Source organism: Mesoplodon mirus (genome assembly GCF_964341445.2).
Source record: "Mesoplodon mirus genome assembly, chromosome: 14".
Lineage (NCBI taxonomy): Eukaryota > Metazoa > Chordata > Mammalia > Artiodactyla > Ziphiidae > Mesoplodon > Mesoplodon mirus.
The window spans coordinates 29,644,477-29,788,655 of NC_138990.1; positions in this window are offsets into that span (position 1 = coordinate 29,644,477).

The following is a 144,179-nucleotide window of genomic DNA, read 5'->3' on the forward strand; positions in this document are numbered from 1 at the left end:
GCCCATTGTTTCAGTAGTTGGCTTTCAATACAGTGTACGTCTTTTAGTGTTAGAGTCCTCACTCTAGGAGTCTTTGATTTTCTACATGCCGTCATAAACCCATCTTGGCACAAAACAGTAGGTGAGAGAAAGAGGAGGACTATCCTGAAGGTAAAGAGAAGAATGCTCAGGCAGGACCATGATTGGGAAAACACACTGTGGGAATCTCGATATTAGAAAGAGAACTGGCACAGGGTGAGTACACATATCATAGCAATCCTTTTGTGTCGATTCCCTGGAATAAATGCTCTTCTGGACAAGGGGTTATTTGCACAGCCACTGGTGAGGAGAGGGTTGGAAAACGGATTAGAGTGTTGGTTTTGTAACATTTCCTCTCATCAGACTTTCAGCCCAGCTCGCATTGTTCAACATCAGCAATGGGATTATTGATTTGTGGAAACTGAGAGAAGTTTTCTCAATAGGCAATGATAAACAAAGGAGATTGTTACAGTAAGAATACTTCTGGAGTCCCACATCATTTCACCAAAGAGAATGAATGAGAGTTTTGAGAGAGAGAGAGAGAGTGTGTGTGTGTATGTGTGTGTACTAGTACACTGTGGTCAGGCAACTGCTTTTCCTATTTTTCTTTATTAATATTTTTAGAAAAATTTTACACTCATGTTATTTTGTTTTGTTTTGTTTTGTTTTGTTTGAGGTACGCGGGCCTCTCACTGCCGTGGCCTTTCCCGTTGTGGAGCACAGGCTCCGGATGCTCAGGCTCAGTGGCCATGGCTCACGGGCCCAGCCACTCCGTGGCATGTGGGATCTTTCCAGACTGGGGCACGAACCCGTGTCCCCTGCATTGGCAGGCGGACTCTCAACCACTGCACCACCAGGGAAGCCCTCATGTTTTTTTTTACATCCTCTAGTTCTTTTCTTTGTTTAATCACTAGAGTCTCTGCTTACATGTATTGCACAAACACACACACTTACATATTTTCAAAGTCCCCAAATACATTTTTTAAATCACCCTCTAACTCTAAATTAAAGAAACATAGCATTGTCACCTTATTGCAAATAATACATTAATGAGCACTGAAATTTTTCTTTCTCAAGACTTCCATGTTTGTGAGCTTGCTCATCATACCTCAATATGCTTATATAAAAACTTATAATTAAAATATTCTACGTGAAAAGCACTACAGTGGTCACTAAGTCAAATGACCTTGAATACAGGTGATGAAGCTGAGGCTCCAAGAACTTAAGTAACTCTATTAGTCACATGATTGGTATACGTGTTGTTCAGTTCAATGGATTTTTGTTTGTTTTTCTTTCAGAGTCAAATATTTAGCAGAATGAAATTAGGACAGGAAGGCAGGCATATCACATCAATTTTATTTTGTTTTTATCTTTCATTTTAAGTTTTAAATTGAAAAGGCACTAAGTACAGCATTTCTTCCACCACTACTCTCAGTGTCTCTCCTCTGTGGTTCAACTACAAACTTTGACTTAACTTCTTTCAGGTAGAGTAAGATAGCTATATAACAAGAAAACCTAATATGTAAAAAGGCTCAAACTATGATAGAAGTCTATTTCTTGCTCAGATAAAGTATAAATCAGATGTTCCTGTTCGGTGGTGGCTCCTTTACAATTAAGGTTGTGACTTGCTTTCCAACTTGGGGGGTTCCATCAGCCGCCATACATGATTTCCAAGGTTGCAGGTGGCAGGGGAGGGGTTCTCTATTATGACAGCCAGTAAAGGAAAAGGGTATGGAGGATGGCAAACGGAGGTTTTTATGGACCAAACTTAGAAATTGTATAATGGTGTACAGCGATTCTACCCATGCTTTATTGGCTGGAACTCAGTTACACAGATACAACCTAACTTCAAGGGATCCTGGCTGATGTAGTCTGAGTACGTGTGTACAGGTGCATGTATGTATGGAAATGGAATCATAGTCTATGCACACGTTGCCGCAAATTCCTTTTACCATATTAGCCATATTAGATCATTATGTGTATTGGTTGCACAATGTTCCAGTGAAAAAATGTTCTGTGTTTTATTTAGCTAGTCTGTGTGATCTTATCCAACTTTCAAAACACAGTAAAATCTTGCTTCACTCTTTGTAATGACATGTTTTAAATATTTGAATTTTGGGGGTAATTGATACTTTTCTTCCTAAGCACCACTTTTCATTAAAATGCTAAGCAACTTTTACATGAAGCTCTTTCTAGATGCATTACACAGGTAGATGCCTTATTAGAAATCATTACTGAACAGAACTGATTGATTTTTCTTAGGACCATGACAGAGACAGCGGGGCTTCCCAAGCACTCAGTTGGTTTCTGTATTTCCTGGTCTCCTTGACCAGCTAGTTCTTGTCTCTGGGCTGTGGATGTAAGCAATGTGTGCTAATTCTGAACCAAAAGATAAAAGACTGGCCACAAACTTTAAACTGTCCTGCCCAAAAAGGTGACCAAGGAGGCCTCACATCGAAGTGGTGGAACCACTAGAACAAAGCAACAAGAATTGTTGAATTACAACATGGAGGATAATTACCCTGCAGAGCTGCCAAACTTAGAGCAGAATTTTCATGACTGAGGAATGCAAACCTTCACTGCATTAACCTCCTAAGAGGTAGAGGTTGTCACTGCAGCATATTCTATCCTGACTAATGAAACGTTCATGCGATATTATTTAAAATATTAATTATATTACTTTACATTATTGATTAATATTAGTTTACATTTCTGTAGGACTTAGAGCTTACATAAGACTTTCCTAGTCATTAGCTTATATAACTTGCACAACAGTGTAATTCTTATATATATAACAACATATAAGCCATTCCTGAGATGTGTTCTACTACTTTACTGAACATTTATGAGTTAATAACATTTTACTTTCTGAGTTAGTATATCTTCTGTTTATGGGATGTTTGTGTTGCCACCATACCTTCCACCCTATTACCACTTTTCATGCTGTCTTACATGATTTTAGTAGGCAACTTCTGAATTTAGTTTTATTTGTATTAAGAAAAGTAAATTGTCTCAGAATGAGAACCTCCCTTCTGAGTAAGCTATTTAATTCAACACGTAGAATGTGCAGTTTTAATTTTCCATCATAAAAACTCTTTCAACGGTACTTAAAGCTATTTCATGTCTGCCTCATTTTAAGATTGGTTCTGTTGCAATCCTTGGCTTCTCTAGGTTTTATTTGACTTTATCTTTCCTTTCCTTGCTTCCTACCTACACTGTACTTGGGTGTGATGACCATAGGGAAATTAAACTTCCAACAGGGAGATAACGAAGCTGATGTGGACAAGCCTGGAGCCTGGTCTGCCTGGTGATAACTCTGTATCCAGTGCAGCAGAAGACAGGTCATGGTCTGGAGTCCATGTTTTTCCTCAGTAAAATCACAGAACTGGGTTAATTACCAACTTAGATTTTTCTGTATACCAAAGTATCTGGTTCTAATTAATATTAACAGTCTTTAGAGACTGAAAAGCTGTTCAAGTCTTGTATTCGAGCAGCAAAATATAATTGTTAATAGACTTTCAGTGTATATAATGAGCCAGTCCACATGCCATGCACTTTCATATAGCACCTCATCTATGAGGTTCTCATTACTCCCATTTCATACTTGGGAAACTGAGGCTTGCACAGGAAAGTAAAATGCTCAGGGTCAGGCAGGGCTGAATGGTGAAATGGGCAGATGAATCTAAGTATGTTTGATTCCAGAGCTCCAGTCCTTAACTCTTAAACTCTATTTTAAGCAAGGGGAATTGTTGCTATATAGGCCCCCAGGAAATTAATAAAACAGGTAATAGGTGCTATAGTTCTCCACCCAATCCAGACCACTCTCCCTGCCCTTATGTGGAACCTCTTTTGCACAGACATTGGTGCTCCATCCTTCCATGATTTTCCCAGTGCAGCAGGGCCCACTGCAACTGCTGGGCTGACTTACTACCCTTCTGAAGGTTCAGTGGTGAGGCAAGTGTGATCCCACAGGGATTGTGAGCTTATTATCCACGACACCACAGGCAACATGAGCTTCTTGTCCACATTGGTTCTGCATGGATCCTGTTGTCCCCCAAGGCCAATGAGGTCATGTGGAGGTGGGTCCAGGTGCACACCATGCACACACAAGCCTGTGCACAGCCTTGAAACACTGAGTGTGGGAAGCCCCAATCATATGAATGGGCTTCTAGCAAACCTGCCCATCTTTGCCCCCGAGGGACACATGAGCTTTTTTATCCTGGTCAGAAAGTCTGCCCTTTGCTTTGGAGGCAGACACTAACTTCCAAGACTGCTATGTAAATGTTCTTGGAAACAATCTGAGATGCACAGAGATGCCATGGAGAGTTGGTGGCTGACACTACCTAAAGGTGAAAATGTGCCCAGAAGCAAAATATGCCCCAGTGTGTGCCTTCCTTGACAATCATAGCATCTGCATCACTCAAGGGTCTTCTCTCAGCCAGGAAGGATGATGCAATGTAGAATGGGGAGTGTGGATGAGAAGTCCATGCACTTTCCCCAGAAAGCTCCTTTTCTGGAGTAGTTGGTCTCAGTGTAAATTGCTCTAATCCATTTGGAAAATATTTTGGTAATACGAACAAAGAGACATAAGTGTATTGATATGCATTGAATAGAAATTCCAGGTCTAGGAATCAATCCCAAAGGAACAATTTGAAACTGCTGAGAAATGTTCACATAAATAGAATATTTATAATAACAAAATAGTGATCATAATCTAAAGAATGGGAGAATAGTTAGATAAATTATAGTGTATATTTTGATAAAACATTACCTTTTTAATTTTAACTGATGGTTATGGAATCCCTCTATTAATAAGAAAAATATCTATGATGTAATGTTATGTGAAAAATTAGGGTTAAAACTGTATGCAATATGAGTACAAATGTGGTGTAATACCCACTCATAAGGGGAAAAAGCTCAAAGGAAATTCACTGAATACTGCTATATTCTTGTTGAGTTGGGCTAGTGGAGTGAAGAATGAGAGTTTTTTTCTCATCACAATTCTCCAAACATTTTGGACACATGGTTTGATTTTTAAAATGAAAAATATGTATAAGGTTAAAAAACAAACTCTTGTAATGGTGTGTTAATGTTATCAATCAAACATTAATCTCTAGATTAAAGTCAGAGACAATCAGGCATTTTTCTTCTTTTTGAGGTTACATCCTTTCAGTTATTAGGTTTGTTAATTAAAATCTCTTCCTTTAAGACTGCTTGTGTCCCAAGCATGAAAGGCATGTGGACCTCTGCAGGGAGGTCATGGAACAGAGGTCACTGTTGAGGCAAGATGGTCTTCATGGAACAAGGATCAACTTTCCTTTCTTTAGATTCCTCCATTAATCTACCTGAGCCCTCCAAGGGTAAAACAGAAATATGACACGTGACAGCTATGACAAGGTCCTTACACGTCAGCATTGGCTCCTACTCAACTCTCTGGACTCAGCCATCATGAAGCATCCTGACTCTCCTCCTACCCCATCACCACCCCTTAATCTGAACTAGACCCACTGAAGTTCATTAAGGTCCTACAATGTTCTAGATTCTCTTTGACTCCATTCCTTCCCACCTGCTAACCCATCTGCCTGAAGCTCTGCTTCCTCAAATCACTTTCAACAAACTAACTCTTACTTAAGATTAAAATCACTTTCTCTAAGAAGCCTACTTCAGCCTCTTGAGTCTGGATCAGGTGCCCCGGCTGTATTCCTTTAGCAACCTTATTTCAGCACTCCTCACCCTCTATGTGCTAACAAATACTCCTTCAGTAGGCCAGGAGACTTTAACTGTGGAGTAACCTAGAAAATGCCAAACATTTGATTCTACAAGGTAACAGCACAATACATCATCTCAAATTGATGAGGACAGGGAAGGCAGGTGAGGATCTGGCTTCTATTGTTTAGTTATTTCATAAAAACACAGTTAATTTCTTAAGTAAATTTTATGCTAAAAAGAGGCTGGATCTTGGATATCACTATGTCAAAAGGACTACACATTGTCTGATGAGCCCCCAAAACACGAGGACAGAACCCTCACACATGTCATTTTCACTGGTATGGTATGGTCTCAATCAAAGGAGCATCTGGTGATTCTCATATGACTTGAATTTGATTGCTACTTTCCTTACATTAGGCAAAAAATTACCAGCAATGAACTAGCTTTCCTTTCTATTTAAATCACTTTACTGTAAAATGTTTCAATTTCTGATCTAAGTTATTATCTTATAGTACTTAGATAAACTTTCTGTCTTACATTATTTTCCTTAAAAATGTACCTCTCACAATATCAAGTATCAAATTATCTCAATTTCTATATGAGGTGATTAGGCTTTTGGTAAGTTCCTGAAGTGTTTATTCCAAACTATTAAAAACCCACCCTGGAGTTACATCTCTGAGTGAGACATTTGCCTTAGAGAATAACAGTATCCCATGCCTTTTCCCCAAGAATAACAGTATTCCAGGGCTTTTCCCCGTTTGTGGCTCACTACCCAAGGACAGGGAGGAACGAAATTTGCCTCTTACCTAAGCATCATGCCCCCTACCCCATATTCTGACTTATTCCTCTACTTGGCTGAGAATTACTGACCATTCCCATCAGGATTGGATTGAACCATGTATAAAATAGATCTACTGTTAAAAAGAGAATTAGGTGAAATCATTGATACATAGAGCATTTTAAACATATTTTAGATAAATTCTATTATATGGACAAAGTGTTTTAGAGTTTTCTAAAGTCTTTCTCCAGACTAAGATATCTCCAGAGACATCTTGATTAGAAAAAGAGGAAGATACTTTAAAAATCTTTTATGATGGGGATTGTTAAAAATAAATCTCTTTTTGTTTTCCTATTTCAAGTTACCGTTATTTTTAAGATCAATAATACCCATTATGATGGGCTTCTACTCTTTGAAATTTGCAAAGAAACCAGTTGGGAGAAGGTTCTCAGGTCTTATAAACTTATCCAACTGACAAGTTCACCTGCTGCATAATATCGTCAGATTCTGCAACCCCAGAGATGTGTAGTTTGCATTTGGAGCCATTTTCTTTAATAGGTCGACTGGGAAACACACACACACACACACACACACACACACAGCATGAGAGCTGTGAGTTCAGTTTTATTTGAGGACTTTCTGAGGACTATAGCCTGGGAGACAACCTCTCAGATAGCTCTGAGGAACTGCTCCAAAGAGGTAAGGGGGGATGTCAGTGTATATGTGATTTTGGTAAATGTGGTACTGTACATGCAATCAAGCACACATCTGGGTAGAAGGCTGCTATTAGTCACAAGGAAAAGATGTCTCCATTAATGATTTTAGTGTTTTTCTAGGTATGGGAAGATGCAAGAAATAGGGTTCATAAAATCTACTCCTGAAAATATCTAACTATCTGAAGGCCTGATCTGCCAGTTTTTATTCCAGGGCACCGAGTGCCTCATTCCTGATCTCCACCCTGAACTCCTTTCAGGGTGTGTTAAGGTCAGTGACTGCAGTGGCTAATGACTCAATCTTTGTAGAGACAGATGGTGAGAGATTCTTTAGTTGGCAACTAAATAAGTGGAGCTACCTTTAAAGTCAAATTTGAGGATTACAATCCTATTGATGCAAGTGGAAGATGATTTCTTGCCTGCTGTTATATTTAATACACACAACTGATGCATTTTTTAAAGAAACATTTCCAGGCTCTTAGGTGCTTAATGCTCCAAACCATGAGAAGAATATGAAGGAAGAATCCACAAAGTTGCTAATATTTTTGACCAATGCAGTGATGAAATTGCATTCCCCAAGGATCTTTCTGCTAATGTAGCTGAGCTAGGAAAGGTCTAAGGCCAATCACATAAGGTGGATCAATGGCTGTTTCATCAGAGGGAGCCCAGCTGCTGGCCCCAGAGTGCACCCTACATCTAGCCCCCAATCTTCCAACTGCCCAGGGCTGACAGGGGGAAGGAAGAGCTATTGCTGACATGAGTGATTTGAGCTGAAGAATCTAAGCTTTTAGAAAACTGTAGTTCACATTTCATTTCAATTATTTGTGTGTGTGTGTTTTCTTTTTGTTGCATTTTTTCCCTTGTGAAGAAACTTGCCATGTGGTATTTAAGGTGACCTAACTCTGGCGCCGAGAACGTTCAGTGTGGTTTGTCTTCCCACCCACGCACAACTTGCCTTGCAGACTTGACAGGGATAGATCAGCCCCGCAGAGGAGCAAACAAAAAACCAAAAATACCCTCCTCCAAAAAATACCCCACGGTGTGAAACTCTTTCTGAGAAAGAGTGGCCTGTTTCCTTAAAACAGAAAAAAAATTAACAAAAATAGATTTTTCTTAAGATTCTTATTTACTCAGATGATATCGATTCTGTTTCTAGCACAGCACAACCGACTGTAGTGGCTGCCCAGAGCTTTTTAGAAAGTCTGATGGATGAGAATGCAACGGGGTTTTGCTGTGAGTGAGCTGTGCTTCTCACGTTGCTTATTAGAAGGTAAATGCATAATTATATGGCACACTTACAGAAGAGCAATAAACTTTATGGGGGAATTTATAAAACAGTATGTTTACATCAACGGTGCTATACAAGTAACAAATAATAATAACATTGTGAAGAAAATTAGCTCCTTAGAGGCATAACATTTAATATGTAGCTCTGTATAATTAATATCCTGGCAGTTTAATGTGTTACTCATTTTCTTTTTTTCACTCCCCTTTCCTAGGAAGAAAGAAACAGAATTTGTTTAATTTAATATGGCGTTTTCACAGTAGTATACAGCCAAAATGTCTCATGCTGGATTAATCTAATTTCCTATCCCATAACTCTGAAACTGGCCACTGGTTTATAAATGTACAGTATGCCCACTTAGATGATGTGTAAATATCATTCCCTCCTCACTGTTACCTTTTACCTCCCTGCCGACCATTCTGCTAGACACCCCACAATGCAAAGACAAAGAATTATTTGGCTCAAAATGTCAAGTGTGCTAAGGCTGAGAAAGCCTGAATTAGCTCATTGATCTTTACAACCATCCTCAAAGGCAGGGGTTATTATTATTCCCCTCATTTTGTGCGCGAAAAAACTTGCACACAGAGGATCCAAGAGATTTAGTCAAGATAAAATTGCATAGTGCAAAGTTGAGGACTGCAGGCTTGACGTTGGGTCTTCAGTCTAAATCCCCGGGCACCTGCCATAGCCCTCTTCTTTCACAAGTGCTTTTACATTGAGAACTTGGCATTGGTTGCAGCACACACATATGTGCTGTTCAAAAGTGTGTGTGTGTGCGTGCATGCACAGATATCGATATTTTCCTGACATCCAGAAATTGGTCCCTAGGAGCCAGACATGTCTGACTCCAGGTAAAACTGAAGAAAGCCACATCCGCCTTTGGCCCTGCCCTCCTAATGCCCCGGATGAAGTAGCGCCTATAGAGTCCACCCCACTGTGCATCATTTCCTGTGCTCGTCCTCTGGCCTGTGATGACGGCAGCCCCCTCCTCCCTCAGCTCCACCACCCATGTTAATGATGCTCTCACCTTTTCACTGGAGCATTATGTTGCCGGAACACACAGAGAAAGGATCCTTCCTCTTCACTATTCAGCTGTCACCATCATCACTTAATAAACAGTGAAAAGGCAGTGACTCAGATCGCAGGTGCCAGTTTGGCCTGGGTGATTGTCAAATGGACCCATCCCAGCTTATTTAGGGTTCCTAAAGCCAGGCCCGATGCCAACACGCCCTGCGAGTTCCAGGAGGGAGAGGGGCAGGAAAAGTGCATGAAGAGTGGAGCCGGGCTTAGTGACATCCAGGTGTAAGTGACTTGGGGGGAGGACTCAGGAAGGAGGACCCTACTGGCTCGGAACCAGTAGGTGATTTATGCTCAATGCTCCTAGCACGTAGTGCTAACCCTTCTCCTACAACCTCTAGGGGCAGCACACTTGGCTCTGCCATGGTGGATGCCTACCTTGGCATCTCCACACCCATTGTGAAGACAAGGGAGCATCTGGACACTCCCAAGTGTCCTTCGTAGTTTGAGTCATACCGTGTAGCAACTGGCTTGTTGGTCCAATCCCTGCTAAGGATGAAAGGCTGCTTCTCTCATGCAGTCACTTAGTTTAGTCAAGGAAGCTTCAGGTGTGGTTCTGGATCACATCCTGAATCCCTAGTTGTTCAATGAGGGTGTGGTGATGGACATAGGCAAATAATTTTATGAATTTTAATAAACCTAACAAGAACCATTCTATAGCATCCAAACCACAAAACTTACCAAGTGCCCTTTGTGTGCCAGGCACTGTGTTTGGCTCTGGAAACATTCAAGCATCATCTTTGAGCCCAGAACATTCAGAGGTAACAACCAGTTACACAAACCAGTTACACGATCACTTGAGACATAATAATAAGGTGATATATGTGATGCTTTAAGAGAAGAGAGGCAAGAATGTCTATCACTTGGAATTTGGGACAGGAGATTTGGAGTTGGTGGCAGAGAAATGAATCACAAATTGTATGTAACATAAGGACTCCAAGTTGTGTGACTCAGAAACAGATATTCTTGACATTCTTAGTGTGGAACACTTGAGTGCACTGTGCTCATCATATTCATTCCTGGTCTTTGCATCTATGCCTTTATCTTAATTCCATGCTTATCATTCCAGTTATTCATCTTTCAACATTATTTTATGACACAACATTACCCTGGCTCTTGAGTTTCTTGCATGCACTGATAAGATATTCTTTAGACCTGCCTCAAATGCCAACTCCTCCAGGAAGCTTTCTCGGTTCCCTCCGTGATCATGTAGACTACACAGGAAGACCATAAATATTGACTTGCACCTTTTTAATGCACACATCATTTTGTATCTTTTATTATATTATAAGAATTAGGTTTATTGTTGTAAAACCTGTTTCATCCAGTTCACATTATTATCAATCATCAGAAAAATATTTATGTTCAGGAAAAAGACAAACAAGCCAAAGTTAGTTTTTGGATCCATCTCCAGTGAGAGTTCACCAAAGTCTTCCATTGTCTCCATAAGACACCTGCCCCATCCCCATCCCACCACATTAACACCCTGGGCTGCCAGAGCATCCTGAATATGCACCTGCCATAGCCCTTTCCACTCTTCAGTGTATTTTCTTTTGTGGTTATCTCTCTGATGAGACTTGAGTCCTGAGGAACAGGGACTGAATCTTGTTTGCTCAGCACCTGGTATGGGACAGGATCAATAGGGGAAACTTAGCATTTGTGTTCAATCAACTACATGTAAGTATCTGTTAATCATTTGAGCAAGAGCTCTGAAAAGCCAGCACAAAATTCGGTGCTCATAAGCTTGGGCCATTCTACTACTTGTTGTATGCAGGAAAGCAGTGAGAGACTCAAAAATAATCAAGTCCAATCCAAATGAAACCTTATTAGGTTCAAATTATGCATTACACTGAAACATTCTTACCATGAGTACATTTGGCCTGTATATAAAAAGTTTGTTTGTGTTGCATTTTTTAACTGAAACTTATGCCACCCAAATTTTAACCTTGAACTTGACTCTCATCTTGGTACAAAAAGTCCAGCTGAGCAATTAACATTTGAAGTTCATGTGAGGAGGGACCCATGAGTGATGGCTTCAGAGCTCTGCCCTCTTGTCCTCCTATCATGTTAAACCCCAGGGCCGCTGTGCACACGGACCTCATTAGAGAGTCCAGGCAGGACTGTCTTCCCTGAGTTACCTATGAAACTCATGATACTTTTTAGAGTGTTTTTGTAAATAATCACTATACAGAAGGCATTTTTGTCTGGTTTATAAAATGTTCATGATGACATTGCCATAGTAGCCAAGGTAGTGAGTACAACATAATGACTGGGAACAATGGATCAGAGTCATGGAAACCGCTCATAGTGACTTACACACGGACACACCTGTGTGAACATGAGAAAAGGCACGTAACCTCTCTAAGTTTCAGTGCCTTCCTGATCACAAGATGGCAATCAATTACCTCTGTTGTTGTGAAGACCAAGTGAAAATACTGTGCATGTCCAGCATGAATTAAAAATAACTTTTTAGTATGCTTTTGCTCCATGTCAGTCTGCATTATTCTTTTAGTCACTATTTGGTAGCAGATAATAAAGTGAGATGGAAAATGCCATTTTCTATTTTGGCTGTTTTGAGGCACAGAGCTAATATCTAATCCTTAATATTTAATCACAGTAGTTATGTGAATTTGAATGTCTGTGACATGTATTTTCTCTTGTTATCACATTATTCTTGTTTTTATTTTACATCTAGATTTTTGAAACCAATATTTTAGCCAGACAACATATTTTAGATGTAGGTAAAACATATTCTAGAAATAAGTAAGCACATAGTTTATTTTATATAAACAGAAAATATACATTTCCTATCATTTAGGACTTACAGTATTGTTAGTGTGGGAAAATACATATAAAGTAAAAGTAAAATTATACATGTGTGTATATAGACACACACACATGCACACACACACAGAGGGCTGAGCTGGCAAATGTAGCATCTGTTTCCCCAAAACCAAAAACCCCTCATTTGTAGGTTTTGCCCATTTCCATGGTGTAAATACTCCTATGATGGCTCATTTCAAGCTACCAGTAGTTTAAGAACCAGTGTGCACAGTTCCTGAAGCATGAACTGGCTCCAGTGGATAGCTGCTAAATTGGCACGGACTCAAAGAAGAAAGTAAATTCAGAAAAGAGAATTTCCATGTCTATGGACTAAAATAGCCTGGGAGGTACCAGAGAGCATGGACAATCTGAGCCAGGTCTGAAAAGATTCGTAACCTTTGGAAAACACCAAAAACGGTGAAAAAAGCTCTAGCATCTATGTGTAGCCAGCTCTTTCATTCATTATGCATTAATTAGTTAATTAAAAACATTTTTTTGAATTATAACTGGATGCCAAACACTTATTATAGGGTTTAAATACATGGAATTATAATCACAGGTGTCAGACAGATATGTACTATAAAGCAGTGTTGTAGACACAGTGCTATAGGCTATGCACAAGTAATCACTGTGGGGAGCACTTAACCCAGCCTGCAGGGCAAGGTCAGGGAAGGCTTCCCAGAGGCAGTGACTGAGTCTTAAAGGCTGAAGAGAATCCTCACCAGGCTGAGGCAGCAAGAGAAGGGCATTTGAGCTGGAGAGGGTTTCAGTGAAATCAAAGAGAGAGGGAACATAGAAGGTGGAAAGCTACAAGCAGATCCAGGTTTGGGGTGCATAACTTTCATGGCAGCAGGCAGGAGGAAGAAGTGTGGCCAGGAGCTGGGACAACATGGATTCTCAAGGAGCTGGTGGTCCTCTTAAGGTTTCTGCAGTTTCTGCTGAAAACCCTGGCACACGTCTGCTGTGATTTGAGCAGATGTTGAGAATTGCATTCTATGTAGGTCACTTGAACAAATTTACCATTATGTGTCGGTTGTGAATGGCTAAGAGCAGGGGTAATGAGATCTCTTCAAAGGTCATTGTCATCATCCAGGCACGATTTGATGAGAGCATAAACAATGCACTAGAACTTGGGATGGAAAAGGATCTATTACAGATTTTGTGCAATTCATAACTTGCCTTTACTTTCATCTTTTTACTTAGATTATAAGCCAAATAATATCATTATCTGTGAGTTTAGGCTCAGATTTTCATCTTTTATTAGTTAGCTAGTTTTGAACTACCTTATTTCAATAAATGTCTGTTTATTCATGTTATAGACTCATATAATAGTCTCATAGATGTCTTAACCAGGAAGGCACTGAGTGTGCGTTAATTTATAGATAATTTATGATAGAACATACCTATTTTCCAATTTTTTTCTTTTATATGAAACACATTTATCACTAGAGTCATTTTTGTGTCCATTAGATAAAAGAATAATTTAAAATTTCTCCAAATGATTATTAGTCTTTGTTGGGAAATGTCTCCTACAGTTGGGTCAGTAGAGGAAAAGGCAAGATTAATTATAAAATTACTTCAGCTCTAGAAAACTTAATATGCCTGGAGCTTAGAAGGTTGAAATATAGTCTCTTTGATGACCAACAATTAGATAGATTTCTCTGTCTCTACAAATACAGTACAGTAACAGATCCAAAACTACAGACAAATAAGAAAAATCACCATTACTAGAGTCTAAAGAGGAAAATAATATATATATTTTTTAAAATTCTTGGAAAAACCATATCTCTGGGTTAATTTTACTACTGAAAGTTCCTGAAAAGAATGCATTGTCTTTGCAAAAAACATTGTCCTAAAATTCAAATTAAAATATATTTAAATGATATTGAAAACACTTGAGAGTCATTTGGGTTCGCATCTAGTATACAATAATTAGAATTTCCCATCCAAAGTACATTTTCCCCTCTAATGCTTTATGGAATGCACGACTAATTTCCTTTTTGTTAATATAATCAAATAATTTTGTTTTAAAGTGTGTTTTTCATTATAAAATTAACGTAACCACATTACAGGACAGTTGTGAACCACAGAGACTTAGACTTGGACTTGAGTGTCCACTGTGGAATATTGTCCCAGCAAAACAACTGAAGCAACTGAATGTCCAACAGCGGAAAGATGGTTAAAAGATCTATAAGAGGATATGATCTGACAACCAAAATAATGAGGCAGATCTCAACATAAAGATATATATTGACATAGAGTGTCAGTGTCAAGTACAGAAATCAAGTAAAAAAAAATATACATAACATGGTGTCATTTATGTAAACACATAATATGTGTTATAAATGCATTCAAAAGGGACTTCAAGAACAAGCATACCAAACTGTTGAAAGAAGTTGCCTCTAGGATGTGTGTCTATGTGTGTTTGTGCATCTGTCAAGAGGTGGGAATAAATTTAGGGACGGTAATCAAGAGACTCAATTTTATCTGCTATGTTTAAAAATTGCATTACTATATTGTGTGTTGGTTTCATGAATAATAATAGAAAGTAAAAGAGAGTAGAAAAGGGAAAAGACTGTTGGGAGGCTCATGATTCCACCACTGTTACACAAAACCCATTAAAATTTCATATATTTCTTCCAGTCTTTTTCCCACTCAAAAAAATATATATACATATATACAATTATAGTGTATATAAAATTTTCCTCATTTTTTCATTCAATGTTTTAGTATATTGTTACATAGTTTCCATAACTGGGAATGTGCCATAATTCTTGTAACAATTCTTTTTGTGGATATTTAGTTTATGTCTTATATTCTACTACTGATGATTAACATCTTGCATATAGTTTGATCCCTTATTTTGGAGAGTTTCTTTAGGATTTTCTGAACTATAATTAGGTCAAAATTTATGTGCATTTTTTGTGGTTTTTCATTCTGTATTTCATGAGGAATGTCATTTGTGCTAAAGTCCAAGGTGAACAGAAACATTTTATGAGCTGTGGTTTGTTTCAGATCTTTAAGCAAATTCAGTTAACTTTTTTGTTTTTGTTTGGTTTGGTAAGGAATAGATTGATGCTTGGCCAAATGCCAACAACATAGGAGGACATCAAATCTGAGGTGGTGGAACCAGAGTCAGGATCCCCCATTAATAAGTGTACTGCTTCTGCAAGCGGCTGCAGGCTATTAGGTGCCTTATACAGTGCTTGATGGAGAGTAGTCAATGTTCAATGTCTATGTATTGAACTAAATTGAAGAGAAATGAGAAATCTGAGTCAAATCCCAGCTAAAACATACAGATGATGGATGCCACGGCAGCCCAGGTGGCATCGGACCAGGCAGCATGGAGTCATATGTTGACAGCACCTCCCATCCCACAGGCACCTCTCAGGTCATCAGAAAGACTCAGCAGTCGGAGCTGTGCATCTGGCCATGTTCTAAAGCACCCAAGCGTGAAGGTCCATGCTCCATTCAGGTCAAGTCACAATGAGCTCACCAATCTGTGCATCTATGTCAGACTGTCTGTAAGAGGATAGAGTTCTGTGTCCTGCATTAGAACATATCAGTGCATCCATTCTATTGCTCATGAGCCAGCTGCCTTACTCCCTTCACAAACTTTTTTTTTTAATATTTATAGATTCACAGGAAGCTGCAAAACTTAGTACAGAGAGATCCTGTGTACACTTCACCTAATGATTTCTCCCAATGGTTACATATTGCACAATTTTAGTACAGTATCCAACATAAGATTTGATATTGGTACAATGTGTCTTTATAGGTCTATGCCATTTTATCCACATGTGTAGATTTGTATGATCACCAGCCCAGTCAAGATTCAGAACTATTCCATCACCACAGAGATTTCCCTCATGATACCTTTTTTTTTTTTTTTGTGGTACACGGGCCTCTCACTGTTGTGGCCTCTCCTGTTGCAGAGCACAGGCTCTGGACATGCAGGCTCAGTGGCCATGGCTCACGGACCTAGCTGCTCCGCGGCATGTGGGATCTTCCCGGACCGGGGCACGAACCCATGTCCCCTGCATCGGCAGGTGGACTCTCAACCACTGCACCACCAGGGAAGCCCCTCATGATACCTTTATATAGTCCTATCCCTTAAGCCCCCTTCTACCACATACACAGCCTCTAAATCCTGGCAAGGACTAATCTGTTTTCCATATCTATAAGTTTATCATTTTGAGAATATAAATGCAATCACACAGTATGTGACCTTTTCTCACACAGAGATTGACTTTTCTCACTGAGCATACTGCACTTGAGATCCATTCAACTTAATGTGTGTAAATAGTCACTTCCTTTTTCTTGCTGGGTAATATTCCCCTGTATGGATATACCACTTTGTTAACCATCTACCTATTATTCAAGGGCTTCGGATTGTTTCCCAGTTTTGGCTATTACAAATAAAGCTGCTATGAACAATCACATTCAGGATTTTATGCTGACATGTTTTTACGTCTCAGTAAATATCCAAAATACTACTTGTTCAAATGGTAAGTACATGTTTAGTTTTCTTAAAAAATAAAATAAAAAGGCAAACTGTCTTCAGAGTGGCTGCATCATTTTATATACTTACCAGTCATATGAGAGATTCCGTTTCTCTATATCCTTACCAGCATTTTGTATTGTCACTAATTTTTATTTTATGTGTTCTAATAGGTGTGTAGGGATATCTCTTCTGGGTATTAGTTTTCATTTCCCTAATGGCTAGTGTTGTGCAAAAGATGTTGAACATCTTTTAATATTATTGCTTGCTATCACTGACAGGTATCCTCATGTCTTTTGCCCATTTTCAAATTGAATTGTATTTTTTTTCTTCTGTTAGGTTTTGAGTTCTTAATATGGTCTAAATATGTTGCTGTTGTCAGATATGGTTTGCACATATTTTCTCCCAGTCTGCAATTTGCCTCTTTATCCTTTTCGTAGGGTCTTTCACAGAACAAATCCTTTTAATCTTACCGAGGTCAATTTATTTATTTTCTCTGTTATGGATTATGCATTTGATGTCACATCCATGAATACTTCACCAAGCCCAGGTTCTGAAGACATTCTCCTATGTTTTCTGCTAAAAGCTTTACAGTTCTACATTTAACATTTAACGATGACCCATTCTGTATAACAAGGTTTAAATCAAGGGTTTGTTTGTTTTCTTTGCCCATAGATATCCAGTTGCTCCAGCACCATTTACTGAAAGAATATTTTTCCTTCATCAAATTAGTTTTGCACCTTTGTCAAAAATTAGTTGGCTGTACTTGTGTGGGGCTATTTTTATGTACTCTATTCTGTTCCAAAGATCTTTATGTCTACTCTCCAGAAATACTACACAATCCTTATTAGTGTAACTATATCATGAATCTTGAAATTGGAAGAGCGCTTCCTCCCAATTTTCTCTTTTTTTTTCAAAATTGTTTATTCTAATTCCTTTGTTTTTCATACAAACTTCAGATTAATCATGTCTATCTTATAAGTAATCTTACTGGGATTACAATAGGAATTGCACTAAACCTATATGTCAACTTGGGGAAAATTGATAAATTTACTGTTAAGCCTACCAATCCATCTATATACCTCATTCTTTTCACATATTGTAGAATATATTTGTTAATATTTTGTTAAGAAATTTTGCATCTGTATTCATGAGGGATATTGTTCTGTAGTTTTCTTTTTTGTGCTGTCTGAGCATGGTTTTGGCATTGGGATAATACTGGCTTTGTAGAATGAGTGGGAAGTATTCCCTCCTCATCTATTTTGTGTAGAATTTGTGTTAATTTTTTAAACTTCCATTAGAATTCTGCACTGAAACCATCTGGACCTAGAAATTGCTTGTTTGGAAGATTTTAATTTATGTATTAATTTTCATTAATAGTCACAGAACCATTCAAATTATTGGTCTCATATTGAAAAAGTTGGGATAGTTTACAGTTTTCAAAATTTGTATATTTCACTTAGTTTATCAAATTTATTTGTGTAAAGTTGACAGTAATATTCCCTTTTTATCTTTTTGATGTGTACAGGGTCTGTAGTGATATCCTATGTTTTATTCCTGATGGTAGTAATTTGTGTCTTCTCTCTTTTCTTTGTCAGCCTAGCTGGAGACAAGTCAATTTTATTGATCTTTTTAAAGAACCAGTTTTTTTTCCTCATAAATTTTCTCTGTGTTTCAGTTTTGCATATCTGTTTTCTATATTATGTTTCTGTTTTCATTTTCATTGATTCTAATTTTATTTTTATTCCTTCCTTCTTTCTTGTTTTGAGTTTATTTGCCCTTCTTTTTTTAGTTTTTAGAAGTGGAAGCTTAGATTATTGATTTAAAACATTCTGTTTTCTAATAGAAGTTTTTAGTGCTATAATTTTTCCTCTCAGGCTTGCTTTAGCTGTATCCCACAAATTTCCATATGCTATATTTTCATTTTCATTCAGCTTATTGCATTATTTTATCTCCCTTGAAGCTTTCTCTTTGCCATATAAATTATTTATTAGAGTGTTGTTTAATTTCTGAGCATATGGAGATTCTCCTGTTGTATTACTGTTATTGATCTCTACTTCAGTTTGATTATAGAGAACCCATACATGACTTCAATTATTTTAAATTTATTCAGATTTATTTTATGGATGGGTTATCATATTTTCTATCTTTTTATATGCTGTGTGGGCACTTGAAAATAATGTTTATTCTGCTATAGTTGGGTGGAGTGTTCATAACATCTCAATTAGATTCTGGTAGTTGATCGTGTTTTTGAGCTGTCTATATCCTTGTTGATTTTCTGTTTAGTTTTTCTATCAATTATTGAGTGAGGAGTGTTGAAATGTCCCACTATAATTTTTGAATTATTGATTTTCAGTTACATTCACATTATTTTGCAAATAGAGTTATCCTGCACAGAGTTGGTGGCTTAAACAATGGAAATTCATTTCTCACAGTTCCAGATGCTGGGAAGTCCAAAATCAAGGTGCTCAACTATTCTGCTCCTGATAAGAGCACTCTTCTCGGTTTGCAGATAACATCTATCTGCCCCTTCATATGGTGGAGAGAAGAGAGAAGCAAGTTCACTTTTCTATTCTGATAAGCTCACTAATCCCATCTTGAGGGATCCACCCTCATAACTTAATTACCACTCAAAGTCATCTTCTCCAAATACCATGACATTGGGGATTAGGGTTTCAACATATGAATTTTGGAGCAAACACAAACATGCATTTCATAACACTTTTTTACCATTACAGAATGTCTCTCTATGTATCTGATAATTTGCTTTAATGTCTATTTCATCTTATATTAATGAAACCACTCCTGATTTCTTTTGATTAATACTTACCTGGTATATCATTTTTCATCCTTTTGCATTTAACATATCTACATCATTGTGTTTAAAGTGAGTTTCCTATAGACAGCACATTGTTAGGCCATGATTTTGTTGTGTTTTATTAGCTCAATTTTTTTAAATTACTTTTCCATTCTCTGTCTTTTAAATGGTATTTTTGGGTCATTTACATTTAAATTAAATGATTTTTGATTCGTTTGTTTTGCTGTTTGTTCCCTCTATTTTTCACATCTCCATATTCTTTTTTCTGCCTTCCTGTGAGTTACTTGAACATATTTTAGAATTTCATTTTGTAGTGTGCTTCAGTTTATAAAAGTTTGTATAGTTCTTAATGGTCGCTCTAAGTCTAACCATATTATAACTTATCACTGTCTACTAGTGCTAACATTTTACCAGTCTGAGGAAAGTGTAGAACTCTTACATCCCTTAAACTCCATTTACCATCTCCCCTTTATAATAATTTTCATAAATATTTCCTTTACATACATAATTTAGAAAATTTCAGAGGAGGAGGAATTCTATTACATTTACCAATATATTTGGTCTTTCCATGTTCTTTCTTCCTGATGCTCCAAGATAACTTCTTTTACCACATGTTTTCTATTTGTTAGGGAATTTCTTGCAGCCATTCTTTTAGAGCATATCTGCTGGTGATAAGTTCTCTGAGTTTCCTTTATCTGAGAATGTCTTCTCTTTTCCTTCATTTCTGAAGGATATTTTCATTGAATATAGAATTCTGAGTTGGCAATTCTTTCTCTCAGCACTTGAAATATTCTGTGCCATTTCCTCCTGGCCTCCACAGCTCATGCTGAGAAATCCACTCTCACTGGAATTGTTTTTTCCATGTAGGTCATGTGTCATCTCTCCCCTGTCAATTTCAAAGATTTTTTTCCTTTGTTTTCAGTTTCCAAAAGCCTAATTGTTGTGTGTTTTGGTGTGGATTTCTATAGGTTTATCTTATTTGTGGTTTGTCCAACTTCTTGTAACTGTAGATTTATGTTTATTTCTATATTTGGGAATTTTTCAGTCACTATTTATTTGAATACTCTTTTAGTTCCATGAATATGTGATCTTCTGTTATAGTCCTACATATTCCTGATATGTGTTCCTTTTTTTTTTTCAGTCTACTTTGTTCTCTGTTGTTAGAATTGGGCAATTTGTGTTGTCCATCTTTAAGTTTACTAATTCTTCTGTCCTCCCTAGTGTGCTCTTATAACCCATCTATTGAGTTTTTTATTTTGGCTACTGAAATTTTTTTAGCTCTATAATTTCCATTTAGTTCTTCTTTATAGCATCTATTTATTTGCTGAGATTGTCTACATTTGTGTTCATTTTAACTGTATTCATAATTCCTTGGTGAAGCATTTTCATGATAATTGCTTTAAAATACTTGTCAGATCTTTCTAACATCTGCATCATCTTGGTTTTAGTGTTTTATGATTGTCTTTTCTCATTCAATTTGAGATCTTCCTATTTCATAGGATGAAAAATGATTTTCTATTGAAGCCTGGCCATTTTGGGCATTACAGTTTAAAACTCTGGATCTTAGTTACATGTTAGGTTTTAGCAGGCCTCCTTTTACAGAATCTTGGTTGGTGAAAGGGGCTGTGCCCCACCACTGTCGGGTGGATGTGAAAGTCCAGGTTGTACTTAGCCTCAGTTGACGTCCAGTGAGGGGGGCTTCCTTGTTACCACTGTGTGAGAATGATAGTTCATTCTCCAGTAGGTCTCTGTGATACCACCCTGGGTGGAAAGAGGAGGGCACATGGCTGCTCTTCCCCAAGTGGCCTTCACTGCCATGGGGTGGGGACTGGGCCTTGTTCCTTCAGGTGATGGTGGAAATCCTGACTCTCCATTCAGTCCTTCTGAGACTACTGTAGTGACAGTGGAATGATAGCCCTCTCATTATTACTGGGGGTAACCAGGCCCCCCAAAAGGTCTTCCCTGACACCCAGGTATCTGTAAAATAGTAATCTCATTAAGACTGTGTGCATTTTAGGTATAAACATTTACTTTCCTTAAGGATGAAAAGCAAGTTAGGTTCTTGTAAAATCAGAGGCAATCCTATACAGACATAGGATCCTCACCATTTATAGGACAGAGTCCATTCTCCTAAGTATACTATCCAAGGACCATTAAAATCTGAGTCCAACAAAGCTCTTCTTCTCCTTCTACTTCTCCCGTCCATGCCCTCTGTACTGCAGTCAAACAGGTGATTTGTGGAGATCCACCTGTGTCCAACCTGTGCCCTCTTGTTACGGAGTCCAAGCTCACTCTGCTAGCCGAATGACAGGCCAATAAATCAGGAGATGCCAATAAATCAGGAGGTGAAGTGTTGAGGCAAGGAATATCAACTTTATTTGGAAAGCCAGCAGATCGAGAAGATGGCAGACTAGGGTACCCAAAAAACTATCTTATTGGGGTCTGGAGGCCAGTTTCTTTTATAGAACAGAGAGTGGGAGGAGGTGAGGAAGTAAAGTAAAAACGCCATTGGTTTTGCCTTGCTTGGCCAGCATCAGGGAGGGGATGTGTTAATTTCTTCTTTTCTGCAGCCATTCACAGGTGGGCAGGGTCAGATTGTCTCCCTGTGACCTGAACAAAGGCACTTTAGTTTAACATTCAGGCAGAGGGGCAGGGTTCCCTAAGGCAGGCTATTATGTATGATTATAATAACAAAATCAATGAAAAGCAACATTTAAGTCAAATAAACAGATCTAACATGGAGTCAAAATTGGCTGTTCCCTGTTACACTCTCTTTGCTGACACTGTTTCCTTCTCCCCAGAGAACAGTCTCTTCTATTCAGTCACTCCCCTCACCCCTACAGGCCTTGTTTAAATAGCCCTTTACTGAAAAGTGCAGCTCAAGCACAGAAATCTTTGACTCCTTCCAAATCCCATGTTATTATCAGCATACTTTTAGCATGTACCATGGTGTATTACTAGTTTACTTTTTCATTTGTACGTGTCCTGGTTCCCAAACTATCTTATAAATTTTTTACAGAAATGTTGTGACAGTTCCTTGCTCAAGAAATGCATTTCTTTTGACTCTACTTGTGTTCTTTTAGGTCAGTCATTTGAGTGATGGGTGGGAATTGAAGAAACTCAATGAGGAGGTGATAGGTTAGGACATAATGAACTTGAGTGATCAGATAATTACTGAAAATGATTTCTATAAATGCAGGCATCCGTGAAAAAGAATGCAAAAGTAAAATTGTATGAGTGCTTAGAAAATATGAAAATATCCCAAGGTTCATTTTCTTATACAATTGTAAAAAGCATTCACTGCAGGACAAAGTTTAAATTCATTTCATCATTTTCTGTATTAGTTACCAAACAGCAATATCTGGTCAAAATTTAATACCCCAGAATAAATAATAATCACAGAATGGCGTTCTTTTGTAATTATAGTTTAAACACTAATTTATATCTCTTCACTTATCAGAAGTGATTGCTTACACTTGACATTTTGAACATTTTGGTTAGAGTTTTTTGTATTTTGCCTTCAGTTTATTCATTTGCTTGTTTACTTGAATTTTGTGCTGGAGATGCTCCACAGAAACTGCATTCTCTTGTAATTCCTAAGAAGCCATTTGAATCTGAAACCTAACTGAGACTCTTTGCACCACAGTTAGTGGTGCTGGCTTCACATCTTTCTGTCACAATAGAAAGTCTACGATGCCATTAATGTCCCAGTCTCCTTCTTGCTTCTGCACTATCATCATTATTTGTGGCTTTTATCTTCCTGATTGCCTCTTGATGGCAAAAAAAATGCTCTATCTCCAGCTCATGCCCTCATTCCAGGAAGGAAGATGATGAAAGTGACAAGAAAAAGGTGGTGGCATCTATTCCAGGAAAGTAAAACTTTCCCAGAAATTCCCAGCTCACTTATACATACATCTCCTTTGCCATAAGTGTGTCACCCAAGTTGAAAGAAAGGTAAAATGTAATTTTTTATACTTTTATCCTGGCACACAGCCACTCTGAAGAAGCCCTCTGAGTGCCGGGCAGCCAGTGACCCCAGCACCCGTGAGGACCCTCTGCTCTCCATGCCTCCCCCTCAGGATGGCACGTGCCCACACCCATGTGTTCTTGGGCATCACCCTGACATCTTCATTTTCTTTTCGTGTTAAGCACCAAGACAAATGTCATATTCTCATCTGCTGTTTGTGCCACATTTTGAGTTCAAGAATCTTCTCTTTTGTTTTAGGTGTGGATAACTATGTCCATTACTGATAAAATGTCCAAGGGATTGCTTGTAAGTGACATAGTAGGACCTCCATATTAGGAATTCCATTTTTACCACCCATTCAGCACATCATAGCCACATGCCAGCACATAATACAAGTGCACTGTATTATTGCACATTACATGCAAACACATTTCAGCATGGCGTGTACGTTTTAAGATAACCACAGATTGAACAGGGAAAGACAAAAACAGAAAACACAATCCACCTTTGAAACATTTAAAGTTAGGTGGCTGAGGCTAATAACCAGTCTGCATTAGAAATGTTTCCTTTTGTCAGCATTCTAGCTTTTGTTTAAAAAAAAATAAAAGGAGAAAAAAAGTTTCTCAAGTTAGCATAGCAAAGCCTTTTTCTAAAGGGCCTATAAATAATTTTAAATTCCTGGTGCTGCCTCAAATGTAGCTCTTCTGAGCTGCAATGTCGGCTATTTCTCTGAAACTGGAGTAGTCATTCAAAAATAGTTTCACTCAATTTAACTGCCTATTGAACCCTCTAAATTACAGATATTAAGCCTTTGGTTTCACAACAAACTTAATGAACAGTTCTGACAATCTATAAGCAAGGCCACTGGAAATTCATGGGCCAGATGGAATCACAGATTACACCATTTTCCTACTGGCCTGCAATTTTCTGACACCTGGATCGACATTCCAGGGATACATATTATGTCTGGTGCAATAGCCCCTGCCCCTAATAACTGAATTTGTGTTTCAAAAAAGCTTATAGCAAGCAGAGAAATGCCTGCTAACTTTCATTCACGATTCTTTGCAAATCAGGGTAAAACTCATTTGATATATTTAGATGATATTTAGAATGCAAGGTGATCTAAGGAGAGCCTTTGAGAGGAAATTCATCTAAGAAAGAAGAAAGACTATAGGAATAGGCAAATTAAAGCAAAGGTAATGTAATGAAGAAAGAAATCTGCAAAATCACAAGGGGAGACATAAGGAAGAAAAATACATAAGTTAGCAAAGGAAGAGAAGAAGACAATTTGAAAGTCAAGATATTCATCCCCCCCACCCAAGAATCTCTGAATTATTTTTTTTGAAAATTAGCATTTGTGACACATATTTTATTCTAAATATCCCACATATCTGCTTAACAGTGATTTTAAGGGGAATGTGTTTAATCACTGCGAGATTCCTTTCCACGCCCTGAAATGTGGCCAGGTGTCAATGACATGATTGGTTACAGGGGATGGGATGATGTTGACTTAATTGTCATCACATAGTCCCTCACTCTTATTGCTCAGGAACCACAGCAGCTATGCCCCAGGGTAACATAAAACTTCCTGATTCCAAAGAACACACATCACTCTTTTCTTCCCCCATCTTTATATTTCTCATGCTGTATAGTAATTGTTTTCATCAATTTTTCTTCCTCAGAGTAGACAGTGTGCTGCTTGAGAAGATTTATCTAATTTACCTCCTTATCCCTGTGTTAACAGGAGGCCTGAAACAGTGAAATCTTAGGAGATGTTGGTTGACTCAATGTAGGCTCCGAATTCCTTGGGCAAATTGCATGATTTCCTCTTATGATAACCAGAAAGCATTTAAGGCATGGATTGTTATTTAAGAGACAGTAGAGTGTCCCAAAGAGAAGCCAAGACATGACTTCAAATGTTCGAGTTTGTGAACAGCAAAGAATAACAGTATGTATTGTCAATAGTACTGAGAGCTGTTTTTGAAGTTATTTGTGAACACCATTTCATCTGAATGCTCTCTGCTTGACCCATCGTAGGTATCAGAAGTAGTTAATCTGGCAGGAAGCAGGTGATAGATCTCTTGGGTCCCTATGGAATCAAACACATTTGGTGGAAGCCAGAGGAAATTCCATCAGCATTATACATTTCAGACAGAAATTCTTATTAAAAATAACTGTAGAATGCCCTGATATTAGAGGTTGAACAGTCCCTAGAGTATGCAATATAAATGCCTTATTTTACAGATGTTGAGGTGAAGACCAAGTCAGAAAAGGGGGTCAGACTTATCAGGCAGCTAGGGTCACTATGCGGTTAATGGCATGCTTTCCAACCCAGACTCCCTGAAAACCTTGGAATTCCAAAAATTAGTAAAGGAGGTATGAGGGCTATTTTCATGTTTTCAGGAAGATTAATGGAAATCAGATTTTTGGTATCCATTGAACAGCCAAAGTAGCTAAAAATTGAGTCGTATTGTAGGTGAGGAAGGAGCTGATATTTCTTTACTTTTGACTGAAATTATGGTGACGCAGTTCAGGCAGATTCTTTATTTGATGATAAACTGGTAGGTGGTGATGTGCTGACAATACGTATATTATGAAAAATGTCATACATTATGAACTAAATGTACTCTTTTTGCTTTTAAGGCAACCTTAAAAATTTTTTTACAAATAGTATGGGAAGGAGTTCTTCATGAGAGAAAGTCATCCATGGCTGAGAGAATGACCATCAAATATTCTGTCTTCCCCCAACATGTCCTGACCTCCTGGCTGATAGGCAGGGTCAAAGGATTATATCTCACCCATAAAATGTGAGCAAAAATGGTTGATGTGTGACATTTCTTGCCTGAGATAGTAAGTTTTTTTGTGCAGTCTTCTCATGTTTCTTTACTCTGCTGCAATGACTAAAGAGTGCTCTGAAAGGGGAATCTCATCTTCACCTCCTGCCAACCCTCTTGGCACGTGTAGCAGAAGAAAGAGACAAATTCCTGTTGTTCTGAACCAGAGAATCAGAATGGTTTGCTGCTTCAGCATACTCTAGGACATCCCAAATCAGGAGCTAACATTTATCAAATACCAAATACAAAACTGCCCTGTCGAATGTTTTTAAATCACTACATTTAATTTTTACAGAGCCTATGAAGGAGATGTGGTCTCCACTCCTGTATAGAATTTAGTGATGAGGGAACTGAGGATCAGTGAGTGTCCATTCATTTCCAGTGTCCCACAGTTAACAAGTAGCTGCATCAGGAATGGAACGCAGTCCTGCCAGACCCCACTGTCCATGTAATTCGCACCATCCATGCCTGAGGAGGAACAATTAACATCTACTGAGATAGCAGTAGAGTCCTCCTGAGTTCAAATCCACTACCCTGTGATGGCTTTGCCTCCCAAAACTCTGCATTTCTGCCCTTTGGGAGATTCCAGTCTCTTCCTGGTTGTCCAATTTGTCTTCCATCTACGCACCAAAGCCAAGACCCAAACCAACTATTAAAAAAAAAAAGTTCAAAAGGAACGTCCCCTGTCATTGCTGCTATTGCCATTAGAGCACATATAATACCTTTCCCTTTGTAAAAGTAACAAATAATAGATGGCTTTTCGTACCCTCGACCTTCAATTTTGTGTCAAACCTATCAATCACTGTGTTGACCTTTACAAAGGAAGGTTAAGGGAGTTTACTGTGGCAATTTCTATGATGTGCATCACATCAGATACAGAGAGTCAGATTTGCATACGTTCCGCTGATTATCGAAAGGGTTTTTTGATTCCCCTCACCCATCTTTTGTTCAGTTATGTCTCTGCGTTCTTTTCCTTCAAGGAGGTCATGTATTGCCAGGGAGGTGACATGTGAAAGTCAGCAGTGTCTGGCAGAGATTCACGTGGAGATGGAGATGGTCTGTACTGCTCTCAGACTGATTAAATAAAGGATGCTGTGGGAGCAGAATGAGACTGTATGCATGCTTTAGTAAATGAAAGTAATGCATTAGAACACAGCTTTAGGGTCTAATTTAAAAATATAATTCAGGCACCAGCAGAAGCCTTTAAAATATTGGCAGATGTCTGTATGCTACATTTCATGTAGAGGACAAAGTGGATTAAAAGACAAATGTAATCCACAGAATAGTTCAGCTTCTCTTATATTCAATAGTGCTTTAATTTCTTTCAAATGCATTTTGTTTAAAGAGGATTTTACGTCTATATTTTTCCTATGCTACTGTAAAATTATTATACATCAACCTCAGAGATAGTCTCAAATTATTAACTCATGTATAAATTGTCCATTCCTCCATCCCTTCATGTAATGTTTATTTAGAACCTGCTATTTGTAGACTGTAAAATGAGGAATGTTACCTTCAGGGGAAAAGTGGAACTGGTTCAGGAAACTGACTGGAACTTACTATCCCTTTGGAATCTCATGGCTTTGTCCAGGGGGTTTGCTTCAGGAGATGGATTCTCATAAACACACTTCCATTTCCCTTTGGAGGTGATGATGAGGTGACCAGAGCAAAACAGCTATTGTTCTCTCCTTCTAGCTTTAATTTCCCCCAGTGGTGTTTATCAGGTTCTGCATTTTTGAATCTGCTTCCCCTTTCCTTGATCCTCCTATTTTTAAGTCCATTCAAATGCCAACCAAAGTGCTGATTCAAGCATCTCCGTGCTATCTGCTTGGAGATGAACTTGGAAGATTTGTCAGTTGGGGAGGTTTTTGTGATACTCAAGTGAGGAAACTGTTTCCAAAGCTACCGATTTTGTAACACTGAGATCGAAGGATTGCCAGCCTTTTCCCGTAGACTGTAATTCCCGCTGACGGAAGGGAAAGAGTCGGAGAGGAGAACACTGCTGACCTGAGAATCTAGGGGAATCACGGCACCCCTTGGACACATGACTTTGACTTGTGATCGGATTTTTCTTTCTGAGGCGTTTACAGGATGAGGCATCTTAAGGGATTTTGCCCCTAGATAAATCTGACTAGGCATGGTGTTCATTAGCAATTTAACGCTGCCACTCACATATTTAAGAGAAAAATAAAACAGAAAAGTCACTTTGAAAGTCTATTTCCTCCTAAGCTATGATGTCTTAAGTGTAAGAAATATCCTTAGTCTCTTTCCCTTAAAAATGAATCAGCAAACAGAAAACTGTTGAATCTAATTCTTAACAGGATTGTGGTTCAATCCATGGAAAATATAAGGAAGTGGTTTGCTAAAAACAAGTTAAAAATTAGAGCCAGCCTCACCATGCAGACAACTGTAAACATGGAATGGCCTTAAACATGATGGGTGTTGCTGTTTCTCTTTTGGAAGAGTCAGCTCAGAGAAGAGAAGTGGGTGTATCAGAGATGGAAGCCACAGAGGTGGGATCATCACATTGTCTCCTGGTCCCCTGAGCCCCTTCCTCTTCTTTCTTCAGACCCAATAATTGCTTGAGATCCACAGATTCCCTGGAGCATGACCTTGGTCACAATAAGAGCGACTGTTTAGTTCTATCAAGCACATGTCGGTGTCTAAGGCCTGGCTTGGAGGTTATCTATCAAAGTTTGAACACACAGAAAATGTACACTTCTACAGGGCAGGGAATATTTATCTCTTCTGTTTAGAACCTTGCCATCTGCAGAGGACCATGTAGTAAATATTACTTGCATCTCCTCAGGTGGATACATAAGAAATGCTTTGGTAATAAAATAGAATTGCCTTCTGAGATTTATTTTTTAAAACATATATTTGGCAATATAGCTACCGTGGAAAAGAACAGACTTTTAATATTTTTCCTGGAAGGCTTTGTTTAGTGGCTACAGTGTTTCATAAATTGAAAATGTTCTTGAATTTTTGGTGCTGGCTGTTTCTACTCTAACTTTTGTGAAATATCAAGAAAGACAATAAAATTATCTGTGCCACAAATAAAGTTTATTATTTTTATGTAAATAAAGGTTCCCCTGCTTTCTTTATTGGTCCTGAGTACAGAAAAAAAGAGAATATCCCTTTAATTTTTTGAGAGATATATTTCACTGTATCTGTCTGTCAAAGATGCAAAGTAAATCTCCCTTTTGAAACTTCTGCTACTGAGAAGGAGGAAATACCTGTTCTTTCACATGTTCTCATAGTTCAATGTGGAAATGGAGCTCCAAGAATAAAAGCAATAAGAACAAGGTTATTATAAAATACAGAAAAGAGTGACCTATCACTGGACCTCATTTGGGGTGACTGGGGATCTGCTGCTTCAACGTCCTGATTTTAGTGAGCCATGGAAGGTCAGGAGAGGGATGAATTCATCTTCTGTTCCTTACAGGCAGGCTGTAAGCCAAATTTTCTTTTAATTGTGCAGATTTCCTAATGTTTCTTTAATATCAGGACCAAAAATTTCTTTTACTTGTATTTTCTTGTAATCTACATTAAAGTTAAAAATAAGCCAAAACAACTGTTATGAGCTGAATTGTGTTCCTCCAAAATTCATCTGTTAAAGTACTAATCTCCATGATCTCTGATTGTGACCTTATTAAGAAATAAGGTTACTGTAGATGTAATTAGTTAAGATGAGGTCATACTGGACCCCTAATCCAATATAACTGATGTCCTTAGAAAAAGGACATTTTGGACACAGATACACACATAGGAAAAACATCACGTGAACATTAGGCAGAGATCAGGGTGATGCTCTACAAGCCAAGAAACACCAAGGATTGTCAGCAAACCTCTGGATGCTGGGAGGAGGTATGATCCAGATTCTCCCTCGTGGTCCTCAGAAGGAACAAGCCCTGCCTGGACTTCTGGCCTCCAGAGCTGTGAGGTAATAAGTTTCTGTTAGTTAAGCCAGTTTGTGTACTTTGTTATACTTTGTTACAGCAGTGTTAGCAAACTAGTACAACTCTTAAATGTTTTTCACTCTTTTGGATTATTTTTAGTTCTGTGGCTTAATGACAAGAACAAAAGAAACTAACAAAAACAAGACAAAAAAAGTCATGAGAAGATAGGATTGTAGAGGTGTCCTATGAAACACGTTCTGGTCCCGTCTCACAGGGCAGGGAAAAGCAGAATGGAAAGTTCAAGGTATATGAGGACTGTCTGCATTCCAAAGTGTTGTACAGACAAGGTAAGCACCACAGAGTTTCAGGAGCAATCCTCTTCTCCAGCTTCAGGGCAAAGTAGGTTAAGTGCTCAAAAGAAAAATGACAGCCAATCGTGGAAGAGAAACATCCTTAAGGAGATAGAGCACATTCTTCTTTGTTATGTTTTCATTTTTTCTTCTCCCATTTGTGCCTCAGAGATTCAGGCCTCCTTCCCCCACAAAATGAGGTTGTTTCTAGTGGTCTGTACGTTTCAGCCCCCCCGAGAAAATGCACGGTCGCATCACAAACCTTCTTCCCTGGAGTGAGGAATCTTCCCTCCTCTTACCAAGTCTTACATATGGCAAATCTTATCATTCTTACCGATGGCCTATACTTTTAATATTTCCTCCTTTGATGGAAAAGCTTTTCTCTGCTCATACCTCATAACTCTGCCCTTGACATATTAAAAACAGTTTTTGTAATGTAGAACAACTCCCCTCCCCCTTTTTGGGGAACAAAGACTGTCTTCCAATGAACCTTTGTTCTAGGCTGTCTCCTTCACTCCCATAAATTAGTAAGAGCCACTCATTCCATGAGTTGTGAATCTCAGAGAAAGAAATATACTTGGAATAAAAAGTACCTCAGAAGAGAGAAAAGAGTTCACAAATCTTACCCCCATTTCATCTTGTTCTGGTTTTGCAGAGGAAGGTTGAAGCCGGTGGGCACAGGATTGTCCTAGCAAGCCTAACCCTGGAAATGCTGCCAAACTCAGAGCAATTGTGGACATTATGAATAGTCATCCCTGGGGGTTATTTGTTTGACACAGGCTCTCTTGTTTCAAAGTGATGAGCCCAAGATAAGGTGCTCTCTCCTCAGTGCCTGGGCCTCCCTGGAGAGGGGCACAAAGTTGGATGATTGGTGAGAGGCCCTTTAAGGCATTATGGAGCTCCACCTGAGCACAGGTGTGGCAGGTCAACCTGTGATTCCCCCAGGGCCCAGAATGAGGGAGCTGAGAGGCTGGAACCGACACTGTGACATGGCAAGGCTCTCGGGTCACACAGCTACTTCCTGCTTCCATCTTTCCTGAGTGAACCTGGACAGAGGAGAGCTCAGGTGAGGAATCGCTCAGCCCTGATGGTGAGCATTTTAGATCTCTGGGCAAATGGAACTCCTGTGCTTAAAAAATACCCAAGAAACAATAACATGGGGTCTCAGGACTTACCACAAGAGAATATGGTAGCAAGTATTTGAAAGGAAATTTTGATGGTTTTTGTTTATTTATTTTATTTCATTTTTTTTTTACCCCATAGAATAAACTTGTAAAACTGTGTAGAGCAACCTGGAAGTTCCTTGGAAATAGGTCTCAATAAAATAAAATAACATTTATTTTGGGGTTTTGAGTCTCTCCACATCATAGTAACAAAATATGTAAATAAAAAGCCCTTCCTCTAATCCAGTTTCTGGTATGTCAGTCCTGGATTAAAGAGTCATGTCAACCCCTGACCCTCCCACACATAGGCAGAGATGGAGTGCAGTTTCAAAAAAAAATTTTTTTAATAGGAAGACTTGGTAATTTTTTTCAGATTTATGCCAAGCTTTGGAACCCCACACAATTACAATAGGTGAAAAAAAGCCAATACACCAGTTTCCTTTCCTTAGTTTTATAAATCTTGAAGTTACTTTCACTTATTTTTATTCCTTATTTATACATGATCTGACTTGATTATACCTGATTTTCACAAAGGCAACTTATAATAAAAGAACAGGTATGATTAAAACTCCTAAAGACAACAATACTATGTGAGAAGGAGAAAGAGAATGAAAACAAAAAATAAGGGGTGAAGAAAAGATGATAAAGACAGAAAAGGAGTATTGAGCTTCCTATCAACCATGGCAAATAATCAAATCTCATGAATTACGTAGCACTCACTATTTAATACAAAAAAATGCATTCTATTTCACAGGAGAGAGAAATCATGTCCAGTCCTAAAGTTCTGGGATAAATATGTCATGCAAAATCTTTATGTATATGACATTTAGAATATGATAGAACCAATTTTCACTAATCATTCTTCAACAGTGCAGACAAACTCCATGGGTCTGTTTCTTTTTTATTTTTTTTTTGAATTTTATTTTATTTATTTTTTGTACAACAGGTTCTTATTAGTTATCCATTTTATACATATTAGTGTATATATGTCAATCCCAATCTCCCAGTTCATCCCACCACCACCACACGCCCCCCACCCCACTGCCGCTTCCCCCCTTGGTGTCCACACGTTTGTCCTCTACATCTGTGTCTCAATTTCTGCCCTGCAAACCCGTTCATGTGCACCATTTTTCTAGATTCCACATATATGTGTTAATATATGATATTTGTTTTCCTCTTTCTGACTTACTTCACTCTGTATGACAGTCACTAGATCCATCCACATCTCTACAAATGACCCAATTTTGTTCCTTTTTATCATGGGTCTGTTTCTTAATGGCCTCCAGTGAGAGACAGTGGAGAGTAGGCAGGACATAATAACCCTGTAAAGAAAATCCTGGTGCTGTTGCTGGAGGTGCTACATGTTGGGGTGAAGGTGTAGAGATAGCTAAAGATGTCTGCCTCTGGAGAGTAGCCGTTTGTCTCATCTGACAAGTTACGGAAAAAGCCTAGAGAATCTTGAAAAGTGAAGAGTCAACAGGATTCTTAGATTATGCCTTTGGGACACCAGTTGCCTCAGATGGGCTTATGACAAGAATGGCATGCCAGACTCCTCAAATGGCTGTCACTTGGGAGAACCAGAAGGGCAGGCATTTTGTGTTATTGACTGAAAGAATATCAATATGCTCTACCAAGCTGAGAGAAAACAACTCGTTCTTTTTGTGGAAAATGGAAGATTCCAACAAAGGGTCTTGCTTGATGGAAGGTTCTCCAGGTCTGTGGGAAGGGAATAGTGGGTCGGCAGCAGAGCCAGATGGTCTCAAGGAGCAGCTCTCAGGACAGTTCACACCATGGCCAAGCACCTGCATTAAAGGAGGTGTAGATGAAGACACTATCAACCTATGATGCTCAAAAAGGGGAAAATAAACCAAAAGGCCAGGGCAATAAAAGTAATAGCAGACACTCTTTTTCTTTGTTTTTGATTTTTTTAATGAAACGTCTAATTTAAAAAGAGGGGAGGGCCTCCCTGGTGGCGCAGTGGTTGGGAGTCCGCCTGCCGATGCAGGGGATACGGGTTCGTGCCCCGGTCTGGGAGGATCCCATATGCCGCGGAGCGGCTGGGCCCGTGAGCCATGGCCGCTGAGCCTGCGCATCCGGAGCCTGCGCGTCCGGAGCCTGTGCTCCGCAGCGGGAGAGGCCACAGCAGTGAGAGGCCCGCATACCGCAAAAAGAAAAAAAAAAATAAAAAAATAAAATTAAAAAAAAAAAAATAAAAAGAGGGGAAAAAAACCTGTAGCAAAAGTATTTATTAAAAACTAACAACAAATATGATATTAAATGGAGAATTGTTCAAAGAAGCTCCACTAAAATCAAGAAAAATACAAGAACACCAGTTATTCAAGATTATGTACTACAAAGTACATAATATTAAATGCAATGATAAATATGTATGTCCCATTTGAAATAAACTATATTTTATTGAGAAATATAAAGAAGACTTAAGAATGACAGGCCTTACTTCTAATTAAAATGCCAATTCTCCAAAACAAATAATTTAATCTAATAAAATTTCAATCATAATCTTAACAAGGGTATATTTGGGAACTAGAAAAATTGAATATAAAATTTAGATAGAAGAATAAATGTGTGAGGGTTGTCAAGAACAATGTGAAATATATACATAATTGAGATCGACTTGTCCTATCAGATATTAACATATTCTAAGAAGCTACTATCATAACAAAATATGGCTATTCTAGAAGAACCAGAGATTGATGAAGATATTTAAGAATGCATTGAGTTTAATCTAGAGTACTTAGGTATTGCAAATAAATGAGGAAAAAACAAGGCTCTTCTATAAATGATGTTGAGAAAATAGGTTAACTGTTAAATAAAATAGGAAAAATAAGTTTTATCCCTATTTTATACCATATATAAATAAACTACAAAATTAAAAATTAAAATATGCAAAAATGCAAGTATTAAAAGTAATATATGTGATTATTTTAAAGCATTTATGGGAGAAGTCTTTCTAAACACAATAGGAAAAACAAAAGTTATTGAACAAATAAAGGCAATTTCATATTTAAACATAAAACTTCTATAAATTGAAACATAACCAAAACATAGTCAAAGGATACTCTGTAGAGAAAATATTTGTAACATAGGTGATGAAGAATTAATGTCCCTAATGTATGAAACTCCTAAAATTAATTCTAAAAGACACAAGTATCATTGGGAAAATGTTGAGACAGTATGAAAGGCATTTGATAGGACAAGGAATCAAAGTTAATAAGTAGCCAAGGAAGCTCAGCGTCATGAGGAGACAGGGAAACACAAATGAAACCATAGATTTAGTGCCCTTGTCTGCCTCCCAGGGTGATGCTCAAATGATTGGTACCATCTAATGAGTGTACAAGGAATCAGCATTTTCATACACTGTGGAGGGGAGTGTAAATATCCTCATATCCTCACCTCCCTCCTAACCCAGCTTAGAGTAGTCATAGTAGTGACTCCTCTGATACGCCTTCAACTGCCCTAAGCTTTCTAACTTTCATTGTATTTCCCTGCTGAACACCTAACCCGAACATCATTAAGTCCAAATCTCTGCCTTCTCCGTGGCTGCACCCTGAGCAGCTGGATTTTACTGGATGAAACATGCACACATAGACACTCATAAACACAGGCATACACAGACACACATACACAGACACATACCACACAGAAATACAGAGACATACACAAACACACATACACAGAGACATACACATACATTTTGATGAATTCCGTTCTCATTCTCTGCTCCCTTGTCTTTTCATTCTGGCGTACTGCCCCCTCCAATAAATGACCTCATCAACTTTTTACCATTTGTCCCACCCTTTATAGCCTCACTCCCTTAGAGTCTGATGTCTATCATTATAATTACTCCATTGACATACTTTCAAAGGTTTCAAGAGGGTCCCCGTCATGCTCATGGTTTAGCAGTCAGATTTACATTACATTTTCCTAGGTAATTTGTTCAAGTGTTCTCCAAAAAGAGTGTTAATTCTTAACACTCAGTGTTCCCAACACACACACACACACACACACACACACACACACACACACACACAGAGTGGTTATGGCTCTACCTAGAGAAAATAAAGACAATCAAGCAAGAATCATCTTATTCCACACACCTTGTCTGAAATATATCTATACTGAACTCTATTTTAGTCAGGGTTTTCCAGAAAAAAAGAACCATCATACAGAGAGAGAGATTATTTATATATTATATGTATTATATGTTGCATATATTACATATAACATATATGGGAGAGAGAGAGGGATAGAGAGAGATTCATTATGATGAATTGACTCAAACAATTGTGGAGTCTGAGAAATCACATGACCTACCATTTTCAGGCTGGAAACCTAAGAGAGCTGGTGGTATAATCCAGTCTGAGTCCAACTGTGAGGAAATACAGGAACATTTATGAAATCTACTCACCTTATTTCTATAACATCCATACTTACTTTAGTTTATTCACTGTGACTTTCCATTTCATTCAGACTAAAAGCCTACAAAGTCCTACATGATCTTCTCAACCCATTACCTCTGGTTTAATTTGTGCCTACACTCTCCTGTCCTCTTCTTCCAGATATCTGTGTGATTTCTTTCTTATCTCCTTCAGATCTTTCTCAAAATGCCATCTTATCCATGACCTTTCTACGACCACATTCAAAATTGCAATTCTACCCAGAATTGTTATTATGTATCTCTACAGCACTTACCACTTATGTATCTTACAGCTAATATACATTATAGTTTCCTGTTTTATTTTGTCTATTTTATGCCTTCTGCAACTAGAATATAAGTTCCATGAAGATAAAAATACGCATTTGTTTAGTTGAATGTTATATCCTCAGTGCCTGGAAAAGAGCCTTACACAAGGAAACAGTTTAGTAAATATATCTGAATCAATGTTGTATAGAAGAATGATTGAATGAAAATGCTTTTATCTGTATGTTCAGAGTTACCCAGGGCTAACTGGTATGCGTATCAACACTAGTTACTCAGCTCAGTACACCTAAATGGCATTTCCTGTTAACTTTACAAGAGTCCATAAATTTAGAGTCCTTAGGAAAATATCATCTTGACTGTGTATTGGTAAATTATTTTCACAAATTGACTTTGACACAAAATAGATTATAGACTGAATGTGAAACAAAACTATAAAACTCCTAGAAAATAACATAGGAGTGAATCTAGATGACCTTGGGTATAACAATAATGCCAAAGACATGATCCATGAAAGAAAAATTAATAAGGGGGACTTTTATAAAAATAAAAATTTCTGCTCTGTGAAAGACATTGATTGTTGAGAGAATGAAAATACAAGCCACAGACAGGGAGAACGTATTGGCAAAAGACAAATCTGATAAAGGACTCTTATGTAAAACATACAAAGAACTCTTAAAATTCAACAATAAGAAGACAAGGAACCCAATAAAAAATGGGCAAAAGACCTTAACAGACACCTCACCAAAGAAGATATACAGGTGGCAAATAGGCATATGAAAAAATGTTCCACATCTTATGTCATCAGGAAAATGTAAATTAAAGCAACAATAAGATATCTCTACACACCTATTAAAATGGCCAAAACTTAGAATACTGACAATATTGGGCAAGAGGTGTTCTCATTCATTGCTGGAAGAAATGCAAAATGGTACAGCCTCTTTGAAGACTGCTTGGCAGTTTCTTACAAAGCTACATATACACTTACCATGTGATACAGCAATTTGGCTCCTTGGTATTTATCCAACTGAGTTGAAAACTTATGTCCACATAAAAATCTGCAATGAATATTTATAGCAGCTCTATTCATAATTGCCAAAACTTGGTAGCAACCATTATGTCCTTCAGTAGGTGAATGGATTAATAAACTGTGGTATATTCAGACAATGGAATATTATTTAGCATTAAAAAATGATCTATCAAGCCATAAAAAGACATGGAGGAATCTTAAATGCATATTATTAAGTGAAATAAGTCAATCTGAAGAGGTCACATACTGTATGATTCCAACTATATGACATTCTGGAAAAGGCAAAACTATAGAGACAGTAAAAAGATCAGTGGTTGCCAAGGCTGGGGAGAGGAGAGGGACGGATGAATGGGTAGAGTGCAAAAGATTTTTAGGGTAGTGAAAATTCTCTATATACTATATACATACTATAATGGTGGATATATGTTGTTATACATTTGTCCAAAGCCATAGAACATACAACACAAAGAGTGAACCCTGATGTAAACTATGGACTTTGGGTGATTAGGTCAATGTAGTTTCATTGATTGTAACTGACTGTGACAAATGTACCACTCTGGTTCAAATGTTGATAGTGTGTGAAGCTGTGTATGTGTGGTGGAAGAGACTGTATGGAACTTCTCTACTGGTCAATTTTGCTGTTAACCTAAAACTGCTCTAAAAAGTAGTCTATTTTACTTGATTTTGAAATATAAAATCAAGCATACAATTGTTCTGTCCACTAATGATGCATAAAAATTATGCCCCACCTATTTAGAAGCTTCAAATAATTTTACCATGTTCCCAGATTCTGTGTTTCAGGGTTAAACACAGGAGTAACGATTTCACAATGAAGACCACAATGTCTGGTCCTTACTTGGAAAAAATTCAAATTCCAGTGATGACTTGGAGGGTGGGATCATCTGAAGGCTTATTCAGCCATATGAATGTCTCCTGAACTAGAAAGATCCAAAGATTGAATGCCTACATGTGACCTCACCATGATTTTTTAATTCTCACAGCATGGCAGATTCAAGGTTATTGGACTTTGTACATAGTACCCCAGGGCTTCAAATACAAGTGTTTAGGTAAATAAGACAGAAGTTGCATCTCATTTTATAACTCATCTAAGAGTCATAAGAAGTAATTTCTATAGTATTTTGTTGGTCAAACAATTACTCATCATCCATATTCTTGAGGAGGGGAATTTGAATCCATCTGTTAATGGGTGAAGTCAATGTCACATTGTAGAAGAGCAAATGGGAAAGGGATAATAGTTGCAAATATCTTTGGAGAATGAAATTTGCCAAAACAATTATGTAAACATACAGCTAGCTCCTTTGAAATCTCAAATTAAAATAAACATGAAGTTATAAAAGCCAGAATCATATAGCATATCAAGTTTTGATATTTTTACTAAAAATTATATGCTTAAGATGCAGCTAATGCAGCACTTTGAGGAAAAAATATAGCATTAAAATGCTCACATAATACAGAAGAAAGGTTTCAAATATGTTATCTATCTTCCACACTAAAACTAGAAAAACAGGAAAAAATTAAACCCAAATCACATTAAAGAAAGAATATAATAAAGGTAAAAGCAGAAATCAATGAGATGGAAAAGAGCAAGGACAACAGAAAAATCAATAATGCCAAAAGCTGCTTATTTTTAAATATTAATCAAATTGTTAACCACTCATCAACTGATAAAGAAAAATGAAAGAGAAGGCACAATCTAGTAGTATCAGGAATGAAAGAATGAACAGAACTACAGATCCTACAGATGTTAAAGGATAAAGGAAAAACTTTAAGAACTTAGATTTAACAGAAAAATTCATTGAAAGACACAAACTATCAAAGCTCACTCCCAAATAATTAGGAAACCTAAGGAATCTTACATCTAATAAGAATTTGAACTAATATTATTACAAAAGTTTCCTACAAAGAAATCTCCAGAACTGAATGGCTTCACTGGAAAATCCTACCTACTATATAAGGAAGTAATATTAGTTCTACACAAAGTCTTCCAGAATCTCTAAGAGAAGGGAATAGATTCTAAAAAAAACATTATGTGGATATGATTACTCTGATACTAAAACCAGAAAAAGACTAAATTGCTCAGGATTTGCCTTTGACAGGAAGTGATATGAATGGAATCATATAATATATAGCTTTAAGCTTCTGGTACCTTTCTCTCAGCATTTATTTTTGTGACTCATACATGTGGTTTTGTTCCAGTTTATTGTTAAATAGTATTCCATTTTACAGACAATGCACAATTTGTTTATCCATTCATCAGTTGATGGATTTTAAGTTCCAGAATTGACAGGTTACCATTCTAAATATATTTATGTCTTCATTGAGATACAGAACTAATATAAAAGAAATACTGATATACAGTGGAGCCTGCCTGTAATCTATAATCTGTATCCCATAGCCAAAAAGAGATAAAATCACAATAAAGATATTCTGATAGTTTTTGATGTGAAAAGCAGAAACCAACTATAGAAAACTTTCAAATACTTTCAGTCAGATTGACACCCTTAAGTAACAAATTGCTTTTGACCTTGAATCATTTGGGTCTTGCTATAAAGTTATTTTCAAAGCTCAGTTGTTTAAATGTCTCCCCTGCTATCCCTTTTCCTCAAATCACACATAAGTCATTAAAGAGTCTACTGATCTTTCTCAGGATGTGCTTTATATTTTTTAAATAAATGCTCTTACCATTCCATCTCCAAATTAAAATCCTTGAAAATTCCCTTAGTCCTTAATGTAAAATTAAAGATATCCTACAACTAGGCTACAAATTATCTTTCCAGACTCAATTTACATTTTTTCAGTTACCTCCTGAGTAGCCTGTTTCAGAGAAATGATTTTGCTCCTTTTCAGTATATACATTGATATTTTTAAAAGTCAGACCATTTTCCATACAGTTTGTCTTCATCTCCAACGACACAGACTCCTCCCATTCTGCATGGGCAAATGTTACCTACTCTTAATTTCAACACAAACCCAAATTTCCAAATAAACTGTACCTGATTTTTCCCACCTGGGAATTATTCTATTCCCTTCTTGTATTCTTTATAATCACATATTTAACTAATATATCTACACCTTATATGACAGAAAGTGATAGACACTTGTGAACATAGTCAAGTTCTTTTGTTTGTTGATTTGTTTCTTAATTACTTTCTAAGTTACAAAATTCCCTACCACATCAAACTTTTTGGGAGGTGGAGTTTGCCTCTTTCTATAGTAAATCAGAATGTCAGATACTCAATTTCTCAGACTTCCTTGTTGCAAAGGTAGGAGCATGTGATCAGACTTAGCCAGTCAGACACAGCCAACCAGGAATTTGAATCAAGACATAGCAATACAGAGAAGCAAACAGAGGGAAGGTTTCAATCTGGCAGCAATGGCATCAGCAGTGGCAACAGCAACATTAGGTTCATAAGTGGATGGAAGCAATAACTTCAGCAATAGCAGTCATTGTCCACCAACAGCAGCTCTGCCCAGGAAGACCTCATCTATCTCATTTTGAAGAGTGATTTTTACTATGATTCTGACTGCCTGGCCTCCCTCAATAGCACCTTTTTTCTCATTATGTTTCTTTAGCCTGCTAGTAATTTTGCTAAGAACTCATCCATTGTCTTGTTTAAATAAATCCCTTTTTCTGTTTAAATCAGGCTGCTCACAATGGAGAATCCCGATGAGAGCTGCACATCACTAAGTCATTGCAGAAATGCCATAAGGTGGGTATTAATATTCTCACTGGCATATGAAGAAAATGGAGCTCAGAGAGGACATATAATTTGTCTAAAATTAATTCATTTGGCATGTATTATTTATTAATTTTCTTATTAAGCATCATGTTTATTCTGCAGTGGGAAGATAATATTTAGAGGAAGTCATGAAATAGTAAGTTGCCTGGGATTTGAAAAATATGGAAAATAATTAAATAACAATTTAAAAAAACAGAAATGACCCTTAAAATTAAGTTTAAGGTCAATATTTTTGATGACATATCTGACTTTATTCATGTTTCCTAATACAGATTTTGTTTCAATTGACAAACTTTCTAGTTTCCCTCCTGCAGAGGGTAACAAGGAAGGAACGTGGATGAGAGGGGAAATGAGCAGTAACTGCACTGAAATTGTGGTTATTAAAGGGAGTGGGCACAAAATATTGCCTTGGTAGCTAGTAAACACTGGCTATAGAGCCACAAGATTTCTTGAGGCCCTACTTCTTTTAAACCTTGTAGCCTACTAGGACCACAAAATTTCTGTATCACCTCTTAAACAAAATCTCACAAATTTTATGAAACAAAATTTAGAAAACACTTTTTTTAATTAACAATTTTGAAAAGTAGTGTCCCTTCCTTCTCAAACAGTAGGAGGTGGCAGGATCTGATAGATATGGGGGAACCATGTGCTTCTTGTATTTTATTAAAACTCTCATGCCCATGTCCAGTTTGGTATGTATGCCAGAATGTGAATGTTTTCTTGGTACTTTCTAAGAAATCAGGAAAGATCCAAATGAACATAAGAACTGGTGGGTGATAAGTGTGTCACAACCAGAATTATAGATTTTAGAGCTGGGAGGAAACAGAGTTGCCTATTTTTAAAATATAAATTCCAACTGTTCAAAACCCTGTAGTTTCCAGGATTTAATTAATGCTCTCTTTGAGGGCCCGTTAATGAGGTGTAGAGACTTCTGGGTTAGACTTTATTGGCACTCTAATAACATATATTACATATTTAAAAACTATTTTGGAATGTGTCATTCCTCCCAACTTCTGCAAAAGTGGGACTTCAAGCAAAGGAAATTGTCATCCAGCATAGATGATTCTAGGGAGGGCTCTTTCTAACAACAGTCCCCGAACAGAAACTATGTATTATAGGTGAGGCTGTGCCCCTACATCCCTGTACAAATTTGCTAGGCTGCTGTAACAAAGTACCATAGACTGGTTGGCTTCAAAAATGGAAATTTACCTTCTCACAGCTCTGGAGACCAGAGATTGGTGTGTGTGTGGGGGGGGCTTATGAGGCTGTGAGGGAGAGTCTGTTCCATTCTTCTGTCCTAGATTTGATGGTTTGCTGACAATCTCTGGTTTCCTTGGCTTGTAGAAGCATCACCAAATCTCTGCCTTCATCTTTACATGGCCTTATCCTTGTGTGCTTGTCCATGTCCAAATTTTCCCTTTTTATAAGGACACCAGTCATATTGGATTATAGGTTCACCCTAGTCCAGTATGACCTCATCTTAACTAATTACATCTGCAACAACCCTGTTCCTAAATAAGGTCAAATTCTGAGGTACAGGAAATAGGACGTCAACATATGAATTTTGAAGGAACATAATTCAACCTAAAACAATTCCAATATGGACGAGCCAGGGTCCTCTGGTCCCTGGCCCTTTGCCAGCTCAGTCTCTCTAACCAGACTACCCTTTCTAGTCTTCCCTCCCCATTTTCTCCCTCCTTGCTGTCATACAGTAAATCCACAACTCTCCTTAACTAGATTTCCTTATAATTTTCTGAAGGCTTTCCAGAAAGCTACAGATGAATATTAATCTCTCCTTTTTCAGTCCATTCATCTCATTTACAAATTTAACAGCTTTTTATCATTAGTCATCTTTACTTCTTTATCTCAAAAAGTTGCTTATCTCTTAAAGAGTGGTGATCATTATGTCCTTAATTTGGTGTGTCCTGTACTGCGTTCCATAGGTGGATTTGTGGCTCTGGAGCTCAAGAAAACATGGCTGTTCTACAGCAGAGAGTAGACATTTGCTGTCTTGATTAAAGAGAAAAGACAAGAGAAATGAAAAGAGGGAAAAAGAAAAGAATAGAAAAAGGAAAACACAAACTATTTCTTAAGCGAAAGCTAAAGAAGGTGCTGGACATATGTTCTTTTGGAACATTTTGCATTTCAATTGAGAAGGTGGCTGCATTGCAAATTAACATGGATATATTTAGCACAAAGAATATACTCTGATACAAGAAGCCTTTCATGATAAATGCAGCTCTTAGACATTGAGCCAGTTTAGAGGGCAGAGGTGTTGTTCATTCAGCTTTGCTAAAGGCATTTGGTTGCTAACTGACTTTCTGTTTCTCATTATATTTGCAGCCCTAGATTGTCCAAAAGAATCTCTGCATAGCAACTAAGGAATCTTGAGTGATGAAGTTCTAGGTAGCATTGTTGTAGAATGCTTTGCTCTGAGGAACAAAGCCGACACTCTGTAAACTGGAGGAACAGTGAGTGGCCAGAGAGTGTTAACTGGATTCTCCAGGGTGTAGAGAAGGACACTTTACCATTTCCCGTCCTTCCTTTATAAACTCACTGCCATTTTTTTTCCCCCAATTCTTAAGTGCAGTCTCTGGCAGATATCATGGATTTTCTTCTGACCCTTTTTGTCAACTAGCAGTCATTTTCAGATTTAAGAAAAAATACACTTTTAGGTAAAAATTAGTTCATTTTAATATTATTCCTATCAGAGCTAATGTAATAGTTAATAAAAAAACAGTTTTTAATAACCACTTTTGAAATTCTTCATCAGTGATTTCTAGCTTCAGATACTGAGAAGTCTTGATTCCTTTTATTCTCAACCTCATGGGCTCTCAATCTGAGCCTTATTTTAACATCCTTTTTACACTATACTTATTGTACATGTCTTCCCTCCAGACTGCAGGTTCTTTGAACGCAGGGATAGACTTTTTTTTTTCCTTTTTATCCTCATAAGTCAGCATATCCTTGCCATCCATAAATGCTCAAAAAATGTTTGTGAATGAGTGAATGAATAAAAGTGTTTAAAAAGAGTTAGGTAGTATTTTTAAATTCAGTGCCCATGTACACTTAGCAATGTCGCAGAGGATAGCAGCTTGCTAGGAAAAGTAATTTGAAAATGTCTGTGTTCAAAGACTAAGAGCAAAATGATATTAAATAGTTTTTCACTGGTGAGTCTCTGGAGACAGTAGGTGAGCCGTTGCTAGTTAAACTGTACTACCACAAAACATTACGGTATTAGACTGTAGCCTGTAATCAACCCCAGCTGGAAGCCCCTCTCAACATTTCTGTGTTTCTTGCCAGTTCCTTGTTAATCCTTTAAAAGGGTAGGTAAAAACAAGGCCAATTAGTTGTATTACAAGGGATGATTTATGGATCCCGGTTATTCAAAGATTCACTCCACATACTGCACATGCCAAAAAAATTCATTTCAGAAATGTTTAATTGACTGATTATGCTGTGCAGCATAATTGGCTGAAGAGTACGAAGGGCATCTTGTTATAGACTTTATGTGTCGTCTTTCATTTTTTAAAAAAAATTAGGTTTCTCATTCATTGATCATAGTGACAAAGGCCTTCAGAGGTAGAAGAGTAGACCCCGTAAGCCCATGGCCTCCCCCATATCTTCCAGTCATGACCCTCAAATAAATATGAGCTTTTAGAAAGAACTTGATGCATTCACTGCTAAGCATAGATTTTGAGATGAGCTTTGAACTCTTTTTTGAAGGTCACCTGGTAGCATTAATTTTGAAATTGATATATGGCAAAGGCAACTTCATATCAACTAAAAATATAATGGAACATTTTTGAAACTCTTAGAACAATAATAGATATCTGAAAAATTTCTAGCACCAAATAAAACAATGTATTGTCTCTTTATCATTGAAAATAAAGCTCTAGACCTTTGAAGTGGAATTTCTAAAGTGATATGCATGAGCTAATGAGGGGATTGGAACACTGAAAGAATGATTTTTGTTTTCATAATTGATAAAAATAATAATGGTACATTATTATACTCATTTTTAGTTGATAAAATAATTTGAATGCAATGAGAATTCACTGAGTGACTCTCATGTACCAAAATCCTAGGGAATGCTTTCTTCACGGAGCTGCAATCTTTTAGGGAAGGAAGGAAAAAACAAAGAGAAAAGATGCCAAATGTTGTTTTAATATTTTTTTCTTTCAAAACGTAATGTTCATTAAATAAAATTTGTAACAATACATATAAATATAAAGAAGGAAATTAAACTATTTCTATGAGAAATATTTTTTATTAATATGTTCATATTTTGGTTATATATGTGTGTGTGTGTGTGTGTGTGTGTGTGCATCCGTGTATGTGTTTATGGAGAATAAAATACATTCTTACTTTTTAACTTAAACTCATTTTGTGGGTATATCACGGTATTAGATTTTCATAAATATTTATTCATGGTTGCTTAATAGTCTATTTTGCAGATATATCAGAGGTTATTTAACTGTAACTGGGGTCTTAAGTTTGTACATAAGTTAGAATTCAGATATGTTTTTTCAGTGTGGAACTCTGGTGGACTAGGTCCATCAGGAGTTAGTTGGTTACATGAAATACATTTTTAGTAGAGAGAAATACATTCTCCCTCATTGTGCAGTTGCATCTGCCTGTGAGTTTTCATAGAGACTGTTGTCAATTCCTGGCATAGGACATAGGGACATGAATGTTCCTTGGGATATCCAAGGCCCGGTGCAACAATGGCAGTGCTTGATGGAAGTCTGCCCATCTCATAGATGTAGGCTGAGCAGTATAAGCTCCTGTCAAGAAACTGCACTATCATTAGCCGCAGAATTTCCCAGGGGTTTGGCAGTGTTACCCAGTGGAATACTGTTTGAAAAAACAATGGTATAAAGACACCAAGAAAATGTAAAAACTCTTTTACTTTAAGTTGACAAAATATATAAGCATTAATGTATAAGAGAAAAAAGATGAGCTAGAAAGTGTGTTGCTTATCGATGTATTATTGCTCAGTTCCAAATCCAAACTTTTTTTCTGCTTTGTAAAAATGAATCTGGGCCCTTTAATTTTTTTTTCCTTTGCTGGCTGGCATGGTGTTAAGCTTTGTCAGTAGAGGGTACTGAGGAGACATTGCAGGAGGAATGGATTTTGCTTTCTGGTTCTGGTGTTTGCTTGGCAGGCTCCTACAGGGCGCCCAGCTCTCCCATCACCAGGTTCCTGCAGTGCACAGTGGCTCCCAGCTTCCCCTCGTGTGCCCCCAGCCCTGGGCATATTTTAGCAGTGTGCCTCTGCTGAGCAGCTTAACACAAACAGCTTTCTCCTGCAACCCAATGGGTGCATATACTGCAAGTCCCCAAGGGCAGATGTCCAGTAAGTTCTGCCAGCACAGTACCACAGTGACTTCTCTGTCATCCAGGGAACCACAGCTGTGTCTTCTACAACAAAGTCTGGAACTCAGCCTGGGGAAAGGAGGCACACTTCTCCCTGGACACTCTCTCTCAGCCCTAGGGCTACAGGTGGTTCCCTATATCTTCTATTTCTTAGTTCTTTTGAGTTTTCTTTACTCTTGATTAATTATTCCATCATTATTCCAATCCCTTGTTATATTTAATTCTTTATATTAAACTTTTTCTGTTCAAATTACCATGTGGCTTTTCTTTTCTTATTGGATGTTTACTAATATAATGAGTTACCAGGGATTCAGGGAAAGATGTAACAAGAGTGAGCAAAAAATAAGAAAACAATGTCTGTAAATGGAAATTGAAATGGAAAGTTTAAATCTTCTTATGAGACAGTAAAGAACATAAAAGCACAACATAAAATCACGTCAGTAAGATGGACCACATACAAGGAAACCAACAGTACCATGGCCTACAGAAAGCCAAGGTGAGTAAGATCTGCCTTGTGGTTGAACAAAACAGTAAAAACCTTTAATGAGTAAATTATTTATTTTTTAGAAAAAATTTAGTATTTTACTTTTCATTTTTTATATTTGTATTCATTTATTTTTTATTGAAGGGTAGTTGCTGTACAATATTATGTAAGTTATAGGTGTACCATATAGTGATTCAAAAATTTTAAAAGTTATACTCCCGTTATAGTTATGATAAAATATTGGTTATACATCCTTGTGTTGTACAATATATCCTTGTAGCTTATTTTATACCTTTTTTTTGTGCCTCTTACTACCCTACCCATATATTTCCCCTCCCTCATTCCCTCTTCCCACTGGTAATCAATAGTTTGTTCTCTATACCTGTGAATCTGCTTCTTTTTCTGCTATCATCACTGGCTTGTTGTATTTTTTAGATTTCACATATACGTGATATCATACAATATTTGTCTTTCTCTTTTGACATATTTCACTTAGCATAATGAGTAAATTATTTTTATATCAATGTGTCAGAAATTATCTTATGCATAGTAAAAATAAAACTATAGTATTTATTTAATAAAATTCATATTAAGAGGCATATTTAAGGAATTATTACAGCCTGATTTTGAAAAGTATATTTTTCCAGCAAAAGCAGATGATAGTGAGTTGAGACATTTGAATTTTTATTTGTTGTCCTAGAGCAGGGGTTGGTGAACTATGGGCTAAGGGCCAAATCTGACTTCTGTCTGCTGTGTAAATAAAGTTTTGTTGGAGCACAATCTCACCCGTTTGCTTACTTACTGTCTATGGGGGCTTTCACACTACGACAGCAGAGCTGTGTACTTGCAATATAAATTGTATGAGCTGCAAAGCTAAAATGTTTACTCTCTGACTCTTTACAGAAAAGTCTGCCAACTCCTGACCTGGAAGCAAACGTGTGGCACTGTGTCGAGTGCTTGCCATGTTTTACCTCAATCAGTCTAGACTATGACCCTCGGAGGTGGGCACTTTCACTACACCAGGTTTGCAAAGATGGCTGAAGGTTAGAGACTACTAGAGCTGGTGGGAAAGTTAGAAGGCTTGGGAGTCACACCCACAAGATTCAAGTTCTGCCTCTACTGTTTAATTTGTTCTGTCAAATATCTGCTCTCTCCAAGCCTCTCTGCCTACAAGGAGGATATGGAGAAAAAACAACTGCCACATAGAGCTGCTATAACTAATAATTTAGCTATTTTAAATGAAGAGTTTAGCATAGTACCTGTGACCTGGAAAATGCTCAGTTTGTATTATTAGAGAAGTGAAAACACTTGGCCAAGACATCATGGTCAGTAGCAGAGCTGGCATTTCAATACAACATGTCTGAGTCTGGAGTCCAAATTCAAAACCAATATGGGAAACTACTAAGTGCTTAAGAACATCTGAGATACACTCTTTTCTCCCCTTTGAGCTGTCTTATTTTCCCTTCTTTAGGAACAAGAAGTCTGGGAGTAGTTACACTATTGATCTATAGCCAGTAAACCTACTGATACCAGAATTTCTTAGTTCTAACTTTGTCAGGCATACCTTGGAGACATTGTGGGTTCAGTTTCAACCACTGCAATAAAGTGAGTCACATGATTTTTTTTGTCTCCCAGTGCATATTAAAGTTAGGTTTACACTACACTGTAGTCTATTAAGTGTGCAATAGCATTATGTTTCAAAAACAATGTGCACACCTTAATTTAAAAAAATGCTTTATTGCTAAAAAATGCTAACTCTCATCTGAGCCTTCAGCAAGATGTAGCAGTAACATCAAAGATCACTGATCACAAATCAACATAATAAATATAATGATAATGAAAGTGTTTGGCATATTGTAAGAATTAACAAAATGTGACACAGAAACAAGATATGGGCAAATGCTGTTGGAAAAATGATGCCCATGACTTGTTTGACACAGGGTTGCCACAAACTTTCAATTTGTAAAAAAAACACAATTTCTGTGAAGCCCAATAAAATGAAGTGCAATGAAATGAGGTATGTGGGTATTCTATAGGGGCTGTTATCACTCAGTAAACATTGTTTCTTTCTAGAAGTTCTCCCCAGTTATGGGTTAAGGAAGGTGTGGTAGGCAAATTCTCAGATGGCCCCCAGACTCTGTCCCCTAGTGTACTTACCTGTTTAATCACCTCTCTTTGAATGTTGGCGGGGCTTGTGAATATGGTGGGATTTCACTCTCATGCTTATGTGAGGAGATTTTGCAGAAGTAATTAAGGTTTCTATCAGGTGACTTTGAGTTAATCACAGGAGATTATCCTGAGTGGGCCTGACTCAAGCAAACAAGGCCTTTATAAGACAGATTTAAAGCAAGAGAGATTTTGCTCCTGGCCTTGGAGAAATGAGCTTCCATGTTGTGATAGAATCTTTGTGAAGGTTGTGAGGAGGTCACATGACTGGAAACTACTAGCAGTTCCTAGTAGTTGAGTATAGTCACCTGTTGAAAGTCAGCAAGAGAAAGGGACCTCAGTCCCAAAGCTGCATGAAAATTAATTGGATCTTTCCCAAGTCAAGCCTCTGATGAGAACTCAACCCCAGTCAACCCCCAAATTGCACCCTGGTAAATCTTGAAGTAGAGAATCTTACCAGTCTGTGCCCAGACTCATAACCCAGAGGAACTATGAAAGAATAAACATGTGTTGTCTTAAGCTGCTAAGTTTGTAGTAATTTGCTCTATAGCAATATAAAACTATAGAAAGCTGTAGTAAAGTCTTGGAAAATATTTTTTCAACATCTGGCTGGAGGGAAGGAAAATATTTGCTGAAATCAGACTTTCTGTTCTTTTCAGAATGAGGCTTTTGGTCCATTGCTACTGTGTGCTTGTCTAGGAAGTAGCAGAGTCCTACAGAGTAGGACCTTAATGCTCCAATCACACTATTGTTATAACCCCTATTACTATTGCTGCTTATTAACTTTCATTGGGCGCTTATCATACATACACCAGCCCCATTTTATTTTATTTTTTTAAGAAGATGTTGGGCGTAGGAGTTTATTAATTAATTTATTTATTTTTGCTATGTTGGGTCTTCGTTTCTGTGCAAGGGCTTCCTCTAGTTGTGGCAAGCAGGGGCCACTCTTCATTGCGGTGCACAGGTCTCTCACTATCGCGACCTCTCTTGTTGTGGAGCACAGGCTCCAGACTCGCAGGCTCAGTAGTTGTGGCTCATGGGCCTAGTTGCTCCGCAGCATGTGGGATCCTCCCAGACCAGGGCTCGAACCCGTGTCACCTGCATTAGCAGGCAGATTCTCAACCACTGTGCCACCAGGGAAGCCTCACCAGCCCCATTTTAAATGAGAATGTATTGATATTATTTTTATAGTAAGAAATAAATTATTGAAAAAGTAATGACTAGATTTGGTTTATTTTTATTGATTATAACTGAGTATAGGAGAAATGCCAGTTCTTGGATTAATTTCATAGTCTTTCAAAGCAGGAGTGTTGAGTTTGGTTCAAGAGTGGTATTTTGTGATTAAATAATTTGTTAAAGGCAGGGAAGGAAGAACAGTGGCCTTGTGAGTTGAGCATTTGTGAGTTGAATTTTGTGTTTAAAATATATAATGGCCTAACAGTGGCAGATGCAGCTCTGTGATAATGAAATGGATAAATACTGGGAAAGGGAGAAGGAAGAAATTATCCAGCAAGCTGACCAAGGTTGAGCTACTACCTGGGTGGTAGGGTGCTGTATAGTCTCCTTTGCTGCTGTAACAATTTTCCACAAACATAGTGGCTTAAAAATGTAAATTTATTACCTCACAGTCTGGACTGGCCCTTCACATTGCTCTGTTCCTTGTTTCTTTAGGTTGGATGGGGGTGTCAGCTGGCTGGGCTGTTATCAAGAGTATCTCAGAAGAATCTACTCCAAAGCTCATTCACATAGTTGGCAGAATCCATTTTCTTTTGCTTTTAGGACTCAGGTCCCTGTTTCCTGGCTGGCTGTCACCTGGAGGACATCTTTAGCTCCTGGGAAGACTCTTTCTGGTCCTTGTACATGGGCCTCTTTATCTCAGAGCCAGCAATACTGCATCAAAACCTTGTCAGACTTGGAATCTCTGTGACTTCTCCTTCTGCCGTATCTTTCTGACCTCAGCCAGAGAAGCCTCTTCACTTCGAAGGGTGGATGTGATTAGAGTGGGCCCACCCAGGTAACCTAGGATAGTCTTCCAGTCCTAAAGTAGATAACCTAATTACACCTGCAAAGTTTTTTTTTTTTTTTCCCCCATGCAATGTCGCATATTCTTACATTGGGACACAGGCATCTTTGGGGCCATTATTCTGCTCACCATGGATGCACTCTTGGGAAGCAGTGGTCAAGTCTAGCACAGGGTTCCCAAATATGTTCAGCAAGAGATAGAACCAGAGGCAGGGGTTGTAGCACACACCCTCTCACGTGGGAAACAAAGGCCTAGCACAAGCCATGTAGTTTGCTGTGTCCTTAAAACCCAGGTTAAGTTCAGCTTCTGCTATGGCTACATACTGGCCATGCATGGATGTGGATGTGGACCTAACCTTGCATGTGTGGATCTTGGGAAAATGAATCCCATATCCTTTTTGACAACATGGGGGTAAGAAAATTCAATGAGTGATAATCTAAGGAGTAATGATTACTTTACAGTGATTGTCTTACAGTGATTAAATATGATAATCCATGTAAAGAGCCTTGCCCATAGTGGATGCTAAATAACTCTTAGCTCCTTCTCATCCTCTCCTACTCTATTCTCACAAGAATCTAATAGTTATCTTCTTCCATGAAATAAAATATTTTAAAAATACAGGAAAAATAGGGCTTCCCTGGTGGCGCAGTGGTTGAGAGTCCACCTGCCGATGCAGGGGACAAGGGTTCATGCCCCAGTCCGGGAAGATCCCACATGCTGTGGAGCAGCTGGGCCCGTGAGCCATGGCAGCTGAGCCTGCATGTCCGGAGCCTGTGCTCCGCAACAGGAGAGGCCACAATGGTGAGATGCCCGTGTACCGAAAAAAAAAAATACAGGAAAAATAATATAGATGCCTACTATATAGGGAGATGTATACTACCCAGTTTCTACCTGGTGGTTCTCAAAGGTTTTGAACGTACCTATGGACACTAATAAGTAGGCACAATTGAAATATTGACTAGTTAAGCATATGACAAATAAAATGTTATAATTTGTACATGTGAAATGCTATGTTGAAATAAATCTAAGAAGTGTAAGTAAATCATATGGAAAGATCTTTGATCATTTTTTTTTCTGTCTGTATATGGAATGTTTAATAGTGGTTTATTCTGAATTTACAGATGTGTAAAAGTTCATAAATAATTCACACAATAGGACAATTGAGAATAATTTGAACTCTATTACATCAAGCACTATTGTTTGTTATAAATATCGACATGACATTGAAACTCCAATTGCTTCTGCGACCAAGCATTAGAATTATTACTTGGCAATTAAACCAGTATCTCAATAATGTTTGCTCAGACAGTACGTAAAGAAGGATTTCATGAAAACAGATATTCTCAATGGCAGCTGGAGAGTTCTTGGTTCATAAAATGTTGTGCTTTTGGGAAGATCGGGAGAAGTCAAACTTTTAGTCCTGCTCTGATATCTGTTCTTCCCTATGAAGCTGGTTCTTGTTCCTCTCTTCCCAAAGGCCCAGGCTCACCCCTTTCCTTGGTATTTTCATTATACATTGAATATTTCTGTTGGAACTTTCCTCTCTATATTTGTGGCATTTTTGGTTTGTTTGTTTCTGTTTCCCCCATTGGACTGTGAGTTCCTCAAGTTTAAAAACCACATATGTCACTTCTATTTGTAGGTCTTGTTTGGTTTTCTGGGTTAGACATGGCCCCCAGTAAAGCACTGCAGTTAAAGGCACTGAAGAACTTCAGTTGCAAGTGGTGGAAGGCCTAAGAAAAGAATTTAAAACAATGAAGGTAGATCTGGGCTAACATACAGTATAAGAGGGAAAGGGAGTTTCAAGACAGAATCGGAGAAATGTATACTTAATTTCAAGTATCTTACCTTGGCTTCAAGGTGTGTTCAAATTTATTTAGTCTATTGAATCTGGAATACATACCATCATATTTTTTCAGAAATATTTTCAGTTGTTTAACAATTCAAAATCAGCAATAATCTTAATAATTAAAAATAATAAGGAAAGAAAGAATAAAATATAAAAAAGAAGGAAGAAAAGACATTTGTGCTAATGATCTACTGATCTGAGGTTGTGATCAGAATATTGAAATTAAGAGCTAGATTCCAATAGGGCATATACTTGCCTTGTACATCATTTTTGAAAGGAAATCCAGCCTGTTTTCCCCAGAGTAATTAGTTAATGAGGCTGAGGACACACACTACATGCTGGCCTCTGGATCTGAAAGTATGAAAGGCTAAATCTTAGAATTAAAAGCATTTCAAGTTCACCATCACATTCAGATGGGCTATGTGGCTGAACCAGTGATCTGGGCCATATTAACAGTTGGTTCCACCTCAGTGAGCTAATTATACATAGAGAATGAGGAAGACACAAAATTAAAGTTATTCAGAAGAAGTGCTGTGATAATCACCCTTAATAAAAACCTATGAGACTATTCCTACTTCCTGAGGCTTTTATAAATAACCAACAGATGATGCCTGATAATAATCAGAAACTACCATTTCAAACTGTTATGATATATTCTATATTATGCTTAATCCAACGAACTAGGGCAACAAATGCCTAACCATATTATATATATATATTTTTTTTTTCTCCCTAATTTATCATCTTGCCACTGGTACTGGTTCTGGACTCCTTCACTACATATAGTTTATAACATAATCTTTTACTTCACACTTGTTCATCATCTCAAAATTTAGACTGAACATATTAAATCTTAGTAAAAATAAAAGTGTCCGATTCCTCATTATAATTCCCAGTTAAAAATATCTTCCACCAGCAAACATATTCAAGATGTTATTTAGCACTCATAAAATATTAATATGTTCAAGATTAGTAATTTTATGGGTCTGTCCAGAGGTTGGATAAACTTATTTGTTCAATTTCTATTAAATACTTGAAGAGCTCGTGCTCTGTAATAGCTAAATTCTTAATAAAGGCATTTGCATAAGAGTGCAGTGTTCTTTCAAAGCCAGACATGACTTTAGGCCTTATGCCCTGTGACTCAGGGCAAGAGTTCGGACTAGTCATACAAAATTTACTTTTTATTGTACAACTAGAATGGCCAGTTGATTTTCCAAAGTAAATTCTGGCTTCAAGTTTAGCAAGACTCACATTTAGAGATGCTATAGAACAAATAGTCTTCTCTACAACCATCAAGATATGATTGTGATTTCTTTAAGTGCACAGGAATGCAGTACTTCACTGGAGCCAGTATACCACCATGTTCCCGAACGACCTAATAATAAGAGGGAATTATTGTTTATATGGCACTTCCTGCACTATGTGCCAGATACTGCTAAATGACAAAAAAACTATGCAAAAAAAAAAAAAAAAAAAAAGCATGGCTCCTGCCTGCAAGCATCTCACTGTTGACTAAGATGAAAAAAAAAAAATCACTTTGCATGTGATACATATACTAGTAGGTGTTTGTAGAAAGTCCTTCGGGAACCTGGGGCAGGGAGGGACTAGTTCTGCCTAGACAGAGGGCAAGACAGTTTCAGAATTGACATTTCTTGGAAAGTTTACAAAGGGATAGAACAATTAGGGTATGAGTTATAGATTGCTTCTGCCTCTGATGCTCATTGTGACGGGTAAATAATGCAGACCCGTGGATTGTCATACAATTTTGTATACATTTGCTTCCTCATTTGTAAAATGGAATAATAAAACCAAGTTAACAGATGTCAGCTCAACTCACAGGGATGATGCAATTATCAAAGAAAATAATGTTTGAGAAAACATTATATAAATCTTATTACAGTATACTTGCAGCAGATTATATTAGAGAGATAAGTTGAGGACGGATCTGGGGAACCCTTAATACCACCTAAGAAGTATGTATTTTGTGTTGTAAATGGTCCTTATTTTGTAGCAAGGTCGTTGTTGTTTTGTTGTTGTTTTTTTGCGGTACGCGGGCCTCTCACTGTTGTGGCCTCTCCCATTGCGGAGCACAGGCTCCGGACATGCAGGCTCAGCGGCCATGGCTCACAGGCCCAGCCGCTCCACAGCATGTGGGATCTTCCCAGACCGGGGCAAGAACCCACGTCCCCTGCATTGGCAGGCAGACTCTCAACCACTGCGCCACCAGGGAAGCCCAGTAGGTCATTTTTGAGACTGACAATGAATATGGAATTAATATGTAAAAGAAAGTATACACGGTGAGAATAAAAGTCTAGGAACCAATTGCGGATTACTGTAAAACTATAGATTAGAGATAATAATTGCCTAAGCTTAAGTAATAACAAAAGAACTGGAAAGAGAAGGTGAATCAGAGCTAAACTGAGGAAAGAGAAGCAATAAGACTTGGTAACTGATTTAACATGGGTGACAAATATGAGAGAGGAATCAAAGATGATCATATTTTTAGAAGGATGCTATGGCCATTAACCAGAGGAAGGCACCCAAGATGTGTGGGGAAGGTGAGTAACATCCCCGGATATAGCTGGACTTCTATGTGAAGGGCACAGGGACAGGGCTTGAGAGGTAGATAAGAGATGGAGAGACAGTTTGGAGATTCACCAATATAGATATTAACATTTTTTAATTGAATCAAGTAAAAAAGTTGGACTCAAATCCCAGTCTTCTGGTCGTAATCAGGGAGCTCCACTACAGATCATAGAAACTTTCTGAATTGTGTCTCTTCTGGGGAAGTGGTTTCTATTTACTTAGTAAAATGATACTTCTTTGAGAAGGTGAATTTCACAATTCCAGAAGGTGACTGAGGGATTTTCCCTTTTCAAAGTCTGTGTGAGCAGGAAGACTCTGGAAGAAATTGCAATGAGCAATACTTGAGGAGTAGAAAAGCATTCAGGGTCAGGAGCATCATGGCAGGCGGACAACTGGAAGATGATAAGTCCAGGAGCAAGTATGGTTGGGAGATGAAGCAACAAGCAGTCATCCAGCCCCAGAGCAGATGTTGCCAGATGGCATCAAAGCCCCTGGCACTGAATATTGGATTTGAGGGCATTTGTCTTGATTTTGAGAAAACTTTTGCACAAAGGAAGCAGGATATCAGCCCTAGAAAAGGACTGGACACTATTAATGAACAACATTCAATCTTCAGATATAAGGAGCCAAACCTGGGCATGCAGAGCAGCCCGGATTTCAGGATCAAGCAGAAAAAGATCCATTTATCACATGGAGAAGCCAGGACAGCTGGTGCTGAGTCACAGAGTGTTCAGTCTTATGACCTTGCTTGATGCTCAGAGTGTAGTTCATGGTTAGGCACGCTTGACATCTCTGAGGGCTTGTTAGCAATGGAGAAGGAATGAAGACCAGGTGCTCTGGTGCTTCCTTCCAGCTTCAATCTTGCTGTATAGGAACTGGGTTGGAGTTTGTGCTGGAGCATAATGGAAAATAAGCATAGGTAGGTAAGTTGGTTCCACCTTTTTTAAACAAGGCAAATAAAGAATGAAGACTGGAGCTGTTAAAAGCTATGAAAGGAGGCAGAGAGCACCCAGTAAAGCATGAGAAACATAAGAGGGGAGGGAGAAGCAAGGGTGCAGGGTCCTAAGCTAAGGTCACTGGGAAACAGTTATATCATCAACATAAGGATGCATGTTTAGAAGGGGAAATTTGTTTAGGGGAGGACTATAAACTTTATAAACCATTATTTTAAAAATGTCACAAAAGAATTTGAAATCAGTACTCTGCTGCAATTTATAGTGACACATTATAATATAGCAACCCAAATGTTTGAGGTAATTTTTTTTTCATAAAATGCTGACTTTTTTCAAATTCCTCTCCCGAGGCCCAAAAGGAAATATTACACATTATAATATTTATACCTACATATATTTGACATTCATATCACGTAGTGTTTAAAATTTTGGTCCCTTATAAATAGTAAAGTACAACATTGAAAATGTTTATTTATTTATTTATTTTTTTATTTTTATGGGGTTTTTTTTGCTTAAAATGAATGGGGAATAAATATTCCTGGGAGACAGAGAATTTCTATTTTTTTCTTTCTTATTTTTCTCTGCTATTTCATTGTAGCAGAGAACAGACTTCAAATATAAGTGGCATTGCACTAAATATGGCAGGGCCAGAGGGAAGGCATTAAAAAAAATATTATTCTGTGGAAAACAGTTTGGATGAATCAGCCCTCTCCCTCCGTTTCCAAGTCTGGACGCCATACCACATCTCGGCAATTTTCAGCAACCCCCTTATGAGATTTCAAATCAGATTTCCTAGGTGCTTGTAAAATCTCCTCTTCCATTCTCCAGATTCTTTTAACACAGACACATATTTCCCTTTGTATGATGGAGAGCCTGGGTCTTAGTTCTGAGCTAACTGGAGAGCTTCACATAACTTAATTTTGTAGCAAAATGCATTAAAGTAGAAATGTCAGTGCAAAAGGCAGCCTGAACTTTTCAAGTCCAGCACTGGGCTCTGCAAGGCTCCCACTGTGTCAGACTCTAAAGAAAAATTCGCTTTGTGAAAGTGTAAAGGCAGCAAGAAGACAACTGCGGCTGCCACTTACAAGGGACGCTGGCTTGTCATTTACTGTAGAAAACTAGTGATTAGGCCACAATAGCAGCTGTAGCTTAGTGATTTGCCTTTAAAAAATTTTTTTTCTTTTAAGCAGCGCACATAAACCAGCACCTGGACAACGTATTTTCCACCTAATCATCATCAGAGAAAGGATGTTCAGTCTGACAAGTCAAGGATACCTCTACAGATTTATGTTTTTTATCTTAAGGGTGCATAATGGTTGATAATTTGCTGGAGAGGGGATTTATTTCTGAGTTTCAAGTCACAGAACTAGGTCTGGAGTACTAATCGTTTCCTTCATCCACCCATCCTAGCACTGTTTGTCAGCAAAGGCAGATCTTAAGAGTGGGGAGAGTATGGCACACCGGTTCTTGTAGGGATGTCTGATCCGTGTTCCTCTGCCTTTTGATTTCTTCTATGTCCTCTGAAACTTTAATAATGCAATACCGCTTGGACATGCTTATACTGGAGGGTTTAATTAAACCAACAACACAAAAACAACAAATGCAACCCACCTAACAGTAAAAGTTAATTAAATTATTACTGAAGAAAGACCTAATAGTTACGTGCATTGGGGAAACAATTTTCTACGAAACAAATATTTGAAAACTATTTGAAAAGAAGTCCCTTGTTTTACCAGAAAGAAATCTGAGGCTTAGATAATTGGAAGGATTTTCCCAGATAAAAATACCAGTAAGGGACAATTTGGACCCACAAATATTTGAATACTTTCCACGTAGTATGTCCTGGACTGAGCTCTGGGGTGCCAAGAAGAAAAGTCGCCCTGCCATTCATCACAGAGGTCGCAGTCCAGGCGAGCAAACAGAATCATGCACAGTGTCCTCATCCCCTAGAAATGGAGAGATGGGAGCTGGGGCTCTTCCCACTGCACCATGTGGGCTCCACATCCACTGCTCTGCTCACAGAATCTCATCAAATCTGTTACCACATATTTATTTTCATTAATAAATATGCATTAACAGCTACTAAGAACAAGATGCTGAGTTAAAGAATATAGAGCAAACCCAAATCAGGAATCCATAGGGAGGGAAAGACACTAGTGAGGGACAGATACAATGCAGAAGAGAGGCAGAAGAAGGTTCCAGAAGGCACATGCTAAACTCTCTGGGGCTTTATTTAATTATTATTTTTATTTATTTATGTATTTTTATTGAAGTATAGTTGATTTACCATGTTCCAAGTATATAGCAAAGTGATTCAGTTATGCATATGTATATTCCTTTTCAGATTCTTTTCCATTATAGGTTATCACAAGATATTGAATAGAGTTCCCTGTGCTATACAGTAGGTCCTTGTTGATTATTTATTTTATATGTAGCAGGGTGTATCTGTTAACCCCAAATTTCCAATGTATCCTTCCCCCCTGCCTTTCCCCTTTGGTAACCATACATTTGTTTTCTGTGTCTGTAAGTCTGTTTGTGTGTTGTAAATAAGTTCATTTGTATCTTTTTTTAGATTCCACATATAAGTGATATCATATGATATTTATCTTTCTCTGTCTGGCTTTAAAAGAAGAGAAAAATGCTTTTGGTTGGAGAATTAGGAATTTCTTCCAGGATGAATGGTATTTGAAACGGATCTCGTAGGATGGGTAAAATAGCAAAGATGGGGACAGCCGACGTATCAGGGCAGAAGGAAGGTGGTGTCTTGTGGGGGAAGGTTATAACTAGAGCATCTGCAAAGTCCCAGCAGCAGGAGAGCTCAAGGATGTCCAAGAGACACGGTGTTGCTTTGTTTGGCTGGAGGACATGGAAAACATGAAGTGGAAAATAGAACCTGAAAGCTGGATTTATGCTCCGCTGTGGTAAGAGGTGAAGGCAGACCGTGAGCTCATTTTTGGAGATTCGGATGATTTTTTTTTTTTTGATGTTTGTAAGCAGGAAAACTGATATTCTTAGGTTTCAGATATAGGAAATTTGAATGGACCCTAGTAGGAAGGCCAAACTGGACTGGGTTAAATATATAACTCTTCATTATAGCCTTTTAGCTAAGGGGCCTGAACGTCTCACTGCATAAATAATGCGATTCTACTCTCATCGTTCCTCAGATGATCAGTTCCATATACTCCAAGGATTATAGTCTTACAGTTGTTAATGCACGGGTACTTCAGATATAATTTACGCCAAACCACTCATATCAACAGCAACAAACGGGGGCTGAGAAAGAGCGGGAGTCAGGGTTCCCTGAGGAAACTGAGTCAACACTAAGTGGGGTGGCTTTAAATGGGATTCCCTTTTATGCCTGCAAAGTAAACGTTTCTACGATACACAGCACATGCCGCCTAGAGAATGTTGTCTGTGTTCTCAGGCCAACAGCTTTTCAGTTCTGTCCACAGTGTGACCATAAGAAGGATACTATCCCGTTCCTTTTCTTGGGAAAATTAATTTACTGATGCCACTTTGGCAGAAACATGAATCTATTGCCCATCCTGTGTAAGTTTTAAAAATACACTTAATTGCTAATTGTTATTCATCCTTTGGGATTCTCTGACATATGCAACATTTCATAGTTTACCTAAATTCGTAGAAGATCAAGTATGTAAGCTAAATGCACATGGTCAATAGTCTGACTTCAAACTTTACTTTATCCTTTGTTTTAGTGTATTGCCAATAGTGTAAGTGCCACTTCTTCCTTACATTATGACACTCTGAGGAAAAGTGGTGCTGTTATGTGTCTTTGACTAAAGAAGCATCCTCTAAAAGCCAAGGAATGCATGGTGCAGACATGAGTATGTGTGTACAAGACATGTAATTCTCTATTAAAAAATATATATGGTTGCCATCTACCTGCCTGCACCTCTTCCCTCTTACCTAAAAACAATCTACATAAACGTCCTGGAGCTGAAGGGAGGAATCTACGTTTGGGCCAGAAACAAACACTATAGGACACCAAATGCGATGGAACTCAAAATTAATGTGGCAAATGTGAAATGTGAATCAGGTCTCAGCTGCAAATTTAACCAGATAGATGTGAGAAACAAAGAAAAAGAAGGAATTCCTTCTTGTAAAGAGACCTACCACTACCATTTCAGACCATGCTCTTGAACCCTGACTCCCTCTCTTTCTAAGCCTCTTTTGTTATTTTTACATATCTTCTTCCTAAGTCTCTGCTCCGGGGGGTCAGTGAGAGGTGAGGCCAGCTCTCATCAATGGAAGGGATTCCATTTACTTGGAAGATCATTACAGTCAGAACACAAGATGCTTCGATCTCTGAGTCTGTGCCGAAAGCCGGCTTACCTGGACCTCGGACCGATGTGTTTGGGGTTGAGAAACATAAACCTTGCATACTTGAGACAGTGAAGTATGTCACTATTGCTGTCATCCTTTCAACAATTCATCTACTATTAAAATTTAAAGGCCATGCTGTCCCTGAAGCGAACATAGTAATTCAACCTCATTCACGGTTGGAAACATAAAGTGAAATATACAGGAGACAATGTAATCCCAAATACCCACCAGCCAACTTCCTACTGCTTAAGCAATTTATTTGGAGTCCTGCAGTCAACCTTATCTTCACTCTTAGATACTAGGCAGGAATAATATTAAGAACAAATTATTTTGAATCCCGTCACTGGAGGAAAAAAAAGGAAAGAAAAGAAGAACATTGTGCAAAAGCAACATCTTGTTGCCAGGACTGTTCTGAGAAATGACGAATGGGCACCGGCTGTAGATTTTTAACTCTGTATAGTAGTTATTAAAAAGCACTCAGCTGCTTTGCAGCCTGGATTTCTCTCCAGAGTTTGGGGAAGGAGTAACAGCAAATGTCAAGAAAAGACCTCAGTTCAGTTCAGTTCTTTGTACTTTCCTGGGACACTCCGTGTCCTTGATGAGATGGGACTGGGTAGAGGGGCCTAGACTTGGGCCCCCTGGGTTTGGTTGACCCATGGCCAAAATGAATGACACATGGGGCACACAGGGGATGCTTGGCTGATGTTTTAAATGGAGCCATATCCCTTTGGATTCTGTCCATAGTGTTTTATTTTATTTCACCAATTTGTAATGTACTAGAGTGACAATATGAGTTGTCATATTTTGGCTTTTAGTTATTGCAAACAAAAAGGCTTACATAGAGTCAGCTTTCTCCAGAATTAGGATTCAGTCATCTGTGTCCTCACTTTAATCAGCTTCCTTTTTCCTTAGATTTCCTTAACAATAAAAAAGGTCAATGATGATTTTTCATGAAGTTGCAAAAAAGTGTCAGAATTGCCTTCTCAAAACCTGCAGTGCATTAAGGAACATACGTACTGTATTTGGGGGAAATGGGAGCAGACTGGGTGTGTTTAAGCTGGGTTGAGTCTATAGCCATCCACCCCTTTGAGCCAGCAAGAATTTGCAGAGTCATCTTCAGCTCCTCTTAGCAGGGTCTTGAGAAACTGCACCCTGGTGACGCTCTATCCTAAATAAGCTTCCATCCCTTCCCTCCATTCCTTCCTCTCTGCATTCACTCTCATTGGCTGGGCATCTTCCCTTACTTAGCTCACTCTCACCAAGTCTTCTACCTAGAATTCCTTTCCCCGCCCTATCCTCCTCTCTGACAGCCAGAGTAATTTTATAAAATAAAGATTCAATTATTTTTACCCCCTTACCCTCTCTCAGTAGCCATAGGATTAAGTTCTACTTCTTTGGCATGGCTCATAAGCCTCTTCTAAACTGACTTGGAGCTTTACCTCACTAGCTTTTCTCTGTAGACATTCTCCTCTAAATACCTCTTCACTGTTTCCCAAACCCATCACATATTTCACAACTTTATGCCTCTGTTTTTACTGTTTTTTGCCTGATGTTTTCTCTTCCTAAATTCAGGTACTTGCCCCTTATCCATGTGGTGAATAGTTATTTATCTTTCAGAACCCAGTGGTCAAGATATACAGCTGTGCTTTCTATCTTTCTATGACAGCTGTGCCTTCTATCTTTCTGTGACAGCTTATGTTCACTTAGCTCTATTAACTGTCTTTCTGCAGGGTTTTGGGAGCAGCAGTGTGTGCTGCACCCAGTCTAACAGACTTGGGGTCTTGTCCCAACTTGGCCACTGTATTAGTCAGATAATCTTATCAATTTGTTTATGCTTTATTGGTCTCAGTTTCCTCACCTACAAAGTAGAGATAATAATAATGTTTTTTTCTAGGATGCAATGAGAATTAAACTCAGATAAACAAAACACTTGTCTCAGTGCCTAGAACAAGGTAAGTTCTTAATAAACAAAACTCATTACTATTATACATTTCTATCACTGTAATTTTATGCCATATTATGTCTGTTTAACCTGTCTCTGTCCCTGCTGGATTGTATATTTTCTAAAGGAGGAAATGTACCTTCATTATCTTTCCATTTCTAGCACATAACATGGGGCTACTTGTAAAGTTGGTGTTAAGTTCACCAGATAAGGTGCAGATGCTTGGTTCAATTTGAATTTCAGATAAAGAATATATTTTAGGATAAATATGTCCAAAATATTACATGAGATGTACTTTTAATTAAAAAATTAGTTTTAAATATCTGAAATTCAAATTAAATCAGGTGTCCTGTGTTTACATTTGCTAAATCTAGCAACCCTAAAAGATGTTCTTCATCTAAATTGTCAGGTTTGGAGATGAGGATTCATAAAAGACTCTTATGATGGTGTAAAGTGTTTACTTATGACAATAATGTGAGACTTCACTCTTATTTCCTGTGCAACTCTCCTAGGATTACCAACCCTTCACTGGAGAGCTCACCACTGTGAAACTAACACAAAGAAGCCGACTGGAAAAAAAATATCTGTCACTGATACACATCCCCATTCACTGGAATAAGGAAACTAATGAAGTAAGATAAAAAGAACAAGGTATCGTTTTCTTGAACCTCTGTTTCCTCATCTGTGAAATGGTCTAATTGTAACACCTGCTTCGTATTTTAACATTGGTAAAGAAGTCAATTAAATATAAAGAATAATGAAAAGAGAGAAAAGAAGAAGTATACGAAGAATGTATTCTTATTTTTAAACCTAACACTTATTTTAGCCAAATCTTTCTTGCAGATATGTCTGGGTTTTCATACATATATTTTCCTTACACATAAGAATTTATTGTCACAGAGCAAATATTCATCATGGTGCGGTGGAGATAAATAACACTGATCATGGCATTTGAGAAGACAAAGTGGAATATGAAGAGACAGGGATGAAGATCAGGGTAGACTGGTGTAAACTCCAACTCATCCCTTATTGTAAGTGAGATGTAGAGAAAGTCTCTTAAAATCTGAGTCTCAGTTCCCTCATTGGTAAGACGGAGGCAGTAATACTGACCTCACAGCATAGCTCGGAATTCAATGTAAAAAATGAGATAATATGGAAAAATGTCTAGAATGATGTCCAGCCCTATACAAACACTCAGCAAAGGCTAATCTAGTACTCTTCAAAGATGAAAGACATAGGTCGATTGTATTAGTTTTCTATTCCTGCATAACAAATTGCCACAAAATTGGGGGCTTAAAATCAAACCCACTTATTAGCTCACAGTTCTGTAGACCAGAAATTCAGCATGCTGTAGTCACGTGTTCTGCTCAGGTTATTATGAGACAGAAATCAAGGTGTCAGCCAGGCAGAGTTCTTGTCTGCAGACTCTGGGGGAAAATCCACTTACAAGTCCATTTTTGTTGGAAAACTTCAGTTTCTTAGAGGTGTAGGATTGAGGCTCCTGCTTTACTTTTTTAATTTATTTATTTATTGTATTTATTTATTTTTGGCTGTGTTCGGTCTCCGTTGCTGCGTGTGGGCTTTCTCTACTTGTGGCGAGTGAGGGCTACTCTTCCTTGCGGTGCACAGGCTTCTCATTGCGGTGGCTTCTCTTGTTGCAGAGCACGGACTCTAGGCACACAGGCTTCAGCAGTTGTGGCTCATGGGCTCTAGAGCGTAGGCTCAGTAGTTGTCGCACACAAGCTTAGTTGTTCCGCGGCATGTGGGAACTTCCCGGACCAGGGCTTGAACCTGTGTCCCCTGCATTGGCAGGTAGATTCTTAACCACTGCACCACCAGGGAAGCCCAGAGGCTCCTGCATTTCATGTTGCCTGTCTACTATCTTATTTCTTAGAGGTTACCTGAATCCCTTGCTATTTATCCCCTTCCATCCTCAATCCAGCAAGGGGACATCAGAACTTTATTGTGCTTTGAATCTTTGACTTCCTTTTCTACAAGTAGCCAGAGAAAACTCCCTGCTTTTAAAAGGCTTGTGTGATTATGTCAGGCCCACCCAGGTAATCTTTCTGTCTTATGGTAAACTGTGCCAAATAACATCACCTGATCATAAAAGTGATGAGCCAGCACATTCACAGGAGTGGAGAATATGCAGGGTATGTGCACCAGGGAGGTGGGAAAATGAGGCAGTCCTTAGAATTCTGCCAATCTTGCTACTTTCTAGCTTCGTGAATTTGGCCAAAAGGACTCTTCAGCTTTCAATGGCTTTGCCCTCTGCCACACCTTTACAAATGGGATGGGGTGGGGTAGGGAGATCGGCCTACCTCAAAAGATTATTGTGAGTTCCAAACAAGAGAGAGGCTGAGCATTTTTTAAGCTGCAAAGTACCTTCTCTGAGTCATACATTTGTCTTTGTAAAGCATTTTAAAATTCTTACATCACATTGCAAACATTTGTTTACATATCTGTCATTTTCTCCTGAATTCTGAAATGGTTGGAAGATAGGTTGTTGATTTTTACTTCAGTATTTCCATTTTTTTATCACTGCTCATGTTACAGCAAGTGCTCAGTAGTTATGAAATGAATGGACACCACGTTTTATCCCGACCTTTTCGTGACTCACTAGGGACTCCAGATGGGCATGAACCAGGAGAAGTAAATAGGTCCAAATTCTTTCTTGGAAGTATTAAAAAACAAAATGGATACTTAGCATAGAGCAATTTGATTTTTTTATTAAGTACTTTGGTAAAGATACTACTAGGTAACATTTACCTTGAAATTAAACAGTCAATATATATGATGCTAGTACCAAGTTCTCTGTTAGTAAATTTACATGAAAAATCATGCTTTCCTGCTACCTATTAATTTCTTACAACATCTCACATACTGATGATATCAGATGGACTTCTTAAAGCAACTGCTGTAAATTCATAAATACGAATACCATGAATTCTAAAGGAATAATTACAAAAGAACTTACTTTAATTTTTTTTCCTTCAATTTATCTTTTTTATCTTTCTAGAATTTAGGGTCAAGAAAAATTGAAGACTCAGTAAAGATACACAACAAAATGCAATAAAACAAGTGTGGATTTGGGATCCAGACAGACTGGTTTTGAATTCTATTTCTTTCACTTGGAAGGGGTATTTCTTAGTCTGTTTTTTCTTCTGAAAAAGTGGCTACTGTTGTTCATACACAGAGTTATTGTGTGGAGTAGATATAAGCCTTATAAGTTTAACTGTGTTCTGGTTAAATTGGCAGGTTGTCAATAAATTACAGCTGATGTTATTATAAATACAATCAGTAATAGTATTTTAATAGAGGTAAAGTCTAGGTATGCTCTAATTAGTCATTACCAAATCCATTAGCTGTCCCAGAATTATCCACCAAAAGTCTAACCAAGGCTTTGAAAGAGAAAGCGAGTTGCTCAATGCCACAGTCCAGGGGCTCATCTGAATTCAGATCGGAAGCTCTTCTCCTTAACACCCAGCCAACCCAGACACCCCAGTGACCCAGGGCTTGCTTTTCTTCGGTCAGTGTGAAATCATCATTTGTGTAGTCATAAACTTTCTTACAAGTTAAAAAATGTACTTTGGAAAACCAGAACATAGAATCTTTTTAAACGATCTTTATTTTTCCCCCTGAAGCATCTTCCTGAAACAGCCAGCTAGAAAAGACACATCCCCCTACACAAAACCCACACAGGAATATCAAAATCTGTTTGATAATGAATTTAAATTTTAAAAAAATCCATACTCTAAAATCATTTTTATTTTTAATTTTTCCCTCTTTTTTCAAATTCACGGACATAATGTTTCTTATTGCAACTCAGAAACATCCCAAAATAGCTGCCAAAATCTTACAAATAAACATAAAACCAAGGCTTTTGCAGTACAAAAATAGTCCTCACTTCTGCTCCAAAGGTTGGTTGCCCTTCTAAATCTCAGTTAGGGCTGGGCCTCCACTGGCAGCTTAGGCTTGCAGCCACATTTAAGTAAGACTAACTTTTCTATCTGGAAAAATTCATACATATGGGAGTTTGTGCCTCCAGTCCCAAATATGTATGTGCATTAAAAAATTCTAAAATGAAAAGAAGATTACAACTAGAAGATTGAAACTTATTGATGAAATAATTTCAATTGCAATCGATTCATGCAGAGTTAGGTTACATCACAGATTATTGTCCCCAAAAGTGTACCATGATTGATATTACTTTTTAAAGTGCCAACAGAAATTGTTACCCGTTCATTTAAATTGCTCCCATAGGGCTTCCCTGGTGGTGCAGTGGTTGAGAGTCCACCTGCTGATGCAGGGGACACGGGTTCATGCCCCGGTCCGGGAAGATCCCACATGCTGCGGAGCAGCTGGGCCCGTGAGCCATGGCCTCTGAGCCTGCGCATCTGGAGCCTGTGCTCCGCAACAGGAGAGGCCACAACAGTGAGAGGCACGTGTACCGCAAAAAAAAAAAAAAATTGCTCCCATCATTAAATAAGGAGTTTTCTTCATTACAACTGACATTTATGATCCCTTCTACAAGGTATAATAGATCCTCTCTCCCACTCTCTTTCTCTGAGGTATTGAAATTCTGTATCTATAACTGATGAATCTTCTGAAAAGAAAAGACAGGTCATTCTGTTAGCATATCATTGAACCCAAGCCCTGGTATATTCATCTTGATTACAGTTTTTTTTTTCCATCATTTTTTCTGCTACATGGTAGAAGAATATCCCAGTTTGGGTTTGAGTAGAATAGGTGAAGATTAAAATTGACCACAGTTAAATTATTGGAATTTTATATGAGAGAGTAAACATTTTTTAGTCCCTACACCTTACATACAAAATGAAAGGCAGAAAATTAAATTACTGTTTTTCCTTATGACTCACTACAGGGCCTTAGAAGACAGTCCATGATATGGCCCCTGCTTCATTTCCTACCACTTGTCCATTAGTTCTAGAAGGACAGGCTTCTTCTTATTCCTGCAACATGTCAAGTTTTCCCTATCTTTTAGCCTCCAGGTGTCTGTACTTGCTGTGCCTTTTGACATAAGATTTCATTGGAGACAATTCTCCACGGTCTCCTGTGTTATGCATATTTTATGAGGAAAGCACTGACTGCCCTGTGTCAGGCGAACATTTTAAGAATGTTTGTGTAGCAAGTGACCCTGGAATGTAGCGATAGTGTGCCTCTCTGGGGAAAAGGGCAGGCATGCTTACTGCCCATTATAAAAAATGTGGGTTCCCTAAGCTCAGAATTGCTCTTCTGTAATTCAAGGCACTGCATTTACAGGTGCCCTCCACCCTCCTTTGCATCGTCTTATGGGAATTGGGGCTTAGGTACCTGGCAGTCTAACATGTTAATTTGCAAATAAAATCTCAAATCTTTCACAGGGCTTACAGTGTCAGTTATAAGAGAGGATGCTGATGGATATATGACTTCCTGGAAGAAGAAGGATAATAACCAAACAGCTCTGTTTGTCAAATGGAAATGGTATACAGTATTGAAGAACACAGCTGACCCAGCCCCAGCAGTAGACATAAAAGTGGCAGCTCTCCATTTCTGGGAAACTTCATTCCCATTCATCATGTAGATGCCTATAATAAGGGCCTGTTCTTTGCTGATACTAACTGGAATGGTTTAGCTACTGGAATAGGACATGCAGATTTTGTGCAGTGCACCTGAGGTGGGAACCCCCCAATCTTCAATAAGAATGGGGAGAGAAGGACATCAGTGACCTGTGTCTTTCATAATTGTCCTTAGAACCTTCCTCACAAGGCAAATGACTTGATGCAGCTCCCCCCAAACTGTTGCCCCTGCCTTAGATTTAAATGACTGCTAGCTCTGCCACCTTTCACTAGGCAACTCTAATGACTACAGGACTGCTATTCCCCTTAACTTTACTGAGAAATCTATTAGAAACAAACAAGGGTGGTCCTTATCCTGCACTTCCCATGTAGAGCATCTGCCAACACCTCCATTTGAACATCTCCCACACCTCCATTCGCTTAGTGATTGCTCAGTCACCAAAAGCAAACACATGCCCCTATGGGGAACGGGGCAAAGAGGACAAGCTAGACAAGCTTCCCTCATTCCACTGCTCCTCAAACAAGCATCAAACACAATTATTTAACTGAACTGTGCAGTCTAATGCCTTTGAGCTGGTGAGGAGGTCATTTTGGATTCATCCTAAACCTTCTGACTTATGGAAGCATGGGGTTCCTAGCAATTCTACATACTTTTTTTCCAGGGACATCATGTGCACCCCAAGCTATACTTGTATAGGACCGAGGTGCTAACTTGCCTTCCCCATAGAAGCATGGTGACTTAGGGTGATCAAAAGAGAACTTCACGTGTTTAAGGAAACCAATGTGGATTGGTATCACTCAGATGACTGCAGGTGGGGAGCTTCATGGAGGGGTAACTGAGTCTTTAATTATGTGCAGGCTGCAGGCAGTCAACCTTGGATGGGAGTCATTTAATTAGAAAAAGTGGCACAAAGAGTATCCCTTACTTTGGTTGAAGTGGTCAATGACATTACTTCAGGCCTGGAAGGCTTTCAAGTCAGTCTCAACTTACTGACCAAGGGTGTTACTGATGATACAATTTCCATTGCCTTCTTCCTTGCAGACTAAGGCAGGGTTTGTGCAATTACTAAGATGTTTTCCTGTACCTATATTAATGCCTCGGTTGAGTAGAAAGATCAATGCAGAAACTTAAGAAGAGTTTTCTAAGAACTCTTTTTAGGAAACTGGTTTTCTAAGGTAGACTGGCGGTTCACAGAATTTGTTCTACTGGTTGTATTTGTGATATCACGAGGCATGTTTGAGCTCAGTGCTGTAAGCCGGCCTTATTTTGCTACTTGGAGTCTTGTTCTTAGTATCAATAGTAGTAATAGTAGTAATAGGAGTAATTAAACAATATAGGAAGCAAATTGGATTTGGTCCCAGACTCTGTCAGTAAGATGAATCTGGGTAGCTGGTAGAATGACATACTCTTGGGAAAACTGGCCAGAATTCAAGACTATGTAGAAGTGAGGGGTAGCTACTATCAGGAATCAATTTTTCATGGATCTCTCACATTTCCACACATCTTGTAAGCAAGGAGCCAATTACACTTTGTTCCAGAATATTTTTTCAAGGATCTTTGCGTAGTAAATATTTGGAAGATAGAGACGGTAAGATTGGGCATTTTTACTGCCTATTATACAAATTAGGGTTGCCCAAGCTCAGAGTTTCTGTCCTACAATGCAACCCACTGTTATTCAGGTGCCATCTGCTTTTCTTTGCCCCTCCCTGTGAAAATCGTGGCTTGAGGAATAGCTTCAAAAATGTTGATTCTTTGGTATAGATAATTTTGTGAATAACAAATTGTCCTCCACCTTTGACCTTGGAGTCACGTGCCTTCTTCCAGTGTCCGTGAAGCTGTGGGAAGCTAACACATTAGTTTACGAGTAAGAATATTTCCAATTTTCTACAACAGCCCCTCATCATTCTGATCTCTACTTAAGTGTTGTCTCCTGAGAGACCATAGCGCCTCACCCTCAGTTATCCTCTTTCCCACAAATGTTCTTTCTTCTTGCTGTAGCCCTTATCTTTAAAGATATTCATGGATATGTATGTGTACATGTGACCCTTGAACAAATATTTGAACCATGTGGGGCTTCTAACACATTTTTTTTTCAATAACAATACAGGTGGCCCTCTGGATCCACAGATTTAGAGCCAAGGATGCAGAGAGCTGACCATAAGGGACTTGAATAACCACGGCTTTTGGTATCCATGGGGGGTCCTGGAACCAATCCCCTGTGGATACCAAGGGACTATTATATTGTCTACCCTCCTCCAATTGAATACATGCTGCGTGAGGGCAGTAGCTATGGACTCTAAGTCCATTCACTTTCTAAAGCTCAGAGTAGTAGCAGGCATTCAATAAATACTGGTTGAATTTATTTGGATTCCTTTAGAGAATCATGGGGATTTATAAGACAAAGATTTCATATGCTGTCCCTTTCCTGTCTGTCTGAATCATACAAGAAATGTATCAGATAGATAAATATCTTCTGCTGCACATATTTGGATTCAAAAACATTGAACTTACCGCAGAAGGAGGTGGTTTTATTAAAGATGGTTTAGCCAAAATATGGAACATTTCTTATACCATAAAATGTTTAAACAATTGTAGATCAATCAGTTCACAAAGGAAACTATTATTCCATAACTTTATCCTCAATCCTATAAATCCACATGGATACCCAATAACAATGTAATTTTTCCATTGCAATGACTTTTACTGGAAAAACATATAAATTTTCATTGAAGTAAAAAACCCTTATTGACCAAATCACTTGCTGGGCTACAATTACATGTTGTAATCAGAAGCAGAGGCTTGGATCATTTCAATGGAAAGAATGGATAGAATCGGGGATCAAGTCACCACATCAAAACCAAAACAAAACAATAGATTTGATCAAAATCAGTCTTATAGTAAGACATATGTGACATAAGAGTCAATGGTATGATTAAATTCAAGAAACAAAAATGTAGATAGACGTTGGATGAAGACCATTCTTATTTGGCTGGCTCTGCATTTAACTGTTTTTATCTCATCTTGACATTCCTAGCAATTATAGAAGTTTTGTATGTTGAAGAAACACAGTACAAATCACAGAGAGCTCAAAATTATGTCTAATGCCAAACCTTTCAATAAAGACAAAATTCAAATCACTATGCCTTCTTACCAAATAAAGAAGATGACAGAGGCACCATCTTCCCAGTCCCCAAACTGTACTGCAAAGGGTCACTTCAAAAAACCTAAAATAAATCATTATTATCATGTTGATAGTGTCTCAACTCACTCACTAGTTGTTTTTCTTCATTAAGAGACATTATTTCTTAGAGAAGTTTTAAATTTACAGAAAATTTGAACAAGAACAGAGAGTTCCCATATACTTTCACGCCCACACACCCTCGCCTGTATTTCCCCTGTTATTAGCCTCTTGTATTGGTGTGACACATTTGTTACACTTGATGAACATATATTGATACATTATTATTAAAGTCCATAGTTTGCATTAGGGTTCCCTCTTTGCATTTTATATTCTGTGAGTTTGCTGAATTGCATACTATCATGTATACATCATTACAGTATCATATAGAATAGTTTTACTGTGCTAAACATGTCCTGTGCTATACGTATTCTTCCCTCTCCCTCCTCACCACCAGCCCTCCGGATCCTGACAACCGCTGACCGTTTTAGTGTCTCTATTTCTGCCTTCTTCCAGAATGTCATATATTTGGATTCAAACAGTATGTAGCCTTTTCTTACTGGCTTCTTTCACCTAACAATATACACTTAAGGTTTCTTCTGTGACGCTGTGTGGCTTGATAGCCACAGTATTCTTTTCCTGGCTTAAATAATGTCCTTTGAATATAAAGTCTATTAAACAACACCACCACAAAAAAACAAAAACAACAAAAAGCATAATATTCATAATGCTGGATCATTAACTCATTATTTAGCATTATTTAGCATCACTTGATCTATTAAATTATATACAATACTATTTTGCCAATTGTCATGTTATGTCTAATTGTTTCATCTTCTTAGAATGTTAGCTCCATGAGGTCAGAAACTGTACCTTATTTAGTCATTCCCTAGTGATATATCTAAAGGTTTATATATATATATATATATAACATATATATATGCACATATACATATCTTAGCAAAGAATTTACTTTTAAAATCCTTAAATAAAGTGTATGCAAATAAATAATGTAATGTAGAAAGTTTTCTGGATTTTAAATGTAGTTAAGTAGGTATCCAAGAAATATTTCTTAAATAAATAAAGTAAATTAAAAAAATAATGTCCTTTGATGCACAAAAGTTTCTGATTTTAGCAAAGTTCCATTTATCTAGTTTTTCTTTTGTTGTTTGCACTTTTGGTGTCAAATTGAAAATCTCTTGCCAAATACAAATTATGATTTTTTTCCTAAGAGTTTTATGACTTTAGTGCTTATATTTAGGTCATGGTCCATTTTGAGTTGTTTTTTGTATATGGTGTGAGGCAAGGGATCCAATTTCATTCTTCACATGTGGATGTCCACTTGTTCCAGCACCATTTGCTGAAAAGACTACTTTTTCCCCATTGAATGGACTTGGTGCCCTTATTGAAAATCAGTTGGTCATAGATGTATGGGTTTATATCTGGACTCTCAATGCTATCCTGTTAGTCTATATGCCTACCTTTATGCCAGGGCCACAGTGTTTTAATCACTGTGTCTCTGTGGTAAGTAAAATTGGGAAGTGGGAGTCCTCTAATTTGGGGGCTATTACAAATAAAATTGCTGCAGATACCCATGTACAAGTCTTTGTGGGCATATGCTTTCACTTGTCTTGGGTAAATACCTAGAAGTAGAATGAGTGTGTCATATGGTAGGTATATGTTTATCTAAATAACACCCCCCCTAAACAAACAAAACCTCCACAAAAGCCAAAACTACTCAACAGTTTTCCAAAGTTGTTACACCATTTTATGTTCCCAAGAATGTATGAATGTTCCAGTTATTGCACATTCTCATCAAAACTTGGTGTGGGGCTTCCCTGGTGGCGCAGTGGTTCAGAGTCCACCTGCCAATGCAGGGAACACAGGTTCGTGCCCCCGATCCGGGAAGATCCCACATGCCATGGTGTAGCTAGGCCCGTGAGCCATGGCCCCTGAGCCTGCACGTCTGGAGCCTGTGCTCCGCAACGGGAGAGGCCACAACAGTGAGAGGGCTGTGTACCGAAAAAAAAAATGGTGTGATCAGTTGTTTTTAACAGTACATATGTTACTCTATGCATATAGGTATATTACTATGATTTTAATTTGTATTGCCCTATCAAAGAAGTAACAAATAAGTGTCCAGAAAGAAAGTGACTTTAAAATGTCAGATTTTCTCTTTGGGTTTATCCACTGTGAAAATGTTCTCCCTTCCTTCAGTCTTGTTTACTTGTAGTTCTCTGATACCTTCAAATAATTTATTTTTTTGAAACTCAGACTTTTTAGTATTTCTTAATAAAAGTATCGGTCTTCTTCAAGCTACTACACTGAATACAAGAGAAAAAGTTTTATACAACCCCTCATCTTTGACTTTGTAGATTAATCTTATTATTTTATCTTTTCTCCCCATTGAATCTATTTATATTTGTTGTTGTTTTACTTTCTAGATTTTCTTTATATTCTCATCCATTAATATTTAAATGTGTGTGTGTATGTGTGTGTATTCCTTATCCTTGCTGAAGTATAAACAGCACCCACTTCTCCATTTGTAGATACGGTATATATTCTCTTCTCATTGATGCAATATATTGCTTTTCCTTTGAGATTTTCATAGCATTTCTGATATGTGACATGTTCCTCTGGCCCCACATCATCTCTAGGTTCTCAAAGTTCCACTTTCTGTCTCTTATTTTAAATTGCTGTGTTTCCAGCAGAGGGGAAGCCTCAAGGTGTGGACATTGCCAACGGAATGAGCCTCTCTTTATTTTATTTTAAATCAGTCCAGCCTTACCAGTTTCTGTGGTGTTCTGCTGGCAAGGAAACTTCCTATCATTCCAACACAGGTCTCAGTAATGGGGTGTACAGACCTCTAGAGGAAAAGGAAGGGGAAAAAGGAAATATATGCATAAATATCCATTTAATTTTTTTTGACTCTTTATCTCCAGAATTCATCGTGTGAGGTCATCAAAGTTCTTTAAGGGCCTTTACATACCCTATGCACCCCAGGAAGTTGCCTCACATATTAGTAGGAGGTCAAGGGATGCTTGTTCAATTAAATCCCTGCTGGAATGGTGGGGCAACATGCAGCTAGTGGAGAAGCTGCCAAGAATGTTATAAGGGTCTTATGTCAACAGCTGAAGTATATGTGCTATGATGTCAAAAATTGAATATGAAATAGTTATGCTTTAAGAAATCACATTCTCCATGAAGAAAAGAATTTTATTTCATTGAGCTGTCTTAACTTTTCCATATAAGTTAGAAATTTGAAAACGGACATAAGTGAAATTAGGACAGGAATTGTTGTAGTCATTTTTGTCAAGTATACACTGCACATGCTTATTTATTAATGAGCTAGGGGTTCATTTTTTTCCTCTTCCTTTGATGTTTTCTCTGATCAGTATGATGTATTCTTGGACCACCTTTGTATGTTCTTTTGGTCTGACCAAGATGTTGTCCACCTGATTTTGATATAAAAAGGTGTGGGACAAGGAGAGGAACATATCAGTGCTTAATTTTGTGTCACTATCTCAGGTATTCCAGATCCTTAATTTTATGATTTTATTTATTGACAATTAGAGTGAAAAAGCAATCAAAATCAAATTGCCCAGCTTGCACCTGCATAGGCCTGGAAGTGATGCGTGGCGTCACTGCTCTCAGGCTCTTCTTTTGGATGTGCCCTGTGCTTTGACAATCATCACCTCAACTGGGCTGCATCAGGCAGCCTGCTGGGGGCAACCCTGTAACTCATAGCCCTGCTCTAGTCCTCTGCTGAAATAGATGCATTTTTCCTTGGCTACAATCATTTCCTTGACTCCGATTTCCTCAATATTAAGATTGTAAATCCTCATCTATTTCAGATCCCATGCTTACCTCAGTTTATTTAAATAGGAATTGCATAATTCTAGAGAAATTTGTTCCTACTTTGTGTTGTCTTGGTTTTATTTCTCCTATTGAAAATGGAGGTACAGACATGGCAATCATCCTTTGTTATCCAAAGCAATGGTAGGTTGTGAATAGCTTGAGCCATTATCGTCATAATAAAACCATCATCATTGTCATTTTCTTCTTATTTAAAATTGTTACCATGTATTATTTAAGTGTATTTTTTCAATATACAACGTATATTCACCAAGTCTACTCTAGGCCAGGCACTGTTCCAGGAGTAGAAAATACAGTGGTATTTAAATGAAAAGTGTTCCTATTCTCCTGAAGCTTTTATTCTAGTGAGGAAGATAAACAACACAGAATATTTCTCTAAATAAGTACTTTCTGATATCGATAATTGCTAGGAAGAAACTATAGCACGGCAAGGATAAGGGCCAGTATTTTAGATAAAAGTGAAACATTTGAGCTGGAACATGAGTAAATGAAGGTTTTGGAGAAGAGCATCCAGCTAGAAGACATAGTGAGGGTAAAGATCTTGAGTGTAACAGGAGGGAGAAGTATTGAAGATTACAAGCAAGAACAGTATGCCTTGAGTGTGGTAAAAAAGGAAAGAGAGAGGATACTTGGAACCAAGGATGGGTATGTGAGCAAAGGGAAGATCATAAAGGTCCTGTGGAACATAGTAAGTTAGATCTAATTAGATCAGTGTACCCTCCGGTTAAAATATTGCTAAAAAAATTCTCCTATACGAATATGAGAATTCTCCTATACCAAATATGAGAATTTTTTAGCAATATTTTAACAGGAGGGTGCTTTGGTCTAATTCATCTTTTTAAACGGTCGTTTCCTATAGGTGAGGATGGGGGAAGTGGAACCCTTGTGCACTGTTGCTAGGAGTGTAAAACGGTGCAGCCGCCATTACAAATAGTAGGACATTTCCTCAAAAGCTTAGAAATGGCATGACCATATGATCCAGCAATTCCACTTCTGGTGTGTACCTGAAAGAACTGAATGCGAGGTGTCGAGGAGATACTTGTGTCTTCACATTCGTAGCAGCATTATTCATAATAGCCCAAAGGTGAAACAAACCAAGTGCCCAACAACAGGTAAGTAAACAAAATATGGTAGATACATATAATGCAATATTTTTCATCCTTAAAAAGAAAGGAACCTCTGACACAAATTACAACAGATGAACCTTAAGGACACTGTGCTAAGTGAAATAAGCCAGTCACACACACACACAAAAAAAAACAACACACTGTGTTTCCACTTATATGAGGTCCCTAGAGCAGTCAAACTCATAGAGGCAGAAAGCGGACAGGGGCTGGGGGGGCGACGGGTAAATGAAGACTTGTTTAATGGGTACAGAGTTTCAGTCTGGGATGGGGAAAATGTTCTGAGGATATTTAGACTACAGTGATGGTTGTGCAACAATAAGAATGTAGTTAGCCCTACTGCACTGTATACTTAAAAATGGTTAAGATGGTAAATTTTATGTTATATGCATTTTACCAAAATTAGAAATTTTTTTAAACTGAAAAAGTAAAAGATTATTTTCTGTTTCTTGTTTGTTTGTTTGTTTTAGCACAGATTGCAAGAAGGAAAACATAAAAGCATGGAGACCTGGTAGGAAGGAATGCGTATTTCATCTCTAGCCCAGATATGATATAAGCCTCGGTTAGTATGTCACTAGTAGCCTTGACTAGACAGCAAATGCAGACAAAGGTTATAGACAGCCCATCCTAGGTGGTTCATGGTAAAGGCAAGCAGGGAATTGTAGGAATGTTTGTGTATGTGATGGGAGGCGTCTTAGCACTACCCCACAAGTGCTGATGGGAGTATCCATTAGAATGAAGAATACTGATGCTTCAGGAAAAAAAAAAGGATGAATAAAGAAGCAAAGTCTTTCATTAGGCATTTGGGAATCCGATTGAGTGAACATTTAGAGGAGTTGCCCTTAAATATTAGGGATGAAAAGTCATTTATGGTAAAATCCAGGGTAAAAAATGGAGAAGGAAGGGTATGGGGGCCAATGCCATAGGTCAGTAGTTTGGATTTCAGAAAGATGATATTGTTCTCATGAATGATTTCTGCTTCATCAATGGAATAAGAAGTAAGGTTATTATTTGGGAGTAAAGAAGGGGACAGCTTATTGTTGAAGGTTAGATTAAAAAGTAGAAGTATGATATTGCTCTCTTGGTGAGTGAGGAAGCAAATGAATTAGGAAAATGAAATAGGAGGATATAGCAGGCCTTAGAATCCATTTGGGATTTTTGAGAAATGTACATAATCTCCTTCACTCATCATAGCATTCCTACAAGATAGATATTATTTTACTCAAATTTATAAGTGCAAAGCCTGAGGCCAAGAGGGTAGGGTAAGCAGTAAATCCCATGTCTTTCCACGTTCTTTCCATTTTGTCAAGGTTGCATCTCAAGGTGCATTACTTAAGTTCTACCATGTGCCAAGCATCTGACTTTTCTCAATTTTACTTTGTCATAACAACATTCTTACCTCAGATAAAAGAGAGCTTCAAAGAAAAGTCTGGGCAACTTCTCAAGGTCATAAGAGGCAGAGGAAGTTTCAAATTATTCTGGCTCCAAAGCCCACTTTCTCCCATCCACACCCATGCCCTCTACACAGAGAGAGACATTGCAGGAAAGGCAGAGAGACCTGCAGAGGGATAACCCAAGGCCCATGTCCTTCATTCTCCGAGATCACAAAGAAGTGTTATTGCACTGCATGTATTTAAGATTATGGAAAACATAAACTTTGGAAAGTTTATAGATTAAGATTCTAGGGATGGTTAGGTTTTAACTCTTTGTTGAGAAATAAAATAATCTGAGACCCAAAGTCAAGCAAAATAAAAACCACTGCCAGGTTTCCAAAGTTCCAGGTCCATACTATCTCTTCTTGGAGATACTGGTAGAATGCATTTTATTTAAACAAACTGTATTCTTTGGAAATGTCAATTTTAATATGTTAAGTCTAATGTTTTTTGTGGTGCTTTCCCAGAGAAAAGGCAAGGTGTCCCAGTATAGTTAAGGGTCAGTGGATTTCTGTAGTAGAAGTCAGAGTAGCTGGCTTCACTCCTTTTGGGTCTGATGTTTGAGTGTGACCTTGAACACACCTTGCTGCTCAGCATGGCTTCCATCACCAACTCACATCCCCCGAGCACTTTCCAATCACCATACCTTGTCACAGTCTGACATGTAAAGAGCTAAAGATTTCAACTCAAAAATAAATATTTCTAATTCTTCCCTGGCGTAGCTTTTCACATCACTGGATCTGAAATTCAGTTGATTTACTATTTGTAAGCATAGCACCAAATGCAGCGTGATAGATCTGATTATATTTTTTAAAGCCATCTATATGCCAAGACTACCATAAGCAAAGTTAAATAGCAAGGTGTGAAAAAAAATTGCAAAGTACACGTCGAAAATATCAATTTTACACGTATATATGAAAACAGAAGTACAATTATATGAATATAGATAAAGCATATAAAAATAATTCACAATGAGAAATACAAATGATCAACAGATATAAACATTGTTCATCTGACAAGAGGAAAAATGCAGTGAGGTATAATTTGTATCTAGCTGATTAGGAAAGAATAATGTTAAATTAAATATAAATAAATCATTATTGTTAGTAATTTAAAGTGCTAAGGATTTGTGAGTGTGAGCAAACTCTCTATGTATTCACTCTAGGTAAAACTTTTATGGAAGCTAACTTCAATTTATACATAAAAGCATTAAAGAAGTTCACACCTTTTAGACAACAACTTTACTTCCAGAAATGTACCCCAGAGAAGTAATTAGCTGAGGGGGCAAAGTCAGACATATAAACAGCTGTCTTGTAGACATGTTATCACAACTGGTACCATGGGGATCTTGGAATAGATAACATGGATGCTCTGAGTCCTAAAAAAGAGGTAACCATTTCTGTAAATCACTCAGAGACTCAGTATAGTGCTCCTTACATTTATTTAGTCAACATTTATTTATCTAAATGTAGAAGACCCGTCTATACGACCTGATAGAAATTATCAGACATATAATGACCAATTTATTAATTATTTAACTTTTAAGACTTCTTTGCTTGTTGAGTTAGTCCTTAAATTTTATGAAAAGTGTATGGAGATGTAAATTCCAAACTTAGAAATCCATTAAATTAAGGGAGCCACATCCAGAAAATGAGATGATGCATATAAAATCTCTAGCATAGTGCCTGCCACACAGTGGGTACTCAATACACAATAGTTACTATACTACAATAAAATTATACCAATACTACTGTTATTATCAAAGATTCATGTCAGGTTTCCTCAAATGGTCCTTTGTTTCTTCTCTCCTCCCATCCATTTTTTTCTATCCCTGCCTTGTTTCTTTCATCCTTTTGCCTTTCTATTTTTCCTTTCTTCCAACTTTTTTGAGCATCTAATTGGAGCCATGCATTTCATTAGGCACTGGTGTAAATAAAAAACAAAACACTATGTTCTCCCTCAGATAATTGATAGCATAGTTGATGTAACTACCCTTGAAAGAAGCAATATTACACATGCCAAACAAAAGTCTTTGGCAGCTGAAGGAAGGGTGTGGCTAATTCTACAAGGAAGAACTTTTTTAGACTTTTTCTTTGAAATGGATTTTGAAGACCAAATAGTAATAAATTAGGCCCAGAAGGAAGAGTAGCTTTTTCATGCCTGTGACATAAATTTGCACTTGACAGTACAGAGCCATTTTGGGAACCACAGGGAAGGTATGAAGGGCAGGAGACCTGTGGGAAGAGCTTTAGGTGAGAAGAGAGAAAATATGTCAGCATAAGTTTGAGAAAGACCAGAAAAGACAGTAAGTAGCTTGTATTTGATCCTATATAGATGATTTCAAGAACGGTGGCGGGATCAACACTGTTTGTAAGACTAGCATGCTACAAGGTAAGGATCAACTAATCATACTTGATTCGATACGTAACTTTGAGGGGAGCACCTTTCATGGGCAAAGAGTGTGCCTGTATTTTTCAGTGCCAGTGTCATGCAATTCCTAAAGCAGAAACAGAAATGTTGCCACTGCTTATTCCTCCTGTGATCCCTTCTTTCCTCTGGTACCCAAAAGTTCAGTGATAGTCTAGCTCCTTAACTGTTTATTCAACAAGTATCATATTATGCTAAGTTGAGCCAGAAGCGAGAGACACAAGGATAACAAATGGTAAGTTTCTTCCTTCAAAAATATTACAGGTTAATAGGACAGAAATATTTTAACTGCCTAGCAATGTGGTGTGATACATAATACAATATACTTATGTCCGGTAGAGAGAAAAAGGAGAAGGAAATTAACTATTCTTGGAAGAAAGCTTTCCCATATTAAGGAAACACTTACCATGAGTTTTAAGGGATAAAATAGGACTTTACAAGAAAGTTGAAGGGGAAAAATGCCCTCCAAACCCATTTTTTTTGTGTGTGATGCCGTTTTTATTTTCATGATGCTTTGACTTCACCGGGCACAAAGAAAGGATTTCTCTCTTCTCTGGTTCCCATGGAAATACTACTGTGGCTGCCATATGCAATTTCTGTTAGGTATGTTGACTTACGCCTGAATTTCATGTGTGCAATCTTATTATATTGTTAGACTAGCTTTTTGAAGTAAGCTAACCATTCTGAATTTTGTAAACAAGGAAAATAAATCCCAGGAAATGTAGAGCTCATGGTTATCACAACAGTAATTGGTAAGGCAGAAACAAAATCCTGTTCATTCTGTTATCAAAACATATGCTATACACATTACTAGTATTCCATTTATGCCTCTGTGTTAACAACAACTTGGTGAACTATGATTGCATGCCTCTATGTGACACAGGGGCTCTACCTATTTTATTTTGTATCCCAAGTATAGAACACAGTGCTTGGATCTAGTAGGTCTCCCAAAATATTTGAGGAACGGACATATAAAACCCCTAAAAATATCCTTTGGGACTTACCTAGTTCTACCAGATATGATCTTTTTTTTATATGCTTTGCCTTCTGAACTAAATAATTTGCCTCTTGAGGGAAGCGCTTCTGTCTCAGTTCTCTGTAAGCACCCACAACATCTAACATAGAGCCTTGTCCAATGTAGGAGACCCCGATAGAGTGCTTTTAAGTGAATTACCCATTTCTGATATATTTTGGATTAGACATCAGTCGTTATGCTTAGTTTTGTAAAACAATGCCTCATTATCGCATTTGGTAGGTTGTGGCTCTACCACTATTCTGAATGAAATTGAAATCACTACCCCATTTTCTTGCCCAGGACTGTCTCAGCTCTGGGACTTTAAAATACCTCTCAACCTTTGTGGCAAACATGACCCGTTTGGGGACATTCTTTTCTCTAGGGAAATCAATAGAAAACTCAACTTTCACTTGAACAAATGCTTAGATCTCAACTGGTTTCATTCTTATAAGAAATGTTAGCAAATTATAATTAGGGGAAAATTTAGGGGGCCAAAAAAAAAGGAAAAGAACTGCCTTGACAAACCCTGACTGCAATTCTAATCTATGCTATGCTATTATTACTTTTTAATCCAAATTTAACATACGTTGGAAGTAAAATTAGAAAATCTGTTTCTGCACTATTTAAAACTCCAAATTCCTGCCTACTGTTTTGACTTTGAGATATTAGTATCTTTGGTAAGATTGAAACATCATCCTCTAAGGAGAGATTAGGCATCTTTATGTAGCTATTAGACTGCTGTCTAATGGTCCTGGATTTGATGGAGTTCACGTTCAGGTTTACCTGTATTATGCCGAGAGCAAGGAGCTTCCCCACCTGCTTGTGTCCATTTGTGATCACTCTCTCCTGAATGATGCCAGTGATTACAGCTTTTATGAGAATGTGGACTGCAAAGTGACTGCCATATGCCCCCTTATTGAAATGGTCCATTCTTGTGGGAATACCAGTAAATAGTGAGGTGGTCCAAAATCCAATCAACCAGCAAAGAATTATTGGCAACCTGGTTTCCCTAAAGTGTAAACCTTGCATATCCAAATGACTAGTAAACATGTCCCAAACCTTGGATTCCCACTAATCTCACCACTATGAATTTTTATTGATCACTACAGATCTTAAATATTTCTTAAGCCCATTATTTTCCCTTCTTTCCCATGCCATTGTTTTAATTCAGGCTCTCTATAACTTTCTCCTGACAAATTTGTATTGCCTTTTATCTGGACATTGGGGAATGCAAAGTTGATAGGAGCAGAGAAAGTCATAGTTTGTAGAACTTGATGGCATGTGGTTTTTACCAGCTGAAAGGAGACTTTTAACTTCAGCCATAAGATTTAATATCATTTCACATTTTTCACTTCCCTCCTCTGTCAAAGGAGAATACATATTCTCTGTTCTGTGGCTCACAGAGACCTCTCCCTCCCTCCCCATGGGAAGAGTGTTCTCATTGTCCCGTTCACATGGGCTCAGTCACATGATTCGCTTTGGCTAATGAAACACTTGCAAAAGTGACATGGACCTGTCCAAGCAGAAGCTTGAGAGCCAAGTCACGGTGTGACTGTGGCTTTTCCCCTCTGCCAGGAGATCGCCACATCCCAGATTGGAACTACTCCTTCAGCCTGGGTCCTGGAATGAAGAAATGACAGAGCAGTAGCTGACCTCAGCCAATATATAACATGAGCAAAAAATAAACCTTTGTGGGTTCAACCACTGAGATTTGAGGGTTACTCAACATTATATTACAAAACCTCATTAATACAATGAATGTTTCATTTTGTTGGCTATTTAATTCCTCATAAAAAACTGCTTTTGTAGCAGTTGATATTACTTCAGGATAAATTGTCATTGTATTTATGAAATAGATCTCTTCTGTAGAACATCTGATGAATATTGATTAAATGAGATAATATATGGATAATATATGGAAGGCAAAGTGCTGAACACAGACTAGATGATTTACAAATGTGGGTGTCCCTGCCTATGTCTGTTCTTTATTAACTTAAAATGACTCAGCTGTGTTTGTTTAATGTCTTAGCTTATTCCAAACAATGACGTTTTCCAAAAGTCTTTTCCCTTAAAAAATAACTTTTTAAAAAGCAAAAATGTTTATGCTGCTGGGACTTTTCTTCCCCATTGACTTGAGAGGATCAACACACCATGCTCTCTGGTGGCTCAATTAACAATTAACCCTCACAGAAAGGGCAGCCAACCTTCGTCCTGTAATTGTTCTGTAATTCTGGTTTGAAAAAGGCTCTTTCATCAGCAGAAAGCATTTGTTCAACCTCTATTAAGTGTTAGGCTCAGGAACAATAAAAACGTATAATTCAGAGATGGGGCTGGGGAAGTGTATGCAGCACCTCAGGAGGTGAAGTGTCATTTGGGACCAGCAAACGAGCGGGACAAGCAGGCAGACTTTCCAGGGTGGGGACTGAGAAGGAGATTGCTCACGGTTAGGACCTCAGACAGACTCCAGAGCCAGGAGGGATCTGACTCATTCCACAGCAGGCTCAGTCTGGACCTTACAACAAAGCAAAAGGGAAGAAACAGCACCGAGAATGATTGAGGGAGGGAATGTGACTAGAATTACAGAAGGAAAGGGGGGAAAAGAGGTGTGGAAATAAGAAGAAAAAGGACATTTACTGAGCACCTACTGCATGATGCTAGGACTTACATTTCTTTCCTAATTTAATCTTTAAAGCAGGTCTTTCGAAGTAGGAATTATCAAGCCCATTCTAAAGATAAGGAAATGGAGGCTTATAACTTGCTCAGTTCCTCATAGCTGGTAAGTGCCATGGCTGTGGGTTACTACTCTGCCTCTTCCACTTTACCAGTGGTCTTGGCAATTGATACTAGACCTCTTAATTTATACTGCATTATGTAGTATACCTTATCACCACAGTTGGCTGCTTGAGGCTAAAATGGAAACATTACAACACTGTAGCTACAGAATTCCCACACGTTTTGCTCCTTCCCATGCTCGCATGTACTATACCCTCTGTTTAGAACACTCTTCTACCCTCTTGCCACCCGACCTGCCCCATGCGTCATCCCCTTCCCCACCCACCCCCACAAGCGTCTCCAGCCTGGCTTCTCCACCCAGTAAAGACCAGCAGAGTACCTTCCCGCAACTGCCCCATGATGAGTCCCCAAGCCCCCTTATCCCTCTACACTCATATATTAAAATCACTGTTTTGATATCTGTCTCTTTTCTCCCCCTCCCCAACCCCAAGGATAAGTTTTCTAGGTTGAGGAGTTTTTTCTTTTCTTTTTTTTAAACATCATTATTGGAGTATAATTGCTTTACAATGGTGTGTTAGTTTCTGCTGTAAAACAAAGTGAATCAGCTATACATATCCATATACACCCATACCTCCTCCCTCTTGCGTCTCCCTCCCACCATCCCTATCCCACCCCTCTAGGTGGACACAAAGCATCGAGCTGATCTCCCTGTGCTATGCAGCTGCTTCCCACTAGCTATCGATTTTACATTTGGTAGCATATCTATGTCCATGCCACTCTCTCACTTTGTCCCAGCTTAACCTTCCCCCTCCCTGTGTCCTCAAGTGCATTCTCTATGTCTGTGTCTTTATTCCTGTCCTGCCCCTAGGTTCTTCAGAATCTTCTTTTTTTAGATTTCATATATATGTGTTAGCGTACAGTATTTGTTTTTCTCTTTCTGACTTACTTCACTCTGTATGACACACTCTAGGTCCATCCACCTCACTACAAATAACTCAATTTTGTTTCTTTTTATGGCTCAGTAATATTCCATTGTATATATGTACCACTTCTTCTTTATCCTTTTGTCTGTCGATGGACACTTAGGTTGTTTCCATGTCCTGGCTGTTGTAAATAGTGCTGCAATGAGCATTGTGGTACATGACTCTTTTTGCATTGTGGTTTTATCAGGGTATATGCCCAGTAGTGCAAATGATGGGTCATATGTTAGTTCTATTTTTAGTTTTTTAAGGAGCCTCCATACTGTTCTCCATAGTGGCTGTATCAATTTATATCCCCACCAACAGTGCAAGAGGGTTCCCTTTTCTCTACACCCTATCTGGCATTTATTTGTTTATAGATGTTTTGATGATGGCCATTCTGAATGTTGGGAGGTGATACCACATTGAAGTTTTGATCTACATTTCTCTAATGATTAGTGATGTTGAGCATCCTTTCATATGTTTGTTGGCAATCTGTATATCTTCTTTGGAGAAATGTCTATTTATGTCTTCTGCATATTTTTGGATTGGGTTATTGTTTTGGTACTGAGCTGCATGAGCTGCTTGTAAATTTTGGAGATTAATCCTTTGTCAGTTGCTTCCTTTGCAAATATTTTCTCCCAGTCTGAGGGTTGCCTTTTCATCTTGTTTATGATTTCCTTTGCTGTGCAAAAGCCTTTTAAGTTTCATTAGGTCTCATTTGTTTATTTTTGTCTTTATTTCCATTTCTCTAGGAGGTGGGTCAAAAAGGATCTTGCTGTGATTTATGTCATAGAGTGTTCTGCCTATGTTTTCCTCTATGAGTTTTATAGTGTCTGGCCTTATATTTAGGTCTTTAATCCATTTTGAGCTTATTTTTTGTGTATGGTGTTAGGAAGTATTCTAATTTCATTATTTTTCATGTAGTTGTCCAATTTTCCCAGCACCACTTATTGAAGGGCCTGTCTTTTCTCCATTGTATATTCTTGACTGCTTTATCAAAGGTAAGGTGACCATATCTGTGTGGGCTTACCTCTGGGCTCTCTATCCCGATCCATTGATCTATATGTCTGTTTTTGTGCCAGTACCATACTCTCTTGATTACTGTAGCTTTGTAGTATAGTCTGAATTTAGGGAGCCTGACTCCTCCAGATCTGTTTTTCTTTCTCAAGATTGCTTTGGCTATTTGGAGTCTTTTGTGTTTTCATACAAATTGTGAAATTTTTTGTTCTAGTTCTGTGAAGAATGCCACTGGTAGTTTGATAGGGATTTCACTGAATCTGTAGATTGCTTTGGGTCATATAGTCATTTTCACAATGTTGATTCTTCCAATCCAAGGACGTGGTATATCTCTCCATCTGTTTGTATCATCTTTAATTCCTTTCATCAGTGTCTTACGGTTCTCTCCATACAGATCTTTTGTCTCCTAAGGTAGGTTCATTCCTAGGTATTTTATTATTTTTGTTGCAGTGGTAAATGGGAGTGTTTCCTTAATTTCTCTTTTAGATTTGTCATCATTAGTGTATAGGAATGCAAGAGATTTATGTACATTAATTTTGTATCCTGTTACATTACCAAATTCATTGATTAGCTCTAGTAGTTTTCTGGTAGCACCTTTAGGGTTCTCTATGTATAGTATCATGTCATCTGCAAACAGGGACAGTTTTACTTCTTCTTTTCCAATTTGGAAAAGAAGGAAAAAGTAAAACTTTCCTTTTATTTCTTTTTCTTCTCTGATTGCTGTGGCTAAAACTTCCAATACTATGTTGAATAATAGTGGTGAGAGTGGGCAACCTTGTCTTGTATATGATCTTAGTGGAAATGGTTTCAATTTTCCAACATTGAGAACGATGTTCACTGTGAGTTTGTCATATATGGTTGTAATTATGTTGAAGTAATTTCCTTCTATGTCTGCTTTCTGGAGGGTTTTTATCATAAATGGGTGATGAATTTTGTCAAAAGCTTTTTCTGCATCTATTGAGATGATCATATGGTTTTTCTCCTTCAGTTTGTTAATATGGTTTATCACATTGATTGATTTGCATTTATTGAAGAGTCCTTGCATTCCTGGGATAAACCCCACTTGATCATGGTGTATGATCCTTTTAATGTGCTGTTGGATTCTGTTTGCTAGTATTTCGTTGAGGATTTTTGCATCTATGTTCATCAGTGATATTGGCCTGTAGTTTTCATTTTTTGTGACATCGTTGTCTGGTTTTGGTACCAGGGTGATGGTGGCCTCATAGAATGTGTTTGGGAGTTTTCCTCCCTCTGCTATATTTTGGAAGATTTTGAGAAGGATAGGTGCTAGCTCTTCTCTAAATACTTGGGAATTCACCTGTGAAGCAATCTGGTCCTGGGCTTTTGTTTGTTGGAAGATTTCTAATCACAGTTTCAATTTCAGTGCTTGTGAATAGTCTGTTTATATTTTCTATTTATTGCTGGTTCAGTTTTGGAAGGTTGTGGTTTTCTAAGAATTTCTCCATTTCTTCCAGGTTGTCATTTTATTGGCATAGAGTTGCTTGTAGTAATCTCTCATGATCCTTTGTATTTCTGCAGTGTCAGTTGTTCTCCTTTTTCATTTCTAATTCTATTGATTTGAGTTTTCTCCCTCTTTTTCTTGATGAGTCTGGCTAATGGTTTATCAATTTTGTTTATCTTCTCAAAGAACCAGCTTTTAGTTTTATTGATCTTTGCTATTGTTTCCTTCATTTCTTTTTCATTTATTTCTGATCTGTTCTTTATGACTTCTTTCCTTCTGCTAACTTTGGGGGGTCTTCTGTTCTCCTTTCTCTAATTGCTTTAGGTGTAAGTTTAGTTTGTTTATTTGAGATGTTTCTTGAGATAGGATTGTATTGTTCTAAACTTTCCTCTTAGAACTGCTTTTGCTGCATCTGATAGGTTTTGGGTCATCGTGTTTTCATTGTCATTTGTTTCTAGGTGTTTTTCGATTTCCTCTTTGATTTTTTCAGCGATATCTTGGTTATTTAGTAGTGTATTGTTTAGCCTCCATGTGTTTGTTTGTTTGTTTTTTTTACAGATTTTTCCCTGTAATTGATATCTAGTGTCATAGCATTGTGGTTGGAAAAGATACTTGATATGATTTCAATTTTCTTAAATTTAGTGAGACTTGATTTGTGACCCAAGTTATGATCTATCCTGGAGAATGTTCCATGAGCACTTGAGAAGAAAGTGTATTCTGTTGTTTTTGGAGGGAAGGTCCTATAAATATCAGTTAAGTCCATCTTGTTTAATGTGTCATTTAAAGCTTGTGTTTCCTTATTTATTTTCATTTTGGATGATCTGTCCATTGGTGAAAGTGGGGTGTTAAAGTCCCCTGCTATGATTGTGTTACTGTTGATTTCCCCTTTTATGGCTGTTAGCATTTGCCTTACATATTGAGGTGCTCCTATTTTGGGTGCATAAATATTTACAATTATTATATCTTATTCTTGGACTAATCCCTTGGTCATTATGTAGTGTCTTTCTTTGTCTCTTGTAATAGTCTTTATTTTAAAGTCTATTTTGTCTGATATGAGAATTGCAATTCCAGCTTTCTTTTGTTTTCCATTTGCATGGAATATGTTTTTCTTTCCCCTCACATTCCGTCTGTATGTGTCCCTAGGTCTGAAGTGGGTCTCTTGTAGACAGCATATATAAGGGTCTTGTTTTTGTATCCATTCAACCAGTCTATATCTTTTGGTTGGAGCATTTAGTCCATTTACATTCAAGGTAATTATCAATATGTATGTTCCTATTATAATTTTTTTAATTGTTTTCGGTTTATTATTGTAGGTCTTTTCCTTGTCTTGTGTTTCCTGCCTAGAGAACTTCCTTTAGCATTTGTTGTAAAGCTGGTTTGTTAGTGCTGAATTCTCTTAGCTTTTGCTTGTCTGTAAAGGTTTTAATTTCTCCTTCAATTCTGAATAAAATCCTTGCTGGGTAGAGTAATCTTGCTTGCAGGTTCTTCCCTTTCATCACTTTAAATATGTCCTGCCACCGCCTTTTGGCTTGCAGAGATTCTGCTGAAAGATCAGGTGTTAACCTTATGGGGATTCCCTTGCTGCTTTTAATTTTTTTTCTTTTTATTTAATTTTTGATAGTTTGATTAATATGTGTCTTGATGTCTTTCTGCTTGGATTTACCCTGTATGGGACTCTCTGTGCTTCCTGTACTTTATTGACTATTTCCTTTCCCAGTTTAGGGAAGTTTTCAACTCTAATACCTTCAAATATTTTCTCAGTCCCTTTCTTTTTCTCTTCTTCTTCTCTGACCCCTATAATTTGAATGTTGGTGCATTTAATGTTGTCCAGAGGTCTCTGAGACTCTCCTCAATTCTTTTCATTCTTTTTTCTTTATTCTGCTCTGGTGTAGTTATTTCTAATATTTCATCTTCCAGGTCACTTATCCTTTCTTCTGCCTCAGTTATTCTGCTATTGATTCCTTCTAGAGAATCTTTAATTTCATTTATTTTGATCATCATTGTTTGTTTTCTCTTTAGTTTTTCTAGGTCTTTATTAAACATTTCTTGTACTTTCTCCATTCTATGTCCAAGATTTTGGATCATCTCTACTATTATTATTCTGAATTCTTTTTCAGGTAGACTGCTTATTTCCTCTTTGTTTTTTTTGTAAGGTGGGTTTTTACCTTGCTGCTTCATCTGATGCATATTTCTCTGTCTTCTCATTTTGCTTAACTTACTACGGTTGGTGTCTCCTTTTCTCAAGCAGTAAGTGTGTAGTTCCTGTTGTTTTCGGTGTCTGCCCCCAGTGGATAAGGTTGGTTCAGTGGGTTGTGTAGGTTTCCTGGTGGAGGGGACTAGTGCCTGTGTTCTGGTGGGTGAGGCTGGATCTTGTCTTTCTGGTGCACAGGACCGCATCCAGTGGTGTGTTTGTGGTGTCTGTGACCTTATTATGATTTTAGGCAGCCTCTCTGCTAATGGATGGGGTTGTGTTCCTGTCTTGCCAGTTGTTTGGTATGGGGTGTCCAGCACTGTAGCTTGCTGGTCGTTGAGTGGAGCTGGGCCTTCGTGTTGAGAAGGAGATCTCTGGGAGAGCTTTCACTGTTTGATATTACTTGGAGCTGGGAAGTCTCTGGTGGAACAATGTCCTCAACTTGGCTCTCCCACCCCAGAGACTCATACCTGACACCTGTCCAGAGCACCAAGACCCTATCAGCCACACCACTCAGAAGAAAAGGGAGAAAAAAAGAAAGAAAGGAAGAAAGAAAGAAAGAAAGAAAGAAAGAAAGAAGGAAAGAAAGAAGGAAAAATATAAAATAAAATAAAATATTTATTAAAATAAAAAAGTATTATTAAAAATAAAACTTAGAAAAGTAATTAAAAAAAGAAAGAGAGAAGAGATCAATCACACCAAAAAACAAATCCACCAATGATAACAATCACTAAAAACTGTACTAAAAAAAAAAAAAAAAGGACAGATAGAACCCTAGGACAAATTGTAAAAGCAAAGCTATACAGACAAAATCACACAAAGAAGCATACACATACACACTCGCAAAAAGAGAAAGAGGAAATATATATATATATATATATATATTTAAAAAAAGGAAGAGAGCAACAAATCAATAAACAAATCTACCAATAATAAGCTCTAAATGTTAAACAAAGATAAGCATAAATCCAGAAACAAATTAGATGCAGAAAGCAAATCCCAAGTCTACAGTTGTTCCCAAAGTCCACCGCCTCAATTTTGGGATGATTCGTTGTCTATTCAGGTATTCCACAGATACAGGGTACAACAAGTTGATTGTGAAGATTTAATCCGCTGCTCCTGAGGCTGCTGGGAGAGATTTCCCTTTCTCTTCTTTGTTCGCACAGCTCCTGGGATTCAGCTTTGGATTTGGACCTGCCTCTGCATGTAGGTCGCCTGAGGGCGTCTGTTCCCACCCAGACATGAGGTGGTTAAAGGAGCAGCTGATTCGGGGGCTCTGGCTCACTCAGGCCAGGGGAAGGGAGGGGTACAGAATGCAGGGAGAGCCTGTGGTGGCAGAGGCCAGCACAACGTTGCACCAACCTGAGCATGCCATGTGTTCTCCTGGGGAAGTTGTCCCTGGATCACGGGACCCTGGCAGTGGTGGGCTGCACAGGCTACCAGAAGGGGAGGTGTGAATAGTGACCTGGGCTTGCACACAGGCTTCTTGGTGGTGGCAGCAGCAGCCTTAGCATCTCATGGCTGTCTCTGGGATCCGCCCTGATAGCTGTGGTTCACACCCGTCTCTGTAGCTCATTTAAGCAGTGCTCTGAATCCCCTCTCCTTGTGCACCCTGGAACAATGGTCTCTTGCCTCTTAGGCAGTTTCAGACTTTTTCTGTACTCCCTCCCGACTAGCTGTGGTGAACTAGCCCCCTTCAGGCTGTGTTCACGCAGCCAACCCCAGTCCTCTCCTTGGGATCTGACCTCTGAAGCCCGAGCCTCAGCTCCCAACCCTCACCTGTCCTGGCAGGTGAGCAGACAAGTCTCTTGGTCTGGTGAGTGCTGGTCAGCACTGATCCTCTGTGCGGGAATCTCTTCACTTTGCACTCTGCACCCCTGTTGCTGTGCTCTCCTCCATGGCTCTGAAGTTCCCACCCCACCCACCCCCTATCTCCACCAGTGAAGGTGCTTCCTAGCGTGTGGAAATTTTTCCTCCTTCACAGCTTCCTCCCAGAGGTGCAGGTCCTGTTCCTATTCTTTTGTCTCTGTTGTTTCTTTTTTCTTTTGCCCTATCCAGGTACGTGGCGAGTTTCTTGTGTTTTGGGAAGTCTGAGGTCTTCTGCCAGCATTCAGTAGGTGTTCTTTAGGAGTTGTTCCACATGTAGATGTATTTCTTATACAGTTGTGGGGAGGGAGATGATATTCACATCTTACTCTTCTGCCATCTTGAAGGTCGCTGAGGAGCTTTTTCTTCATGGATTTATTTGTACATTGTTCTTTTAGCAAGCATTGATTGAGAGCCTGCCCTCTGCCATGTGGTGTGCCTGGTGTTGGGGACATACTGATAAATAAGAATGAAATGGCCTCTGTCCTCACCAAGCTTACCCCATGGGGCATTACTGAAGAGAGTCTGGACGGAGTGACAGGGTTCATGACCAAGTTAGCAGACAGAGTGGGTCCCTGAGGACCAGAGTACAACCCCTCCCTTAGACAGAGTTGTTCGGAAACCATCCACCAGGAAGAGACATCCAAACTGATATCTCAGAGGTGAGAGGAAGACGATAAAGTAAAGGGAGAGGAAGCAAAAGTCCAGCTGCAGCCCCAGCACACACAGTAATGACGGCATTCAAACTAAGGGGAAAGACTCTTTGAAAGCTCCCTGCCATCTTAGATAGTATATTCTTAGTACTTGCCAGAGAATGGGTTAAAAAAATCAGTATTTGTAAGCCAGCAGCACATGCTTTCGTATACTTTGAGTGAGAATTCAGCATATCTTTTAAATGAATCCTATATATGTTCTGATTTATTATCTGCCTTTGCATGTTTATCTTATCTCACTTTCTGAAATCTCCTTTCAAGCTGGAAAGTACAGCTGATGGCAGAAGGTGTGTTTATACCTCAGTGACAGAGAAAGGAAAGAGAGGCAAGCGCCTTGAATCAGATAGTTGGGGGTTTTACTGTGTTCTCAGAGCCACTTTTAATAAACTTTCCTGATACTCGGTAAAAGGATGTGGTCTCCATCAAAAGCCCTTTTCGGTAACCAAATCAACAAGAGGAGAAAAACACACCTACACAGTCCCAGGTGCAGCCTAATGCAGGGCACCCTGAGAGGTGCAGGCTGGCTCTTCCTCCCGGCTTATGAGGGGCTCGCATGGACCAGCAGCTCAAAGTTCTCTGCATGCTGTGGGAGGGTAACAGATTGAGCCTCTTTCAGCTGACAGCTCAGGGACACCAAGAATGCACTTCCCTCTGCCCTCCCACCTCAGAATTGCAGCTTTCTTTTCAACTGATAATTTTCTGACCCCCACCTCCACCCCAAAGCACTGGCCAAAGTACTAACCATACTGAGTAGCCCTGAGTTCATCTGTCAAACGCACACCCCCTGATCTTAGCCAGTCAAGTGCTGGAAAGCTTCAGGGGTGTAGACAAAAAGCTGGTTTGATGAATGAAGGTTTACATTTATCTGCTCTGGGTGCTGGAGTAAAGCACATGCAACCCTTGTCCCAATATGGGCAGGATATCCATTACTTGGTGCTCTTCCTAGCATTTACTCATTTAGGTTTAGAGAATAACACTTATCTTCCTGCCTATAGAGTCCCATGTCCAAGAAATAAAAAATGGATGGAATGGACAGTAATGCCTAATGTCAGATTAGTAATAGTTTTTCTTAATAGTAATTCTTAATAGTTTCTCTTTACAAAACCCCAACAGATTTTCTTATTTGTCTCTGAATTCTCCATACATATTTTGACATCTATTTTATTTTGTGTCTATTATGTTCAAGGCACTCTGATAGGCTTTATAAATGTGTTGCATTGTTGTCTGTGTCTGGCTTAATATTTTTAGATTTCTGTCTCCTTACCATACAAGAGGTTAGATAATGTTTATTTTTAAATTTACTTTAAGGATTAAATGAATGTAGGGTAAGTTAAAACATATAGTACTTAGTATATAGATTAAAAGTCAACTAGGCAAGGAACACATCTGTATTGTTTGCCCCTGCATCATTAGCTCCTAGCTCAGTGCCATGCACATAAAATGTAGCTAATAAATATCTGTTCTCTTATCTGTAGTAGTAGTAACAGCAAAAGAAGACATTCTAATACTCATCTAATGTAAAATCTCAGCTGTAACCTGTGTATTGAAATACTATGGGTACTTTACACCTATTTTTTATTCTAAGTCTCACATTCACTCTGAGAAGTAGATCACCTTACATTCATTTAATAATAAAAGAAATTTGGGCTAACAGAGTTTAAGCGACTCTGCAAAAGGCTCACTATTTGTGTTAGAACCAGAATTGGAACCCAGACCCATAAGTCTAAGCTCAATACTATTTCCTCTTGGCCATAGTTGTCTAATGGGGAGAAACATGAACTTGTCCACACTTGAGGTAACCACTGCTACAAGGTGTTCTCTTCACTTTCAGCTGGTGGAATTACAGTGATCTGTGGTCTGGCCACCTTACCCTCCACTTACGAGTGATGTTGATGCTAGGACTTTCACCTGCATTGTCACAATCTTCTTCAGAATAATTCTGGGAGGTAAGTATTAACATCACAGCTGAACTGGTTGAAGCTGAGTTGGGGGAGGATCAGTATCTCCCAGCCTCACCCAGCTTTGCCTCCAAAGCTTGCTCTTGGAATCACTGTGTTTCTCACACAGCCACGAATAGGTAGGACATTCAAGGGTGGCAACTCTACAGCTTTCCATGTCTCCAGATTCGCATTCCAAAATCAGATTTGCGCAAATGACAACGTAGCTCAGACTGACCAATAATACCAACACTTCTGCATCACTGCACTCGTGATGTACAGCTGTTGTTCTTGGTACTTTAACTCATTCAAGGGCACATATTTTTTAAATTGATACCTGTTGGTGATATATAAAATGGTAAATCTCCAGGATTATCACCTTTTGAATAGTCATCAAAACATAATCAACATCTCATGCAAACATTACTTTGCTCAGCCTTTTATAATCACCTATTATTATATGGCCAGCCTGTGACCAAATGGATAAATAAGGGCCCTGTTGATGAGGACCTCAGAGCAGAGAGAGTAGAATAGCAGATAGGTGAGTAAACAGATAACTAGAGCGTACTGAGCTAAGTGCACTATGTGCGTTTGTACAACGAGGGATGCACTGAGATGGAAAAACCCACCTTCCCTGTCTCTTCCAAAAGGCTAATGCACAATATGGCCCTGTCACTGAATAAATGGCTCAGGTGACAAAAAAAAAAATAGAAGATGTGGAATATCAGACTAAGGCTCGGAAGTTTCAAAGACAGTTTGTGATGCCAGAGACCAGTTTCATGAGACTGAGCAGGTCATATATATTGACAATTGACAGGCTTGGTGTACAAAGAGGAGATTTGAGCTAGATCTCGACGAATCCTGATGGTCATGCTAAAATATAGCTTTGAATCCAACAGAAACATTTACCCAGTTTCCTCTTAGTGGATAAATATGCTTTGTGGAGGCAAGGAGCAGCCTCCAATCAATGTGGTGCACAGATCAGTGTGCTGCAATCTCAGTGCAGCTGACAGCAAAGAGTTTGGACCAGAAGAAAATTGTTCATACTTCTTTTAACAACTACAGTAAAACCTCATTTTTCATTTCTTAAAAGTAATCTTTAATTACTTTACCATGTTTTATGAAATATTATAAACATTTTGACAAAAACAGAGAATAAAATAATGAGAACTTATATACCACTCCTAAACTTATTAAGTGGCCACCGTAGGCCTATTTGCAACAGATGATTTGTGTGTGTGTGTGTGTGTGTGTGTGTGTGTGTATTTATAAACATTACATAGCTGGTGTACTGCAGTTGGATTCCTTTTCCCTGATTCTCCCATAGAGATGATCACTGACATGCATTTAGAGTTTATACTCCTAGGCAAGTGTTTAAAGGGTTACTATTTATCATGCAAATTAAAAATTCTTTTTTTCTAGGTTTGAAAAATTTTAATAGATGATATCACATTACATATGCATTTTCTTCCAATATATGTATATTTTTCTTTCTTTTTTTTTTTTTGCTAAAGCAACATGCTCTAGAGATTTTTGCTACTGATGCATATAGCACTTCTTTGTTCATTTTAACTGTCAAATAGTATTTGATCACTTTTTTAATTCATCTTTCGAGGTTCATTTTTTATGAGGGGAGTTGGAAAGGAAAAATGCAACTACATAGAATTTATCATCAAAATTACTGAACCAGAAGATAAAATCTATATGCAACAGTGTGCATGAAACTAAGGCATTAGCTGGCTTTGGCACCAATTTCCATGGATCGTCTGTCCCATTCTGTGATCCACTGTTTAAATTTCTCTTTACAGAGGTGTTCTGAGGGATTTCCTAGAAAACCCACAGAGACCAGGAAAACATACTTATTCAATGCTTTCATTGAATTTTTTTTTAATGTTTCTATTTGATGGGGCTCTGGATTCTTTTAGGGTATTAGGCTTACATGTTGGGAATTCTACTCTTTTGGTGAGCATTCATGACAATTTCTGTGGCTCTATCTCGGTTCATCTCATAGCTATTTCTGTCTAAATTATTTTCTAGGATTATCCTCAAAGAGAGTGGTCATTTCTGCATTGGATGGCTAATTGAGGGTGGAGAATGTTTATTGTATGAGCATTGAATCTACCATTTTCAACTGTCCCACCATCTCTGCCCTGATATAATTTTGGCCATTTGGGAGGACTCGAACTTAAATTATTTTACTGTTAAGTGATAAGGACATATTTATTTGATGAGGTAGAACTTCTGAGCAGAAGAGGGTAAGCACTATTCTTTGGGAACTGCTGTGCATCAGACACTAGGCAGGACATTTTCACCTCTCTCATTTTCATCTCTCTCCCTGCTCCATCTAAAGGCTTGAGGAAGACAAACTTTTCCCCATTGCAAGTGAAACAAATGAGGGGAAAGAACATTAAATAATTTGTCCAATGTCACACAAATAGAGCAATGGAAAATAAGTAAGGTTTTATTTTGAGTCTAAAATTTTATTTTTAGCTCAATAATAAAATAAATGTCTTTTAATTAAATAAAAATAAAATTACATTCATTGAATATTGTCCTAGTGTGTTCTGAGGTCTGCAGCCATCCTGGTAAACTGCACAATAGGGAGGATATATGAGGATGCTGTGTGCCTTTAAACACGTTATCCAAACACTCTCTCTTTTTCTTGAACTTGACAGGCATATTCTATGCATATTCTATTCTTTAAAATTACTATTTCAAAAAATTACCAATGGATTGGCATAGCTTGCAGGTTGTATCATTAGAACAGTTACCCTGCAACAGCCAAAATACATTACAAACATCAGAACCAGCAGCTTAACACCTTTCTTTGCACAATTCCTTAGCATTGTAGCCAGCCAGCTCCAGATCTAAGCAACTCTGCATTTGAGTGGAAGATCCCAGGGAGAAGTGGTGTTTGTAGTTAGTTGCCTCTGAAAGGCAGTGTGATGGTTAGCAAACCAGATGTCTTAACACATAGGAGGCTTCTGGGGCAGATACCCACCCACAGATTCTCAATTAGGGAAATCTACAATTAACACGACAGTGAGGAGAAGAGTCTGGTATGCAATTAACTATTTTAGCTAGTTCTTATTTTGCTGAGATATCGGTTAATAGTCTTCAAAAATTCATATGAAATCCAGTTATTTGTTAAAATGTGAGACCATTTATAAGGGACCAAGCAGTAATTTGATAAACTTGTGTTGGATTTATTTTTTAAAATCTGCTTCAAGGTTATGAATCATGGATACTGTGATATGGTTTAGACAACAAAAAGCATAATCCTCATGGGAGTTGAGGAGACTCAAGAAGTGAACTGAAGGTGAAAAAGTCCAATAACAATGAGTAAAGATTCTTCTAACAGCTTCAGCAATTCTAATGCATCTTGAGCCCCAGAAGATTTTGGAGTTTGCAGCTGCAGATGACAATTCTTTTTCTTTCTTTCTTTCTTTTTTTTCTCCTCAAACTGAATTTCAACAATGAGGCAAGTGATTGCAGCATGGCAATAGACAAAAGCTGTTTTCAGAGGATTGCCTGCTTGCAAAGGCCTGGGAAACCCATGCTTCCAAGTCACAAACAATAGGTCTTTTAACCTAACACATTGCCCCAAACTGGGTGGTAAATACAGTTGCCAAAATTGTCACAGTTCAACATATTAGAAAACCTACAATAAGAAAAGCTAAGCATAGTTTTCTGTGCTCCAGTTACAAAGATGAGCCTTATGGAAGAGTCTCTTTCACAAGCTGGCTAGCAGGTCCCTCCAATATGGAATTGTGGTATGAGTCTCACTTCCACCTGTATCCTCAGAGCAAGTATATCATCACTACAACATACACAGGAACATAGCCATCAATAGTTTGGGGCCCACTGGAGTTGATCGTGGGGACCCATATGGACTAGAGAATATGTAGAAATTCACTCTGATTATTGTCTCTCTACTCATGCATCCCTCCAGTTAAGCTGTATTTTGAAAGAAATAAATGATTGTTTTTCCTCTGCTCTGAAAATCCCTTAAGTTTTTTTTTTTTTTTTTTGCAGTACGCGAGCCTCTCACTGCTGTGGCCTTTCCCGTTGCAGAGCACAGGCTCCGGACGCGCAGGCTCAACGACCATGGCCCACGGGCCCAGTCGCTCCACGGCATGTGGTATCCTCCCATACCAGGGTACGAACCCACGTCCCCTGCATCGGCAGGCGGACCCTCAACCACTGTGCCACCAGGGAAGCCCCTCCCTTAAGTTTTAATGCTACTGTAAATATTTTTAAAGACATGAAAATGATCGTTGGTAGATATAAAATGAAATTCCATGGTTCTTCATTCAATCTTTCAACCAATTTGATTGATGATGGAAGGTCATGGCATTACTGTTGTAGTTTCTGGAGATGCAGAAGTAAACACAGTGGGGTCCTTCCCTCACTTTTTATAAGGGGAGGAGTATATTTTAACTCAGTTATATGTAGTGAGTTAGATGATTGAACACTAAAGATAAAACACTAAATGATGATTAGGCAGCTGAGAATGAGTCCCAGAGAAAGCAGGAGTTGAGTAGGTAGTAGCTGAATACAAACAAAAAAAGTGGGAGTTTGCTAGATAGACAAGGATAGAAAGGCTATTCTAACGAGAAGAAATTGCATAGGGACACAAAGGCAAGAAATGATAGTAATGATTAGTATTTATTCAGCACTAACTATACACCAAGTGCCAGGCTGAGCACTCCACTGGCCCTATTTCAAATATTCCTTATGACAACCTTATGAGACCAGTACTGTTATTATCCCCACATTGTATGTGATAAAACTGAGGTCTGAGAATTAAATATCCTGTTCAAGTTAAACAGATAATGAGTAATGGAGGTGGGATTCAAACTCAGGTTTCTTTTTCATGCCAGAAACAGGCTTGTAATGTCCTATTGCCAGGACATAGTAAGTGACCTGGAGTTATGGAGTTGGACAAAAAGGTTCAGCATCAGGCAGGAGCCATTCATCTGTAAGACACAGATGTAAGTGGGAGTGTTTGTAACACTTTAAACAGGGGAGTGACTTCACCCTATGAATATTTTCAAAAGATACCTTTTGTAGCTATTGCACAGACAGGATTGGCAGGGAGGAGCTGGAGGGATTGGAGGCTGAGAGGAGGTAGAAATTTGCAAACTTGATGAGAGATAATGAGGGCTGAACAGAGGCAACTTCACAGAGATGGTGTGCTGAGGATGGATTTGCAAGATATTTGAAAATTAGAAGTCTACACGGCTGGGGCAAAGAAGAGTCACTGCAGAGAAATGCCCAAGTGTCTTGGTAGAGAGCCCTGGTGAAGTGTATCAGGCATAACAAAGATTCTATAAACAGGATAGCTAACAACTCCCACTGAGGATCTGCTGTCTGTCACCATCAATAAGCTGTTTCCAAGTACTGATGCTGTACAGGGAGGTGAGCATGCACAGATCAACAGGGCTAACTTCCTTTGTTGCAGGTGCCTCCAGAAAGCTTAGGAGAGAGTAAACCAACACAAACAACACTATAACCAGATCTGACTCATGTCTACAATGGAGCTGGAGAGTGGGTGCAGGCTGTAATGTCACAAGAGATTAGAGGAGAAGTGACCATTCTGGGCTGGATTTGTGCAGCCGATGGTGCTGGAGAAGGACCTTGAGCTTAGAAGATGGGAGGATACACAAGCATGTATAGTGACAGCCCTCCAGTCAGCGTGCTCATACAATAACACCTGGAGTCTAACTTCCATATAGAATCTCTGTGTGACTTACAGGTCAAGTGGTAGGTTCACCTCAGACTGTAGAAATCCCTTGAAGGAGATCATTAAGTGATCTGTTGTTTCATGTTTTCTGTGTCTTTAAGTGTTTATATTGCTTCTCTAGACATTAACGTGCATTGGAATAGAATGTTGTGCATGTTAAAATTTGAATTATTAAATTGCACCCCAGGGAATCTGAGTCAGGATGTATGGGATGGGGCATGAGGACCTGGCTCGTTAATCATAGCAACCAAGAGGTTCTGATGGAAGTGCCTGGAGGCCACTGGAGAAACACTGCTCTAGGAAGCGTGAGTCAGGAAAAATTTTATCAGGATATTGACAGCTAAGAAATTGTATATTAGAAAATGTGAACAGTCAGCAGCTTACTTCAATTACAGTGGTGAATGAATGGCATAATATGAAATAAATTTTGTATGAAATGAACACAAAAATCCTTATGGATATTCAAATTGGAGTCTTCAGATTCCTTAGGTGTCTCTTATACTCCTTTAGTATTATTTTCTCTCATTTCTCTCACTTTTCTCTCAAACTCTCACATTTTATCTCTCTAGTTTTTCCTTGCCACTTGCCCAACTCTGATTTCTCTTTCAGCTTCTCCACATCCCTTACTTTGTCCCTGACCCCTCGCAATCCCTGTTTCACCTACTTTTTCATTCTGTGGTCTAATTTCTGCCTTTCCTTTCATCATTGCAACACCCATCTTATAGAGCTAATTTCTCTGTTAATTAGTTCGTAGCTTTCCCTTGGTGTTGAATTGTGTCAAATATGTTTTTGTATCTATTGAAATGAGTACATACTTTTTCTCTTTATTCTGTTAATAGGATGCATTGTGCTTATTGATTTTTGGATGTTAGACCAACCTTGCATTTCGTTGATAAATCTCACCTTACTCATGACATTGTGTGTATCTATACTCAATTTGGTAATACTTTGTTAAGTGTGTGGTATCTGTACATAACGAATTTTTCAGTTCTTCTAATGACTTAGTGTAGTTTTTATAGAGGGTCATTCTGGATTCATAAAATTAGTTGGGGAGTGTTTCCTCCTCCTTTATTTTATGAAGGAATTTTTATAGCATAGCAATTATTTCTTCCTTAAATTTTGGATAGAATTCACCAGTGATGCCATCTGGGCAAGCTTTTTTTTTTTTTTTAAGAAGGTTTTTCATTATGAATACAATTTATTTAATTGATAGAAGTCTACTTTTTTTTCTACTTAGGTTACTTTTCAAAAATTAGTGTCATTTTAGGAATTTTTCCATTTCATCTAATTTGTTAAATTTACTAGCATAAATTGTTCATAATACTTCTGTATCATCCTTTTACTTTCTGTAGTACCTTTGTTAATGTCCTCTTGTTTCATCCCAAATAATATTACTTTATGTCTTATATTTATTTTCATGATCAGATAGCTGGGGGCCTACTTTAGATATGAGTATGAGTTGTATAAATTCTGGTTTCTGTTTTTTCTTTTTCTTCTAAGTGTATCATTTGTTTTGTTTTGGTGGGCAGTTTTCTTGGTTGAAATCAAGATGAAAATTCTGTTTCTTTTCTTTAGCTCTGATCCCAAATGATATACATTTTTTTAAAGCTGAGCTCCTTTGAATATGCTCCAGCCAGAGATGTGTTCAGACAAAATTTGGAGGTTCCCTAACTGGCTACTTTCCTTCTGGGTCTTCTCTTCTCATTCTCATTCTCTCTCTCTTTTTCTTTCCCTTGCTCCTTTTCCATTTGCATCTGATTTCATCATGCTAAAAGCTACGATAATAGCAACTCTACTGTGCATAATTCTCTCCATTTGCTATGTACTACCCTTTCAAATCTGAATGGTTCTTTTAACTCTCCAATGCTTTCAGATAATTACATTATGCTCACAGTTTATACTTGTGATTTGTAGAAAGATAGGTCATGCACAATCTTACTTAGAGATTTCCCAAAACAGATCTACATCTTTCTCTGTTCTTATTTTTTAAAGGAGTCTTTGCTGTAAAGAAAATTCTAGAGTTTTTTTTTTCTTTTTTTTCTTCTGTCATTTGGCTTCTTAAAGATCTTGGTCCATTGTATAGTATCTTGCATTGTTTCAGACAAGAAGTCTGTAGTCACTCTTATCTTTGTCCTTATGTGTCTTTCTTTACTTGCTCTTTAAAAAGTTTCCCTTTCTCAAATTATACTGCAATAATTTATTATGATGTGTTTTTGATGTGGTTTACTTTATCCTTTTCCTGCTTAGGTTTTCTTAAGTTTCTTGGCTTTGTGGGTTGTAATAAATAGTCTGAATCCACTTTTGATGTTGGAATACTGACATCCTTTAAGCACCACTCCTCCCTCTTCCCTTCTGCCCACTTCTGGAAAAGCTTATAAGAAGGTTCAAGTGCTCCTCCTTTAACGGACTCTCACCCCACCCTACTCTCTAACAACAATAAAAACCCCAAGTCATTCTTTCCTTTCCTGTTCTCTCAAGCCATTTTCAGACCAGCTTGGGAAGCCTGCTTTATACGTCCCAGATAACACATTATGTGAGTAATAAAACTTTTCAAACCTTCTTGAAGTATGTGTTTGAAGCATCATGCTTTGATACTTGAACAAAATGTTTGAGTTGAGCTCTTCTTATGTCTTCAGGTGTATATAATACACCTTCAGGTGTATATAATACAGATTCAAACTTTTCATCAAATTTTGACAATTTATATCAAAAAATATTTGATACAAATATTTTTTTTGTTTTTTTTAAAAATATTTTCTAACTTATTTTGGAACACAATTTTTTTTATATGAGACCATTGATATTGTCTCACAGTGTACTGAGCTTCTGTTTAAATTTTTAGGCATTTTTTTATGTCTTCAATTTGTGCTTCAATTGGTGTAATTTCTAACATCTGTTTTTAAATCTTTGAATTTTTACTCAGTGGTATTTACAATTAAGATCATTCACTGAATTTTTCATTTACAATGATTTTCAGCTTTAGAAATTACATTTGTTTCTTTTACAAATCTTTAATTTCTTCCATTGTTTTTTTCATGCTTTCCTTTAAATCTTTGAGCATGTTTATATTAGCAATTTTATGGCTGTGGTCAGGATCCCATAATTTCTGTTATTACTGAATTCACTCGTACTGGCTTATTTTTTTTTTATTTTTTTTTTATTTTTTGCGGTACGTGGGCCTCTCACTGCTGTGGCGTCTCCCATTGCGGAGCACAGGCTCCGGACGCGCAGGCTCAGCGGCCATGGCTCAGGGGCCCAGCCGCTCCGTGGCATGTGGGATCTTCCCGGACCGGGACACAAACCCGTGTCCCCTGCATCGGCAGGCGGACTCTCAACCGCTGCACCACCAGGGAAGCCCCTGGCTTATTTTTTGTCTGGTTATGTGTCACAGTTTATTGCTTCTTTGTAAACTAGTGATTTTTAACTTGAGCCTATGTTATTAAAAATTGGATGTTATGCTTTGTTGTTGTCTTTAAAGACTATTTCACTTTGTTTCCCTCCAATCATGTTTGAGCTCTGGAAATTGATCAGCTTACAGCTTCTTTGTTTTTCTTTGTCCAGCTTGTGAAATTTCACTTTTGGGCTATAGCAATGGATCCAAGGAAACCACTCTATATATTTTGGAACCCTTAGATCCCTTCTCTCTGATACATTGCCTTCTAAATTTCATTTCCCTAAGCCTCTACAAACTACCATCTATGCCTCCTCAACTCAATAGTTTTGCCACTCTCAGCTTGGGTTATCATTTACTTCAAAAAGATACATAAAACGCCTCCAGAGAGACCACTTGTTTTCCTGATCTAAGGGATATATCTGAAAGAGTTATTCCATGCATTTTCTTTATTTTTCTACTTATTTTTGGTTGAAGAATAAAACCAATATCAAGTACTCCTTCACTGTTGAAAATAGAGCTCTCAAATCTGCTTTAATACTTTAAAAAACTTTTTAGAAAAATAGAGGTTCAAACTAACTTAAATTTTAATGATATTTGGCACTTTCAGTGAGAATAACTCAGCTCAGGTAACAGTGAAATAAGTAGAAACCTTTACACATGGCTAAGTTCACAGTGGTCTAGCCAGGATAAATCACAACCTGTTCTATGCAGTCTTAGAAAATGTTTTGTTTATGCTTTAAAAAACAACTGTGAGATACATTCTTATTTCACAAATATTAAAATGTATTTTTTCATGTTATAATCAGAGAAACTGGACTATTATGAAAAAGAGAGAGATAGAAAGGAGAACGTGAGATTAAGAAAGATACAGCTATATTCATAAATATAAAAGAAACCCCAGGACAATGGTAAATACTGTAGACTAGCAATCCCCAACCTTTTGGCACCAGGAACCAGTTTCATCAAAGACAAATTTTCCACAGACAGAGAGTTAGGATCATGGTTCAGACGGTAATGTGAGTGATGATTCAGATGATAATGCAAGCAATGGTTCAGGCAGTAATGTGAGTGATGGTTCAGGTGGTGATGCAAGCGATGGGGAGCAATGGGGAGTGGAAGACGAAGCTTCACTCGCTCACCCACCACTCACCTCCTGCTGTGCAACCTGATTCCTAACAGGCCACGATTGGTACCGGTCCATGGCCTGGGGCTTGGGGACCCCTGCCATAGACTGATGGATTTTCCACACATCATTTTTTTCTTTTCCTTCTGTTTTCTGCTAGAATAAATGTATTATTTGTACAATAAAGATGTCTTTTAACAAATGGTGCTGAAACAACTGGATAGTAATATGAGAAAAAAGAAATTCAGCCCTATCTTGAACCATATGCAAAATTAAGTATAATGGGGTAAAAAACAACTAAGAACCAACTAGAATACAATGTTTTGACCACTAGACTCAAGATAAATATGTAAGTTGGGAAGGTTTGTGCATATTGAAGCCTGGGACTTGGGATGTCAGGAATGACTTTTAGTGTGGGTATTAGTCAAAATGATAATGGAAAAGAAGGACATTCTGAGCACAGCAACCAGCAAATACAAATGTACAGAGACACGGTATTGCCCAGTGATTTCTTTGTGCTGAAGTATAGTGTGCAGTATTTAGCCAATTATTGAGAAATTACAATGGCTGAACAATGTTATAAGTAATTCACATATATCACCTCATTTAAACATAGAAAACACACTTATTTCTACATTATTAGTTCATCATCTGCCTACTTCAACCATCCCATAAGAAATTCTGGGGACTGATGCCAGTACCTAAAAATTCTTTATTACAGCTTCCTTAAAAGATGTTAGAAGCTTTCTTGAATGGATGGATAGATAGATAGATAGATGATAGATAGATAGATAGATAGATAGATAGATAGATATACAGAACTCACCTAGATTTTTGTTTTATATTATGAATAGGGAATTATGTAAGTCATTAAATTTGATCATATTTCTGACTTCACTAGTCACTTTAATATCTCACGACATGATCTCTCTTTATGTTATCAGCTGTCCAATTTTAAAAAAATGAAAATAAAAAAGCAAATGAGGCCTTTCAGATCTTCTGTGATTAATGGGGGAAGAAATACTGAAGCAGAGAACAAGACTAGCATGTGTTTGTGCCAAAGAAACAGAAGCTGCACTGCCCCCAGCCATGCCTACCAGACTCAGCCAACACTCAGCCCACTGGAATACTAGCATTCCATCCAAGTCTGTCCCCAGGTCTCACCTCAAGGTCATTATGCCAAGCTCATGTCTGTCTTCCACCCAGAACCCCTAGTACCTGCTATCAAACGTCCTCCAGTGTAGAGACTCCAGGCGCATCATGGGAAAGTGAGATGCAGTCTGGCAGGGAGGATTTTCACCCACATAGAGGTTCTGGCCTCAAACTGGAGCCTTTACAACAGGCCATCTGTCTCAAGTTATCAATCCCTGGGATCTTCAGGGATCAGAGAAATGGGCTGCTTCATTCTGAGTCTTATGCTAATGTGCCTCCTGACATACTGTTTGTGAGAGTAGAAAAACATACAATGTAATATTAACAATGGCAAGCCTCTGGTGATGGGTTTGGTAAACTGTATTTTCCAAATTACTTTCTGTATCCTCTTAGAAAACAATTAAAATCTATTTTAAGCTATGAATACAGTACTGTTTCTGTTCTCTGTATTTATTTCATTATTTATTATATGTATATTCATTTATTACTTTAAAATTTAAAAAAATATATCTTTATGATCTTATTTCAAAATATCATAAGAAAATTATGTGACTCGACTCTAGGGAAATTCACTACCATCCATATTATTATTGAAATCTGTGATCTTGTTGGAGACATTTTCATATGTCTGTTTTCATTGCATTAAAAGATTTTCAAAGTAAATATGCCATAAAGAAGAAGCTTGTTTGCTAACCAATATTCCAGAATATTTTATAACCATGAACAAAGAAATGTATTAAGGAGACCATTGTCTTCTCTGCTATGCATAGGAGCAGTGCCAGGTTGTTGTATATTACGGGGCTGTGACTGAGACAAAATGCACATGGTTTAGACACTACAGACATGTATTTTGTTATAATATGCAATTTAAAAATAACGTTGACAATAATTCTGTAACCTGCCCTATGCTGAAATATAAAAATACATTTTCTTTCTTCAAGAAATACATAATTAACTTTCTAAGAAACATAAGAGATAGCCCCACTAAGCACACATACATATAATATTATGTGACCCAACTGGACTGTAAGGTAAATCTAATCTTTACATGTTTGTCCCTATTTTAGTGAATTTGTTACTGTAACTTTGGAGTTCTTTTTTTTTTTTTTTTTTTTTTGGTATGTGGGCCTCTCACTGCTATGGCCTCTCCCATTGTGGAGCACAGGCTCCAGACGTGCAAGCTCAGTGGCCATGGCTCACAGGCCCAGCCACTCCACAGCATGTGGGATCTTCCCGGACCAGGGCACGAACCCATGTCCCCTGCATTGGCAGGCAGGCTCTCAACCACTGCACCACCAGGGAAGCCCTGGAGTTCTTATTTTTGTTTTATTAAAAACATCAACTTTAAGCATTTTTTGTCAGTACTTTTGATTTCTAAAACGAAGTCTACCACATCATAAGGCAATGACTGCTGAGTAGAATTTTCATAAGCTCGGTAAGGCTAGATATTTGAATTGACTTTTCCTCTGTTCTTGTTGCATCTGAAAGCCCCTAAACAAAACTCCAAGAAATGAGAGAGCAAAAGAGATAGAGATAGAGAACTCATAGTATGAAACAGGAGAGATAAAGGAAGAAAAAGAAAGGGGCGGGGAGAAGGAAGGAAGGAGGGAGGGAAGGAAGGAAGGAGGGAGGGAGGGAGGGAGGGAGAGAAGGAAGGAAGGAAAGTGAGAAAGAAAGAAGGAGGAAGTAAAGAAAAGAAAAGAAAAGAAAAGAAAAAAGATGAGAAGAGAACAGAAAAGAAGTTCCATGGAGTAACAAATGATCAAGATGTTTCAAGCATTGATGAATTCACAGCCTGTTCCTTTGTTTTTGTTTTTTGTTTTTTGTTTTTTGTTTTTTTTTCTCCAACCTGAAATACAAGACAAACAATAAGCAACTAATCTGTAATTATACTAGGAATAAAGACCGACTGGTTTTTCAAAATTCTCTAATCTATTCAAACTTCTGTATAGTTTACTTTTTCTAAAACTGCTGGATCCCCCAAATCACTTCACTAATCAACTCTACATGAGGTTAAAAAATGTTTCCAGCACCTAAAGACCATCATCCTCATCTTTAAAGAAGAGCAGAGAAATCTTTCCATCATCTTTATGAGCTGAAGGACCGCAAGGTTGCAGCCAACAGAATCAACTCTGGATTTCAGGTAAGTCTTCCCAAAGATGAAAGAGCAGGAGGGCAAGCAGTCTGAGATGACTGAAACTGACACTGGTCTTAATGACTGATTCTGGTGATTCTGGCCATACAACACATGATGGGAAGTTTGAACATCATCCCTTTACCTTCAAATTTTCTAGGTCATTTGGTTGAAAGTTTATCTCTTATAATTCAGGAATTTAGCTTTTTGACAAATGTAAAGTCTTTTTTCTTCCAAAAGTTTATTTTTCTTTTATTTATGTTTATTATTAAAAGTGATTTGCTTTGATTTACATTTCTCTAATAATTAGTGATGTTGAGCACCTTTTCATGTGTTTGTTGGCCATCTGTATGTCTTCTTTAGAGAAATGTCTATTTAGGTCTTCTGCCCATTTTTTGAAACTAATGAAAACCTACTGTATAACATGGGGAACTCTACTCAATGCTCTGTGGTTACCTAAATAGGAAGGAAATCCCCAAAAGAGGGGATACATGTATACATATGGCTGAGTCACTTTGCTGTACAGCAGAAACTAACACAACATTGTAAAGCAACTATACTCCGATAAAAAATTAATTTAAAAAGTGATTTTCTTTGTCTTCCATCATTTCATCTTCCTTTTTCTTATTTTTCTATATTATTTGCTATTTCCTTTATCTTTTGTTATATATTTTCAGTTTTCAAGTTTTTACCACCTGGCAAATTCAAAGGCATACCTTGTTTTAAAAATACTATTTATAGACTGAAGACTTCCAAATGTATACCTCCAGGCCAGAATTTTCTTCTTAACTCCAGAACCACAACTCTCCATTGGTATATCCACTTGGGCAGTCTCATATACATTTCAAAATTTATGCGCAGAGAACTCCATTTTTGATCTTTTTCCTCATCTCCTTCCCTCTGGTCTTCTCTGCCCCAAAAAACAGTATTTCCATGCCTTCCATTCCTCCAGCCAATGTATCATCAGCAACTCCTTCATCCTACCCATGTCTAATCCATCACTAAGTTCTATCAGCACGTCCTCCAAATCTCTCCAATATCCACTACCATAAGCCTAGACCAAATCATCAACATCTTTTGCTACAACACCTTCCTACATGTTCTTATTGAACCAGCTCTTGATCTATTCCAATCGGTTTTCAACATAAAATTCAGATCAATTAGAACATTTATATTAGAATTTTAAAATAATTTCTTTAAAATAATTACTTCATTAAGTTCCAACATTACTAGGTTGAGAGAGTATTCCCTTCCTGGTGTGAGAGGAGGGAGGGCATGACTATGGCGGGATACTCCTCAACTATTTTTTTGTTCACCCAATTCTGAATAGTCAGGCCACTTTTTTTGAGAATTTGCATTTAAGAAATGCCTTCTGTAGCACACTGACTGATGAATTAGACTGCATACTTTTTATGTTTGTTTTACCCAGTTTCAGAGTATGAACTGTCTGAATGCATGTCCTTATACCACCATATTTCCTGGAATATGGGTCACACAATTAAGCTGAACTTGATTGCCATATGTTACCTCTGTATGTCAATTTGTTTCCATGATCTTTTTCGTCATGGCCCTATGGTTTTCTCTGAAATAAAAGCTGCAATTATATCTTTTGCTTACCCTTTATTCATTATTGATTGAGCACCTACTGGGTAAGACAAACTGCTTGTTCTATCTATAGGAGATACAGAGATAAGTAAAGTTCAGGTCCTGACTTTAGAGAATTCAGAATTCAGTGGAGGACATGGGACACACATAAGTGACATATACTTGTTATGCAAATTTGTGCTCAGAGAAAGGAATGGCCACTTCTAAGGTAGTTATGAATGGGAGCTTGTAACTCTAAGACATAATGTTGATCACAGATTTTAATTTCACTAATGACGTATTTCCATACATTTTTAATGCTACTTTACTACTGTTTAGGAAATAGCTCAGCATATGTCCCCTATCTAAAAGTTTACTTGAGATATTCCATCATGTGAAAGTTGCATCTTCTAAAAAAGACCATAATAATAACTTCTCAATTCAAGCTGGAATTACTCCTTAGTAAATCCAGCTTCTATATTGTACAAAGGAATTCAAGGTCAAAGAGTTTAAATTCAGTCGTGCATGCCCAAATAATGCCAGAAAGAGGAAAATATTTAAAGAATATTTCCCTTAAAATATTAACTTTTACCAAGGATTTTAACATATTCCACCTCTAAATTGATTTTTAAAGTATTGTGCAAGTACAGTGATTTACTGTATACGAAGCTTTCAGTGTAAACTGTGAAGAACCAAATCAGCTGTGTGAGAAGTCCATGATTCAATAGGATTATAATGCACTGGAAAAAAATAAAAAATAAAAAAAAACAACTTAGAACCAGGGAAACCAAAAACAAGCAGTGGAAGGAAACAGTCTCCCAGTGTCATAATAACAAAGACTGTATATTTGGACTTCTTTTTGTCGTTGTTGTTGTTGTTATTTTCCTCTTATAAAATAAGGCTTATTTAATACTATTTCAACCTTCTCAGAGTTTACAAAATGGGAAAATGTTGATCTTTTATGGGAATAGAAAGTAGATGCATAGGAGAAAGGTTTCATCTATGTGTCACCAACTCCAACATGTAGTATTTGTAATAAATTGCCTGTAGGGTCTAAATATGTTGCTGAGAAATGTGGACAAGACAGATAATAGTAGGGCAAAATTTAGAGCAAATGCAAGGTTAAGACAAAGTTCCTGAATGGTGGCAACCTCATTCCAACAAAATACGTTGTTGGGGGGGTTATACTATCTCAAGACTTAAGAGGTGGTAAACTATTGGATTTGGCTTCTCTGTACTTAGATTTCTTTTTTCTATAAAATCAGAAGTTTGAACCAGGTACCCAATAAGGGACAAATCCACCTCTAAAACTCTTTGATCATGAAATGTCAATTCTGGCGATTACCCGCAGCTAAGTTTTTTTCCTTTGGTACCTAAATAATACTTAAACACAGCCATGATGGATGGGAAACGCCTATGGACTCTCCATGAAGTGCTTTTTAAAAAATTATATTCTGGTTTTTTTAAACCCCAATTACATGTATAAGCTTTAGGCTCCACAAACTACTAACCTGCCTCCACTCTAAAGCTAGACTTTTTATTTCTTTACATTGATTTCTTTATCTCAACTCTTTAAGAGCCTGGAGTATTTTTAAGTAGCTGAAGTCACTGCCTGTCTCTCTTTTTGTGGAAATCAGATTAATTTCACAGTACTCCCAGCTCCATCTATTTTAGGACACCCTCCCCTCTGGAGTAGTTCACAGCCTTGTCCTTGGGGTCTCCCCTTTCCTACTTTCATCTCCTCTCCTTCTATGGCCTTTGGTCTTGAGCAAGTTGTCTTCTTGGAATTTCTGAATTTCCTGTATAACAAGAGTTTGTTGTTTCCTTCAATCACTGTGAATTTCTGTCAGTATTGTTTAACAATTCTGTAACCTAGATTCCCACAGTACAGTCATAGTAATAGTTTAAACCACCATCAACATGGATCACATAGAGTTATACATGAATATCTTCCCAGAATTGTATGCATGCCCATTATTTCATATGGGTTCTGCTGATATTCCTGGGGTTTTGTTGATATATTAGGTGTCATCTCAATACATCATGATGTAAAATCAGAGCTCAATGGGAATACCATTAACTCTAATGAAGAGAGTCAAAACAACATTCTCAGAAAGGCTTAGAAACAGTCTTCTAAAGAAGAGTGTTCTCAGGAGGATGACAATGATCTGTATTACTGTTGGACAAATTCTGTGGGACAACTTGCTAAGGACAATGACACAGACCTGGGTTGATTTTTAAAAATGCAAGCATACAATAGTAATATAGGTCCCTAAATTTCTTAAATAAAATGAATGCATACACACCTTCGAGGGAGCTTTGCATTGCCAGCCTGAAGAGACTATGAGGGGAGCATCAGTATTCTTACTAGAGCTGGGTAAAGATGTCTTCCTGGATCAAATGCACCACGATATGTATGTACTTCTTTGTTTAACTATGCATTCCCATTTGTTCCTAATTTCTGCATATAAACACAAGGTAGATGGGATCTGATGAGAAACTTTGTTTCTGATCAACTACAGAGAAGTTTTCCAGCATCTGTTGAGCTCAGCTAGTAAGCACGATTTATAAAACAGTGAATGACTAACCCCTGTAACCATTTTAATGACCCTAAAATAAAGTGCTTAGAGCAACATCTGTCCCAGCAGCTGGGTTCTCTGCATGAGTGGGCAGAGCGACACATTGGGACAAATTCTGTTCTCCCTTTTGACAGAAACAATTGCAGCAGATCATTTTTATCGTAATCAATTTAGGTACAGTTTCTTGGAAACCATCTGTGTAGTGTTCATAGATTGTGCTTAAGAATTTAAATGTGTATATTTTTGGTCGCTTGATGTAGCATCTGCTAATGGCCACATAAGTTCCACTTTTTATGCAGAAAGCTGTTTCCTTGTAAAGGGATTAGTAGAATGACTACTTGATTTTATCCTTTTAACTACCCAATAAGCTTCTGCCATTTGAATGATATCCGTCATGGAGGGTTAGTTTTAGAATTCATTGTTCAAAACACTAAAATGGGAGTTGAAGTTATAAGACAAATAAAGCTTCAGTGAAACATTTTATAGTGTTTGTATCTCTACATCATCAATGCTGTTAATATGGTTGTGTATGAGGAACTAAAACTAAAGAAAAGTCGCTTTTGATAACTCTTTTTCATCCATTTTTATCCAGTTTTTGTTTGTTATCCTATGCCTTTACAGTTATTAGTTAAATAATCATACACGGAAGTCAAATGTCTAAACCAGACAACATTAACTTCAGCTTTGAGAATAATTTTGCAATCATATTAAAAGGTAATTGTTCTTAAAATAGTTGATAATGAAAATTGATGGGCTTTGGTGCAAAAATGAGGGATTTGCCTAAAAAATGCTGTCAGCTATATTTTTGGGATGGAATGCATTCTGTAATCTAACTGAGTCTTGATAACACATTTTGAGTAGAGAAATTCCTTGTCTTGCTTGAGAATTCTTTTTGAATTTAGCAAATATGGCACTATCTGGATAATCTAAGATATCTGAGTACGTTAAGATTTCCATGGTTTGGGGCTTCCCTGGTGGAGCAGTGGTTGAGAGTCCATCTGCCAATGCAGGGGACGCGGGTTCGTGTCCCGGTCCAGGAGGATCCCACATGCCACGGAGCGGCTGGGCCTGTGAGCCATGGCCACTGAGCCTGCGTGTCCGGAGCCTGTGCTCTGCAACGGGAGAGACCACAACAGTGAGAGGCCCGCATATCGCAAAAAAACATTTCCGTGGTTTGAAAATTTTTTTTTTCCTCTAGTAACAGACATATTTGGACTTTTCTCTATCCAAACATTTTGAGAGCCCACAAAACAAATTTGATAAACTACTGGCTAAATAACTAAATAAACAAAATAATGTCAGGATTCAAATTCTGTGAGATTATGAGACACATAAGGTTACATCATTTTTATTTTCATAAGTACTAAGTAGAAGGTTAGGAGAAGTATGAGTTTTGTATTCATCCCTACAAACACATATTAAGTGCCTATTAGGTGTAAAGGACTGAGGTTACAAGGTGTATGAGAAGTAGTTCTAAGCTGGAGGAGCTCCCCAGATAATACAAAGGAAAGAGCGTCTTGTAACTGGAGTAGATTCCTCTGTGTTCTCAAGGTGCTATTACAGACATATCTCAATTTGGCACAAAATTGGAGTAGTTTGTCCAGCAATCAACCTGGTCGTTATCCACGTGTTTCCCTTTTATTCCCTTGTAGTCAACAGTCTTGATTCGCAAAACAGAGTAAGTAGTGAGTTGTTTGTAATAGTATGCAGGTAAGTCTAATAATCAGTTATATTTATTAAATGGGCTGTATGGCTGTGCATTCGTTAATTGAGGCACGAATTGAATATGAAATTGGAACTGCTAATAAAAATGTTTCATTGTAAATGTCTGTCCCTGAAATTTGCAAATTGTTTACTTAAAAAGGCATGAAAAGAGAAAAAGAAATGCAGTGGTTACACAGGATGGGGTTCATAATATGCATACTAGAGGTGATGGATACATTTTCCAATAAGATTTCTGCAGTTCATAATTCCAGTACATGTCAGGAAATATATCATCAGAATTAATTTATGGTAACTTCTGAAAGTGGCAGGAGGTGAGATACTTAAGGCATGTGCCATTTTTGGCTCCCTGGTCTAGAGAAGTTCTTTCTACCCCAACTTATCAATCAGCTAAATAATCTGCAAAATTAATTAGATTAAAGAATTTGGTACTATGATTCTATGTGCTGGAAGGTGTCCAGACTATTAGAAACATCATTTCAATAATACCCTTTCATGCCATCTGTAAGAATCACATCAAACAGACTTCATGCAGATGAACATAATACAAAACAGAACTTACAGCCAAAGAGAGGAACACGCAGTCAAGAGGGTACACACACACACACACACACACACTCATGCTTCAAGCCTCATATAGGTACAAAAATATATGTAGGAGCCATAAAGAGAGTTGTGATGCAGTAGCAGAGGAGAAAATTAAAGATTTCCTCCATTTTGAGATTCACATTACTCCAAAAATAGCTTTGTACTTTAAGCTTCCAACTACCTTTTCTCAGATTGTCTGTTGGGATGTGGTTCTTTGGGAAAGTATGTTTTTTTCATTAGATGGATGTGTGTGTGTGTCTCTGTGTGTCTCTGTGTTTTTGAGTGTGTGATGTCAGTGCTCAGTCCAGCTTGTTTGGTGCTTTTGCAGAAGATGTATGCTGGTTACCGTCTCAGACTTGATTTCACGGCATCTTTTAGGGTGCAAAAGGTGGCAGATATAGTGTGTATAATGTATGTACACAGATACCAAGAATCCAAGATAGAAAGAGATGGATGTTGAGAACTACAGGTGCAGACTGTGGAAGTTCAGGGACGGAAAGATTTTTTCCAATAGGAGGATTGGAAAATCTTCCAATGAAAGAAGTAACATCTTAGGAAGTCTTCCCTTGACAAAACATTGTTTCATTTGAGATATGCATGATAGATAGATTTGGACTTGCAGGTGAAGAGAACGATATAAGCAAAAGCTAATAATTGCTGCATCTTCTTGCCTGAATTTCAAAGATTCCTTGAGAGAGCCATGTTCGTGACTTTTAACTGTTTGTGACTGGAAGCACCAAACAGACTGAGGGGACACAGCACAATTATACGCCCACTATGGGCTGAGATCCACCAGGTTCCTTGCTGTGCAGGGTTTGGTTTGGTTTTGAATTAAACATTGTGCAAAGCAATGCTCCTCAAAGTGTAATTCTTGGATAAGCAGCATCAACACCACCTGGGAATTTTCTAGAACTGCAGATCTCTAGACCTCATGTTTGAGAATCCTAGCACGAAGCAAGGATAAGGAAACTTGACTTCAGCTGGCAGCACTTTTCCACTTGACCTTTCTTCCTGATAAAGTACCGGTTGGGTTATCCAATCTTTCTTGTGCCTTCACAAAGAACTTTGGTAGGTGCTCATCACTGACTATATTTATTTTTAGGGAACTTGTGGTAGTTAATCTTGCTAATGATTTGTCTGCTTCTTTGCTTTACAAAATCACGCACGATTGTAATTCTGTGGGCTCCTGCCAGGAAGCCAGAAAAACCCATAGTTGCTCTACTGAGCTCCTGACAGCTTCAAATTTCAAGTACTATGGGGTACAGAAGGGGGGCATCAGAGACTGTTGGTGCCCAGGCAGATGTGACACATGGGTTCATTTCAGAATATGTGGTCCACTTAAACTCTTTGCAGTCTCATGCCTTCGAGTCAACTACAGGATCCTGAAGAGATGGTTGATTATTTTTGTGCAGTGTAGTTGGGTGAGATCGGTAGTTCCTTCAGTCCTGGTAGAGACTAAAGGATGAATTTATGCAGCTGTACATTTACCCAAAGCCTTTTTTCTTTTTTTACAGTGAAAAACTAGTGTCTAAGGGCCTGTTGCTCTCTCTCTGTGGTTCTCCCTCTGACCTCTGCTGCCCATGCCCTTTGGGGCTCACCTGTTTGCTACATGAATGCAAGTTACTGGTGGGATTGACGCAACTCCAGTTGGAGTCAAAGAATCTCAGTGTTCTCATAGCCATATTGAAGAGTAGAAGGTAAGGGAATTTGTCCAAGGTCATTGGATGGGAAAATGCCGTTCAGCACTCCTTTTCCTGCATCATTCCACCTCTTCCAGCACAGGCTGTGTCAAGAGCGACCAGTGAGAGACACAGTTGCTTCCAAGAGCAGGCAAGTGGTACAGTCACTGGAGCATGTCAGAGGTGGGTAGGGAGGGGAAGGGAGAATGCCTGCCCACCTAAAGCAAAGAGCTCCAGCCAATCATGCCATGTGGAAACCCGGGCCCAATGTTGGCAGATTGTACGTTTTAATGTGAAAACTCCCAATTTTTAAATGTTGCCTCAAATGAAAAATGATTATGTGAGATAAACAAACATGCTTATAGGTCTGGTGGGGGCCATGGACCACCAGTTTGAAAACTCCATGTTTCCAGTGAAGTTGTGCCCCACACTGACTTTTCTCATTTTTTTTTCAGTTCACTTAGTTTGAAGTCATCCCTTTCCCAGCCTCCCGCCTAGAGCAACATCTGCTCTTATCTCTCTGACCTACTTTTGTTCATGCCATTCTTTTTGCCTGTTATGTATAATGTCTCTCCCATATCTAGGCCAATTTAAATGTCTTTCAAGTTTGAAGTCAAGTCACACCACCACCAGGCAGCCTTCTTTGGCAATCCCAGCCAGCCAAGGAGGCTGGATCCCTTAATGAGCAAGGCATTTGATGAACAAGCACACTTGATGCTCAGCTAACAATCTATGGCAGGTCGTGGGCACACTCAACCCTGGTAGATACGCCAATCACCTGGAGAACTTTAAACAGCAGTGCCATCCAAGCCTCGCCTCCAGCAATTCTGATTTAATTGGCCTCAGGTGGGATCTGGACATTCTTTTATGCTCCAAAGTAATTGTAATTTGCCAGAATGGAAAATGATGGAGATGTTTAATGATAACTTATTCAAGGCCATGTTTTGATTAATCAGATTGTAATCAATTTTTTTAAAAAAAGGAGGGAGGGGGTTTATATTTACCTTTTCCACACAAAGGAATGATGAAAAGTATTTCACATGATAGATGGTCCAGGGATGCACACGACAAACCAGCCGTTTTCTAGTCCACAAACTGCCAATGAGCGTGCATTTCTGCCTGAGCTCTTTATATTCTGTAACTCACCATATTAAGGGTTCTTGGGTTTTTACCAGTTGTGGGACATAGTCCATGCTTGAAGTGGTACAGGAAAAGGAAATGGAGTCATTTTGGCCAATGCTGTTGCTTATCTTCTCTCTGTTTCCAGGTATTTGCTGATGACCGTGGTCATAGCAGCCTTAGATGAACACAAATGGGACAAGGAAGGAGTGGCCTGTTCTGCATGGGCAATGGGACAGGAGCAGCATGACTGTATCAAAAATCCTTAAAATATTTCCCTCCTTTCTGAGCCAGTAAGTTGGGTCCCAGGAATCAACCTAAATAACAATACAAAATACAAAAGAATATTTTATTGCACATAAATTTTTATTGAAATGTTACCAAATGATCAAAAAAATTTAAATAACGAAAACATCCAAATCTTCATGGTGAAATATTGTGAATATAACCATTAAAATGTTTTAAAATCCCCACTGGACTAGCATGGGGGTTAAGTTGATTTTATAATAATGATATCATTCATTTATTCCTTTATTTTTTCAATCAAGCACATGTTTATTGAAATCTACCATATACAAGGCATCAAGGTATTATATACATAATTGAGATTGTATATATGTGAAACATTGCAAAATTTTGCTACTCTCATGAAAGCATCTTTTAAATTTTTCATCATGTTTTCCAAGTAGTTTTGAGGAAAGACACTGGTTTCTGTATGTATTTTTTATTTACTTTAATAATTTCATAATACTTAAAATAGTTTTTTAAAGTTATTTCCCTAAGCCTCTGCAGGAAATAATTTTGACTCTTGGATAGTAAAAAGTAATATTTCTTATTTATTTTTAATGTGTGTTGCTTGACAAGAAATTTACAATGATGTAATATGATTTGGGGAACAGATGGTTTCTTACCTATCTTCTGATTATAATGGGAATGTCTTACTAATACTGTCAGTTTCAGTGGTGTCAGAGAAAATAGAGAATAGTGGACTAATTTAAGACATATTTTTGGGGAAGATTCTACAGGACTTGTTGATAGTTCTCATGGCTTAGAAATGAGAAAAAGGCAGGAAACAAATATCACTCCTAGGTTTCTATCTTGAGAAACTAGCTAACTGATGAAGTCATTTACTAAGATGGGAAAGCCTTGCATATGCAGGATTGGGATGAGGGTGTGGGATCATGAATTCTAATTTAGACATTTAAAGTTTGAGATATCTGTAAGACACCCAAGCTAAAATATCAAGGAGGTAGTTGGCTTTATGATTATAACTGTAGACAATAATTGGGGTCATCAGTCTAGATCTGGTACTTAAAACCTAAAGAATATGTGAGATCACATCTGTTAAGAATGTAACAGATGCTGCTAGACAAAAGGGAAAGGAATTTAGGAAAAAGCACCAAAGTTTTCCAAAATGTAGTATTTGGGAAGAATGGAGAGAAATGTGAAATTTCTCATGTCTATCTGTCTACCTATCCCTTTGTATATTACTCTTACAGCACATACCTTTGGGAAGTATTAGGTCATGAGGGTAGAGCTCATGAGTAAGTTAATTCCCTTATTAAAAATTAAGGAGACAAGGGATCTCTCTCTTTTTCTTTCTATGCTTTCTACCACGTGAGAATACAAGAAGACGACCACCTGCAAATCAGAAAGTGAGTCCTTACTAGACACAAAATTTGCAGATGCTTTGATCTTGGGCTTCCAGCCTTCAGTACTGTGAGAAATAAATTTTTGTTGTTTAAATCACCCAGTCTATTGTATTTGTGTTATAGCAGCCTGAACTGATTAAGCAGTGTATACAAACATTTTATTTCTTAACCAAGAAGTTTTTATCCTAGGAATACAATTATCATTCAACATAAGAATTTCCACCATTGTGCTTTTAGAGATTAAATGATAAAAGCAATATGGTCATATTATAGAAGAAGTAAAACCATTTGGGGAAAAATAATTTATTTAAAGAAGTATTGAGAGTAATCTAGGAGTAGAAGAGAATCTCCTTAATCTGATAAAGCATAACAACTCAAAATACATATCAAATCTTACACATATTGACAAAATTTTGAAAGCATTCTCATTTAAATCAAGAGCTAAAGAAAGCCCTGGTATCGTCACTATTATTCAGTAGTCATAGCCAATGCAATAACACAAGAAAAGGAAATAGGAGCTATTAGAAGAGACAAAATTATAATAATTCACAGATTAAATTATTTTCTACATAGAAAGTCCAATATAATTTACAAACAATATGAATTGAAATATAGAGTTTAGTAGGATACTGGATGATATGTTCAATATAGGATATAACCAATATCTAAAAAGCAGCAGTGCTTTAATTCACAATTCATGACTAACTGTAAGTTGTTATCGAGAAGAAGTACTTTTTATAATAGCAGAGTGATGCATCCAGTATGATTCCAGGTGTGCAAAATCTAAAAACAGGCAAAGTGTTACTACTGTTTTTAATGACAAAAAAAAAAAAAAGATGTGAAGAAACATGATATGAAGAGATCCATAAATCTGTAATAGAACTTGTTTCTGGGAGGGAGGGCAACAAATGGGAGACTTATTTGACATATACAAATTAATTGTAAAATTCTATTTGTAATTAAAATAATATGAGCCAAAAGTTAATGTCTATTATTTCTGTGTTGAAATATAGTGCTTTGTTATAGTATCTTATGTAATTTTTTTTCAAATTGAGGTAACACTGGTTTATAGCATTATATAAGTTTCACGTGTACAATGTTATATTTGGCTTCTGTATACACTACAGCATGCTCACCACCAAAAGTTTAGCTTTTATCTGTCACCATACAGTTGACCCCTTTTACTCATTCTACCTTCTACCCACTCTACCTTCTCTCTGATAACCTCTAATCTGTTCTCTGTACCTATGTTTTGATTTGGTTTGGTTTGTTTATTTTATATTCCACATATGAGTGAAATCATATGGTATTTGTCTTTCTCCATCTGACTTATTTCACTTAGCATAATACACTCAAGTTTAATCTATGTCATCACAAATGGCAAGATTTCATCTTTTTTTAGGCTAATATTCCATTGTGAATACACACACACACACCACAGCTTTTTTATCCACTCATCTGTCAGTGGGCACTTACATTGTTTCCATATCTTGGCTATTGTAAATAATTCTAAGACGAACATAGGGGTACATATAACTTTTCAAATTAGTGCTTTTGTGTTCTTTGGATAAATACCCAGAAGTAGAATAGCTTGATCATATGGTAGTTCTACTCTTAATTTTTTGAAGAATCTCCATACTGTTCTCCATAGTGGCTGCACCAATTTATATTCCCACCAACAGGATATGAGGGCTCCCTTTTTTCCACACCCTCTCCAACACTTGCTATTTCTTGACTTTTTGATAGTAGCCATTCTAACGGTCATGAGGTGATATTTCATTGTAGTTTTGATTTGTTTTTCCCTAATAATTAGTGATATTGAACATCTTTTCATGTGACTGTTGCCCATCTGTATGTCTTCTTTGGAAAACTGTCTATTCAGATCCTCTGCCCATTTTTTAATCAGGTTGTTTGTTCTTTTTCGTTGTTGAATTGTATGAGTTCTTTATATATTTTGGATATTAACCCTTTACTGAATATATGATTTTCAAATATCTTCTTCCATTTGATAGGTTATCTTTTAATTTTGCAAATATTTTCTCCCATTTGGTAGCTTGTCTTTCTGTTCTGTAATTCTTTTTAAACACAGAGAAAGAAGCAGCGGTGGGGTTGTTGGCTGTAGAATGTCAGGCCTCAATGGAAATGCAGAGGAATTGAGGCCAGGGTTTGAGTCCCCATAGAGACCTCATATGCTCAATCAAGATGGCAGCCATCAGCTGAGTGCGTACAGGAAGCTAAGCTGTGCCCGGAGAAGAAGGCTGGCTTGTCCTCTTTCATGTTGGGGAAAAGGTCCTTCACAAAAGGCCGTGGACATGCAGCTGATACTAATGCCTTGCTGGCTGGTTCAGGAGTTGAGTATAGGAAATTCTGCACATAGAGTACATTAGTAATTCTACTTTATAACAAAATAAGCAGCTTTTCCATTTCTAAGGATGACTATTAATATCTCATTGCAAATGCTCCTAAACACAGAAAAATATTGTATATTTGAAAATGCCTATTGGAAATATTTGAGAGGGACCATCCAGGAGCTGTCTGGATTATATGGAGAGTTCAGAGTTAAAATCCAACTCTCAGTACTTACTGATAGCTGGGTTGGTGCCATACCTCCCAAGAAGTAAGTATTCTTGACTTTCTCTTAGCCAAAGCAGATGGTGAGTAGTTTAGAAATTTGATTTGCCTGAAACACTTCCTTTTAGGGCAGTGTGGTAGATTCCACTTATGACTATGACAGGTAAGGTGTAATGTTCGATTTTAATACAGAGCTTTTCACTCTGAGGCACAGACATCTGGGCAGCAGTGTCACATATGTACAATACATGGGCTGGAAGCAGGGTCCTTCTTCTCCTTTCAAAAACCCTTCTGCTCCATCTGTCTTTCTAAAGACTTTGGACACCACATTCCAATTTAGGGAATGGGATCATTTTGTAATTTGTTATAATTTGTAAAATGTCTATATGTTCCTGGTGAGTTTGTACTTTAGCCTTCATATCTAATAATATTTGAAATGAGCAGGTGTGTCAAATTTTGCCCACAGAGTAAAATTACTTAAGATGAATATGTCCTCCCCTCTCAGTCAAGGACACTAAGCAGAACTAGTAATGCCAGGGAGGTGACAGTGAGATTTCATTTGCTCTGTATAAAGAAGCAAGTTAGAATTTTTCTTCAATTTCCTATGCCAGAAAATGTGCAGTTTTTCCTGTATAAGTTGCATTTTTGTTGCTCTCTTTATAAAGTTTTGCTCAGAAATAAGGGTTCATCCTTGGTATCTGAGGGTGTGAGTTGGGATACCACCAGGATCCTTGTTGTGTGTCCCAGAACAGGTCCCTACCTCTCTCTGCCCCAAGTTCTCAAGTGTACAGTGGCATCACTAACAGTGTCATCATACAAGGTATCATTGAGGATCGAGTGAGTTAGGACCTGTGAAGTGCTCAGAACAGAACCTTGCTTGTAGCATGCATTCAGTAAATAGCCATCATCATTAGACAGAATGTTATTAATGTAATGGACATATTTCCTATTTTTGGTTTGGCTGAGAGTAAGCTCAGAACTAAAGTTGCAGTTCAACAGAAATGATTGTATGGGGTTAACAGTTTGAATATTTATGTGCTAGATTCCCTTTCCACTTTGTATTTTCCAAGGCTTTGCTTACAGACTTTCACTTTTTTTTTCTGCTATAAATTCTTATCAGGTCACCTCAAATGTTTTGAAGAAAGAATACTGAAACAGAGACACTCTGTGTGTGTGTGTACATATGTCTGTGCTGGAAGTGCCCTAAAATAAAAACTTCGTAAGCAATATCACCACTTACCCCTCACTTTGTGAGTGAAAAAGAAAATCCCATCCAGGGCACCAGAGGAATGTCTTCGGATACATGCACCTGATTCACACTCAAAAGCAATGTCTTCTTGTAGGGCCATAGCAACCTTGTTTGGATGAGAAAATGGTGATCACAGACCAAGGCTCAGCTGGGCAAGATTGGGCAAGACAGTGGGAGCACCTATGAAGAGTGGAAGAGATGAGGAGTGTATCTCTCTGTAGGTAAGTTTACAAACTGACATAAAAATAGACTATAATGAAATTCTCACGGGAAAGTCACAGGATTAGGCTGAGAAGGTCTCGGGGAAAATGCATTTGGTAAAAAATTGACCCTTGGCATTAACCTAAGTCTTTATAGAACTCAGACCTTCATACAATCACTTCACTTACCCAAGCCCCCGTTTTCTAGAAGTAATGCTAGTGCCAACCATTCAAAGGATGATTGAGGATTGAGTGAGTCCAGGGTACAGATACAATTTCCAAACTCAAAAGCATTCACATGTATGAGCTGTCCTTACTATTTCAATGTCTTTATGGCAGTTATTTTCCAGGGGACAGTCACTTCTCAGCTGGAGACAAGCTGAGCCTAAAACTTCTCCCCTGAAGGCAGGTAGCAGTAACCTTCTCCATGCTCCAGAGTCAGAGAAATAAAAGGAGAGGGAACAAAGAACACTTTCTCTAGAAAATTGTGCAGTGGGAAGATTCACAATTGTCCCTGCCTCTGTTCTCTCACAGCCAGCCTGGCTAAGGGTCATTGATGAGCTATTGTATTTTTTCTCTCTTTCTCTAAAAAGTCTGCTGAAACATCCTCCCAGGAGCCAAAAGAGGAGGCGAAGAAATAAACAGCAGCTGATGGTTGAGGGAGCTTAGCCAGAGAGCCCTTCAACTCAGGATATGTGTGTGTGTGTGTGTGTGTGTGTGTTGCAGTGGGGATGCAGGGGAGGGTGGACAGGCAGGTGAGTGAGACTTTTCACAATGTATGGGGTGTGAGTGGCCCTCCAGATGCAGCATTCCCAAGAGGTGTCTCTGGGCTTCGAGAAAGTAAGCCAGGTGAATAAGTAAAGTGAAGGTGAGATGTTATTTCCTGGCCAAAGTGATTAAGGTGGGCGTGGCACATGCCCTGTTAAAAGGCCTTAATTTTAGACAGGATTGGCCAGGCACAATGAATTACTGGACAGAGTCGTTCTCCATAAATGCCCATTGAAGGACTAGATGAGCCTGCTCACTGGCCACCAATTGGAGCCTCAGGGCCACAGGTATGGAAGAGCCAGATGGGCCTCCCCCATCCACTCCCAGATCTCCAACCCACCACACACACACACACACTGAAGATTGGCCTTGCAAGCTCTGTGGAGTTTCATTCCAATTTTTTTCATAATGCCTTTTAAAATGACTTGTTAATACTATAATCTCATTGTAAGAAATTTAAAACGAGAGAAATACAAAGAAGAGAATGGAAATGGCATAGAGTCAGTCTTAAAATCCTAAAACAACTTTATTAACGTTGTGGTATTGAAGCCAAATCTGACCTCTATACCCCGACACTGAATTAATTTTCAGAAACAGAGATTTGGGTGAAGTAGAAAAGGATAGCTTTATTGTTTTGCGAGGCAAAAGAGGGACACAATGGGCTCCTGCCCTCGAAACTGTGTGTCCCAACCTGAAGATGGTAGTGAGGAGTTTTAGAGCAATGGTTCAGAAAGGGCGTGATCAGCTCATGGGCATCCTTCTGATTGGTTGGCGGGGAGGTAAGTGTGAGTCGGCATCATCAACCTTCTGGTTCCAGCTGGTCTGGCTTTTGTGCCCGGGAGCCCCACAGGGTCCTCCTCAGTATAAGTATCTTTTCTGCAGGTACATCATCTCAAAGGTTTTGCCATTTGTGTTTTCTTCCCCATGACATTTTAGCCAGTTCTCAAACTTCCACCAACTACTTAAGATACAGTATAAATATTCTGCTCTGTTGAGAATGTGCCCTGGCATGTTTAATTATTCCTCTATTTTCAGACATGGGCAGCTCCATCATTTCATCCTACACACCACTGAGTGTCTTTGCATCTGACTGCACACATATTTGCAAGCACAAATATTCGTTTGTTATTGGTCACTTGAAGTGGAATTACCTTCTTAAAGTATGTAATTCTCAAAATGCACACACACACACACACACACACACACATTCCAACTGCTTTCCAAAAAATCCTGAGATTTTTATTCCCTTCCAAAGAAGTGCATGATGGTTCTAATTTCATCCCACCTTTTCAACCTTGAACGAGATAACTTTAAAATAAGTTTCTATCTTGAAAGACCCAAAATGATATTTAATTGCTTAAATGTAAGCCTTTATTTCTCTGGCACAGGTCTTTGGTCTGGATAATGAACCAGGATCAAGAGATGAGAAGAGTCTCTAAGGAGAATAACCCCCAAGTAGAGCCTTAGTAGTGGACCCCGGCCCTGCACCCTCCATCATGGCTGCCAGGTCCTTTGGGTTGGGGGTGTGGGCAGCTCCCAAGCTGCAGGACTGTCCAGGAAGAGGTCTCCTAAGGTTCTGCAGAGCCCTGGATAACGGGAGGCTATGCGGCTTTAGAGAGGAATGGAGAGGCCACTCCTGCTGAGATGTAGTGTTAAGATCGGGAAAAGCTCAGGGACCTGGGAGGCTGGGGAAGCCACAGTCTGGGTGGCAGTGAAGGACCTCCAAGGCTGGGCTCTGACTCTGTGCCTGCTGCTCTCCATCACCTCACAGTGCCCCCCACCGTGGGACCCTGACCCAGAGGAGATGTAAGAGGAGGAAAAGGAGGCTTGATTCAGAGCTGCCACTTCCCTAACGCAGCCCCACGTGTGCCCCGCGCTGGCCGTGCCCCCATCCCCCTGGGACTTCCCCTTCTGAGCTGACCTTCCCCTGGGTGCTGCCACAGCACAGACTCATGCCCACCCATCACATAACACGGGGTCCCTGTGCCTTCGCTCTCAAGTGCCTACACGAGCCTTGAGGGGAGACCATGTCTTATTCATCCACCTTACCGAGCACAGGGCCTGGCAGAGAGTGTGATACTGAGCAGGGTCTTGTGGGCTCCTAGGCACAAAAGCCTTTCTGTGTACCCCATTTCTTGATTACAGGAAATAGGCTTCATTCGGCCTCCATGACCTTCCCTGAGTTCCAAGGAGCAGGTTCAGTTGCTAATTAGGGAAGAGGGGAATGCAGACATGGGAGGACAGTTCAAAAGGAACAGTAGTGCAGCCTTGGGGCAGGGCCCTGGTTCTCCCTCAAGGAATACACACAACAATATCTTTGAGCTGTTTTGCAGATACTGAAACCCCCTCCAGGTGGGGGAAGTTAACTGTATGTTGCCCACAGGCACGTGATCCCACACTGGTTGGAAACAGAAGATTGGTGATGCCGACTCCTACTTACCATCCCACCAACCAGTCAGAAGAATGTCCAAGAGCTGACCACGCCCTCTCTGAACCATGACTACAAAACTCTTCACTACCCCCTCCAGGTTGGGACACATAGTTTCGAAGGCAGTAATCCTCTGTGGCTCCCTTTGCCTGGTAAAGCAAAAAAGCTATTCTTTTCTACTTCACCCCAAACTCTGTCTCCAAGATTTAATTGGGTGTCAGGGCCAGAGGGGTGATTCTGATTCAAGTGTGTGGTGCATCAGTGAATAGGGATAGAGTTTTCAGAATCCCACCCAGGCTGCACCATCCCCCCAGGAGGCTTGCCAGGCTTACCTTCTCGGGGAGCTGGTACCCTGCAAGGAGGAAGGGACTTGCTGGGTACAGGCTTTGCAGGGGCCTTGTTTCCCTAGGCAACCTGCTTTCTCTTTCTTGTTCAGAAGGCAGCTCTCATCTGCAGTTCTGGGGCCTGCAACTTTTGCCATATGTCGGTTGTCTCTGCCTTCATGATCCCAGCCATATTAATGTTATAATTAGAGCCAGTATTTATACAGATTTTCTTCTGAGCACCAGCTCCTCATGCTTTGCGGGAGTGATTTTCTTCGTCTTCCCTGCATTGCTGGTTCAGGGATATTATTCCATTTTATATTCGAGGACAGATTGGGAGAGAGAAGGGAAAGGGAGAGAAACATGGCAGAGACAGAAAAAGCAAAGGGCTCGACCCGACCTACTTCCAACCCCGTCAGGCTGACCCAGGGTGCTGTCGGGGGTGCCTCGCTGACCTCTCTGCTTCTGCTGTCCCCCGGAAGCCAGAAGGAGCCTCTTATAATGTAATTAGATCACAGAGCTCTTCCTCACTTCCAGTCCAGAGAGCTACCAGCTACCAGCACTGGTAGGCCCCTCCCTTGGCCAAGCCCCCAAACTCCAGCCTCAGCTCCCACAACCCCTCCTGCTACTTGTGTGGGCTCTCTTGCTGACCCTCAAACAAGCCAAGGACAGTCCTGCCCCAGGGACTTGGCCGTGCTGTGCCTGTGAATCTGCACGGCCCATTCTCCCTTTTGTTAGGTCTCTGCTCGCCATCCCTGGGGAGTATCTTCTGTATCCTCCTCCCTGACTGACACCACGCACGTTCCTGTTGGTTTACAGGCTGACCCTCTGCTAAGATGTGAGTCCACGAGGGCAGTAACTTGGTCTCTTTTCTTCACTAGTGTGTTTCCAGCACCAAGAATTGTGACAGGCCCCGAGTACTGTGGGAGGTCATCCACAGGACGTAATGTCCAGCTGACATGCCAGCTGGTCCCGGGCAGTGAATCTCCTCACTCCCTCCCTGTCCTCAGAGGGTAAATTCCGCCTATCGTTCCCACAGTGGGAACCGTGTTCAAGGACGCAGCCTTGAGAGGTCAGGTGTAGTTCCAGAAGTACATGTGATGGAACCCAGTTAAGGCCTCTCTATAAACTTAAGATTCTGGCAGAGGGTGAGAAGGTGTACTTGCCTTACAGTTTTCCCAAAACGGTCAAGTGTGTAAGCTCCTTTGCTTATTAAACTCACCATGTACCCATCCAGAGTGACGCCTCTTCCTTCAGTCTCTCCTTGTCCTCTACAGGGCCCCGTTTGCAAACCAACAAGTAGGCACTCAGGAAATATTTACTGAAGAAAAAGTAAATCAATAAAGAAAGAGATAAATGAATCAATCCAGGAGCAGTTCCCCATTTCCACACACTTTCTTTCCTGATGATTCAGTTTATTTTGCTTGATCCCAAAGAGGCAAAGTACTAAAGGCTTATGTTTGTGGAGTATTACAGTTAACACAATGTTTTACATCTGCTCCCACAATGGATTCTCTCAGCAGCCTTAGCAACCTTGTCAGGTTGGCAAGATAGGAAGATTCTAGCACTCAAGATCTGGGCTGGGATGCAGGTGTTTCCTAAGTACCTCAAGGTTTTAGAACTGCTGCACACAAGGACATTCTTCTGCCCTTTGTTTACAGGTGACATGAGCACCGCACTCCATTCTTCTCCTGGCGATGGCCTCTCAGGCTTGCCTCCCCTTTGTCTGTCTCAGCTTCCGCTGTTGGCATGATCTAATACACATTCACAGTCATATTAGTATGCATATTGTTACTTGTTGAAAGTAAGTGTAAATAAGATTTTAACTCCCAATTTTTCCTGCTCTAATTGCTGATTCCCACACTCGGTGGATGAGGAGCAAAGGGAGATAATTTTTCCTGCCTTTGAAGCATTCAAGTTCAGTCTTGGCATCAACCATGTCATGTGAGATGTTACACATTTTTAAGGTTACCAACTGCTTCATGATCCTCTTCCACATTATGCTCTGAATCTCAGCGCTCTCTCCCATCAAGTACAGGTTGCTCCCACCCCTATGGGTTCTACGTAAACTCCACGAATCAAGGTTGCTCACCTCAAACTTACATCCTTTTTGGTCAAAATGTCCAAAATGGTGCCACTAAAATGATTTATCTGATCTGCAGCTGTGGCACTATCCAAAAGAAATGAAAATTTGTATAAAGGTGATCCTATTACTCTGTTGTAACTCTTTGGGATCAGGAGCCCCAGCCCCAAGGCCTCCCCCACCCACACCCACAACTGCATAAAAACAGAGTATTTACATTTGCCAAATTGAAGATAATCACTTCCCAATTGGTTGCTGCCCTTAAAGGCTCAGCCTGAAACTGGGGAGGACCCTGTGGAGCTCCTGGGCGTGGAAGCATTTTTTGTCCCCCGTCTGTGTTAGGCAAGACTCCAGCCTCCATGACCTTCCCTGAGTTCCAAAGGGCAGCTCTGAACTGTTGTTAATCAAGGGAGGAGCAGCCAAGAAACCATGTGAGACAAGATTAAAGGGACCAGAAAAGCTCATCAGGATTAGCAGACCGATGACCTGAGACCCTGCACACACCCTCATTTGTCAGCAACCCCGCCCTTGAACTACTGCTATAAAACTCCTCATCATATCTTCCCGGGTTGGGACACATAGTTTTTCGAGGCAGGAGCCCACTGTGTCCCCCTTTGCTTAGCAAAGTAATAAAGCTCTGCTTTTCTACTTCACCCAAAACTCTGTTCCCGAGATTTGATTTGGCACTGGTGCAGAAAGAAGCTGAGCTTTCGGCATCAGGCCCCCCTACTCTATGAACATTTTCTTGGGTCACTCTTAGAGTGAGTAAAATATGCCAGGAATATTGTATATATTTAGCCAAATTAACTCTGGCCATGATCCTATGAGATAGGTATTATCATCTCCAATTTACAGACAGAAATACATGAACTCATCACACCCCTAAGCTCTTCAACTGTACAGCTCAGATTTGAGCTCAGTATACCCAGCGCTAAGCCCAGTCCTCATTCCCTTCCAGCAAAGAAATTGTCTAATCAGGTGTGTGTCTCCTGAGAGGATTAAGGCAACACCTAAAGGCTTCACAGAGATTTTGCATGGGAAAAGCTCTTAAAAACTGAAAAAGCAATCAAAAGTATTAGCTATTTCTTATTGTGGATAACAATAATAATTGTGTCTATTGTGGATAGCAGAATAAATGTCTAGCCTAAACCATTCACTAGCAAATTATTTTGCATTCATCAAATCCAAGCTTGTTGCCCTTGAATTTTGTTTAGCTTATAAAAAAAAAATCATCCTTAAAAAGTCATATTTTGTTTCATCCGATCAGGTCAGGCCATATGGGATTGATCTGTGCTAAGAGTTCTGCCTTAATTCACATACTTAATTATGTATTTTATAATTGAAAGCAACATTAAAGACGCATTGATATATAAGATAACCTCAGCTAAATAGTGCAACAAATGTGGTATTTTTTCTAAAGATTCTGAATTCTTCATTAATTCAGCTAGCAAACACCACCCCATCTGAAACCAGGTATATCTGGCAGATGGAATCAAAGTAGTAAACAAAGTGTATCAATAGTGTAGGCAGGCTGGGGAATATTCACCGCCTGAGTTATTTTTGGGTGGTTCAGCAGATTTCTTCTTTCCATAATAAGTGAATTTTCTCCACAGAATTTTAAATTTAACTGATTTTTCCTCAACAAAATAAAGTTACTCCAAAAAGGAATGTCTATTAACTCTTTACTATAAGTTACTTTTATGATCAAACTTCAAAAAGAGAAAAAGATCGAGTTTCAGTCTTGGATTTTATCTAATACTCTGTAGTCTAGTATATTACTGTAAGTGTTTTAACATTAAAGAAAAAATGTACTTAGTCAATGTAGAAAAAGGATGAAAAGTAGCTAACCTATTTTTCCCCTAAATAAACAAGAAAAGGATAGCACTGTCCCCAAAGGGGAAACAATTTGTACCATTTTATTATAGGATATAACCATTATTAACAGTTGAGGAACTGGTGTTCTTTATAAAGCACTTTTAAAATATGTTATTAAATGTTTATGAATTAGAAGTGATATCGTTGGTTTGGCTTTAAGTGTGTGAAGCTGATGGAATGCTAGCTGTGGCCTGGGAATAAGAAAACCTGGTTTTATCCTGCACCCGTCACTCCTTAGCTCTGTGATCCTGGCTGGACACTTCCCTCCCACGCCCATCCTCACTTTTTCATCTGTAAAGTGGGAATTAAAACCCTCCTTATATTTGTATGGCTCATATGAGAAGAGATCTCCCCAAAACATGAATAGAATCAGTCGTATCCCCTTAGTATTGAATATATGCTGACTGCTTTTCTGTTGTCCTTTTCATCAATGACATAACTTGCTCTCCCTGGTAGGGCCTGGGCTGGGGTCACCAATGCTGTCTTGATCTCTCTCCTTTTCCTACAATTAGTGTCATCCATGCAAAACCAAATCCCATTTCCAGCAGTGGTCATGCTCTCTTGGGCCTTTGTGCTCATGCTGTTTGTTGTAGGGACAATTTGGGGGGAAGACTCTCTTGCTAGGGTTTCCTCTCCAATCCTCAGTGTCCCCTACCCCGTCACCTGCTGCAGAGCATGTGGCCCTGCTTCTGCACTGAGTGCTATGGGAATCACATTCAGGAACATGGAGAGTCTAAGGGAAGATTTTGAAGCAGCAATTTCTACGTAGAGTTAGACTCTACAAACAGCATAAATTCACTTCCATAAAATACCTAGTGTCAGCATAAAGCATTGGCTAAAAATTGTTAAATTAGAAGTGGACACTTTTTTGGAGGAAAACTCCCTCTAATATTAAAAATGGATCCTCTGTCAAGATTGGGTCTAACCTCCCCTCCAAAACATCCATGGGGTGTGTTCCCTCACGGCAGACAGGGCAGCTGGAGCAGACAGACGGCCACCAGACGAGGGCTCAAATGTCAGGTCCAGTGGTCCAGGCTTCTGAGGGCAGCACGCAACTGAATAGATAAGGGGACGGGTCAAGGGAAGACAGAGCCCTCCTCCTTGAGTCACAGGACGGGCATTCCTACTGCCTGATTTCAACCCTGGGGGATGGAGCAGCCTGGGGTGCGCTTGCCTCTAAAGGGAAGTCCTTCCTTCCTTTGCTGTCGGGGATCAGCCCAGAGCCACCGAGGCGTGAGCAAAACCCCACGGCGGCCATTTCCTCCAGCTTTCCTTCTCTCCCGGACACAGAAGGAGAGCACTTTAAAGCAGCTCCTTAGAGAAGCTGCTGACTTCTCTCACTACTCACACCCACCTCCGCCTGACGCTGAGGAAATTCTGCGGGGAGAGACGCAAGGAGCCCCACTCGGCTCCCTTTGCCAGGAGTGCCCTTCCCCTGCGACTCCACTCTCGCACCAGCTCTGCCCCCGGATGTGTGAAGCGTGCCTGTCATGTGCCCCCATAGCCCCACGTACCTCCCCAAACACACTGTCCATCACACTGATCGTCGTTACTTGTTTGGCTTTTGCCTTAAATCATGCTTCCTGAGAGGAGGACATGCCTGTCTCCTTTACTATTGCAGGTGGGTAAGTACTGATTTGTATGTCTTAAAGAAGGAAGAAAGGAATGCTCTAGAGCGATTTGAGAACTCCAAGGGGGTAAACAAATATGAGCTGTTAGTTTTAATCCTTCACAAGTCCCATCCTGCTCTAAAGTTCTGCAATTCCCTGTCATGTGAAACAAACAATAGAATCAATGCTGTGTAAGGATTTTAGATAATCCAAATGTCTGATCTCAAGGACTGAAAATCTGTGATTTTTGTCTTTTGCTAGTTAGTGGCTGTATTGAACGGATTTGTCTTGATGATTAGATGGCCAATCTTCTTTCTGACCAGGCAACACAGGTTAGTCTACATAAACTCCAGGTGTTCCCATGGGCAAATGTAATGCCAAAAACCATGGATAACATAACAGCTCCACATTGGCTGTCCCCTGTTACCCCTAAGAATCAAAGTTCTATTGCCTAGGTCACACTCCTGCTTAGGTGTTAAGCCCCCCAAATTTTTTAAAAGAAAGGTATTAAGTATTCTACTTTTTCACTTCTCTGTGGCAAAACAGACAAGGGTGCCTTGACACAATAGAGCCAAGAATGGCTTTCTACCAGATGAAAGGAGTATTTGGTTTTGACATTTTGAGAGCACAGTATCCAAATGACCTTTAAAAAATAAGTAAAAGAGCCATCAAATCAGTCATTATAATGAAAACCAAAAATCTGTGGCTCCTGGCATCTGTGTTGCCTACTGCCTTCTCACCTGTGAGTGCAGGCACAGCTCTGGACCATCCCAGGAGGTGTGGAAGCATACACTTTGCAGAGTTCCAGGCAGCTCATCTATGGCAAGTTATCTCCCATGGCAGCCGTCACCCAGAGGTTTTGAGCACTGCCTGAGTGACTAAATTGGCCATAGATTTCCCACACACCCCTAATATTATTGCAGAGTTCCACTATCATGTTGGCAACAGCTGGTGGGGAAGCTATAGTTACAGCCTGGCCAGAAAATGTTATATCCACAATACTTTATGCCTTTAAAATAAGGGGAAGGAAAAAAAAAGAAAGAAAGAAAAACTCATCTCTGAGTCACTGGCACTTCAGTCAAAGCAAAACATGGCCCCAGCGCTGTGTAATGAATTATGTATCATCAAACTGGTGTTGCAGCTTCAGTAGTACGTTGGCTGCCCTGCACCCTTTCGTGAATGTTTGAAAGCTGAATCCAGCACAGAGTTTGAATGTGGCTCTTCTGGAAGGAGACAATGCTGAATGGGAAACAGGAATGCCAGCGGTGCTGTAAGGAGCTATTACTCCTGTGCAGTTACAGAAGAGAAGTGTACACATGATGCCCTTCCAATTGCTGTGGGTCACAGAAGGCTGAGGAATTGTCTAGCACAGCGCAATGGAGAATGCAGAGGACCCTGGGCTTGAAGAAAGGGTTCAGGGTCATTGAGGTCATCGCATCTTACTAGGGAAACATTCGCAGAGATGGGAATATAATTTGGGCTCATATACTTTTGAAGGTAAGTGACATACCAACACTCTTCATCGTGTGCCTACTGAATAAGATAAGATTCTTCCTGGAACTCCAATGCCACTGTCCAGAAATGGGGTGATCAGAAAATATCTTCACTTAAAAGGAAAAGAAGAAAATGGAAAACATGCCGGGTCACTAAAGGCTAGAACATTTTTGGATGGGTGATACCTGCTCAATATTTTTAGTTCTCAAATAACATGACGACAGAAAAATTATTGAAATGTCATCATCCCGGTGTTAATCATGCCCCAGGGAAACTTTATAGTGATGACTCTCGCCATCGAATAACTCATTTCAGAGTCATTGAGGAGCATCATTGCCAAATTCTTAGAGTCACATTTGTTGTTGACAATTACTTCTACACAACAGCATTCATTCAGTAATGGAACAATGGGCACTTACAAAGCACCATGACGTGATAAGTTGGTAGGCATGTAAAACTGAGCTGATGTGGTATCTTTATATTTCTTTCCTTAACATATTCTTTATGATGTGTTCTGCCTCAATTTGTAACCTATATTGGAATATCAACATACAGTAAGCAAAGACAGGGAAACAATTGATCCTGACACAATGGTTAGATACTTAAGTGAATAAAAACTAAGTGATTGAGCAAAAGTCAGTGATAAGATATTAGTGAATCATTTTTAATAAGTGAGTAGATTGTTTGAGCTGTCCACTAAAGTCCCTACCATATCATTAATTCCCTTTTCTTATTACTTTCAACTGATGAATATTTTAACTTCACAGAGAAAATATAAATTAAAGGAAACATTAAAAGAACAAAAGCAGAAATGACTAAAATGATTATTAATTAGCACTATGAATAACAGACTATTCTTATGGTATAACACTGTGTGTTCTGTTTGTAGCACATCAAATTATAAGCAGCAAATTTGGGATTAGTTGTATGTTTCATATACTAGGATCTAAGGTTAGTTGAAGCAGGGATACTGTTTGCCTTGTTCACTGCAGTTTTCCTAGTGATCCACACATAATCAGCGTTACCCATATATTATTCATCCTTTCATTATATGTCATCTGATGGGATGCTCTGCTCAGTACCACTTACTATTATTAAGAATAATATATCTTTGGACCATCACATATCTCTGTGATTTCTACTATGTACAGATTTAACTTGTATATGAATAGAAAGTTCAGAGATGTATGTGATTCATCTCACTCTCCTTATTTCCTCATATCTTATTATCAACATGGCGGACAGATTGATTCACAAAATAAATACATAGATAAATATCTTTGCTCATCTACATTTCCTGAATACTTGCAGTTAGAGCCATGTGATTGATTTCAGCTAGTAATGGTTCATAGAAATAACAGGTGTCATTTCTGCAGTGAGGGACTTCAGAGCCATGTGTAATGGCCAGCCTCTCCCCCTGCCATCGTGACAAAGGAGTCTGTGCTCTAGGTGGTGTAGACCTCCATCCGTCTGGGTACTTGGGTGACAGTGCAGAGCAGAACCATCTGCCAGTCCACAAGAAATATCATGTAAACCCAAAATAAAGTTGGTTGTTGTTTTTTAGCATAAAGCCACTGAGATGTTGAAGTTGTTGTTACCTCTATGTAATATAGCCTTTTCTGACCAACATGGGCACTGACTTTATGGATTCTTCCCTCTCAAGTTCAGTTTAGTCACTTTACATCTCATGTTTTTACAGCGATAATAATCTTCTTGCCATCACTCCCTCCTGATCCAAACCATTCTGCTCATGCTGCAGAAAGAATCATTTTAAGCTAGATATTTGATCATGTTATTCTTCATTTCAAAACTTTCAGTGACTCCCATTTGATTTTTAAGCTATAAGTATAAACTCCTTATTTAAGCATGTGAAGTGTTTCAGTATCTGGGTCAAATTATGGATTCAGCCTCATCTCTTTTATCTGCTCTACATGATCCACTTGCTCTGGGAAACTGGTCCATTCATTCAATCAAAAAATATCTATTCTCAAGTCTTACTTTAAGGTACCAGAGATGCGGTGATATATAGACCAACAAGTCCCTAGATCTCATAGAATTTACATTCAAGAACAGAGGTGCCTACATTGATAGAAGTGTTTTATATCTACATTTTACAATATCATAACCACTATATACATGTGACTTTTGAGTACATGACACCTGGCTACTGTGACTGAGAACCAGAAATTTTAATTTTTAATTCTAATTAATTTAAATTTAACTCTAATAGTCAGGTTTGGCTAATGTTTACAGTACTGGGCAGCACAGTTCTACAGGGAGGGAACAGATATTCAATCAAACAATAAAGAAGGTAAAACTATCAGAGAGTGATAAGTACTATGAATAGAATTAAATTAGTAATAGAGGATAGGAGAAGAAGATGAGTTCTTTTGGTAGACTGTGAGCAACATAAAGGAAGCAATTCATTTTTGAATCCTTAGCACCTGGCACAAAATAGATCATAATATTTGTAGAGTAATATAATGAAGCCATTATGTCTTCAACATGTATTATGAAAACCATACAAATTTTGGCATGCCAATCACCATATTAAAATGGAGATGTGTGGGGAAAGGGTAAAGTTCTTTCCCAGAAAGAGAAGAGAATTGCACATGAGATCCCAGTGGAAATAAAGGTTTTATGGCATTGGTAAATAAATAAATAAATAAATAAATAATAAAATGGAGATGTGGCTTCATTTAATAATCATGGCACCACCCATACCAGAACTTTAACATATTGCAGAAACTCTCAATATTATCCTTTTCCTCTTCACTCATAGCAGATGAGGTATTTTCTCTTCATTAAGAAAGCTTGAAGCATCTGGAATCCTATGACTGCCTAGTCCACCAAGTTGACGTGGTACCATTCTAGACTAGAACATTTCATAAAGAGTTTGGTGTACAAATTAAACATGTCTTTCCAAGTAAGTAACAGTCCCTTCATTTCTGAAAACTTTCTTAGATCTTTCTCATTATCTGAGATTTCTAACATTCATTTTTAAGGCTAGAAAAGGCAAATCTATGGCAGGTTGAGATGATGGAAAGAATATTAGATTATAAATGAGAATATAGAGAAATGTCCACAGAGTCGATGACAATATACCCCATGACAAAGTTGGCAGACAACTGATGACTAATGGTGTGGGTACTGGATGAGTGGGAGGTAAGGCTGACCACGTGGCCATATTTCTGTTGATTGTGTTGTAATTAGATTCAGTCAAGGGACATAAAGAAGAATTAAAGATGGAGACAGTGGCAGCGGGTGACTTGGTAGCATGATCCTCATGCCCTCCCAATCTTTATTTCCCCAATTTTTCTGTCTTTAGTTACAGCCGCTGATTATCAGCACTACCTAGTCAGCCCATTTCCAATCCCTGATACTCACCCTTGTGGAAAGACTTCCACTTGTTTCTTCCACCAGCATGTGCCATCTTGTCTAAAGGAAGCAAGACTGGGTAGAAAACATAAGAGCTACATTATGATTCAGGGTTCTACCACCATTATCTCTGTTGATCTGGATGCCATTCGACCTCTCCATTTCTTGTTTTCTCAGATCGTAAGATGGAGAAAACATTCCGAGCTCTGCTCATACAGTGTTCTGATAAGGGTCACAAATAATGTTCAGTTGGCATGTTGTAAACTACCATACTGGTCTGAATTATAGTAGTGTCTTCTAAAGTGTGTTCTAACTTCGTTAGTTCTATAAGTGTTAACAGGCATTATCAACAATAGAAGATTCCTCAGTAAAACAAAATGGGGAAGGCTTGGGATGAGCAACTTCAGGAAAGTTTCTCTAATGCACAGCTCCTCTCCGTCCCTAATGCCACTATACACTGCAAGCATTAGAGCAGGAAACATAGCAAGAAACACTTTCCAAAGTTGGCTAACAATCAAAATTTGTATTTTTGTTGAACATGCCACGTCCCTGGCATCTTGGGCTATTTTAAGTCATGTTTTCAATGAGTGCACTGCTTGGAATATATGCTCTAGATCCCTGTGAAATCCCTTCCATCTATACAAGGAAGTGAAGCTGAAGCCTCTGTCACTGGTGAACAAGAGGTTTTCAGGGTGGTTTGAGGGCAGGATGCTGGCCCTGCCCCAGTTAGAGTGTCTGCCTTTGTCTCCAAATAAGTGCAGGGTGGAGGCTCCTGGGGGTCCATGGTGGTTGGCAATGCAGGTTTCACTGTAGTCCTACCCTCCCCAGTGGACTGGTCTATCTCCCCAGCCAGTCCCACTGGCTCCAGGTAGAGCAGCCTAGCTTCCCTGTTTGATTTAATAGACAGTTAAAAATCAACTCTAAATATAGTGGAGTGTAACTGTGTAATGATATGTTTATGTTCAGTGAGGGGAAAAAAAGAAAGTGAAGAGAGTAACAGTTAACAGTGTCACCTCCTGTTGTGCCCAAACTGTGAGATGTAGAAATTGATACAGAATGAATAAAATTAAATTGCTGGTCCTTTTCAACAAATGTATTTCCCCAGTCCTTGGCTATTCTGCTGGGGAACTCAAGATATCACTTGCCAGTGCTTCTGAGGAGAGAAGAGAAAGCTGGAATACTGCAGAAGATGTGTCCCTGAACCCCTCACCTCACCCCACTACCACATGTAATAACTTCCTGCTCAACTACAGTAATGCTAGGAGACCTGCAGGAACTCAACTTTGAGAAAAGCAAGTCTACAGTCTCTAGCCTTGGCCCATCAGTTATACGTTGATGATCAGAGATCATTTTAGATCCTTGGAGCTGTCACAATCAGGTCCATGGTGCCTTGTGAAATTCCCCCTGTCCTGAACAGGTCTGGTCGATTGGGGTTTTCATGCTGTGTCCTCATCCCATGAGGACAGGGAAGAAACCTCTGTTGTACTTGAAACACCATAGTAAGTTTTCCCTCCAACCAAATCTAAATACAAGGCTTTTCCTAGGATGGCCTCAATCTCTCCAGCAGTCCTGTCTTCTGCCTGCCTCCAACTTTTGTTTTCCTGCCTAATCAAGCATGTTCTGTTTGTTCTGTCTCTAGCTGCTCCTCTTTCTTGTCCCTCATTCTCAGTCTCCTTTAATTATTCCTTCTCATTCCCTGTTGGAGTACCCCAGAGCTGCACCCTGTGATGTCTTCTTATTTTTATTAACACTCCCTGTCTTGATGATCTCCTAAAGCTCCATGGCATTAAATGCCATCTATATGCAATGCCTCCCAAATTTATATCAACCGATCAGAAACTTCTTCTAAGTCCATACCCACATAGTCTAATTCCTACTGGAAATTTAATAAGCCTCTCAAGTTTACCACATGCACAAATAAGCTCCTGATTGCCCTTTTCAAACTGTTCTTACCATCTCCCCCCAACTCAAGAGTTGGCAACTCTAATTTTCCAGTTGTAAATGCCTACAACTCAAGTCATCATTGGGTCCTTCCTTTCTCTATCACACTCATTCTCACATTTGAATCCATTACCTTTAAATTATACCCAGAATCCAATAACTTTCATCACCTCCCCTGATAACACTCTTCTGAAAACTGCTCTCAGCTCTCACCTGGATACTGCAAGAGCCTCCACCTTAGAATGGTTACACAACTGGCCACGATCTTCAACTCTCCCTGTATTCATGACATATGCAATCTGTCTTTGCATTTGTTCTAACTAAGAGGTGTGTACTCCTCACACACACTTGAGGCAGGCCTGTGACTTGCTCAAAATGTGTCCACAGGCCAACTCTAAACCTGAGCTTTATTTCACATTTTTTTTTGAAATTCTGCCATCACCATGTGGGTAAGCCTGGATCAACCGGCTGGAGGAGAACTCAGCTGCGCCAGCCAAGGCCATCCTGGGCCAGCCTGCAGCCTGTAAACCAGCAAACATGAGACTAAGCCAATCCGAGGTCAGCTGAGGAGCCCACCTGTTCCACAGCTAACAGTGTGAACCCAACCAAACCCAAAGAACTACACTGATAACTTGTAGAGTAATAATGCATGCTTATTGTTTAAGCTTCTGAGTATTTGTTATGCAGCACTATCTAGCTGATACAATCTCTTAACTCATCGTCCTGCTTCTGCCTTTGCTTACCTACAATCTGTTCTCAACCCAACACTGTGAATTATTTTACTAGATATAAGTTACATCATCCTACTCTTTTCTTCAAAGCCCTACAATGCTTCCCCTTCTCACCTGGAATAAAAGCCAAAGTTCTTAAAATTGACCCTAAGTCTAGCTTGACCGTCATCCTGCTCACCTGCTACCCCTCTAAAATTGTCTGCTACTTTTCCTCTTGCTATCTGTGTTCCTGCCACATCGGTCTCCTCACTACCACTCAGGTACCAGAGACATATCTCTCCTTAGGGCCTTGGTGCTGGCTCCGCCTAAGACATGCTCCCCCATAGAAGATGGCTCAGCCCTACCTCTTCAGCATTTCAGTGAGGTCTTCCCTGGGTGCCCATCTACAATGGCAAGTATCCCATTTACTCTGACTTGTCCTGTCTCTATTCCTGCTTTCCTTTTCAACACCTTTACTTTCCCACCAAGCAAACCTTTGTATTACTCTCACTCTCAGTACATTCCTGTAAGCTCTTGTAGGGCAGGAATTTCTGTCTGTTTCATTCATTGTTGCATCCTGAAACAGTACCTGGCATAGAGCAGGAGCTCTACAAATTTTTTTTTCTTTCTTTCTTTCTTTTTGTTTTTTTTTTAATGAATGATGCATAAATGAATGTGTGAAGGTGGATCATTAGAACTCATTTGCTCTACGTCTTTGGCCTGGTCCTTGTTCCCTCACCCTCCCAGATACCATTTATGTGAAGCCTTTACTTTGAACTTTCACTTATTTTACTGCAGTTCTGCTCCCAACTCTGCAGTACTTGGTCCTTGGTACCATAGCTCTTTTAACACGTAACACGTTGTACTGCAAAGGTTCAAATTCTACCGACTTATAAAAATAACCCCCAGTGTCTAGCAACCTTTTCCTCTAAATATTTAAAATGTCTGATGCCTATTGAAATGAATATCTTACCTTATCATCTGTTTTCCTCCACTGGTTGCTTCCAGTTGTGCTAGACTTGTCTCCTCAATTAGAAACTAAGCTATATGTGTGTTTCTATATCTCCAAAGGTGGCTTAAACAGTGCTGATTGGTACAAATCTCTTACATAACCTTCATGAAAAGGTATCATAATAAATAAGAATATTAAAAAGAGACAACAAATAACAAGAAAGTTAACATAGCCTGAAGGACCCATTTTTGAATGTTATTCTGTATTTTCATGAATAATTTTGTTGAAAATATACATCAATTAGACATAGAAATATTAAACAGCAAATGTACAGAAGGTCAGAGAGTTCACCAGAAATTTATTATGGGGCAAAACTAAAGATGAAATCTAACAAGGACAAATATGAAATCTATGTTTAAGTCTAAGCAACCAATAGTATAGGGACCCAAATGAGGAAAAACTGAGGCTGTTCATTGCATGTAGGGAAACAAAAGGTCCTTGGCTTTAGGGAATTTCAGGATCAGAAGTATCTCCAGCATGAAATAACGATTACAGAAAAAGAAGTAAACAACATTAGGAAACAACATAGTCCAGAACAAAAGAGGAGATGATTTTGTGCCAATCAAGCCACATCTGGAGCATTCTGTTTAATTATGGGTGTCGCATTTTAAGATGTTGAAAAACTGGAGCACATTGAGAGGAGGGGGGAGCCTGTGAGGTGGTCTGAGAACTGGGCCATTGGCGGATTGGTTAAATCATTGGAGAAGCAGTGTCTGGAGAAGAGAGAAAAAGCAATTTTTTCAAATACCTAGAGTAGAAAGGCTTAATCTGGGCAGGTAACCGGGGATGATCTAGAGCCTACAAGAGAAGGTAGAAGAAACAGCCTTCCGTTGTCACATGGAGGAACCACCACCTGCCAGACAGGAATGTGCAGCCTCATCAAATCCTCAGCCTCCTCCACAGTCAACATGAAGGCAAAGGGGCCTGCCCCCCTAACCCCCTGAGCTGTAGTGGAGATTGTGGAGTGTAGGGGAGTCTGGGCAAGGTGAACCCTCAGAAACCCCACCACTCTGAGACTCTGTGATTCTGTGATTCTGAGTATTTTATTGATACTGTTTAAAACAAGCCAAATTGATGATTGAACTTTGTCTTGTGAAAGTTTGGGGCTGTAGTAGTAGGCACTGGGTCTGAAATCAATTGATTACACTGAAAGGGAAATGGGGGATGCAGTAGGATGGAGGTTGACTGCCTGCCAGTCAGAGGGTTCTGATTCTGGTTGTGACTGATCAACAGGACTCTTAACTTTCTCAAGTGTAACGAGGCAGGTTGCGGGCAGGGGTGCCTTCTTTGTCTTTACCAGGTTGCTGTGAATTCCAGGTAAGATCATATGTGTGTATGACCCTTAATAGTGTAAGCATAATATACAGACTATGTTTACATATGTATGAAGTGATTACTGTATTTCTAATTTTGTCAGTTTTAGACAGGTATTTCAGGGAAACAGGATGGATCAGAACTTCAGCAAAGCATTTTGCAAGATTTCTAATGATATTTTGGCCTAAATACAGCTGTCTCATCTGGGCAATGGTAAACTTAGAAGGATTTATCACTGGATGAAAAGCTCTGCCCTAAAAGATGCAGATTAATAGATCAATGTCAACCTAGATAAAGTTGTTTAATGACAGGGGTGTGTCTTCAAGCCCTGTTCTGGGTCATAACAAGAGCAAAACAAATAGAAATAAATCTAACAAAATTAAGTTTAATATGGCAGAGGAAAGTGTATTATTATACTTGATTCTAAGAAAGTACCTTAATCTCAGAAAGGTGAGGAATACATTTAAGAGCTTGATCTGTCATAAATTTAGTCACTTGAGGGTAAGTCAACATTGAAACCTGGTGCCCAAGGAAGATGACATATTCTCAGGCTACATTAGTATAGGTATAATTTCTAAAACAAGTTTAAAGGTCACAGTTGAGTTCTTTGTATTGTTTGAGCTGCCTATTCACTTCTGGGCATCCCAACTTTAAAAGATTTTTTGACTGTTAGGAATAGACACTAAAAAGAGTAACATAATGTAAACCTGAAACTATTAGCATGAAGGACAGGGGGAGGATATTTATCCCCCCAAAACTGAAGACTTAGAAGTTACATGAGCACTATAGTTCTGTCTCCAAGTCTAGATTAAGTGGTGCCCTTCCACTCATGTCTCTCTCTAAATTGTTCCCTTCAGGTATTCACATCTGTTAAGGAATCTTGAGGGGGTCACTACTCTTAATTTTCCAAGGACAAATATTGGAACATGAACATGCACACACACAAAATTACACACACACCATCTCTTCTAAAATTAGCAATAATATTCAACTTCCAACTGAATGTCCTTTGTCTTAATCTGGACTTGGGAAAGTAGGTTCTTTTGAAAGAGAAGGTAACCCACAGAAGTGTGGCTCTGTCTCTTATGAACAGAACCTTCCACATTGTTATTCACAGCTGCTTAAATCCATTCCAGAAGAGTCTTTGATCTACATTTGCATATCTAAATGTCCTTAGGGTGGTTTTCCCAGAAGAAAGGAAGAGTCTTCATCAAAGACTGGCCTCCACCTGGTAGGATGCAGAGAACTGCTTGCAAATTTTAAAGAGGGTTTCTATCTGTCCTTTCATCTGAGTTTCAAAAATCCTGAGGTCCATTCCCAGCCGGGGCATGTTGTCATCTGTAATCAATGTGGGGGGAAGAGTGAGTGGTCACCCCTGAGGCAAGCTCATTGCTTCACAACAGGTGATCCAGTGGCCAAGTCTCTGTGTGTTATAGCACCGGCTAACCCTCGGCTCACCATCTGTGCCTCAGTCTGTTACAAGGTTAGAAGAAAAGGTGGTAAACAGGTAGATTTAAACATGGACAAACTGGAAGATCATCCTCCCACACTGAGCCTGTGGTGAGGTAAAGAAAGAGAGGCACCCGTTGAAGTAGAAAATGTGTGGAACTGAAGATGTTGGACAGAGGTCTGGAGAGAATGGGATCTAGGATGGAAGATGGTGACATTGGCTTGGGAAATGCTGAGATGCGGGGTAAAACATCCAAGTGGAAATGGGAGCTACAGCTCAGGACACAGGGTCCGCCTCCTATTGATTGATTTGTTGTTCTTGATCCTTCAGGCATTCTGGTTCAAACTCCAGAATGAACGGCAGGCAGCATTGCTGGCTTCCTTCACATCAGCCTCCTCCCAAATTAAGGATGCCTCATAGGAGCCGGTTTCCCTGATGACACGATTAGTAACAACCCCAAAAAGTCATCGTTTTGGGGGTGGAGGAGGCCTGGTGTCTCCACATGGATAGCTCTAGTTATGGCACAAGACACAATCTTCCTGGAATCCCACATGAATAGCTCTAGTTATGGTATAGGACACAATCCCACACTTATGGCCTGTTGAGAGCAAAGTCT